This window comes from Zootoca vivipara, chromosome Z (assembly GCF_963506605.1).
Source record: "Zootoca vivipara chromosome Z, rZooViv1.1, whole genome shotgun sequence".
NCBI lineage: Eukaryota > Metazoa > Chordata > Lepidosauria > Squamata > Lacertidae > Zootoca > Zootoca vivipara.
The window spans coordinates 38,107,031-38,220,737 of record NC_083294.1 but is presented as its reverse complement, the minus strand read 5'-3'; the positions used below and the strand labels follow the sequence as shown (position 1 = coordinate 38,220,737).

The 113,707-nt window shown below is 45.0% G+C and overlaps 4 protein-coding genes and 1 long non-coding RNA gene across 8 annotated transcripts; 3 read left to right on the top strand and 2 right to left on the bottom strand.

The window, feature by feature from the left end:
* The first annotated feature begins 29,141 nt into the window (after window positions 1-29,141).
* PGRMC1 (progesterone receptor membrane component 1) lies at window positions 29,142-37,727 on the top strand. The gene is made up of 3 exons (XM_035113765.2): window positions 29,142-29,636; window positions 35,122-35,277; window positions 35,928-37,727. The coding sequence occupies exons 1-3, from the start codon at window positions 29,303-29,305 to the stop codon at window positions 36,053-36,055; spliced, it is 618 nt and encodes a 205-aa protein (XP_034969656.1). The 5' UTR covers window positions 29,142-29,302; the 3' UTR covers window positions 36,056-37,727.
* Window positions 35,152-39,796, bottom strand: LOC132591491 (uncharacterized). Its single transcript, XR_009556995.1, has 2 exons — window positions 36,347-39,796; window positions 35,152-36,310 (listed from the first exon to the last, which is right to left on the bottom strand). It is a non-coding gene; the product is annotated as an uncharacterized LOC132591491 (long non-coding RNA).
* Window positions 39,797-47,480: 7,684 nt separating this feature from the next.
* On the bottom strand, window positions 47,481-80,461 carry LOC118084361 (A-kinase anchor protein 17B). Of its 3 annotated transcripts, none has more exons than XM_035113803.2 (5): window positions 80,399-80,461; window positions 65,025-65,812; window positions 63,536-63,666; window positions 55,873-56,101; window positions 47,481-54,661 (listed from the first exon to the last, which is right to left on the bottom strand). In XM_035113803.2, the coding sequence occupies exons 2-5, from the start codon at window positions 65,796-65,798 to the stop codon at window positions 53,195-53,197; spliced, it is 2,601 nt and encodes an 866-aa protein (XP_034969694.2). In that variant the 5' UTR covers window positions 65,799-65,812; window positions 80,399-80,461; the 3' UTR covers window positions 47,481-53,194. The 3 variants fall into 3 exon arrangements, with proteins under 3 accessions (XP_034969694.2, XP_060126398.1, XP_060126397.1); XM_060270415.1 differs by lacking the exon at window positions 80,399-80,461 and adding an exon at window positions 73,951-74,367; XM_060270414.1 differs by lacking the exon at window positions 80,399-80,461 and adding an exon at window positions 67,447-69,735.
* SLC25A43 (solute carrier family 25 member 43) lies at window positions 80,394-98,047 on the top strand. Of its 2 annotated transcripts, none has more exons than XM_060270416.1 (5): window positions 80,394-80,862; window positions 82,015-82,214; window positions 85,041-85,213; window positions 95,050-95,184; window positions 95,639-98,047. In XM_060270416.1, the coding sequence occupies exons 1-5, from the start codon at window positions 80,591-80,593 to the stop codon at window positions 95,813-95,815; spliced, it is 957 nt and encodes a 318-aa protein (XP_060126399.1). In that variant the 5' UTR covers window positions 80,394-80,590; the 3' UTR covers window positions 95,816-98,047. The 2 variants fall into 2 exon arrangements, with proteins under 2 accessions (XP_060126399.1, XP_034969695.1); XM_035113804.2 differs by having other exon boundaries at window positions 80,401-80,862; window positions 82,015-82,256.
* Window positions 98,048-101,061: 3,014 nt separating this feature from the next.
* SLC25A5 (solute carrier family 25 member 5) lies at window positions 101,062-109,759 on the top strand. Its single transcript, XM_035113801.2, has 4 exons — window positions 101,062-101,328; window positions 105,217-105,703; window positions 105,825-105,965; window positions 109,368-109,759. Exons 1-4 carry the CDS (start codon window positions 101,218-101,220, stop codon window positions 109,523-109,525), a joined length of 897 nt encoding a protein of 298 aa, XP_034969692.1. The 5' UTR covers window positions 101,062-101,217; the 3' UTR covers window positions 109,526-109,759.
* Window positions 109,760-113,707: the final 3,948 nt, after the last annotated feature.

The window sequence follows — 113,707 nt, the reverse complement described above, 5'->3', positions numbered from 1 at the left end:
GTGGCCAGCATGACAAAGCCGCTTCTGGCGAACCAGAGCAGCACACGGAAACACCATTTACCTTCCCGCTGGAGCGGTACCTATTTATCTACTTCCACTTCATGCTTTCAAACTGCTAAGTTGGCAGGAGCAGGGACTGAGCAACCGGAGCTCACCCTGTCGCGGGGATTCGAACCGCCAACCCTCTGATCAGCAAGCCCTAGGCTCTGTGGTTTAACCCACAGCGCCACCTATGTCCCTTGCCGGAACTTCCGGCGAGGAAAAATGGCAGGCAGCGAGCAACTCCTGAAGCCAGCCAGTGCCAACTGTGCTTCTAGGCTGGCTCCGGGCTGCTGACTGCCGCTGCCGCCGCCACTGCCAAAGGAAAACTGGGGACGTCCAGCGGTACAGATCTCCTGCCCCCTTCTCTCTTTCTTTAGAGTGATGGGGGAGACTCAGGAGTTGCAGGCAGGCAGCCGTTTTTTTAAAATCTCTGCGCATTTATGTTTCACAGGGTGCAAAAGAAGGGCTTTGCACCTTGCCTGGCAGAGAAACCACGCTCCTAGTGCCCCTCCTGGGCAATGGCCATCTGCCCGCGACTCCCAAGCCTCGCCTCCCCCGATCTCTCAAAACAAAGGGGGAAGGGGGCAGTAGATCGGGGAAGGCTTGGGAGTCACGGGCGGGCGGTGCGCCGTTGCCCAGTTTTTATTTTTTATTTTTAAATCGTTTTCATTAATTTTCCAATAAAAACAGCCAATTAACATATCCATAATCATAATCCAATTAAAAACAATAAACTGAAATTAGAAAACCCAAATTACAGCCCAAATTTTTACTTTTTACTTTTTAATTTTTCCGGGCTCCCCATAGTCTGGACCTCTTGAAGTATATCTCCAATATCTTTGTTTCTGCCTTCTTCTTGTTGTTTTCATATTTCCACATTCCGATCTTAATACTTTAAAGTTCTCTGTCCATGGCTATGTGATTCTCAATCATGTCAGAAATCATATATCCTTTCATCCATCGAATACAGCTTCATTTGTAAATACGTATTTTTCCAACTGTCTATTTGCCAGCGCAGCTTTCCCTGACTTCATTCCAATCTCCAATCCGGGCTGTTATCCAAGTCTATCATTTAGAGTGTAATGACGCAGCAACTCCCATGTTGTTGAGTTACTCCAATCCGGGCTGTTGTCCAAGCCTGTTTGCATGCTGTTTGCAATATTGCAATGTAAATGAACTGTATTCCAAAGATATAAGTCATTTGATGATCAGTCAGCTTTCGGAGACCACACAATTCTCCCTTCTGGGTCCTAGAAGACGGGCTGCTAGACATCCATTTAGCCTTCTCTCTAGCTCATAATGAAGAAATTCTGCAAACAGATGCACTGTATGTTATCCCAAATTATTGTCTCAAGTCACTACAAAGTCAGCCAGCAGGCATCTCCCACTTCCCTCGAAAAAGGGAGGAACTCTCATTTTTCTGTGCTGCATAATTATTATTAATATTATTATTATTACTACTATTATTATTATTTATACCCCGCCCATCTGGCTGGGCTTCCCCAGCCACTCTGGGCAGCTTCCAACCAAATATTAAAACAGTACAGCATTAAACATTAAAAACTTCCCTAAACAGGACCGCCTTCAGTTGTCTTCTAATCATATTAACTAGCGCCATCTTGTTTCTTCTTTTATCTTTATCAAGTCTTTCAGGTCTAAGCAAAGCTGCACAATTGAATACTTAATTATAAATAAAAGTCCATCTGTACTTTTTTTTTAAGGTTTCTTAATGAGGCTTGGCATAGAAAAACAATTGTAGGTACTGGGAAAAGAAAAAGAACGTACCAATCACCTCCGTCCCCTTCATGGATCAATGCCTTGTCGTGGCGAAGGGGCTTGAATAACTCAGAGAAGCTATGAGCTATGCCATGCAGGGCCACCCAAGATGGACAGGTCATAGTGGAGAGTTTTGACTAAACGTGATCCACCTGGAGAAGGAACTGGCAAGCCACTCCAGTATCCCTGCCAAGAAAACTCCATGGACAAAGACAACAGGCATATAAAAGTTATGACGCTGGAAGATGAGCCCCTCAGGTCGGAAGGCGTCCAACATGCTACTGAGGAAGAGCGGAGGACAAGTACAAGTAGATTCAGAGCTGATGAAGCGGCTGGGCCAAAGCCGAAAGGACGCTCAGTTGCGGATATGCCTGGAAGCGAAAGGAAAGTCCGATGCTGTAAAGGAAAATATTGCATAGGAACCTGGAATGTAAGAACCATGAATAGAGGTAAGCTGGATGTGGTCAAAAATGAGATGACAAGAATAAATATCGACATCCTGGGCATCAGTGAACTAAAATGGAAGGGAATGGGTGAATTCAGTTCGGGTGACTATCATATCTACTACTGTGGGCAAGAATCCTGTAGAAGAAATGGAGTGGCCCTCATAGTCAACAAAAGATTGGCAAAAGCTGTAATGGGATGCAATCTCAAAAATGACAGAATGATCTCGATACGAATCCAAGGCAGACCTTTTAACATCACAGTAATCCAAGTTTATGCACCAACTACCCGTGCTGAAGAAAGTGAAATTGACCAATTCTATGAAGACCTACAACACCTTCTAGAAATGACACCAAAGAAGGATGTTCTTCTCATTACAGGGGATTGGAATGCTAAAGTAGGGAATCAAGAGATAAAAGGAACAACTGGCAAGTTTGGCCTTGGAGTTCAAAATGAAGCAGGGCAAAGGCTAATAGAGTTCTGTCAAGAGAACAAGCTGGTCATCACAAACACTCTCTTCCAACAACACAAGAGACGACTCTACACATGGATATCACCAAATGGGCAGCATCGAAATCAGATTGATTATATTCTCTGCAGCCAAAGATGGAGAAGCTCTATACAGTCAGCAAAAACAAGACCTGGAGCTGACTGTAACTCAGATCATCAGCTTCTTATAGCAAAATTCCAGCTTAAACTGAAGAAAGTAGGAAAAACCACTGGGCCAGTAAGATACAATCTGAATCAAATCCCTTATGAATACACAGTGGAAGTGAGGAACAGGTTTAAGGATTTAGATTTGGTGGACAGAGTGCCTGAAGAACTATGGATGGAGGCTCGTAACATTATACAGGAGGCAGCAACGAAAACCATCCCAAGGAAAAGGAAATGCAAGAAGGCAAAATGGCTGTCCAACGAGGCCTTACGAATAGCGGAGGAGAGGAGGCAAGCAAAATGCAAGGGAGATAGGGAAAGATACAGGAAACTGAATGCAGATTTCCAAAAAACAGCAAGGAGAGGAAAGAGGGTCTTCTTAAATGAGCAATGCAAAGAAATAGAGGAAAACAATAGAATGGGGAAAACCAGAGATCTGTTCAAGAAAATTGGAGATATGAAAGGAACATTTCGTACAAAGATTACCATAATCAAGGACAAAAGTGGTAGGGACCTAACAGAAGCAGAAGACATCAAGAAGAGGTGGCAAGAATACACAGAGGAATTATACCAGAAAGATATGGAGGTCTCGTACACCCCAGGTAGTGTGGTTGCTGACCTTGAGCCAGACATCTTGGAGAGTGAAGTCAAATGGGCCTTAGAAAGCACTGCTAATAACAAAGCCAGTGGAAGTGATGATATTCCAGCTGAACTATTTAAAATTTTAAAAGATGATGCTGTTAAGGTGCTACACCCAATATGCCAGCAAGTTTGGAAAACTCAGCAATGGCCAGATGATTGGAGAAGATCAGTCTACATCCCAATTCCAAAGAAGGGCAGTGCCAAAGAATGCTCCAACTACCGCACAATTGCGCTCATTTCACACGCTAGCAAGGTTATGCTTAAAATTCTACAAGGCAGGCTTAGGCAGTATGTGGACCGAGAACTCCCAGAAGTGCAAGCTGGATTTCAAAGGGGTAGAGGAACCAGAGACCAAATAGCAAACATGCGCTGGATTATGGAGAAAGCTAGAGAGTTCCAGAAAAACGTCTACTTCTGCTTCATTGACTATGCAAAAGCCTTTGACTGTGTCGACCACAGCAAACTATGGCAAGTTCTTAAAGAAATGGGAGTGCCTGATCACCTCATCTGTCTCCTGAGAAATCTCTATGTGGGACAAGAAGCTACAGTTAGAACTGGATATGGAACAACTGATTGGTTCAAAATTGGGAAAGGATTACGACAAGGTTGTATATTGTCTCCCTGCTTATTTAACTTATATGCAGAATTCATCATGCGAAAGGCTGGACTAGATGAATCCCAAGCAGGAATTAAGATTGCCGGAAGAAATATCAACAACCTCAGATATGCAGATGACACAACCTTGATGGCAGAAAGTGAGGAGGAATTAAAGAACCTTTTAATGAGGGTGAAAGAGGAGAGCGCAAAATATGGTCTGAAGCTGAACATCAAAAAAACCAAGATCATGGCCACTGGTCCCATCACCTCCTGGCAAATAGAAGGGGAAGAAATGGAGGCAGTGAGAGATTTTACTTTCTTGGGCTCCTTGATCACTGCAGATGGTGACAGCAGTCACGAAATTAAAAGACGCCTGCTTCTTGGGAGAAAAGCAATGACAAACCTAGACAGCATCTTAAAAAGCAGAGACATCACCTTGCCGACAAAGGTCCGTATAGTTAAAGCTATGGTTTTCCCAGTAGTGATGTATGGAAGTGAGAGCTGGACCATAAAGAAGGCTGATCGCCGAAGAATTGATGCTTTTGAATTATGGTGCTGGAGGAGACTCTTGAGAGTCCCATGGACTGCTAGAAGATCAAACCTATCAATTCTTAAGGAAATCAGCCCTGAGTGCTCCCTGGAAGGACAGATCGTGAAGCTGAGGCTCCAATACTTTGGCCACCTCATGAGAAGAGAAGAATCCTTGGAAAAGACCCTGATGTTGGGAAAGATTGAGGGCACTAGGAGAAGGGGACGACAGAGGACAAGATGGTTGGACAGTGTTCTCGAAGCTACGAACATGAGTTTGACCAAACTACGGGAGGCAGTGCAAGACAGGAGTGCCTGACGTGCTATGGTCCATGGGGTCACGAAGAGTCGGACACGACTAAACGACTAAACAACAACAACAACAACAATCACCTCCGTAATCAAAACACCATGATGAGAATCTTTTTAAAGTCCGAATTTAAACACCAGGTACTGTGCCATTCTGCAGGGTTTTTCTCAGTCTTCTTCTGTCCAGACTATGTCTGTTTATTGTCCAAATCTAATTATTTTATCAAGCAGATATTTCCAGCTATGAGAGTGATTTTGGAGAGTGCCAGCCATGTCGTGCTCTGGGACCCAGTGTCCTGCCACTTACACCTTAAGGCAAGCTGACAATCTCGGGCAATCTGTGGGTCTACAAGACAGTCGTCCCCCACCCTGGGGAGTCTTCCAGGGCTAACTACCCCCATATCAGCCCTGAATTACAGGCATCGCTGAGGTCCAATCATATGGGAGTCAGCCATTTCTCACCTCCGGAAACAGGAAGCCTCGCCATTGCCCAGTTTTTTTATAAAAAAATGTGCATTTATGTTTCACAGGGTGCAAAAGAAGGGTTTTGCACCTTTATACAATATGCATGTGTGCTTGGGCCCAGGGTCTTTTGCTTCACCATCCCCACTACTGACTCCCTGTTGCTACTCAGCTTTAAAAAAATAATAGTGTCCCCAGATGCATTGAAAAAAGCCCTGAAACTTCAGCTTCATTCATTTCATACCACCCAGGTTCCTGTGTATTCTGCAGCAGGCTTGGGTTCCCTTTCTCTTCCCCCTCCCTTCACCAATGCTCAGATTAAAAAAATAGGCAAGAGCATACTTGACCATGTGCAGAGTGCTTTTCCTCTCTAAAGCGTTACAGGGTTTTCGGATCAGGAAGTGCAAGGAGGGACTTCCAGGTCACAGAAAGGGAAGAAATGAACAGACAAGTGTGGCAGTGGCGGAGAACTGGAGGCATTTGGAAAACTAGTGAGGCAGTGGGTTCTCAAAGTACCCAGTGGGAAAGCCAAGGGGACAGGGAGCGACTTATCTTTCATGACAGACCTCCTTAGCTGCTGTTGTTAGAAACCTGGGAGTGGGAGATTTGACAAAAGCTGGAGGGAGTCGGGAGTTGTGTTGCTGACTGTCTCGAGAAACAATGGAGTACGCCTCTAGGGGTGAAGTCAAACTGCTGGAGAATCACACCACCTGCTGTGTCTGCAGAGACTGGCCACTCAGGGCTGCTGCTTCCCACGTTGTTTTTGCTGCATTAGCAGCACCGAAGTGACTTCTCTGGGCAGCGGTGAACCTACTATGAAACTATGGAAGCTTAAGCTTCAGGGCCCATCCAGCCCCCTGGCGCTAAGGTCCTTCCAGCGCCCCCCTCTGAAAGTGCAGCACCAAAGCGATCATGCTGAGGCAGCCGCCCTTCTATGAGCTGGTGGGCTACAGTCAGCCCCCTCCCGCCTTGCTGGCCAAACCAGCTCCTGAGCGCAGGTAGGTAGCCGTGTTGGCCTGGATCGAAGTAAAATAAAAAAATTCCTTCTGAAAAAGTGTGCATGCACACGAAAGCTCATACCAAAATAAAAACTTAGTTGGTCTTTAAGGTGCTACTGAAGGAATTTTTTTATTTCAGCTCCTGAGCGGCCAGACTTGGCTCCAGAGCCTCTCCAAGGACCCGGGAGTGCCAAGCGGACCGCGGCAGCAGTGGGAGGCCACCTCCAAGGACTCCGCGCTGCACCTCCTTATTGTTTCCCCAGCACTGGGTTCCGCTCAGTCAGGCTTCGCCACCAGCGCGCGCACCGCGGGACCAGCAAGAGCTGATTGGGCGCTGCGCGAGCGCTGGTGGTGAAGCTCAACTCAGCGGAACCCAGCGCTGGGGAAAGGAGAAGGAGGCACAGCACGGAGTCCTCGGAGAAGGAGAGAGACGTGACACAGCCTCTCAGCTCGTGGAGCGCAGTCCTGGCCAGATCGCCGGAACCCTGCGCTCACTTGGCGCCTTTCCAGCACCTGGTGCCGTGGTTCTCCGCGCCACTAGCCTCTATGGCTAGGACGGGCCTGCCCAGAAGTGACTTCAGTCCATGCTGCAGCCTTAAAAGATTTGGATCTGGTAGACCCAATTTGAGTCGCACAACTCAGATTGATTAGTTTTTTGTTGTACAGTATATATTTCAACACTTGCAAAGACATGTAGCACAGATGTTGTAAAGGTGGAGTGTCCTGGTACACAATTTTAAAGCAAAATCTGAGATGTATTCCTAGCTTAAAAAAAATATGTGGTGATCTGTCATGCCTTCATGTCATGTTTGCAGGCATCTCTGTAATGCTGTTGGTCTGCCCAAGGCCTGGTGCAGGGGTCAGCAAACTTCTTCAGCAGAGGGCCAGTCCACTGTCCCTCAGACCTTGTGGGAGGCCAGACTATATTGGGGGGGGGGGGGCGGACAAATTCCTATGCCCTACAAATAACCCAGAGACACGTTTTAAATAAAAGGACACATTCTACTCGTGTAAAAAATGCTGATTCCCAGACCAACCGTGGGCCAGATTTAGAAGGCGATTGGGCCAGATCTGGCCCCCAGGCCTTAGTTTGCCTACTCATGGCCTGGTGCCTGAAATTAGCTCCCCATTAAGGATCCTTTCATCTTCCATTCTGTGGGCATGACCAACCCAGCATAGACATCACTGAAACAGGAGTGTGATCATGCTGGGAACATGAGCTTGGGAAAGCACATCTCTGTCCTGCTCACACGATAATAGATTTGGTTGGCATGCCTATTTATGGTATGGGAAAACAAAGGTGCACAAGGGATTCCATAACCACATTACTGTATAAGGAAATCTATTTATCAAGTATGTGATAAATATAAAAAATTGTTAGAATATAAGACGCCTAGGTGGCTTTCCCCATTGGAAGCGATATCTCTGAATAAAGTAAATTTGAAAGGATACTAGGCAACATATAAAGATCTGTTAATAGAATCATAAAATCAATTAAGGGTAAAAGTATATAATGAAATGGAATTTCTGTTAACTGATTGATTACAATATCATTAATTAATTGACATTTTGTTGTTGTTTAGTCATTTAGTCGTGTCCGACTCTTTGTGACCCCATGGACCATAGCACGCCAGGCACTCCTGTCTTGCACTGCCTCCCGCAGTTTGGTCAAACTCATGTATGCAATAAAGGGCCAGGCTTTGGGAAGGAGTTCGAAAAGGAATTATTGGAAAACAATGAGAAATTGTTATCAAAAATGAAGAAACTACTGTTGGAATGGGTTAAGGTGGTAATGATACACTGGGCACAATACATGGGGTATAATATACCACTTGAATCATGGGAAAAGCGGTTTTTACTAGGAATATCAGGAGATGAAGTACCAAATAAGCAAAAGCCATTTTTTATGTATGCAACCACAGCTGCTAGAATGTTACTTGCCCAGATGTGGAAGGAAGAACGAAAGAAGAATGGAGGACTAAGATGATAGACTATTCTGAAAGGCCAAAACTAACTATGAAGATCAGGCACCAAGATGAAGGGAAATTTAGTCAAGATTGGGAAAACTGTATAGATTATTTTAAAGAACACTGTAAGAATGTGGGAACATTAGCAAGACTGTTGTAGCATTTATGAACTAAAGGCAGAATCAGTTGTGAAAAATAATTGGAAATCAAGTGGAAAAATAATTAGATACAATGAAAATAATAAGGGGGGGAAATGGAAAGCGGGGGGGTCAATCAATGTAAATTTGGGTTTGATATCTATGTATAAGAAAATTATTATTATTATTATTATTATTAGAAAAATTGAAAATTAAATCTATATCTTAAAAAAAGAAACTCTGACCTGCCTTGTGATACCCAAAATCCTCCTGATGTGGAAGCCATTGTGGTGTTGCTCCTGACGGTTGGAAGTTGCCCACGACTCACTTTCGCAAGGCAGTGGGCTCAACAAGCAAGCTTAGTAGACCTTTCTCCTTGGTATTGGACCATAGGTTCCAACTCTAAGGGGCCCACACCCCTTAGCGTCTCCCCCCATTGGTGAGCCACCCAGCCTCCTTTGCCACCGTGGCCAGGGCCGTCTCAACCATGTCGGGTGCCCTGGCGCCGTGGTGCAGAGATTGCTCCGGCGCCTCCGCTCCGCCCCATTTCTTGATGTGGCTGGTTGGCGGGCGCAGGGCGCAGCATGGCTTCCGTGCGGCTCTGCCACGCGACACCCACCTGCCGGGCCGGCGCCACCCAGCCTACCCCTGACCGTGGCATAAGAGTGCAAGTAAGACATCCAATCACCTACCTGTCTGCCTTTCTCCTGGGGTGCTCTCCCTCCTCTCTTACCCTCCAGAGGCGTGGCCCTGTCCCGTCCCGTCCCCCCCGCGAGCAGCCACACACAGAGACCTGTCACAGAGGGAAATTGGCCACCACCACCTGCTGGCAACCAGGCAGGAGGAGGAAGGGGCAGTGCACGAGTTGGACCTGCCATCGTCCCCCAGCAAGCTTCTTGGCTCAGTCTCTCAGCACCAGCACCAGCCACAGCACCAGCCAGGGCAGCACCGCCTTCTGTGCCTAGAATCTGGCTGCCTGGGTTTTGGAAATACCAGGTGAAGGAGGAAGGTGGCACAACCTCAGCCTGACTGGAGGTCCTCATCCTGGGCTGGGCTCGCTTGGCTCCGGCCTCCCTCTCCTTCCCTCCTTCCAGTGACCTTCTAGTGAGGGGCAGGGCAACACTCCCACCAATATTTTATTCAGGTTGGTGCCAGTGTATTGGATGTTAGCATCACATTCTCCCCCATGCCCTTTTGGAGAGGTGAGCCATTGCCATAGCTGCCTTGCCAAAATGCTTGTCCAGCTCAGCATCAATGGAGAGGTTGTTGGTTATGGTGGAGCCTAGGTAGACAAATTTGTCTACCACCTCAAGCGTGTGGTCACCAATGATGATGTCCTGGCAGCGTCCTGACCCAGGATGTTGGTCTTCACAAAACATATCTCTCCTACATTGGCCACAGCAGGTGCTGCAATCTTCCATCAGTTTGACCTCATTCCCAAAGGTGCACTCCTCTATTGTCTCCTGAGACAGAAGATGCCAACAACAAAGATCTGCCATGGAACAACCCCGTTGAAGCAAAGAACAGACCTCATTGCTTGTTGCAAAGGAACCTCTGTGACAGTTCAAGCTTCAGGGCCTCAAAACTTTGGTCCGCCACTGTCAACAGGGCACAAGTCTAGGTAGTGCGAGGCTTCTGGATATCATGAAAGCAGAGGGTTGTTAAGAAGGCAGAGGGCATGTTAAGAAGATAGGAAGGTGCCTTATACAGAGTCAGACCATTGGTCCATCTCACTCAGTATTATGTAGACTGGAATTAGCTTTCCAAGGTTCTTATGAGGGACACCTCAAGCGCTACCTGGAGACAGCAGGGATTGAACCTGAGACCTACACATGCAATACAGATGCTAAGGCCCTTGCTGGACTCCAACTCCCATCAACTCCAGCCAGCAAAGTGAATGGTCAGGGATGACAGAAGTTGTAATCCAGCTAAAGGGTCACAGGTTCCTCTAAACAAAGTGTTAAGAGCATTGTTACCTTCCCCATTCCCTGCAAATAAGTTGAGCACTGCTGTTTTGTGGCATCAGCTTCCATGGACTAGAAGCCTCCTCATCAGATGCATGAAGTCTTAGCTTTGGTCAGTAGTGGACATACATTTTGTCATGGAGAGCCCTTTGCAACCAGCAATGAGGTCTGGGTAACCATTGTTCTCTTCTTCAATGGGGTTCTTCCACAACAGATCACCACACTTTTACAACATCTGTGCTACTGACTCTCAAACTTTGGGATTGTTGAAATATATACAACAACAAAAAGTAATCAATTTGAGCTATGCAGCTCAAATTGACCTCAATTTTTTAAGCAATGCGGACTAAGGTTTCTGGGGCCCATCTGGGATTAGGGGCCTGAAGTTTAAACTTTGTTTCATAGTATTGCTGGACTGCAACTCCCATTCTTCCTGACCTGTGACCGTGCTGGTTGGAGCTGATAGCAGTTCCAGTCCATCAATATCTGGAGGGTCACAGGTTCCCCAATTCTGAAGTAAAGGCCACCTTCAGCATCCTGGTCCTCTCCATATATTTTGGAATACAGATTACACTGGGGCTGATGGGAATTGGAGTCCACCAGTGCAGGTCCCCTGTGAACCAAGGTGGGGATTTTCAAGCAGGGGTTGGTTAGCTTATCTGCTGGAGATGCTTTAGCTCTAGACTAGGGGGCCTGTACAGACTTTGCCCATTTATTTGGCCTCCTGATATTCTGGGCTACAGATCCCAGGGCTGATGGGAGTTGTGGTCCAGAACATCTGGAGGGCTGACAAAGAGTGGCCCAAAAGTCTTTTATAATCCTATGCTTTTATCTACTGGTTGTTCTGGAAAAACAGCTAAGGTGCAATATTACATGGCATCCCTGATGCGACAGACCAAGACTACAATCTTACTTGGGAACAACCCTCATTAAACACAATGGGTCTTACTGCCAGGTAGGCATGCAAAGAGATTTAGGCTACCCCACTTTCCAGTGGGATGCGAGTGGTGCTGTGGGTTAAACCACAGAGCCTAGGGCTTGCCAATCAGAAGGTGGGCCATTCACAAACAATTTGCCTAATGAAAAGTTGGGAACAAAGGAAGCTGCCTTATGCAAAGTCAGGTCATTGGTCCATCTAGGTTATTGCTGTCTATCACTGAATGTCAGCAGCTCTCCAGGGTTTCAGACCACAGCCTCTTCCAGCCCTTTCTGGAGATGCAGAGGGATTGAACCTGGCACCTTCTGTATGCAAAGCATACTTCTCCCTAATTTCTTTATTACTGTCTTAGTTTTAGTAATATTAATGTATTCATTCACTTCCCCCCCAGACATCATTATTGAAAGTAAAAAAAAAGTACATAATTACATGTGCACTAAACATGGTGAGACAAAAATAAAAGAGAGAAAAAGAAAAAGAGAACCAATGTAGAAGGGAAAATAAAAGGGAGAAGGGGGAACCTGAAACTGTATACAGTGGTACCTTGGTTGTCGAACGGCTTAGTTGTCGAACAAATCGTCTCCTGAATGCTGCAAACCTGGAAGTAAGTGTTTCTGTTTGCGAATGTTTTTCGGTAGCCAAACATCTGACGTGGCTTCCACTTGAGTGCAGGAAGCTCCTGCAGCCAATCAGAGGCCGTGCCTTGGTTTTCGAACAGTTTCGAGAGTCAAATGGACTCCCGGAATGGATGGAGTTTGAGAACCAAGGTACCACTGTATTTTACAAAGTTGTTATTGTACTTCACCAGATCTTTTTCTTTGTGCAAATATTTTTATTAAATTTTACAAATAAAATTTCCATCAAAACATATAATTCACCATTACACGTAAGATTCTCTGAATCCTTTGACTTCCCACCACCTTTCTCTGGTTTCCATTACACTCCATATTTTCATTCAGCTTATCCATTTTTTCTAAATTATTATTCATATTATTTTATTTTCCTTTGTATTATTTTATATTACAACTATTACTCTAATCCTGCCAAAGTTTTTAATTGTTTGCAGTGCTCTTTTAAATACATTATAAATTTCTCCCATTCTTTCTTGAACTTCTTCTCCTCTTGGTCTCTGAGTCCCCCAGTTAATTTTGCCATTTCGGCATAGTCCATCATCTTCATTTGCCACTCTTCTCATGTTGGAACTTTGTCTTCTTTCCATTTCTGGGCCCTACTTCATCAGATCTTAACCTATTACAAGTCTGTGTTTATATGCAAATTGTTCATTTGTGAGTTTGTATGTCTTCAATCCAATTGAAGAAGAGAGCCCCATTTTTATTTTTCCAATTCATCAGTATCAGTCTTTTTGCTGTGATAGGGGCACAGAGAGTCCACTCATATTGTCCTTTTGTAAGGTTCCATGTGCTGGGCATATAATTCCAAAGGATATTTTGCTCTGTAAATGTAAGGTTGTTTCATATAGTTCTGTTGATAGTTTGTTACCTTCTGCCAAAAATCTTTCAATACAGGACAATGAAAAAACATATGTTTTACAAGCAGCATTATTCCTATTGCATCTCCAACAGTTAGATACCTTAGATAGCCCTTTTTAGATCAAACGTAATGGTGTCCAGTATATTCTAAATATTATTTTTTGTTGTATGAGCCACAATTAAAGCTCCAGAGATGCCCTTGTTATAGCATTGAAAACAGTTTCCCACTGTGTGGTCAAAATTTAGATCTCTAGTTCTTTATTCTATTCCTCCCTCAGTACAGGTACCTGTATATCAAATTGGTTTGCTAGTAACAAAGATTTATATATGTTGATGGCCAGTTTTTTTGTTGTGTAAGAATTAATCAACTGTCATAGATGGTGGTTAGCAAGTGTTTTATCTGGAGATATTGCCATTGAGCATTTGTAGGTAATCTGTATTTGTCTCTTAAAACGGACTATGTATAAAATTCATCCTCTTCATTTATCAGTTGGTCTAATGTTAATATACCCAAATTCATCCACCTCTTCCATACAACCATTTCTTTCCCAGTTTTTAAAGACTGATTTCCCTACAAAGTCACTTTGTTGTGGGAGAAAAGGTCAAATTTATATTTTTTGGACATGTTGTGCCATATCGTTCAAACTGATGTTAATTGTTTCAATAGCTTCTTGAGTATTGATGTATTTAGACCCAAGGGCTGCCCATCTTTCTACAGGTGCTACATAGGAATATTCCAGAGTAGCCCAATTTGGACTGTTGTTTTCAGTTATGGGTCTCCAGAATTGTGTACCTGACAGTAGATATGCTTGGCGATACAATTCTAAGTCTGGGATCCCAAATCCTCCTTCCTTTATCAATATTTGCATTTTTTTGAATAGATATTCTTGGAACTGAAGAGCCCCAAAGGCAAGATTTAATTTTGTGAAAGTATTTGCTCAGTATGTGAATTGGAATTCCTCTTAAGAAATAAACCATGACTGGAACAACCTGGTTACCAAATTCTGCACCAGCTTAAGTTTTTGAACTGTCTTCAGAGGCAGCTTTACCTCTAACACTGGGCCCAGCAAGCTTTTTCAGCCGTGGGCTGGTCCACCTTCCCTCAGACTATATTTTTGGGGGGGGGGGGGTAATCTAATTTAGAGGTTACCAGAGCATAGACAAAAGTAGTTATGCTATCCCTGTCCAGATAGGGGCATAGCTGGGCCACCAGTCCAATCTGATGGAAGGCACTCTTCCATGGTGAATATTTGTGCAAGCACTCCCCCTTATGGTAAAAGATGGAACTAGAATTGCAACAATAATTTTAAGACTATGTTTCACACTATTTCATGGCATTTACACCTGAATGCTGTTAAGGTGCTACACTCAACATGCCAGCAAGTTTGGAAAACTCAGCAGTGGCCAGAGGATTGGAGAAGATCAGTCTACATCCCAATCCCAAAGAAGGGCAGTGCCAAAGAATGCTCCAACTACTGCACAATTACGCTCATTTCCCACGCTAGCAAGGTTATGCTTAAAATTCTACAAGGCAGGCTTAAGCAGTATGTGGACCAAGAACTCCCAGAAGTGCGAGCTGGATTTCAAAGGGGCAGAGGAATCAGAGACCAAATTGCAAATATGCGCTGCATTTATTTCTGCTTCATTGACTATGCAAAAGCCTTTGACTGTTTTTGACCACAGCAAACTATGGCAGGTTCTTAAAGAAATGGGAGTGTCTGATCACCTCATCTGTCTCCTGAGAAATCTCTATGTGGGACAAGAAGCTACAGTTAGAACTGGATATGGAACAACTGAGTGGTTCAAAATTGGGAAAGGGGTATAACAAGGCTGTATATTGTCTCCCTGCTTACAGTATTTAACTTATATGCAGAATTCATCATGTGAAAGGCTGGACTGGATGAATCCCAAGCCGGAATTAAGATTGCCGGAAGAAATATCAACAAGTTCAGATATGGAAATGACACAACGTTGATGGCAGAAAGTGAGGAGGAAATAAATAACCTCTTAATGAGGGTGAAAGAAAAGAGTGCAAAATATGGTCTGAAGCTCAACATCAAAAAACTAAGATCATGGCCACTGGTCCCATAACCTCCTGGCAAATAGAAGGGGAAGAAATGGAGGCAGTGAGAGATTTTACTTTCTTGGGCTCCATGATCACTGCAGATGGTGACAGCAGTCACGAAATTAAAAGACGCCTGCTTCTTGGGAGAAAAGCAAGGACAAACCTAGACAGCATCTTAAAAAGCAGAGACATCACCTTGCTGCCAAAGGTCTGTATAGTTAAAGCTATGGTTTTCCCAGTAGTGATGTATGGAAGTGAGAGCTGGACCATAAAGAAGGCTGATCACCAAAGAATTGATGCTTTTGAATTATGGTGCTGGAGGAGACTCTTGAGAGTCCCATGGACTGCAAGAAGATCAAACCTATCCATTCTTAAGCAAATCAGCCCTGAATGTGCACTGGAAGGACAGATCCTGAAGCTGAGGCTCTAATACTTTGGCCACCTCATGAGAAGAGAAGACTTCCTGGAAAAAAAAAACCTGATTTTGGGAAAGATTGAGGGCACAAGGAGAAGGGAACGACAGAGGATGAGATGATTGGACAGTGTTCTGGAAGCTACTAACATGAGTTTGACCAAACTGCGGGAGGCAGTGGAAGACAGGCGTGCTCTGGTCTATGGGGTCACAAAGTGTTAGAAATGACTACAAGACTAAACAACAACAATAAAGGCATTGCTCTAATACAGATTTTAGAATTCTTCGGAGCCTAGGGTTTGCCGATCAGAAGGTTGGCGGTTCGAATCCCTGCAATGGGGTGAGCTCCCGTTGCTCGGTCCCTGCTCCTGCCAACCTAGCAGTTCGAAAGCACGTCCAAGTAGATAAATAGGTACTGCTCTGGCGGGAAGGTAAACGGCGTTTCTGTGCCCTGATCTGGTTCACCAGAAGCAGCTTAGTCATGCTGGTCACATGACTGTACGCCCGCTCCCTCGGCCAATAAAGCGAGATGAGCGCTGCAACCCCAAGAGTCGTCCACGACTGGACCTAACGGTCAGGGGTCCCTTTACCTTTACCTTAAAGTGTTAACATAGTTACCTTTACTCTTGTTGTGACAAAATAAACATGTGGCTATGGCTGTCTTTCACTATGTGAAGTATAGCCAGTATTTTGTGGGGGGGGGCAGTCAAAGTTGTTGAACTTTTTTTTAGGAAATCAAAGTTCTTGAGCTTGGAGATCACAGGGGAAAATACCCCGTGAAGAGGACATTACAGGGGGCATTATTATATATTTTATTACTATCTTTCTTATTTATTTATTTATTTATTTATTTATTAGACTCCACCTTTCCCCCTGATGGAACTCAAGCATAGAAAAAGCTATCATTAAAAAGCAATTAAATGTTAATAGAATTAAAACTATATACATATGTAAAATCTGTCTTGTATTTTGGTCCTGGAACAACCTGGCCACCAAATTCTGCACCAGTTGAAGTTTCCAAACCATCTTCAGGGGCAACTTCACCTCTAACACATCACAGTAATCTAACTTTGAGGTTACCAGAGCACTGGGCACCTGCTCTTACAGGGGCAAGGGAGCATGCTTGATTCAAAGTGCTGGTTTTGACCTATGAGGACTTAAATTGTTCAGGACTGCAATACCTCAAGGACTGCCTCTCTCCATATGAACCAACCTGGACCCTGTGACTAACACCTGAGGCTCTTTTTTGTATGCCCCATCCGTGAGACACCCGGGAAGGTGGCAGCAAGAGAACAGCATCACCTCCGTGTTTGTGGAATCTTCATTACATGCATTTAGCTACCAGGTGAAAATATTCCTCTTCTCCCAGGCTTTTGGCTATTTAAACAATCCATGGTTGTTGTTTTTTAATGTGTTGGGGTGTATGTGTGTGTGTGTGTGTGTGTCATTCTTTTGTTTCAAAGAATAATAGAGTTGGAAGGGACCCCAAGAGTCATCTAGTCGAAGGCCCTGCAATGCAAGAATCCTGCCCACAGCCATCCCTGGGTGGGCTCAAACCACCAATGTTATGGTTAATAGCCAGACACACTGACACATCACACCACTATTGAAATGTACTCGGAGTCGAGAGTGAATTTCATGCTCTTTATTCAGCTCATAGTCATCAAGGAGAAGAGGAGAAGAAGAATGGCTCTTTTCCCAAAACCATCTGCTTATATACATTATTTACACAATGGGCCTTGCGTGATTGGCTACTTCAGGGCTACACCTGTGGGCCAATTATATTGTGGATTGACTTCTGCCTGCAGCCTGATTGGCTGCTCCTACAGGCCAATCAGGTAGCAGATTCACTTCTGCCAGCCGCCTGATTGGCTGCTCCAGCAGGCCAATCAGGTTGCGGATTCACTTCCACCTGGAGTTGGATTGGGTAGCTCCCGCTGTTTCTGAATCCTATTGTTCTAGGATTCAGCTCAGTACATAACAACTATGTTATCCATTGTTGTGCTTTTATTTTGTAGTTTGCTCTGTGACCCTTGGATGAAGGTTGGTTAATACATGATAATGATAGTGATAATAAATAGACACAGTAAAGTGTGCAGCCTTCAGTGTGAATCTTTTATTTTGTCTACCTTTGTTTTACAATCTTGAATTAATTAATTCTTTCATGGTGAACATTTGTGCAAGTTCTTCTCCTTTTGTTAAATTATGGAACTAGAATTGCAACAATAATTTTAAGACTCAGACTATTTTTCACATTATTTCATGGCATCTAATGGTAAAGGTAAAGGGACCCCTGACCATTAGGTCCAGTAGCGGATGACTCTGGGGTTGTGGCGCTCATCTCGCTTTATTGGCCGAGGGAGCGGGCGTATAACCCTGGGTATAGCCAGGGTTTTTGTTGCGTGCTGCAGCCAAAGTTGTTGAACTTTTTTTAGGAAGTCAAAGTTGTTGAGGTTGGAGATCACAGGGGAAAATACCCTGTGAAGAGGGCATTACAGGGGGCATTATTTTTATTATCTTTTTATATTTATCTTTTTATTATCTTATTTATTTATTTATTTATTTATTTATTTATTTATTTATCTCCACCTTTTCCCCTGACAGAACTCAAGCGTAGAAAAAGCTATCATTAAAAAGCAATTAAAAGTTAATAGAATTAAAACTATATACATACATATATACATACAAATAATTGCAATGGATGAGTCTCATATAACCAGCATGCTTAAGTTTCATTAATGCATGATTATGGCTTTTACATGTGTGGCAGGAGAGGGTGGCAAGTGCGCTGGGAAGAATCAAGGACAATCAAAGAAACATTTAAACAGTTCAGTAAAGTGTATCATAGTACAGTATCAATCTAATTTTATTGGATATACAAACAGAAACAGTATCCACCCATCTCTTCAAGAGCATTGGCTATTCTTCTGCAGTTCTCCATGCCATATTGTTGTGAACAGGGATTTTCAACTCCGACAAATATGAAAGATCAGAAAAGAGAAAGGCTTTTCTCTGTGTTGATGAAGAGATGAGAGTTCGTTAGTCTAAAATTGGACCTGGTATATAAATGAGGTTACCTGGCAAAAGCAAGCATCCCATTGAGTTTGTATACACACTTAAGGTACATATGTAAGAGGCTTGTTTATTCATTATACTTTGGGAGTGTTCTTATGTAACTGCACTGTTTTATGCTTTCTGGGTGTCCCAGGATCATATTATAAAGTAGTTGTGTTCTGTGTTATAAATCTTTTCTTTTTGTTTTCAAATGTATTTCTTTATCAATTAAAAATTTGGTGAGAGCAATTTTTTATTCTGAAAGTGTGGCCCAGAGGGTGGGGGAAGCTTGAGAACCACTGCCAGTGCCTGGGGTTGGCATGTGTGTGCCTGGGTGCGCACAGTTGTGGGGCAGGGTGCACCGCTGCTATGACCCCATCGGCCGGCCAGCTTTGAAGGGCACACTCACGGCATCCTGCAAGCCCAGTGTTGCTTTGCAAGACTTGCAAAAATGGTGCTGGGCTCACAGGGCATCATGAGCTGTTGTAGGAGGGCAGCTGAGAACAACACAACAGGGATGTGCCACCCCAAAACTGCTTTTGTGAGTGCCACTGGGCTCGCAGGGCACCTGGGCAGCTGTGTCTTTCTCAGCAGCATTCCCCTCCCCCCCAAAAAAGTTGAAGGGTATTGCCATTGAAATGGTGTGTGTGCACTGCATCATGTGATCAATTATGCAGGGCATGTCTTACCTGCTCCTCCTAATAAAAGTTGGCACCCATGGTGTGAGGGAATTTATATATTGCCCTTCATCTGAAGATTACAGGGCTGTTTTACAGTATAAAGTATTTAAAAAGATACCACCTGAATGCCAGTTCACACCTGTATTGTAACCACTGTGAACTTGTGCTTGCTTTTCCCACCTCCTTCCCATTCCTTTTTCCTCATGTGTCATGCCTTTTTCTTCAGACTGCAAGCCTGAGGGCAGAGATAGCATTGGTAGTGGCTTTTGCAAGCTGCCCTGAGAGTCTTTTAGGTGAATATATAAATCGGCAAGTAAAGAAATAAACCAAAGAGATAAGAAAGGTGAATTTCTTGGTGCTAGAGAAAGCCATTTAGCTAAACTAGAACAACCGGTGTTGTGGAAAAAGAGGAAGGAGATCCATATCCAAATTTATTGATAAGAAGAGGGTGCTTGTAAATGCCCTTGTTTACTTGCCTCATGCTAATTTTAAGAGACACCTTGTCATACCTGTTCTTGGTTAGGCAAACGAAAAAGCAGCAGCAATGTGATTGCAACATTGGTATTTCTAATGCCTTGGGAAACACAAGGCTTTGGTCTTGTGTTCTCAACTGTTGGCATTGGTGCAAAATATGGCTGCCACATGCACTACTAGATCAATCCACCGAGTGGCTGTCACCAGGCTGGCTCTTGCCTGGCATGAGCACCTGGCCTCCCAGGCCCACTGCCAGAGGTGCAATGTCCCACCAGTTCCCACCAGCCCTGAGCCCTGTCTGAGACCCTCCACCTTAGGCAGCTGGGTCTGTGAGCCTCCAGTTTAATATCCCTAAAGTCTAGTTTCTTCCAGAGGCATGGGTGCTTTGCAATCCTAGGAGCTGTCCAGGTTGGCCCTTGCCAAGGTTGCTGGCTTAGGGGGTGCAAAAACTGTGCGTCTCCACTCCAGCTGTGGCTGGCTGGGAGGAAGGCAGGCAGGCAGGCAGGTAGGCAGGCAGGCAGGCAGACCAATGGAGGCAGAGGAGGAGGAGGAGGAGGAGGAGGAGGAGGAGGAGGAGGAGGAGGAGGAGGAGGAGGAGGGGAGGCAAAGCAGAGCAGACCCAAACCCAGTGGCCGAGGAAGAAGTCACCGGAGGAGCAGAAAAGGCAACTAAAAGCTGAGTTTATGTTTTGTGGCTCTCCTGGCTTTGGAGGCACTAGTACAGCTCCTTGCCAAGGGTGCAAAGGAACCTAGTTATGCTTCTGCTCCAGAGCATCATGGGGAAATTAAGCATGGCAGCTCCCAGCTACCCTTGGAAAGCTATTGATACCAATAGTTAAGCCTGGGAGCGGGTCCAGTGTCTCTGGAACCAGGTGGGGTTGTGCCACAAGCACACCATCACCATCTCAGCTGGGGCTAAGATATGTGCTTTTTAAACCAGAAGGGTTTTTTTATTAGGAATTACAGGTACCGACATTCTGAAGGAGAAGAAAAGACATTTCATGTACTATATGAACAGTGGCAGAGCAAGCCAATTGGGTGCCTGGGGTGGCACATGTGCACAGGGGCGGGGTGAACCAGGCCGGATGCTCCGTGGGGCCTCCAAGGAGTCTACCTGCCTCCTCCCACTCAGCCACCCTACAGCTGGAGGGGGGGGAGGCAGCAGGCGGACCGTTTGGGGGGTGGGGAGCCTGCGTGCACCCAAGCCACTGCATCTCTCCCAGGAGAGACACGTGGCTCAGGTGCGCTGCAGGCCCCATGGTGAGTGCCGCACAGCATTTTGTCACACACACACACCCCCGGAGTGGTAACACCTAGGGAGTACCACCCCTACCACACACCCCTTCCTCTGCCCCTGTGTATGGAACAACAGCCGTGTGGATGTTATTGGCCCAGAGTTGGAAAGATGACAGTCCCTACCAGAGAAGAATGGCAAATCAAGTTAATGGACTATGCTGAGATGGCAAAGCTGACTGGAAAACTCAGAAACCAAGAGGGTAAAAACTTTATAAAAGAATGGGGGGGGAATTATAAGTTATCTAAGAGACTACTGCAAGCAGATGGAAACAAGAGCAGGATTTTGACTCACTTGTAGTGTAAAAACCATTACGGATAATATGGTTGATATAAAAAATGGAGTATGGACTAATATGCAGTTATAGATGTTTAAAACAAGACTCCATGGACGAGCTGGGGGGAAGTTGCGAGATTCAGAGAATCTCCACATATAGTATAACTTTATTGATGTGTGTTTATTTGTATTTTTAATTTGTAAAACTAATAAAATGTATTGGGGGGGGGGGGAGAGATCTGTGCTTTTCCTCCAGGCCAGGCCTTAGCATGGTCACCTGCTTTGCTTCTGGGCCTGCTCCTGGGGTTTCGAATATGTGTGCAAAGAGTCTTTCAGGGGTATAGCCGTTCTTTACCTTGGGCAAAGCAGCCGGAACCACAGCTGATACAGATGACTTAAAGCAGTCATAACAATAACCGCTGGCTTCAGCTTGCATCTCTGTTCCTGCTGCAATCTCCTTTTCTCCTTGCGTCATCTCTTTGTAGGCAGAGGTCAAGGGCTGCCTTAGCTGGATCCCAACTAGGAAGAAAGCCTGGAAGGGGATTCAAGTGTATTGAGTAATAAAATAATAATGGAATTGGTTTTTATAAGCCCCCCCCCCCGGCAAAATGGTGAAAACCTACCTACCTACCCCACAGCACTCCCCCCCCTGCCCCATGGCCACCACTGACTGGTTGTGGGGCTGCTGAAGAGAAGAAGCATTTAATGACTGGAGAGTGAATATCTCACTCCCCACCCTGCACTCAGCTCTCACCTGTGGCTCTTAGAAGCTATCAACATGTGAAAGCAGCCACAACAGCTTCGACTAACCAGCTAAACCAGGTGAGGGTAGTAAATGGGTCTCAAACCCTCGGCGAGTTCCCTCAGGGACTTCCCTGCACGTAAAGGGCTGAGGGGCTGTGACCAATGGTCAAGAAAGTGGTTTCTGCATATGCTGTAGAGGGAAGTGAGGGGCAGATAGGGCTTGTCAACCTGGGAAGGGAATCCATCTAGGAGAAGGAAAACTCTGATCCTAAAACTTGTTGCCTTGTGGGATATATTTGGGAGAAGAAAAGGCAAAAGAGTAAACCCTACACAAATCCGGAGTGGAGTCCCTAAGACAGTGGTTTTCAACCAGTGTGCCATGGCAGCCTGGGGTGTCTTGAATGATGGTCATGGGTGTCGCAGAAAACACTGGCCTCTATCCCTCTTTCCTTCCTTCCCTCCCTCCTCTGATGCCCTCTCATGTCTCTAGCACAGCTGTTGCAGCAGCCCTGGCTACAAGCTCACATGTGAATGGTGCCTCTGGGGTTGGTGCTGGTTGCCAGGAGCTGAGGTAGCCTCGGAGTAAGCAAGCAAGCGGGCAATGGAGCCCAGCCCACCAGCCTACCAGTCCTTGCTGTTGGGATTGGACAGAAAAGTCCCAGACCCCTGTGGGGCAGTGTGAGGAGGCACCTCTCTTTGGGGTGGGGGTGGGGCAGCTCAGAGACCAGGGGCAGAGGACTCCCAAGGAAAGGGGAGAGGAGAGGAGGCTGAGGGAACCCTCCACAAGGGAGGGTGTTTGAAAAAGGCTGAGATGCTGCAAGCTCTGCAGGCAAGGGGTGACATAACTGGGCTCCTGAACCCCACAGGGGTGCCACAGAAAGAATGTACTTGGTCAAGGGAGCCGTGGACACAAAAAGGTTGAAAACTTCAGCCCTAAGATGTTTAAATGGCATCTTGTATGCCTCTTCCCGGCAACCCCCACAGCCAATCTGGCGCCAAACATTGCTCTGCTTTCCTTTGGACCACATCAGCCAGGCCCAAAGCGGGGTCCTGTCGCCTTGGCAACCTAGGACTTCCATGCACACTGCCTAGGCTTGAGACCCAGGGAGGTCACATCCGTGTTGCTAGCACAGTGGTTTGACTTCACCCAAGAAGCACACTCCATTGTCTCTTGAGACAGATGCATGCCAACAAATGCTGGGAAGAACTCAAAAGAAACTTCCACGCCTCTCACCCTGCAGTTCCTCTAAATGAACAAACTAAATGAAGTTTAATGAAGTTTAATGAAGTTTAAATGAAGTTTAAACTAAATGAACAAGTCTAAATGAAGTTGCTGAATTGCAACTCATTACGAAGCTTAAAACCATGGAGAGACCTGGTCTGAATAAGGACATTGGATTCTTATCTCATTATACATGATAAGGCTTTCTTTAGCCATCTCGCCCCTTGCTTTTTCTTGCAAGACCAATTGCAGTCGTTAACAGTAGTTAACAGTCACCAACAGGTTAACCACTCCTATCAGCCAATCACCCATTCCCACCACCCTTCTGAGTAATACCCCTCCCCACCCTCTGACTATACATAAGGGACTGGTGACTTCTGTTTCAGTGTATCTGAAGAAGTGTGCATACACACAAAAGCTCATACCAATGACAAACTTAGTTGGTCTCTAAGGTGCTACTGGAAATATTTTTTTATTTTTTTTGTTTCGAAACTGTCCTTTGGTTGTTTTCTTTTCAGGAGCGGCCCATCCCTTTTCACCACCTGAGGCACAATGGAAGGTGCCACTACCACTTCACTGACCAGGGATGGGTGTGGGTAATATGGCATCCTGAATGAAGACAAAAATATGGTGCACACACACCACAATATTCTTATCTTCACAATCATTTGTTTTAGTACAGTTGCTTTTTTACTGGATCTTCTCCGTAGGTACCAGTATAAATATAGGCTTTTTTTTAAAAAAAGATTACTATTATTACTTTGCACCCTGTGCGGGGGAACTGCCCACACCGCCCTAAACCTGGTGTTGCATGTGGCTTCAGTGTCCAAGTGCTGGCGGGATCTCATAAGAAGTCCACAAGATCTCACTGGAACTTGGAAGCCATTGTTGCTTCTCCTTGTTTCTCTAGTGGCAGTAGCAGGAGACCAGCGGGACATTCCCCCTCCATGGGATGAGTGAGAAGTACCGTAGCAGCAACAGCAAGATCTCAGGCAAGCTCTGAGAGATCTCACTGGTAGCTGCTGCCATCACTTCTCTGTGGTCATTTTCCGCTGGTGGTGGCAGGCCCCCTCTCCTCCTGTGGGATTCTGCTGCCCAAGGCATATGCCTCCATCTGTCTCATGTGTGGCGCAGCCTTGGGCTTCATGGACTACTTTCTTATGGAGCTATGTTTGTAGCAAGTGGGTTCTTAGCAAAAAAAAAAAAGGTTGCAATGTAGGGCCCCCATGTTGATTATTCCAGAGCTCCTCCAACCTGCTTATTGAGCATTCAATCCCGATTTGCTTACACAAAGCTTATGCAGAAGTTAGCCCAGGGGTCCCCAAACTAAGGCCCGGGGGCCAGATGTGGCACAATCGCCTTCTAAATCCGGCCCACAGACGGTCCAGGAATCAGCATGTTTTTACATGAATAGAATGTGTCCTTTTATTTAAAATGCATCTCTGGGTTATTTGTGGGGCATAGGAATTCGTTCATTTCCCCCCCCCCCAAAAAAATATAGTCTGGCCCCTCACAAGGTCTGAGGGACCGTGGACTGGCCCCCTGCTGAAAAAAGTTTGCTGACCCCTGAGTTAGCCTATGTCCAGGATGGAGAATGTGGTGAGAATTAATAGGGTGCTTTGCATCCTGTTTAACTCAATGGGACTTCCTCCCAGGGGGTGGTGTGCATGTGTAGATCAATCAGTCAGTCAAACTTATTGTATGCAGCTATACGGTAGGTCTTTACAACACCACAGGGCAAAAAGCAAGACGTTCACCTAGAATCAGGCAACATAAATGTAAAATTTCACAGCATAAAATTATGAAATCACAATGCATTAACACAACTGAAGCAAAGCTTCTTAGCTGCCAGAGCAAATTTGGCTACCAGATGTGTAATTTGTAGTTATTTATCATCTAAGAGTTCAATGATCACTTCCTTAGGGGATTAATCTGAGGGGGGATTAATCTGAAAACATTTCTGGTCATCGTATATAATGTGCAAATCAACAAATAGTGCATGTTGTCCTCAACCTGGTTACATCCATAGATGCATTTCTGTTCCATTTGTCCTATTTCCAAGGTTTCTCCTCCAAGCATGTTGAAGGTATCTGCTGAAACCTAAGTTCAACAAAAAGCCCTGCGTAACTGTGGAAAAGGAAGCGTCTCCAGATAATGGGGCCATGGGTGGTTGTCCTTGATTTGAGAGTACGAAGTAGAGCAATGAGCAGTGATAAGGGGTGTTCTGTCTTGGCTGGCACCATGGTTGTCTGCCAGGGATTGTGTTATGTCCTTGGGTATCTGCAGAAGGGAAGATGGCAGGAACCCCGAGGAAGCTGGGTTCAAGCACTAGGCTTGTTGGCAGTCCAATGCTGCGCTACAAAGATGTCTGCAAATCTGACACAATCCCTTGCAAGACAACTGCAGTGCCTGGAGACAGACAGTCAGGTCTTGCATCCACAGCAGTGACCAGAGGGAGAAATGACTGCTGGGAGGAACGCAGAGAGAAGAAACTCAATGGTGCATCTGCAGCAGCACAACCGGATGTCTTCATCTGCTCCAGCTGCAACAAAACATGTCTCTCATGCAGTGCCATAGCTACAGTATGGGTGGGGTGGGGTGGGGTGGTCTAGCCGGGGTTAAAACCTCCAGAGCAGCACCATTGAGGCTCCCAGCCTGTGTGTGTGTGTGTGTGTGTGTGTGTGTGTGTGTGTGTGCGTGCGCGCGCGCGCAAATGCATGTTCAAGTGCCTTTGACCCAGGTGACATAAAACCTAGTTTCACCCCTGCTCTCCTGGTCTGTTCAGCCACAACAGGTAGGGGCAAAACTAGGCTTTCTTTCATCTGGGTCAAAGACCCAGTTTGGCACATATCCCATGCACATTTGTCTACACACACAGGATGGGAGCCTCAATTGTGCCCCTCTGGAGGCTTCACCCAGGGGAAGAAACCTGGTGAGCCAGCCCCCCCGCCCGGCCCCCGGCCCCGTAGCTATGCACTGCAGCAGTCGCTGTAACTCTCCAATAGTTTGACTTTACCCCCAAAGGCCCGCTCCTCTAGTATCCCCCAAGACAGAGGGATGCCAACCAAACCATCAAACAGATGGGATTTCAATGATAAGTAATCCTAGATTTTTAAACATATGTACTTGTTCGTGTGTATGACCATCTAATGGCCACCTGGACTTAGGAACCTTCTTACCAAATATGACAAGCTTGGTTTTATAATAATTTACTTTAGCCATTCCTTTTAACACAGTTACCCAAACATGGACATAAGGTAAAGGTAAAGGGGCCCTGACTGTTAGGTCCAGTCGCAGACGACTCTGGGGTTGCAGCGCTCATCTCGCTTTACTGCCTGAGGGAGCCAGCGTTTGTCCGCAGACAGCTTCCAGGTATTGTGGCCAGCATGACTAAGCCGCTTCTGGCGAACCAGAACAGCACACAGAAACGCCGTTTACCTTCCCGCCAGAGCAGTACCTATTTATCTACTTGCGCTTTGATGTGCTTTCGAACTGCTAGGTTGGCAGCAGCAGCAGGGACTGAACAACGGGAGCTCACCCCGTTGCAGAGATTTGAACCACCAACCTTCTGATCGGCAAGCCCAAGAAGCTCAGTGGTTTAGACCACAGCGCCACCAGCGTCCCTCAAACATGGGTGCAGTAAATCAATAAAACATACTTAACTAACTGAGGCTCTGCCTCCCCCTCCCAAGATAAATCCTAGCTACACCCATGTGCCTGGATTTAACTAGCATCCTTCTAAGTCCAATTTTATTCAAAGAAAGCAAAACTAGGTTATCAGCAGTCCTTTTTTCCTAAAAAAATGTTTAGGAGACAGCAGTCACGAAATTAAAAGATGCCTGCTTCTTGGGAGAAAAGCAATGACAAACCTAGACAGCATCTTAGAAAGCAGAGATATCACCTTGCTGACAAAGATACGTATAGTTAAAGCTATGGTTTTCCCAGTAGGGATGTATGGAAGTGAGAGCTGGACCATAAAGAAGGCTGGTTGCCGAAGAATTGGTGTTTTTGAATTATGGTGCTGGAGGAGACTCTTGAGAGTCCCATGGACTGAAAGAAGATCAAACCTATCCATTCTTAAGGAAATCAGCTGTGAGTGCGGTGTGCACTGGAAGGACAGATCGTGAAGCTGAGGCTCCAATAATTTGGCCACCTCTTGAGCGCACAAGAAGGGGACAACAGAGGATGAGATGGTTGGACAGTCAAAGTCAAAGATGTTTATTCGGCTTTACGCCCATCATAAAACACAACACAACAAAACAAAACAAATAAAACAGGGGACTCGTACAAGCCACAAATAATATAACACAATTCACAGCTCACAAGGACAAATATTAACAATTTGAAAAGAAAAGTTTAAGATTATGATTAAAAATTTAGGCACTACGCTAAAATCAATATCTGATGTCATCATAGAAAATTCTTATAACTATCAATAATCAGCTAACATTCCATTCCGTATCTTGTACGAGAGGACGGCTGTTAGGAATTTAGCAACCTGTAGAGTAATATGAGGATCATCATATTATCATCTTGAAGAACCCAGGCAAGCTGTAGGTCAACTGGTTTGTCAGCCATAGGCTGGATTATAGAGTTTAATATACTAGCACGAGCCGAACTGTACATAGGGCAGATAAACATAACATGATGTAGAGATAAACATAAGATGATGTAGAGATTCAGATGTTTTAATTTCACAAGCACACATTGAAGAGACTTGGCCCTTAGTAAATCTATGTCTCAACACATTTGTTGGAAAAACATTGAACCTAGCTTTAATGAAGGCATATCGGTGAGACGCGGCCGTAAGCGATGTTAAGTAGGACGGAGCACGGTAAATAGGGGTTATGCCAAAATTTAACGGCGAGCAGACTCCACCACCAGCTAAGAAATTTTGGTATAGCTCCGCATCATCCAGCCTTTGATTTATAGACCTTTTTGCCGCATTTAGATCCAGTTTGAGCAATTCAGTGGGCGAGATCCCATAGGACAGCAATTTGGCATGGGTTTTTCCTGACCACAAATTTGTGAAGTCATCCCGCCACATGCATTGAATGAGATAGTGGTTCGGGAGTTTATGCCATAGGGATGGTTGGATAGTGTTCTCGAAGCTACCAACATGAGTTGGACCAAACTGCGGGAGGCAATGGAAGACAGGAGTGCCTGGTGTGCTCTGGTCCATGGGGTCACGAAGAGTCAGACATGACTAAACGACTAAACAACAACAACAACAACATGTTCCTACTCATATTGAAATACTGCCCCTCAATGAGGCCAAACTTAGATTGACAAAATGTTTAGGGTTATGTGTACCCCCCCACATCCCCCCCCCAGAAAAAAAGCACTGGTTATCAGTATATAATGGAATGAGCACTTCACATTTTGCAAAACATGGGATGCCATATCAGGAATAAAATTGTTGATATAAAAATTAAGTAAGAATGGTGCCAATATACACCCTTGCTTTAATCCGCTTTTAAAAGGAATTGCCTGTAAAAAGGCATACTGTAATTGTTGAAGAAGCCTTATGCATAGGAGCCAACTCCTAGGGGCAGAGATGTATTTGGCCTCCCAATAAAATATTTGAGGACCCCAGGCTCCCACAAAGTTAAAGGGCACTGCCATTCAATGGCGTGTGTGCACTGCGTCATGTAATCAATTATGCGGGTGGGGGGTGTATGTGTGTGCAAATATTCAATTCAAGCCGGCACTCCTGGCCTGATGTAATTGTTGGATAAACCAGAGAAGTCTTTTTTGTCACTGTTCGATCGAGGCAATTTGTTCTACAAGCGGCCTGAGTTGCGTAGGGGGATCGGGTCCCTCTCTCCTCTCCCGCCCACCTGCGAACTCCTTTCCCAAGCGCGGCGCCGCTTCAGTCTCCACCCCGTCTCTGGCTGTGCGCCTCCCACCTCTCTGTACATTGGATCCCAGCTTAGCCTGTGCCCGCCCCGGCTCCTCCTCCTCCTCCTCTTTTTATTCGCTCGCCTGGCCTGTTCCGAGTCCTGTTCCTCTGGGTTCTTGCCTCGGGTCTTCCTAAAGTCAGGAGCTACCCCAGCAGCTCACCGAGAGACCACCGAGAGACCACCGTCTACAGATTCCCGGTCACCCACGGAGAGCGCAAAAGTACCGGCCAAGATGACTCAAGACGAGGCGGCGGCGGCAGCGGCGGGCAACGAGAACGCAGAGGCCGACGACCCCGGTCTGCTTATGGCGATCCTGAGCTCCCCGCTCAACCTGATGCTGCTGGGCCTTTGCTGCTACCTGATCTACAAGATAATCCGGGGGGATCGGCCCCAGCCCATCCAGAGCAGAGACGACGAAGACGGGCCGCCGCTGCCCAAGCTCAAGCGCCGCGACTTCACCCTGGAAGAGCTGCGCCCCTTCGACGGCGTCCAGAACGAGCGTATCCTCATGGCCATTAACGGGAAGGTCTTCGACGTGTCTCGCGCCAGGAAGTTTTACGGGCCGGGTAGGATATTTTTTTTGTGCCCTTTCCGTCCCTAGTTACAGCGGAGGGGAGGGGCAGGCAGAAGTTCGTTGGGAAGGAGGGTGGTGGCGTGGTGGTGGCGAATTGTGCAATCTTAACATGGCACGCTCGGGGTCAGTCTGCCTGTTGAGTCAGTTTGGTTTACCATCCCAGCAAGGCCAGTTTGGGCTAGCGTTGCAAATTGATTCAGTAGAATCTTTCCAAACAAGCCAGTATTTCTCATATTGTATTGTAAGGGAGCAATTAGTCGCTTGCCGGGAAAGCCACTTAAACTCGCAAATGGTGCCTGTACGTGTTTGCTGAGAGGTCTAACTCTAGAGGTTAGCCCCGTGGAGTGGTATGGCGAGGCTTTTGCTCGCGGGGAAGTGTGTCTCGCTTTGCAGTCGAAATCGGTTTTTTTTAAAAAAAAATATCCAGTATAGCTGAGATGATATTTTCGAAGCAGAATGCTTTTGGGTCTCGGTTGAGGTTTGCGCTGCTTGAAGCTACTTGTGTTTGCTCGGAAGAAAGTTCCACAGATTTCGGTGTCGCTTACTCAAGAGCGAATTGGGTAATAGCCAACCTACAGGGCTGCCATAGGCCATGTCTAGACTTACTGAGCAGGTAATATTTGCTCCCAAGTAAGCTTTCATTGGATCGGGGTATTTGTGCTGATCACCACTTTGTATCAATCTGGAATAATCATACAATGGCAGCATTTGTTCATTTCCACCCTCCCAAGAATGTATAATTTAAATCCAGGCTTCTGCTACAAGTATGCATTTGAAGAATTTATTTTCTCTTTTCACCATCTTAGTTCTGAGTTGGGTGTTGTGGTTTGGTGTCAGTGCCTAAAATTCTGACCCATTTGCTAATTAAGTTAAGAAACTCTGCTGCACCTGTAAATAATGATTAAAATTGGATTATCTTATGCTTTGATGTCACCTCTAATGATTTGTGGGTCAGCTATTTTGTTGGGGCTCTATAATGTGTTGCGCCATCTACTTTCTCACTGTGTGTAAATATGAAATAAATAGTTGACCATTTTCCAGTTGATCAGCCATCCTGATTGAAACTGTGTGTGAGAGAGGGATTTAAACTGGAGGAAATATTTCTGTATTATTTCATTGTCATCAATTTACATGGCACTTTAGAGCAGTTTCCTAAACTTGGGTGTCCAGCTGTTTTCGGACTACAGTCCCCATCATTCCTGACCACTGTTCTTGGTAGCCAGGGATGGTGAGAGCTGTAGACCCTAAACAGTTGGAGACCCAAGTTTGGGAAACACTGCTTTAGAATAGGGGCAAGGAACGTGGAGGCCAAATGCCTCTCTGTAAGGTATTCTTTGTTCCATCTCCTCATTTGAGTGCTTTTGTTGGTTGGAGAGCATTATTCAACTGTGATACCATCCTTGTTTGGATGGGGAATGGAGGTTTGTGTGTGTATAAAAACTTGTGATCCCCCCCCCCAAGGATGGAATGTAGTCAACTGCACAAAAGTTAGAGATGCATCCATTCCTATATTCACTTTTGCCTCTGGCAATGCCCACTGCTTGCATGTGGCACCTGAAAAGTTCCCCACAATGAACTCTTGAGCTAAAAGGTCGCTAACAAGAAGCTCTCTGCCCTGTAAAGCTTGCAATCTAACTTTAAGTATGGACCAAACAGCTCCTGCACAACTGTACGGCTGCAATGATGGAGCCTGAATCCCAAAAACCAGAGAAACATCCGACTTCTACAGAAAGCTTTTCAGTGCAGGGATCTGGCACATACTTCCATCAAGTTCCACTGCTGGTGAATAAAAACTGGACTGTCTGTCCTCCCAGGCCAGTACTGTCTTTCTTGACCTGCAGCAGGCTTTCTGTGCAAAAAAAGCCGGGCTGGGGGGCTGGGAGAGGGAAGGTGTGCACACCTGAGTTGTGGTAGGGAGCAGTTGTGAAGCTCTGCCCCAGTCGTGATGGGAAATAGAAGCTGAGAGATGTACATTGTGAAGCGGGTGATATTCAATCGCTTCTTTTTCATTTTAAATTAGCAGCCAAAGCCTTTAGGCAAGGGCTGGGGAACATTTAGCCCTCTGGATGTAGTTGAACTGTAACACCCACCATCGGTGATTGCTGACCATACTGGCTGAGGCTGATGGAAGTGGGAGCCCATCATCTAGAGCAGGGTTTCCCAAACTTGGATCTCCATATGTTTTTGGACTACAGTTACCATCATCCCTGACCACTGGTCCTGCTAGCTAGGGTTGGTGGGAGTTGCAGTCCAAAAACAGTTAGAAACCCAAGTTTGGGAAGCCCTGATCTAAAGGGCCACAGGTTCCTCCTCCTTACTTGGGATACAATGGGTCAGGAATCTTCACAACTGGACACTGGGATAGCCCTGTATTGTATTATCCCCTTGTTGCAGATGGGAAGCTCTCCAGATAGACAGAAATGCTTTGTCTGGGACCACTGTACAAGTTATTGACCAAGAGTACATTTAAACCTGAGCCACTATGTTTGGCTCACTCTTAGCTGTCAGGTTCATAGCAATAGAGGCAAATCCTAACTCCAGGGATTTGTTTGCCATGGTCCCCACTTTAAAGAAAGTTGTGCCTGAAGCTTAGAAGTGGTGCGCTATTTCACACAACCAAGTTTTGTGTGATCGTTGTGGTTTGTATGACTCTGCAAAACGGGTTCCCAGGGCTGTGGAAAGAGATACCAGTACACAGAACATGAGAAGCAGGTAGAAATTTGAAGGAAAGCATGTTGGGTACACATATGAAATGTTAGCATCTGGATTGGTGTCGGGTACAAGAGGTGGGCAGAGGGTAGATCAGGCCGTATTAATATCTCTGGGTGATTTGCAGATTGGTGTGGGATATCTGCAAAATCCATCCAGAGATGTTCATACAGCCTGATCTACCTTCTGCCCACCTGTTGTTGTAGACTGCAACTAAGCTACAGAAATGGGGTCGGGGGGACCGGGACCTTATTGGTTAGGAGCAGGGGTTTATTGTGAAAGTATTGTACGCTCAATTCAGTTCCGGTGCTGAAAACAAATTCCTAGACTTGGAATGCACTAGGGAGGCACCTGGTTCAAGGCACCACCTTGTTTTTTCATTAATGTTATGTGTGTCGTGTGCCTGGCTCTTCACTGGTAAACCCAACAAGAGCAAAGTCTTTCTCATTTTTAGATTAGAAGGCTCAGGTACAGGGAACACTGGGAAGATGTACACTGAAACAGCCTTTCGGATGTAAGGAGAGACTGCCCAGTTCCCTTCCCCCTTGTTTCCCTGCCTAACCAGCCAGTCTTGTTTTGTAGAGGGGATTATACCCCAGGCACTGAAAGACCGGAGGGAGGTGACCACTCTGGCCTATTGTCTCTCTTTCTAGCCCCTCTCAAAGTGAGCTTTGCTTGGCATGCAATCCCTGTGGTTGCACAAGACCCAGAAGCTTCTCCCCAAACTTTCTCCATTCTCTCCCAACCCAGATGTTGGGCAGGCTGAAAGGCCAGAGTGTGCAGTTGCAGGATCTATACAGAGCCCTTTGTATAGCTAGCTAAACATATACCATGGCTCTTGCACTTTTGTTTTTTATTCAACTGTGCAAGATAGATGATTATGATTAATTGTGGCCCGCTCTTTCTGCAAGAGCCTGGGGCCTAACTAGACTTTTGCAGGCAAATGAATGTTAACAAAATGGCAACAAATGGTTTTGTGTGTGTGTGTGTGTGTTGTTGTTGTTGTTTTTTGCTGTTGCATGGAAGTGAGAAAGGATTTTATTTCCAAAATAAGAGTTTCCATACAAACAGCAGGTGTAAGGGTAGGGAGCTGAAGCACCCTCTTAACCTCATCCATACCTCTCCCCCAATCATTTCACCACAAATCATCCCCCTCCTACTGTGATTTACAGTGAGGTAGCCATGAGTGTTTTCTCAGAGCTGCATACTTTGGAGTTCCTCCTATTTAATCCTCTCAACAAGCCTGCAAGGTAGTTTAGACTGAGAGCAACTGCCAGAATGTCAACCATAGCTGATTGGAGATCTGAAGTCTCCAGTGAACTCAGATGCAACATACTACTAAAGTTTACAAAGTAATCTCCACTCATACCTTTTTGCTCCTGTTCGGCAAGCACTTTAATTTTTCGCCTGCCAAAACTATGTCCCTAAATGTTTGGCAAATATTGTTTGGCAACAGTTTCATATGGCCTACTTTTTGCATAGTTTTTCTGCTACTCCTTGTTCCTTATTCACAATGTGCTGCCTGTAGTCTGTTGTTGTTTACGTCTCTTCCCCCCACCCCTCCCCTCTCCAAACATAGATCATACTCTTCTTGAAAGTGTCTCAGTAATTCCTACCAGGCAGCTTCAGAGCCTGGAATTTATAATCCAGTCTTAACACATGTTTCTAGATCTCATGATGAAAGTAAATCGATGTTGGGGAAATTGAGGGGGGTTCCCCCCTCCCCCCCAAAAAAACCCCATGGATTTTGATTGTACAGAAATTTAAAAATACTTAAAATTATGGTGTTCCAGCAACAGTTATGAGAAATCAGGGAGTGATGAACTAGGAAAGTTACTGATTTACACTTTTATTGTCTAAAGTCCATAGAAAATCCTGCCAGAATTGCATATGCAGTGGGTGGGGGTGACCTTGGCCATAATGCCTGTGCTGCTAACTCAAGACTTCCCCTAGGAAGAGAGACAGGTGGGGAGCTGCATTTAATTCTGTTTTGGTGCAGACCAGGAATATGGAACCACTGGCCTCCCACAGGTCCCTGACCAGCAGCCATTCTGGCTGGACGGAGTTCAAAAATATCAGAATTGCCACGGGTTCCCCACCTCTGCTTCAGTGTTAGAAACTCGGTTACGTAAGCTAGGAACAAAATGGCCCCTTAAGCCAAGGCTGGAGTTACCAAAACGGAACGTCTAGTTGCCATTTTTGGGCAAGACGGCCCTATAAAGTCTTAATTAACACCTGGCTAGTTCAGATGACAACCTTGAGCCAGGTTAAGAGCTTTGAGAACTTAAAGAAGAAATGTCCCCTGATCCAGGGACACACACACACACACACAGGCCTATTCTGACCTCTTTTTCTTAATGGTGAGTGCTCCTGCTCAGGCTGCACAGGGGGGGGGGGAAGCATTATGGTTCCAGAAATTCATTCTGATTGTGCAGATAAAATATAACTCAGAGAATTCTACAGGGTGAGCTGCTAATGTGTAGAAACAGTCCAGATCCAATTACCTCCAGATGGAGATGTCTGGCGCCATCTGGGCACCCAGGCAGCTTCACCTGGTCACAAGTGGTCAAAAGCCAGGTGCAAAATGCGCCTGGCATCTGGGTAATTTCGAACACCTGTTTTAAATACTGATGTCAGAAGTTCAGAGGCCAAACGGGAGGGGATGTGAGTGCAGGCATTTAGCATGTCATGTGTATTTGACCTTGTTATCAAATCCTTATGGTCAGGCAGGTATCAGCATTCTAATATCTTGCTCTTTTTCTATGAAGATGGTCCTTATGGGATTTTTGGTGGAAGGGATGCATCCAGAGGCCTTGCCACCTTCTGCCTGGATAGAGAGATTCTGAAGGAGGGACATGACGATCTTTCTGATCTTGATGCCACACAGAGAGAGACCCTGAGCGACTGGGAACAACAGTTCCAATGTAAGTATTTCAAATGTTGTTGCCCCAAAACTTTTAATCTTTTACACCCTCCCAGGAGAGCATATTGGTCAATAACTGATTATGGATAGGGGATTGAACTCATCTCACTTTTTTTCCTAACAGAGTTGGCCATTGTTTTACATTAGCATTAACTAAAAACAGTGCTATTAGTAGACACACAGCACGATTCCAAGCATCTTTACTCAGAAGCAAAATCCCTGAAGACAGGTTTGAGGAACCTTTGGCCTTCTGGATGAAGTTGGGACTACAGCTCTCATTCCTGACCCTTGGAGTCAGGAGTTTGTGAGCCCTGCATCATCCAGAATGCCACAGGTTGAAGTTGAATGGAATTGGTTCTCTGGGAAGTGCGGTTAGGATTGCTGCCACAAGACAGAGGAGCTATTTTAATGCAAACCCATGGAAATTTTCTGCAGGTGTTTGCATAAAAACTTGCCATCTTCTTGGCAGACACAATCCAAATTTTCCCGTTGCAGAATCTAAACAGAACGGGTTTCTGTTGGCTTCACTATTGGTATCAAGGATGTTCTAACCTTACATTTAAAGCATCATCACAACCACCTCCCCAAAAAGTGTTGGTACTCAAAGTTTGTGGGTGTTTATTAAAGTATCTTTCTTTGGTCTTCATTCAGTTAAATACCACCATGTGGGCAAGCTGCTGAAGGATGGAGAAGAGCACACTGTATATTCAGATGCTGAAGAAGAAAAAACCCAAGAAGAAGAAAAACCCAAGGATGCTCAGGATCGGAAGAATGATTAGTGAAGAACGATCTTGAAATCATTAGGGTTTCTTTTTTTAAATCTTGCATTCCAATTTTCTCTCAGTCTAAACACCAGTTCTGGTTTTAGAAATAGTATGTGAATTATCTTTAATTAAACACATTTAAATCTACATTCCTACATAACCTTGCCATGTCAGCACTAAACTTCTTAAAGATAATGTGATACAGTGGTACCTCTGGTTAAGAACTTAATTCGTTCTGGAGGTCCATTCTGAACCTGAACTGTTCTTAACCTGAGGTACTATTTCTAAGTTAGCGGAGTTTGTAACCTGAAGCGTTTGTAACCCGAGGTACCACTGTACAAATCTGGCAATTGGGCTACAACAGAACCCAGTTATTTGGTAAATAAAGGGGGCAGCCACCCAAGTCCTGATGTTGTTGTGCACTTTCCATACTTTTAATGGTGCTTCCCAAAAGGCCTCCAGCTTGGTAGATAGTGAATGGCAGGTATTTGTTAACGTGGAGTTTTTCTCCTTTTTTCCCCATTCAGTGAAGTGAATCAGAGGGGATCAAAAAGCTTTCCATTCCTTTACAGCAGCAATGTTTTGTTTTGTTAAAATAATAATAATAATCTTACCTCTGTTTATTAACTACAACTCCACCATAACCCATATTCGGGCACATATTCTCAAATTATGCCTACTGCAAGTTGCTTCTGTATGGTTCCCTCGGAATCTTTATTGTAAATATTTGGGAGTGGGGCTATTATATGGTTCCTTAATGATGTATTGCTCCAAATATGGGGTATATATAAACATCTGCCTTTGCTAGACCAGCCCAATGGTGAAAGCCCCTGCAATAGATTTCATTAGAATGGTCTGGGAGCAAGCAGGATCCGTGAACACTGGACCAGCAAAAAAATCTACCAATGCAGCGTATGACAAATGGTAAAACAGCTTCAAAACCTGCAGAAAGCCCGAGGAATATCTTCCTTGATTAGTGGAACATGTTAGTGTATGTTGTGGAGCCTAGATTAGATAGCCATAGTTCATGTATGGCTTAAAATTTGATTCTGTGGAGCCTGAACTGCATCCTTGGCTGAGAGGTTCTTTGGAAGCTCACCAACATACACTGATTATAGTGCTTAAGGACTGGACAACCATTACTTCAAAGATGCTTGGCTCACCATCGCTGTACAGCTGCAGGGTGCTCTCAGCTTCTGTGCCCTCTATGAGCTGACTGTACCATAGAACCTTTGCAAAGTGCAGAGGACAAAAATGAAATTGGGATTGGCCTTACTATGGGTAAATAGCTTGAAACAACAAACACCCACCCACCCCATTTAGATAACCCCAACAATGGGAAAGATTGGATTAAGGTTATTGTACCAATATGTGTTTTCTTTTTTACATGACTTATGTTTCTTTCCTGCATTCTTTATACAAAGCAATAAGTGGTGTCTCTTTGAATTTCCAGTATCATGAACAACAGTTCAGCTGCTGCTGGATATTCAGTTTCTAATGCAAGATTTTGTTAGGTTTTTTAAAAAAACTTGTTGGGTGAAGTATCATAACCTACCCCTGGAAGGTTAATTGATAGTACACTAAATGTTCTTTAATTGTACTGCTGTGTCTCTTGGGGGGGGTGTTTTCAACTCAAGAAGCATGCATTTGTTTTCTAAATGGCAAAATAAAAGCCTCCTTAAAAGTTGGTGCATCGTTGTCTGATTGAAAACTAACCAGCAGTATCTAGCACTCCTGTGTCACAGGAAATGGAAGTGTTTATAATGGAATATCTCACTTGTGTGATTTCCAATGCTCCTAATGAAATAAGCAATGGATTTCTAATCAGATATTTCAGTCTTCACACATTCAGTAGAACAAGGAAGCTACCCGTACTTCACAGCTTTTCAACACAATATAAGAAATTGGGTAAGAACAGGCCTGTGGAAGGGCAAGCTACATTACTTTCTATAACACATGCAACACAAGCCTTCTCTCCCAGTGCACTGGTTTGTTCACACAACTAAGGTGTTCTTACTCTATTGGCAAGAGTCAACTGAAGCCACTAAGCAGATGATTTTGGGCACCATTGAGTGGCAAAGCATCACTTAAGGAAATATTTTTGAGGGGTGACCCCTGCTATCAACACACATTTAGGCTGGCCCAGGGCAGCAACCAGATCAGTGATAAAATGGTTAATAACAAAAGTAATTGCATACACTCATAGCTAATACTTTTAAGTACTTTATTTTAAGAAGTGATTTTAAGAACTCTATTTTTCAGCCAACAGTATTTTCCACCAAACACTTAGGAAAGCAGGAATGATTTTAAATCTCCCCTGAAAATTAAGAAGTTTAACGTAAGTTGCTGCCTTCACACAATTAAAATTTTGTATGTATTCATATCAAGTTTGAACTGCACTTGAACTTTTTCTCCAATATAACACATTCAAGTAGGGTAGTAGGCTTTCAGTTAGAATTCCAAAGGTTATGACTAGATTTATAACTATTTTAGGGTAATAATTTGACCACACGTTTTTTGGCTTTGTAGCTTTAGACTCCTTTCGAACTACTAAAAAGTTCAGAGACGGGAAATTAAACACAAAGAAACTTGGACATGCTATATATAGTGCCTTCTCTTAATTTCTACAAGTTGAAAGTACGGTAGTTTGTAATAATGTTGCATGGAATTGCATGGTGTCTTGTCTCGATAATGGACTGGATGAGATCCAACAAACTGAAGCTCAATCCAGATAAGACGGAAGGCCCTGTTTGTGGGTGGTTCCCTAGACCAGATGGCTGGGAGGTGGCCTGCTCTCAAAGGGTTTACACTGCATCTGAAGGAGCGGGTATGTAGCTTGGGGCAGGGACGCTGGTGGTGCTGTGGTCTAAACCACCGAGCCTCTTGGGCTTGCTGATCGTGAGGTTGGCAATTCAAATCCACACAATAGGATGAGCTCCCATTGCTTTGTCCCATCTCCTGCCAACCTAGCAGTTTGAAGGCATACCAGCGCAAGTAAAAAGGTCCCACTGTGGTGGGAAGGTAAACAGCGTTTTTGTGCACTCTGGCACTCGTCACGGTGTTCTGTGCACCAGAAGCAGTTTAGTCATACTAGCAGCATGACCCAGAAAAGCTGTCAGTGGAAAAACGCCATCTCCCTTGGCCTGAAAGCAGAGATGAGCCCATGCAGGGGTCCTTTACCTATGTAGCTTGGGGGTTCTCCTGGATCCTTTGCTGTCACTTGAGGCTCAGGTGGCCTCAGTGGCTTGGAGTGCCTTCCAGGTTGTTCACCGGAGCAAGTTTGAGCATATTACGCTGATCTTGGTCTGACTGCATTGGCTACCAATTAATTTCCAGGCCCAATTCAAAGTGCTGTTTTTGGCCTATAAAGCCTTAAACGGCTCAAGACCACAATACCCCTCAAGGAGTGCCTCTTTCCATATGAACCTACCCAGACCCTGAGATGATCATCTGAGGCCCTTCTTCATGTGCCTCCTCCTCAAGGGGTCCCAGAGGGTGGCAACTTCAGGCGTCAGGTGAAGACATTCTTCTTTAATTAGGCCTTTGGCTGATTTGACTTCCAATGCCCTTTTTAAATGTGCTTGGGAGGGGGGTTTATTGGGTTCTTATTATGTATTTTTATTTATATTTATATTGTGGTTTTATGTTGTAACTGCCCTGAGACCTGTGGGTATAGGGCGATATATAATAATAGTAATAGTAATAATAATAATGGGACCCAGGTGGCGCTGTGGTTAAACCACTGAGCCTAGGGCTTGCTGATCAGAAGGTCGGTGGTTCGAATCCCTGTGACGGAGTGAGCTCCCGTTGCTCGGTCCCAGCTCCTGCCAACCTAGCAGTTCGAAAGCACGTCAAAATGCAAGTAGATAAATAGGAACCGCTACAGCGGGAAGGTAAACGGCGTTTCCATGTGCTGCTCTGGTTTGCCAGAAGTGGCTTTGTCATGCTGGCCACATGACCGGAAGCTATACGCCGGCTCCCTCAGCCAATAATGCGAGATGAGCGCGCAACCCCAGAGTCGGACACGACTGGACCTAATGGTCAGGGGTCCCTTTACCTTTACCTAATAATAATAATAGAAAGAAAACTGCTCTATTATCCTTGCATCTCCCAGTAACTTCACACCTTCCAACTCAGGAAGTGCTATAAATCTCTAGGGACTTCAATCCACCTTTTTTTTAACTGTCTGAAACTAGGTACAGTATTACATAATCAATCTCTATGCCACTGGGACAGGGATTCTATCATATTTATGTAAGCAGTGGCAAACTAAAGAGCTTAAAATCCCCACGATACCAGCTAGAAGCTAGAATGCTGTTGCTGGAGGATAAAAAAAGTCACTTGCAAGACATTTTCCAAGCAAAGTTGTGTCAAACTTTGTGTGCAAACCATGTTATGTGCAATGTTCACAATTTAATTTGGCTCTTCAACCACAAAGCCAAGGCTTAGTTCAGAATGTTCCTCCTATCAAGTCAGCACATTGGTTGGCCTTGCACAGTATCCTCCATGCTGACTGCACCAGGGTTTCAGGTGGGGAATTTCTCAGCCCTACCTGCAGATGCCCAGGGTTGAACCTGCCGCTTTCTGAATGCAGAGCAAGCGTTCTGCCACTTAGCTACACCCCTTTGCTCTGCTTCTAGAACAGGTGACAAAGAATGTTTCTGAGTATGTAAAGTGGGCTTTCCAATTGCCACATGACAGCCACAGCAAGCCTACACACTGGGGTTCAGGAAGAAGACACAATGGTATGGCATAGGCCACTTCCAGAATGGATAAGGTAGAGGAGGGATGGAATTAAAACCACTGCAATTCAGGCTCTTCCCAAACTTTGCCTGGTCAGCCATGTGGTCAAAGGGCACTTGCATCAAACTGATTTGGGAGTTTCCAGATTCCAAGTTTAGTTTAGTTTAGCTAGTCCTACACTAGCTTCTTACATCAACAGCATGAAGGAACCCTGTTAACATGCTGTGAACCACCCTGAAATCTACAGGGTGAAGGGCGGTAAGGGACCCCTGACCATTAGGTCCAGTCGTGACCGACTCTGGGGTTGCGCGCTCATCTCGCATTATTGGCCGAGGGAGCTGGCGTACAGCTTCCACGTCATGTGGCCAGCATAACAAAGCTGCTTCTGGCAAACCAGAGCAGCACATGGAAACGCCGTTTACCTTCCCGCTGTAGCGGTTCCTATTTATCTACTTGCATTTTGACGTGCTTTCAAACTGCTAGGTTGGCAGGAGCTGGGACCAAGCAACAGGAGCTCACCCTGTCACAGGGATTTGAACCGCCGACCTTCTGATCAGCAAGCCCTAGGCTCAGTGGTTTAACCCACAGCGCCACCTGGGGTTAATTTACAATTTTACAATTTTAATCAAATTTTAATTAAATTTACAAATTTAATAAAGAAATAAAAACTAGACTTCCAATTACGTACAGTACTGAAAAGGCACAGAGGTTACAGGAACTTTTTAACCCAGACACTTCTTTTTGGAAATTCAACACTGACAGTTTTGAAACATGGTAATTGCAACAGAGAACTAAACCTTCCTATTGCCTAAGGCCCAGCCTGTTTTTGTGAGCAAATAAGGCAGCTGAGCCCAAGGCCCATTCTTGATGGGGCAAAGGTCAAGCATTAAATTATTCTAGCACTAGTTTTGCCTGTCATTGAACAGCTATCTTCCCTCCTTTCTATAAGCCCTTCTGCTGCTGAAAAGTCTGGCCTTTGAATCAATTCTCAGTTCCTGGGATGAACACAATGCTAGAACATAGCAATCGAATTTTATGTGGCAGGATTAGCACCTCCAGATGATATGGGTGCAAGGAGGAGTAAAAACCTGTAGTAGATGACAATAAACATAATATTCTTCCTCCGTCCTTGTAAAGGTTTCTCACTTTTCTTACCATTTCTCAATTGCCTAGCCATTAGAACCACCTTAATTTCAAAACAATACACTATGTTGTTTGTTGCTTGCCAATAATCGCCAGGAACTAGCATTTAAACTAATTTACATACAGTATTTTTATTTTTCGTAAGACAGATTTCCCCCAAGCAGTACAAGCTTGAATCAGAACATGTATTCACACTTGCTTTAAAAAGGCATTTGACAAAGCATCCTAGAAAACAACTGCAAGGTTACTTTGCACATGTCTTATCTTTTGGTGACCTAACAAGTGTGTATTTTAAAAAAAAATTGGCAGCACATAAAAAGCAGGGAAATAGTTCAGCACATTTTCACATAGAAATTGACACTCCTGAGCAATTAAATAAGGGAGCTGCTAACTAAAGCTATCTTCTGCAGTGCCATATGATGAAGTCATTGCTTTTTATCTCTGGAGGTTTGGGGAACATCCCTGGGGGAAAATTGGCTGGGCTTATCCGTGGGGTGATTTAACTTGTGCTTCCCTGGACCAAGGAGCTTCTGCATTCACCGAAATGTGGAATACTCCCCTGAACCATCAATCTTTTCTTCCACTGTGGAGGAGCACACAAACCCAAGTCCAGCTCCTAAATTCAGTCTAAGAGTGACGTCTCAGATGCCCCAAGGCTTCATTTGGTGTTAAGGGCCATGAAAAAGCCATCTTGGCATTTCATTTTAAGATGCATCTTAAATGCATCTTAATGCATCTTTCTTCGCATCGGAGCATTAGCAAAAGCTATGTGGAGTGTAGAAAGCACACAGCATTCTCTTGGGAGGCTCTTATAAAACACAAATTCAACTGTGGCATACTTCCATGGATATTTGACGTTCAGCAACCGACAAGTAGACCTAGCCAGGCCCCCCAAATTTCTAATTAGTGAAACTAGAAGATACTTGACTTCCCAAATGCCATACATAGCTAATCTCAAAATACCAAAACAATGAAGGGCTTTCACCTTGGCCCATTGTCAGGCATTCAGCAATTCAGGAAGGCCGTTATAGGACAATACCTCACAAGGAGAGGAAATGCCCATGTGACTTGGGGCAGCAGGAAATAATGGAGCATGCCCTTCTTTATTGCCAGTATTATAGACATTCGAGCCAGGTTTATCCAGCCCATCCTATATAAATTCCCAGGGCATTCAGAACACCACAAAATCTCCCTATTAGTTATAGGACAGTGATGGCGAACCTATGACACGCATGTCAGACGTGACACGCAGAGCCCTCACTGCTGGCACGCGCCCCATCGACCCATTCGCGCTGTTGTTGTCCCCCCCCCCATTTGTTCTCCCGCTCCGCCTCACGCTACAGCTTGTCTCCGCTGTTAAAACCTGGATCCTTTTGTTGTTGTTGTTGCTGGTAGCCAGAGATTGGTTTTTTAATCCTTTCTGTGCTGTTTTTTCTGGCGCTTTGGCAGACTATGATTGGGTGTAAAATAAAAAAATTCCTTCAGTAGCACCTTAAAGACCAACTAAGTTTTTATTTTGGTATGAGCTTTCGTGTGCATGCACACTTCTTCAGATACAGTGAAATGGAAGTTTCCAGGCACTTATGTAGAGAAGGGGTGGGGAGGGGTGGGGATGGGGAGGGGGGATCACTCAGAAGGGTGGTGGAAATGGGTGATTGACTGACTGATAGCTGTTGATGACCGCAAACGACTGCAAATGGTTTTGCATGAAAAAGCAAGGGTTGAGATGGCTGAAGATCGCTTATCATGTATAATGAGATAAGAACCCGATATCTCTGTTCAAACCAGGTCCCTCCATGGTTTTGAGCTTGGTGATAAGTTGCAATTCAGCAACTTCTCTTTCCAGTCTATTTCTGAAATTCTTTTGTAGTAAGACAGCTACTTTGAGATCTTGTATAGAATGTCCTGGGAGATTGAAGTGTTCTCCTACTGGTTTTTCTGTCTTCTGGTTCCTGATGTCAGATTTATGTCCATTTATCCTTTGGCGTAGGGTTTGGCCTGTTTGTCCAATATAGAGAGCTGAAGGGCACTGTTGGCATTTGATGGCATACACAATGTTAGAGGATGAGCAATTAAATAGTCCTGAGATGGTATGTTGGATGTTGTTGGGGCCAGTAATGGTGTTGTCTGGGTGTATGTGGCAGCAAAGTTGGCATCTGGGTTTATTGCAGGCTCTGGTACCAGTGTCCATGTTAAGTCTGGTGGTTGTATTATTGTGGGTGAGGAGTTGTTTAAGATTGGGTGGCTGTCTGTAGGCAATGAAAGGTCTTCCTCCCAGAGCTTGAGAAAGGGAGCGGTCATTGTCCAGGAGAGGCTGTAGATCTCTGATGATGCGTTGTACTGTTTTAGCTTGGGAGCTGTATGTGATGACTAGTGGTGTTCTGTTATTTTCTTTTTTGGGTCTGTCTTGCAGCAGGTTCTCTCTAGGTATCTGTCTGGCTCTGTTGATCTGTTGTTTAACTTCATCAGGTGGATATTTTAGTTCTAAAAAGGTTTGCTGTAGATCTCTTAGGTGAGATTCTCTGTCTGTAGAGTTGGAACAGATGCGGTTGTAACGTAAGGCCTGGCTGTATACGATGGATTGTTTGGTATGTTTGGGATGGTAGCTAGAAGCATGTAGATATGTTTGTCGGTCAGTTGGTTTTCTGTATAAGGTGGTGTCTATACGTCCATCCTGTATTTTTATAGTAGTGTCCAAAAAATGTATTTCTTGCATAGATTGGTTCATTGTTAGGTTGATGGTGGGGTGAAAGTCGTTGAATGTCTGGTGGAAGGTTTCCAGGGTCTGTTGTCCATGTGTCCAGATAATAAAAATATCGTCAATGTATCGCAGGTACAGGAGAGGTTTGAGTGGGTAGGAGTTAAGGAAACGTTGTTCTAAATCTGCCATGAAGATGTTGGCATACTGTGGGGCCATGCGGGTGCCCATGGCTGTGCCGCTGATCTGGAGGAACAGGTCATCACCAAATTTGAAGTGGTTGTGGGTAAGGACAAAGTGGCAGAGTTTGGTAGCAAAGTCCGCTGTGGTTTTATCTGAAATGGTGTTCCTTATGGCTTGTAAACCATCATTGTGTGGGATGTTGGTATATAGAGATTCCACATCCATAGTGGCTAGTATAGTATTATTAGGAAGATTGTTCAAATATTGTATTTTCCTCAGAAAATCTGTGGTGTCACGTACGTAGCTGGGAGCACTGATAGCATATGGTTTCAGAACAGAGTCCATATAGCCGGAAACACCCACTGTAATGGTGCCAATACCTGAGATGATGGGGCGTCCTGGGTTTCCTGGTTTGTGTATTTTGGGTAGAAGATAGAAAGTTCCTGGCCGAGGTTCCGCTGGTGTGTTTGTGAGGATCTGTTCTTGGATGTGTAGGGGTAGCTCCTTAATAATCTTGTTCAGTTCTTTTTTGTATGCTTGTGTGGGGTCTGAGTCCAATTTCATGTAAAAGGCAGTATTGGAAAGTTGTCTGTGGGCCTCTTGGATGTAATCAGTTTTGTTCATGATGACGACAGCTCCACCCATCATGTTCATGATGACGACAGCTCCACCCATCATGAACAAAACTGATTACATCCAAGAGGCCCACAGACAACTTTCCAATACTGCCTTTTACATGAAATTGGACTCAGACCCCACACAAGCATACAAAAAAGAACTGAACAAGATTATTAAGGAGCTACCCCTACACATCCAAGAACAGATCCTCACAAACACACCAGCGGAACCTCGGCCAGGAACTTTCTATCTTCTACCCAAAATACACAAACCAGGAAACCCAGGACGCCCCATCATCTCAGGTATTGGCACCATTACAGTGGGTGTTTCCGGCTATATGGACTCTGTTCTGAAACCATATGCTATCAGTGCTCCCAGCTACGTACGTGACACCACAGATTTTCTGAGGAAAATACAATATTTGAACAATCTTCCTAATAATACTATACTAGCCACTATGGATGTGGAATCTCTATATACCAACATCCCACACAATGATGGTTTACAAGCCATAAGGAACACCATTTCAGATAAAACCACAGCGGACTTTGCTACCAAACTCTGCCACTTTGTCCTTACCCACAACCACTTCAAATTTGGTGATGACCTGTTCCTCCAGATCAGCGGCACAGCCATGGGCACCCGCATGGCCCCACAGTATGCCAACATCTTCATGGCAGATTTAGAACAACGTTTCCTTAACTCCTACCCACTCAAACCTCTCCTGTACCTGCGATACATTGACGATATTTTTATTATCTGGACACATGGACAACAGACCCTGGAAACCTTCCACCAGACATTCAACGACTTTCACCCCACCATCAACCTAACAATGAACCAATCTATGCAAGAAATACATTTTTTGGACACTACTATAAAAATACAGGATGGACGTATAGACACCACCTTATACAGAAAACCAACTGACCGACAAACATATCTACATGCTTCTAGCTACCATCCCAAACATACCAAACAATCCATCGTATACAGCCAGGCCTTACGTTACAACCGCATCTGTTCCAACTCTACAGACAGAGAATCTCACCTAAGAGATCTACAGCAAACCTTTTTAGAACTAAAATATCCACCTGATGAAGTTAAACAACAGATCAACAGAGCCAGACAGATACCTAGAGAGAACCTGCTGCAAGACAGACCCAAAAAAGAAAATAACAGAACACCACTAGTCATCACATACAGCTCCCAAGCTAAAACAGTACAACGCATCATCAGAGATCTACAGCCTCTCCTGGACAATGACCGCTCCCTTTCTCAAGCTCTGGGAGGAAGACCTTTCATTGCCTACAGACAGCCACCCAATCTTAAACAACTCCTCACCCACAATAATACAACCACCAGACTTAACATGGACACTGGTACCAGAGCCTGCAATAAACCCAGATGCCAACTTTGCTGCCACATACACCCAGACAACACCATTACTGGCCCCAACAACATCCAACATACCATCTCAGGACTATTTAATTGCTCATCCTCTAACATTGTGTATGCCATCAAATGCCAACAGTGCCCTTCAGCTCTCTATATTGGACAAACAGGCCAAACCCTACGCCAAAGGATAAATGGACATAAATCTGACATCAGGAACCAGAAGACAGAAAAACCAGTAGGAGAACACTTCAATCTCCCAGGACATTCTATACAAGATCTCAAAGTAGCTGTCTTACTACAAAAGAATTTCAGAAATAGACTGGAAAGAGAAGTTGCTGAATTGCAACTTATCACCAAGCTCAAAACCATGGAGGGACCTGGTTTGAACAGAGATATCGGGTTCTTATCTCATTATACATGATAAGCGATCTTCAGCCATCTCAACCCTTGCTTTTTCATGCAAAACCATTTGCAGTCGTTTGCGGTCATCAACAGCTATCAGTCAGTCAATCACCCATTTCCACCACCCTTCTGAGTGATCCCCCCTCCCCATCCCCACCCCTCCCCACCCCTTCTCTACATAAGTGCCTGGAAACTTCCATTTCACTGTATCTGAAGAAGTGTGCATGCACACGAAAGCTCATACCAAAATAAAAACTTAGTTGGTCTTTAAGGTGCTACTGAAGGAATTTTTTTATTTTACTTCGATCCAGACCAACACGGCTACCTACCTGTAACCAGAACTATGATTGGGTGTAACAGCTTCATTTTTAACCCGTTCTATGCTAGATTTTTTGGCACTTTGGCAGACTATGTTGGTGCTGTGTGTTAGTTCCAGCGAAGGTATTATTCATCATTTATTTCTGTTCTCTTCCCCACCCCAAAAGCGCAGCAGCTTTGGGGTATCCCCCCAAAAAAAACCAAAGCAACTTTTGCACCCCCCCAAAAAACCTCCAAAACTTTGGTCAGCAGCTCCCCCAAAAAAGCTCAACAACTCTGGGCACTTTGTGATAAATAAGGGGTTTTTGGTTTGGTTTGGTTTGGTTAAATAATTAGTTTTGGGTTTATTAAATACAGTTATATATTACAATTATACAGTTTGTTATTTAAACTATAAATATCGTGAAATTATGGGTTTTTTCTCGAAGTAACACACCACCCGAGTTATGCTCGGTTTTTTGGCAAATTTTGACACACCAAGCTCAAAAGGTTGCCCATCACTGTTATAGGACGAAAGCCCAGAAGTCACTATTCAGTCGCCAGATTCTGCATTGCCATGATACTCATCAAAGGATGGTCTATGCTACAAATCAGTCCTAAAATGAAGGCCCATATTGTTAGATCTGTATCACTGAATCCACACCCCATATAGCTGTTTTAATTAGTCTTTTTAATTCTTATTAGTTTTTACTCACCCATTATTTATGCTTAATCAAATGTTCTATGTATATGTTTTAATCTACAGTTGGTTCTTGCTCCCATTTATTTAATAATTATTTGCTTGGATTCATACTGTTATGCTATTTATTTAGGTTATGCTGGTCTGTGACCGAATAAAGTAAAGACAGACATTCAGCAATGCTTCCAAAGGGACCTACGCTGAGAGCACTTTGCCACTTTTCGCCCTTTGCAGAGGTTCAGCAACCTCCAACAGACGATATGAGCTGCAGGGTTATGACGATACCACAAGCCCCTCTTGACTACCATGCAGGAAGGCTTGTTTCCCCAGCACTGCATCTCATGCTTGCCAACATGAAATGAATGAAGTGTGCACAAGCCGTGTACTCAAAACATGCACAGACTTTGTCGAAGGGAAACTCCCCACCGGAGTAGAAATCATATATCGAACAGATGGAAAGCTCTTCAATCTGAGCAGGCTGAAAGCAAAAAGGTTACTGTAACGTCCGCAGACCCAGGTGGCGCTGTGGGTTAAACCAGAGTCTAGGGCTTGCTGATCAGAAGGTCGGCAGTTCGAATCCCTGCAATGGGGTGAGCTCCCGTTGCTTGGTCCCAGCTCCTGCCCACCTAGCAGTTCGAAAGCACATCAAAGTGCAAGTAGATAAATAGGGACCGCTCCGGCGGGAAGATAAACGGCGTTTCCATGCGCTGCTCTGGTTCACCAGAAGCAGCTTTGTCATGCTGGCCACATGACCTGGAAGCTATACGCCGGCTCCCTCGGCCTATAGAGTGAGATGAGCACCGCAACCCCAGAGTCGGACACGACTGGACCTGATGGTCAGGGGCCCCTTTACCTTACCTAACATCCGTCATAGAGCTTCAGTATGCTGATGACAACGTAGTGTGCGCACGCTTAAAGGATTACCTCCAAACCATCCTAGATATCTTTGCAGAAGCTTATGAAAAGCTTGGCCTATCACTCAACATCCAAAAAACCAAAGTGCTGCACCAACAAGTACAAAATAACCCCTCTGCAGCACCACAAATCCAACTCAGTGGTGTAACGTTGGAAAATGTTGATCACTTCTCCTACCTAGGCAGTTACCTTTCCACAAGGGCCAACATTGATGCCAAAATCCAGCATCGCCTGAGCTCTGCAAGTGCGGCTTTCTCCCAATTGAAGTGCAGAGTGTTCAAGGACCGGGACATTCGCAGGGAAACCAAAATGCTTACTACCAACCTTACTATATGCTTGTGAAACATGGACCACTTATAATCACCATCTCCAAGTGCTCAAAAGATTCCATCAACGGTGTCTCCGAAAAATTTTACACATCACTTGGGAAGACAGGCGAACTAATATCAGAGTACTGAAAGAAGCAAAGATCACCAGTGTTGAAGCAATGATTCCTCAACATCAACTTTGTTGGACTGGTCATGTTGTGCGGATGCCTGATGATCGTCTTCCAAAGCAACTACCCTATTATGGAAAGCATAATGCTGGTGGCCAACAAAAGAGGTTTAAAGACTGTCTCAAGGCAAATCTTAAAAAATGTAGTATAAACACCGACAACTGGGAAACACTGGCCTGTGAGCGCTCCAGTTGGAGAACAGCCTTTACCAAAGGTGTCATGGGCTTTGAAGACACTCGATCTCAGGACGCAAGGGAGAAACGTGCTAAGAGGAAGGCACGCTTTGCAAATCCACACCGTGATCAACTCCCACCCAGAAACCAATGTCCCCACTGTGGAAGGATGTGTAGATCCAGAATTAGCCTCCACAGTCACTTATGGACCCATTGTTAAAATCGTGTTTATTGAAGACAATCTTACTCGGCTACAAGTGATCACCAAAGAAGAAGACACATGCAAAACGTATTATTCACAGCAGGATGGTGAAGATCCAGAGGGGAAATGGAACCCCTCAACTGTCCTCTCCCCTTAATTGCCATTTGGGGGTAGCCATTCCATCAGGCTGCCTCAGTGGAAGAGGTATTTCACTCAGTGGAAGAGGTCTTTTCACTGGCTTTGCTGGAGGCCCTGCTCCACCAGGCATCTCCCTGAACTTTTACTGTGCGAGCTGGTCATTACAGCACACCTGTTTAGAAATTGGTGCTTTAGTTTTGTTTTTTTTTTACTTTTCTCTTCCCTCCCTGTCCCTTTCCCTCCCACCCCCCTAGATTATAAGCTACAGTGGCACTGTGTTAGTTTGATTGTATGTGAGCCACTCTGGGAGCCATTGGCTGAAGAGCACTAAATGCTCTAAATGAATAAATAAAAACCAAGTGCAAAATATTGCTTTCAGATTAAACAAACACTTGTTGGCTACCTTGGGAAATCCATTCAATTTTTGCGAACTAGGTTAGCGTTAAAGAAAAGACAAGCTTAGAGGACTCTGGAAATTGCCACCACCAATCAGCCTGACGCAAAACATGAATCTAAGCACAGAAAATATCTGCATACATTGCTTCATTACTACTTTATTGGAGCAGAAGTTAACAAACATGGATGGTATGCTAGGGAATGCTTATTCACATGAAAATTACTATGACATGAAATAAAACATATTAAAAGTATAAGCAAAAACTCAAACTATAATTTGTTCCTCTTCTTACAGCTGTAACTATCTGGTGCCATAAGCAACAACCTAGCTTGCAGCAGTCAGAACTGCCTATTCTTGTCAGTAGAATGGTTTCAGGTTGTATTCCTTGACTGTCTTTATTTTGCCCGTTCCATGTTTCATAAAATTATAAGCAATAACTGAACAGAATAATTTCTATGGGCGCAGACTATATAGCTATGCTTTAGAAGGTCACTTACTCAAAGAACAAAATACCAACCAGCACTTAAATAGATTTTTTTCACTGCTCAAAGCATTCCCTCTTCAGCAGATCCATTGAGTACAAAGTACAGCACCCCTAGCCTGTGAAGAATATGTGAAAATATGGACTTCTTGCTTTCCAGTTCAGTCTTTTGAAATGAAAGTAATTAGTTCTGTGACATTTAGGAGGGGGGGATTTCATTAGTTCCCACACAACATCAACCATGATTTTAATTTAGCTCTCCCCTCTCAGCTGCAAGCCCCACCTATTCTTCAAAATAAATTAACTTGGGGGCCAAACTCTGTGTGAAACGGGTATCAGGTCTCCTGATATGGGTTTGTTTTTAAAAAAGAAAAAGAAAAGGGGAAAAAAAGAACAAGACACTTTAAAGCAACCTTGGTGCATCCTGCTTTAACTGGAGCAGTGATGCTGGGCTCTAAGGGGTGCTAAAGCCCTCCCTTCCCCTGCTGTTTCCCCCCACCTATAGTCCCCTCCTGCCATTGACTTCTGTCCCATGGCGGGGGGGGAAAACAGATACAACTGGCCCGCCACTTAAAGCGATGTTTCTGTTCCAGGCGTCCATGCACAAAGTTGCGCAGTCAAGAACCCCCAGAACCGTCCCCGTCCCAATACAAGGCAAGGGCTGTTTACCAGGCTCTGGAAGCTTCCCACTATCTTCCCAGAGCCTGGTAAGCAAGGAAAAATTGCTGCATGTACAGGTGGGAGGAAATAAACAGCGTGGAATGGCACGCTTACCTCATTTTTATGTATTTACCATCACCACCACCCCAAATATATATATGTGTGGCCAACCTTACCTCTATCATGCCCACATTTCCACCTTACCCTGACGCTAGTAGGGAATTACTTATTATTAGTAAAGTGATTGGGGTGGGAAGGCCTAAACACTTCCTCCCAGCTCCACTACATTGATTGCCATCTGAGCACCCTGCAACTGCTCTTTCAAAAGAAAAAGGGGGGAAATGAATGGCAGGAAATCTGATAATGGCTCTCCTCTGTCATGTGTAACAGCTGGATAATAAAGGGCAGAAGATTTAGGCAGAATTAAAGGAGTAGCCATTCAAACCATAGCACCTGTTATTCTACTCAAACCATTCCAATAAACCCAAAGGGGCCTGCCACAAAAAGGGTCTGGACTGAGAAGCAGAATCTGGCACACAACACATATTGCCCAATGCTGGATGAATCTATGCTAATTACAGAGTTTTCTGACTAAGTGGCATATAAATCTTTCTAAATAAATAAAATAAAAGGCTTCTTGCAAAATAAATAATGGTAATAATTAAAAAAAAAAGCTTGAGTATCTCAAAATTGCCACGTTTGCAGTAAATTATAAACACGTTTCTTCTCTGCCTTTTGGATAAATGTTTCATCTCTCACACCATCCCCTTCCTGACATCACTGAGGAGGCACTTTCTTTTTTTAATCTTATAAATTAAACAATTTGTTCAACTAACTCCTTTAACTGTACAGTTACTAAGAAGCATTTTCCTATTCTGTGGCTCCCTCCAAAATCAGCAGGGACCATTCACTTCACTTGGCTCAGATTCTGAGTAGATCATGCACTGCATTAACATTTTTTTAATAAAAAAAAATTGGTCATTAGTACAGATGTTGAATCTGTTGACCAGTTTTTGCCAAGCTGTGTCTGCCCTCTCACGCTCTGCCAGCATGCACAGCAGCCCAAGCAGAGCACCCAAATCACCAAAGGTGATTTATTTTAAAGTCCTTAAGAGGGCCTAATTTGAGCTTTCAAGAACCACCCCCCATCACCCCCCCCCAAGACCAACCAAGTTAGCATCCTCTTCCAAGTTCTCCTCCACAGACTGTCTCTGCATATGGAGTGAATTATTTTGACAGGAAACAAAGGGCATCTGTTTCCACCTATTTTCTTAACAGCAAGTCCCCTGAAAACCAGGAGTTGCAGCAAAACCTCAAGAGTGAAGGAGCTGCTCATTAATGCCAAAAGGGACTTGCAACAACTGAAAGGTGCCCCCACCCTGCTCCACTCACTTCCTTGTCTCACCATCCCACCACTTCTCTCACCTTCTCTTACCTGCCCTATCACCCCCCTTCCTGTGCTAGCCTTCTCTGCCTTTCATTTATTTCACACCCATTCTCACCGGTCTTATTAATGTCTACATTCCTCTTTATCTGCCTTTGGGTGGGCTTCTTGAAAAGGAGACCCACCCAAATGGGTGGCATATTTTGCTTTTACTTCCCCTGGCAAGGTGTGAAGGGTTTTACATTTCATTTTGTGATGGAGCATCTTGCTATACTTCCTCTGCATCTTGCCAAGAGACTCCAACCCTTCACAGTGGTTTGCTTTAAAGAACTGTGGTTCGTCATCAGACAAATAGTTTCCAGAACCTCTCTCTCTGTTCTTCTTCCTACCAGCTCCCCTCTCCTCATCACTAGATGTCCATTTGACTCTTTGTACTTCACGCCTTACTTTGCTGCTGGTTCTTTTGCATGTTGTCATAAGCTTTTGCTTGGAGTGCTTTGCTGACTCAGAGTTTGAGCAGAAACTGCGTTTGCTGCATTCAGTGTCATCTTCATAAGCAACATTTTGGACACGAATCAAAAATTCTCTCACCCTTTGCTCTCCGAAGGGCCACACCTTCCACCTACCACCGTTTTTTCTTTCTTTTTTCTTTCGTGACTCATTAAGTGCCTCACTGAAGGATTCAGAATCACTGCTGATCTCTTCCAATACATCCTTCAATTTATTCACACGGCCAACTGGCTTGCATGATGCCATAGCCATCATTTCAGTGTCTTCTGCTTGAGGTTTTCTATCATGAGTTGCATTTACTAGGACAGGTCTAGGCAATTCACCATGCGGCGTTCCTTCTTCAGTCTGATCTGACAGATATTTGCACCACACCTGATAGTTTTTTGCAAACTCCATAGCACACGCCCGGCTCTTTGGCATGACCTCAGGTTCCTCGTCTATTACTTCCCAGTTATCACGACCTCTGGAGCTTTTCTCTTGGGTATTTGGTACGCAACTCAAATCCGTCATACACTGCCTATCTTTGTTCTTCAGGTTAATCTGGAGGTTGTTCTCATTGGAATACACCACCCTCTGCCACTGAGACTTATCCACTGGGCCATGCACTCTTGGAAAGACCCGTGCATATTTTGGGGTTTGATAGCAGTTGAGTAAATAATGTGTGAATTCATCAGTTTCGTATACCTTGAGCTTCTTGAATTCTCCTTCCCTGGAAGCTTTAGGGGAGCACCCAACTAACAAGTGGCTGTCATGGGAGCTGTCTGGATCCACATCTGTTAAGTAGCTGGTGATGGTTCCAGCAACTGGCCTCTTCAAAGTATTTCTCTGAATGGGATGAGGTAATGCAGGCAACTTAATTGGAATGTACTGCTCCTCCTCCTCCTCCTCCTCCTCAATAAAAGCATCAGCCAATTGAGCTGACTGACACTTGGATTCTCTCTTATTCTTCGACACTTTTTGCCCAAGACAGTTTACTTGTTCCTTTGGTGCATTCTGTATCTGAGATACAGAGGAGTAATTATCCCTTTTGTTTTCAAGATCCAGCAGAGGCTGCCCTATTTGCTTGGATGCTAGTACAACGTCCTTAAGGGGGGGGGGGAATAAAAGAATGAATTATAGCACAACAGAACAAGGGACTTGAGCAGAAAGCAAATAAATCAGCAAAGCCTAATGATAAATGATTTTATGTACAATTTGGGCTAGTCCAAGGCCCTTCAGTGCCTAACACAGGAAATCCAAATGGCATCCACCCACCCAGGTCAAACAACCTGGAATCCACCTAGAGAAGAGGTAACCAACATGATGTGCGGCCAGAAGCTCTTGGACTACAATTCCCATCATGTGCAATGGCCTGGGATTGCAGGAGTTGGGGTCCAAGAACATTTGGAGGACAACATGGATGGATTGCTTTGTCCTAGTGATTCTACTAAAATGCAAAAGCTGCATAAAAGCATTGTTGTGTTTTAACAACTCGTCCCCACCCCCACAAAAATGACTTCTGCATAACCTCCCTGTGGGTTGTACTTCATGGGTGAAATCTGCCTCCCGCCCTGCCAGTCTTAGCAAGACACAAAATAAACTGCTTGGGAAACACACTTAAGACTTTGTTCACTGTAGGAGTTGTCTCTGCAGACTGCTGTTTGAGGCGGTTCAATTTTTCCATAAAGGAAACCTGTGGTTTTGTTTTTGTTTTTGTTTTTTAAATGCCAATTCACTTAAAGCCACATTTTAAACAGCTCACGAAGCTGTACAAATCATAGCCTTTAAGATACAAGCCAGGTTGATTTGGCTGTTTACGGAGGAAAAATAATTATTAATGAAAGTCACTTGCCAGAGGCAATAGTCAAATTGCAGGTTTACTTGCTTTCGCTTTTTTAATGATAACTTCGGAGTTGTTCTACTAAAATAATGATCCCACACAAGCAAGCAAGTTTCGGCCCCACCTCAATAATTCACAGCAATTTCCTATATGGAAAGAGAACTTTCACTAATAAGCATTTGTATGATCCTTTATCACAGGATGAAATGGAGAAGTTATCAAAAGCCTTACATTTTGCTGAGGAGTTTACTTAAATTGCTTTGTTCTCACTCGGAGTCAACATGTAAGTCTCCCAGCGCACCCAGTTCAATACATCAAAATGTGGTGTGCCGTGGAAACTGAGAAGCCTACTGCCCACTTGTGGCGAACTCTGCTATCATAAATGCCTACAGCTGTCTACAATTTATTACATATAATTTGTGAAAACATTTTTTTTTAAAAAAACAAACCCTTAGAATATTTTGAAAATCCTTACTTTTACTTTGTTTAAGAGCAAGGAAAGCAGCCTCGTAGACTCCACTCTTTTCCGAGTTATATGGTATTTCTTCTCTTCCCAATTGAGCATCTTCTCTGTCCACAAATCTTCCTCATCTGTTACCTTCTGCTGCTTTCTTGGGGGTTTAAAATCCCAATCTATCTGCCTTTTCCCGTGTCTCTTCCTCTTTCCTTCTCCAATTTTCTTTTCTTCATCATCGCGTCGTTTTCTAGGCAATTATTGATATGGGACAATTTAGGTGTGGGAGGGAAATAATTTTACAGTTTTAACCCTTGCAAGGTAGAAGGGAAGATAAGGAGGTAACAGGAAAGGCTTCCACCCTTGAAATCTGTTTGGACACAAGAGAGAACACCTCCTACAAATTTATGTTTTGAAATGTAAACATATATACTTCACACATTCTAAGGAGATGCAAAATGTTTGAAGATAACCTCAGGGCAGCTTTCTCTTGAACCGTCTTCTGGTCCTAACATTTCCCAGTACTGCATCTAAAGTTACATGAGCTGTTTCAAACACTGCCATAAACCATGGTTTATCATGACAATGCTGAGCCTAGTCTCCCAACCCTGTCCCCGCCCCCTGGTCCTTCACCGGTGTGGCAATGAATTAGGACACTTTTGCTCAGTGGCAGACCTACATTTTGGAAGCTTGAACTGTTATGCGGGCCCCTTTGCAATCAGAAACAAGGTCTGGGTACCCACTGTTATCTTCAACAGAGTATTCCGTGACAGATCACCATATATATATAGGGACCCAGGTGGCGCTGTGGTTAAACCACTGAGCCTAGGGCTTGCTGATCAGAAGGTCGGCGGTTCGAATCCCTGTGACGGGGTGAGCTCCCGTTGCTTGGTCCCAGCTCCTGCCAACCTAGCAGTTCGAAAGCACATCAAAGTGCAAGTAGATAAATAGGAACCGCTACAGCGGGAAGGTAAACGGCGTTTCCATGTGCTGCTCTGGTTTGCCAGAAGCGGCTTTGTCATGCTGGCCACATGACCTGGAAGCTATACGCCGGCTCCCTCGGCCAATAATGCAAGATGAGCGCACAACCCCAGAGTCGGTCACGACTGGACCTAATGGTCAGGGGTCCCTTTACCTATATATATATATATATATATATATATATATATATATATAATCAGATTTTGATTAAAATTGCTGTCCTGGACAGATTATCTCACATGTCAGTCACTGGTGTGAAGAGAAAAAAAAATTCCTATGCCTTATAGCTTTCGAGTCATGGGAGGGATGTTATATACATGTGTGGCTAAAGTCGTTTCTGGGGACCCTCCAAGATTAGGGGCTCTGAAGCTTAGATCTGCCACTGCTTCTGGTATTTTAGATTAGTGATATGGTTCTTCTGGACTGATTGAAAAGCAAGGGTAATTTGCACTGAATACATTTCTGATGCCTAGACAAGGAACCCGAGCAATCCCTGGGCAATAGTGAAATGGATGAGGACAAGTTACAGGTAGGTAGCCGTGTTGGTCTGACGCAGTCAAAAACAAAAACAAATCCTTCCAGTAGCACCTTAGAGACCAACTAAGTTTGTCATAGGTATGAGCTTTCATGTGCATGCACACGAAAGCTCATACCTATGACAAACTTAGTTGGTCTCCAAGGTGCTACTGGAAGGATTTTTTTATTTTGTTTTGGATGAGGACAAACAAGCTGAGCTTGGATCCTGGCATAACAGAGGCACTGTGGGTGAGCAGCTCCCTTGTCTGAGAAATTGGTTGGTTCCTAGCATGGATGAGGTTTAGGGAAGCTTTTAATGTTTGATGGATTTCTGTATTTTAATATTTTGTTGGAAGCCGCCCAGAGTGGCTGGGGGAACCCGGCCAGATGGGCGGGGTATAAATAATACATTATTATTATTATTATTATTATTATTATTATTATTATTATTAATATGAGGTTGCACTCTCCCCGAAGGAGAAGTTTCACAAACTGAGGTGTTTCCAGATCCACCTATGTCACTGGAGGCTCAGTTAGCCTCAGCGGCTGGCAAGGCCCTTTACCAACTGATTTGTCAGCTGTGGCCATTCCTGGACTGGGAAAGTCTTGCCACAGTCGTTCATTTGTTGGTTACATCAATATTGGACTACCTACAACTCCCATGATCCCTAGCTAACAGGACCAGTGGTCAGGGATGATGGGAATTGTAGCCCAAAACATCTGGAGGGCCAAAGTTTTGGGATGCCTGAACTACTGCAATGCGCTCCACGTGGGGCTTCCCTCACATTTGAGCTAGAAAATGCAGTCAGTGATCATGCCACAGCATACCACACTAAGAAACCATCTTGTTTAGGCAAGCCTACCCAGATGCTTAGAAAGTTGAGGTGATGTGTGTTTTAACTTTGTTTTAAAGCATGCTTGTGGTTTTTATTTATTTTCTTGTTTTATCTTTTTGTAAACCTCTTTGAAGGGTTTTTTTTTGTTTTTGTTTTTACAGTCAAGCGATCTATAAATGTTACGAAATGATTAGTAAATAAAAATATGGTATAGCATGTTCACTTATACTGTATTTGTTTTTTAAAAGCTAAGAAACCCAACTTTTCTCCCCAATTCTTACAGAATAGTTTCTACATATCTTTAATGTTCCTTCATTCTTGCTGCGCCGTTAGTGTGTTCATACCTGCAATACTGATAACCTAACAACCTTCTTCCCTCCTTCACTGGCTTCATTATAATGATGCCAAACACGAGGATTATTCCCCATCACTCCTGAACAGGCATCATCATTACTACTCAGGGAGTGCTCAGATGCACTACAAAAGCTAACAGATTATATACAAACACTTTCACCTTCCCCAGCTCAAGAAAAGAAATAAGACACTCGTCTGGCCTTGTACATTTGCTGACCTTGGCTCTTTTTTACAGGCACAGCTATAGACCACTTTGCTTTCAATTTAATCATTGTTCCTAACCTCCAGTCAACATTCCTATGCCTCCACAGGGCAGAAAAATGGTCTCGTGGCACAGAATGCAGTTCTAAGCAGTTCTGGCCTTGTAAGTTGCTGAGCCCTACTGCAGACTGAACAGAGCAGCTAATTCCCAAACTCTGTGCTGTGTGAATAATAATAAATAATAATAATAATAATAATAATAATTTATTATTTATACCCCGCCCATCTGGCTGGGTTTACCCAGCCACTCTGGGTGGCTTCCAACAGAAAAATAAAATACAGTAATCAATTAAACATTAAAAGCCTCCCTAAACAGGGCTGCCTTCAGATGTCTTCTAAAAGTCTGGTAGTTGTTTTTCTCTTTGACATCAGATGGGAGGGCGCTCCACAGGGCGGGCGCCACTACCGAGAAGGCCCTCTGCCTAGTTCCCTGCAACTTGGCTTCTCGCAACGAGGGAACCGCCAGAAGGCCCTCAGTGCTGGACCTCAGTGTCCGGGCAGAACGATAGGGGTGGAGACGCTCCTTCAGGTATACTGGACCGAGGCCATTGGGCTTTAAAGACAAACTGTTAGTATGTTTTTTTCTGTTGTAAGCCGCCCAGAGTGGCTGGGGCAACCCAGCCAGATGGACGGGGTATAAATAAATATATTATTATTATTATTATTATTATTATTATTATTATTATTATTATGTCACGTGAGCATATATAATGTTCCTGCGAGTTCAAAAGAACCCAGCCACAGAAGAGGATGCTTCCAGTATCTGTGTGAGTCACTGCTCTGATCTTTCATCCTCCTAACCTGTCACTGGATGTACCAGTAAATGGATCATTCTGCCACTCCTCATGGAGTAACATAGAACATCCTGGTCTGAGAGGTGGGTGTCTGTTGTGTCCGTGCATGAATCACTGCTCCGACCTTGCCATTTTCTAGCTAGGAGGGCCCTTCTAAAGGCAGGTGAATTGTAACTCACATAGTATAAAAGTAGACCTTTTCCAGGAGCCTGAGTGAAGCATGTCTCTCCAAATTTAATTCGGAGGAAGAGTGCCAGAGTTCTCATAAGCCTGAGAAGCATTGCAGAAAGGATTTTGTAAGGGTTCTATAGACCAGAATGATTCCTGATGAGAAAAATATTTTGTAAAATCCTTGTTGATTTTCTAGGAAACAATTTCAGTATGCAGCCAACTCGGACTTCTGTACATATCAGTGGCTCTCAATGTATGGAGGGGTTATGTTCCAAGGATATCACCTAAAGCCCAAATTGTGTGTAGTCAAAACACATTGCAGGTGGGATTGCCCAAGTCTTTTTTCCCCCAGACACCCACTCATTTTCTGCCCTGCCTTTGTTAATTTTTTTTTTTTTGCCTACCTCATAAAGCTAAATGCACACAAGTTTAATGAGCATACGTTGCAAATTGCCTGTAATAGGAAATCCCTGGGCCTGAGGATCTGCATTTTATATCCTAATTGCTAAATAGTCTTAAAAGGGGGGAGGGGTAAAATAAAGTCTTGCAAAAGCTGAATTTGTTGAGAGTTTCGTAAATCTAGTGTTACTATTTCAGTCTTTTGGCATAACAACTCTTGTTCCGAACACAACAAAGGAGGTGGAGCCCAAGGCTCCCTGCAGAATAAAAACATATGTGCTCAGATGTAATCTGGCATTGAAGAAGCCCTCTGGAGAGCTAAGGAAGGTTGAGAAAACAAGTGGTGACACACATTTATCTTTGGACTCAGCGGCAAAACCTAAAAACCAAATTACATTATATTCTCTCACAAAAATTGATCTAACTTCAGTGTAGACATAATGCTGTTATACAGAATTTCAGCAGTTGATAAAACAAAGCAAACTGCAAAAAAGTTCTTATGCAACTATGCACCTAAGGTTCATCCTCATAAAGAATAGTCAATTGTTATCTATTAATGTAAGGCAAAGTACATATTGCCCTTTCACTGAAGGCAAGTTTCTATTTATTAATTACCATGCAGAGGCAACTCTGAATAGAAAAGAACTAAGCATCTATGGAAAAATTCATGCAGCTATATAACCAACAGCTAAAATGGCAAAAATATCCTTTTTAAACTCCTTTTCTGCTCCCCTTGGCAAGTCTGAACAGTAAAATGGCAGAATTTGGAGTCTGCTGGATTTTCAAACACCCAATAACAGCTACCTGAAGGAGCGTCTCCACCCTCATCGTTCAGCCAGGACACTGAGGTTCAGCTTTAAGGGTCTTCTGGCGGTTTCCTCACTGAAAGAAGCAAAGCTACAGGGAACCAGACAGAGGGCCTTTTCGGTAGTGGCGGCCGCCCTGTGGAACACCCTCCCATCAGATGTCATGTCAAGGAAATAAACAACTATCTGACTTTTAGAAGACATCTGAAGGCAGCCTTGTATAGGGAAGTTTTTAATGTTTGATGAATTATTGTATTTTAATATTCTGTTGGGAGCTGCCCAGAGTGGCTGAGGAAACCCAGCCAGATGGGCAGTTATTACTAGCTGTCCCGGCCACGTGTTGCTGTGACTCATCCCTGTGACTGCCCCCACCCTGTCCCGACCCATGACCTATTCTGCCCCCTCCTCCCCCCACCCCTGGGTCATTCCCCCCCACTCTGTCCTGACCCATGACCTATTCTGTCACCTCCCCACCCCCACCATGGCTCATCCGCGACTGGCCACACCTTGTCCCCCTCGCAAACCCCTGTGGCCTGGCCGGTTCCCCTGCATTGGTGTTGTTTTCTGTTAAAGGCCCATATTAAGTTGGTTGGAATGTTCTGTTGTGATGTCACTGATAGTATGCAGCCAATGGCAGCAGGTGAGGTGTATGTTCCTTTGATGTCCAGTGGAGGGTGCTATGTGTTGTTTTTGTTTTTTGAGAAAATTCCGTTTTTACCTGCCAAAGGTTTGGCATGTGTGGAATCTAAGGTTATGTTATGTTGGCACTTGCGTATTGGTACTGGACGCTGTGTCCAAATTGGAATGCAATCGGTCAAGCGGTTTCCAAGAAAAGTGGAAAGTCCCAAACACGGATCCTTTACATCTATAGTAAGTAATACAGTGGTGCCTCGCTTAACGAATGCCCTGCTTAACGAAATTTTCGCTTAATGAAAGGTTTTTTCTAGCGGAGGTTGCCTCGCTAGACGAATTCGTTTTCATCTAGCGAATCACGGTTTCCCATAGGAATGCACTGAAATTCAATTAATGCGTTCCTATGGGCAAAAAAAATCCGAAAAAAATTCAATGCATTCCTATGGGATTCGCTAGACGAATTTTTTCGTTATAAGAAAAGACCCATGGAACGAATTAAATTCGTCTAGCGAGGCACCACTGTATAGTATAGTAGTAATATAGTATAGTATACTAAGTATAGTATAGTAAGTAATATAGATTATTACTTCCTGAAACATGTTTTCAATAGCAGGACAAATTAGTAACCAGATAGTAATCCCATGGCCAAAAGTTGGACTGTTGATATCTTGCTAGTTTTCTCCAGTAATCTAGATCAGTGTTTCCCAACCTTGTGCCTCCAGATGTTTTGGGACTACAACTCCCATCATCCCTAGCTAGCAAGACCAGTGGTCAGAAATGATGGGAATTGTAGTCCGAAAACAGCTGGAGGCACAAGGTTGGGAAACACTGATCTAGATGTCTTCACTATCAAGTTTGCACCTACAGAAACTGTTATGAGTTTGCGGGTGCCAGACCCTTCTAATCCCTGGCTCTAGCTAGTGTTCAAAACTACTCAAACCAAGCTAGCCTACTAGTAAGGTGAGCAAAGGAAGGGGGGGTCTGTGGAAGGCAGAGTATAGGAGTGATATGATCCAGAAGTAAAGCTGCAGGCTGGAAAGCTAGAGAGGCAGAGCACAAGGTTTGATGTCTACTAAATCTAAGGCTATGGCTATGATAGAAGCAAGACCCTATTGGGGTGTTAATGCTGTGAACCCCTCCATTGTAGGTTCAGTCTGTATATATGTATAAATAAACCATATATCCGAAAGACACACAGTCCCCCACTGCGCCTCATTTCCAAAAGAAAACACAAACCCTGGGTAAGCGCCCAGAACCCCTGGAATCTCACGCTGATTGGAGATTGGGGTGGCATGTAAAACTAATAACAGCTGCAGATAAAACATGAAGTGAGAAACAGTGTTTTGATGTTTGCAGCCTTCTGTTAAAAGTCCTTCAGTTTTATTAGTTACACTGAAATGTACTTTGGGGAAGGAAGTAAAATAATCACGGTAACGTGAATGCTACAGGAGCACACAATTTAGTACTGGGTAAACAAATTAATTTCCCAAGACTCAATTTTCATTTGTTTTTGTTTTTAAAGAAATGTTTCTAGCCCTTATGGCATAGTATAAGCCCTTATGGCATATGTATAAATGCCTGCTGAAATCTCACGAGGCAGAAAGGTGTCTGGAAAAGATTTCAAGTACTTGGGGGGCAGGTTTTCAGTTATCTCACATAGATATCCCAATAACTAAACAAAATCTGAATTATGCATAACTAATAAAATGGCAAAAAAGGGAAAGTATGCAGATTTTCTCTACTTGCATAAACTTAGGCAAGTCACAAGGTCCAGCTGATTTTGGTACACAATGTCAGTTGCCATTATGCAAAGAGAAAGTATGGAGCCCTCACAGCCACAAGAAACAATCCTCTTATCTCAGTTTCCCCACTAACAGGGCATGCTCAATCTTGTCTTTCGAAGAAGAAAGAAAAAGCCACAGAGATTCCTCACCTTTCAATCCCTTTTCCCCCTCTGTCTTCTTCCCTCTTTCGCGCTCTCTCTAGTTCTTGCAGAGTTAATTTTTCCTGGTTTCTCTGAATTATAGCACTCTCACTGAAATGATCAGTAGTATCAGGTGTCACCTGTTTAAAAATTTAAAAAAGGACAAATTGTAGCATCGCTCACTCAAACATACAAAATCTACAAGGTCTCCAGAGCCAATTTCAAGATCTCAAATAGAACACAGGGAGCCTTAACAGCATCTGGACAGTCCCTAAACCACTTTGGCTCAACTATCTCCATACAAGAAAGAAGGCTTTGCTATGCAGCCCAACACAGATGACATGAAGGTGGCAGGAAGACTCATGCTCAAGTAAAGGAAGAATTATATTGTGCTACTGAGAAATAATTGCTGGTGATCATGACCCAGCATGAACACTTCCCATCTGGTCCCTGTGCCAAACTGCAAGCTTCTATTTTTGGAGCAGGGGGTTGGAATTATAAAGGCAGTTTAAAGATTCAGTTGGGATATCCCCAAGGCTCTGAAAACCAGCTGTTATTTGCCCTCAATTTTAAAATGAGGATTGGGCATCTTTCAAAATTCTCCCATATAAAAAATGAAAAGAGCTAAAAGGTGTCCGCGTAACTAGGCTACACACATTTAATGAAATGAAATGAAATCCAAGTAATCTAAGAGGTGAACAAAGTGAAATTATTTTCAAAGCTGCAATTGTACACCCATTAAAGACCAAACATGCAAATAATGCTGAAAGATATTCCAGTTAGGTAGCACCAGAAAATGCATATTTTCTAGGAAGCTGTGATTTATTCTCTGTAATCATTCCAAGTTTCTGTATATGGAAGCAGATACCCCACACAAAGAAGACCAAAGCTGTCAAAACCATATGGCAGGAAATGGGGGGGATGAATTGTGCCCTTCAGTTCTGATCCAGAGAGTTGTGAGACCCCTTGCAACAGCATGGAAGGGGGTACAGGAGGCTGTAGGATAGGCAAACATCACTTCTCTTCCATTAATGCTGGCTTCTGCAAGACTCTTCCACAAACGGAAGGACTCCTGTTTCCTAAAGCATGTGGTTTCCAGAGGTTGTTGAACTGCAGCTCCCATCAACTTTGAGCCAATATGACTAATGGTCAAGGATGACAAAAGTTGTAGCCCAGCAACCTTGGAGAGCCACAGGTTCCCCATCCCTGGCACAACACAAAAACTCTGGTGCCACCTGAAAGGGTGGCAGATTAATTGTGGAACGTGACTCCCACCATCAGATGCAAGTGGGTTGATGAAGCGTTTTTTAGTCCATGAAAAATTTAATTCAGCATATCCTTTCATGGGACTAGATTCCACACCACTAGGCACTTCCACCTACGGTATAATGCCTAGGCCTATGCCAAAATAAAATTGCCAGCCTTTCAGGTGGCATAAGACTTGGTAGTTTTTACAGCAACAGACTAAAAATAGCTGCCCCTAAGCAATACTTCTTACCTTGATGTTACATGCAAGAGCTTTTCCATCATCCCCTTTAAACATCAGCTTCATTCCCTTAAATGTCTCCATAGCTTTTGAAATAGATGTGGACTCCTGGTATTGGACAAAAGCTTCAAATGTCCGCAGGTTCAAAAGGGCACGCAAAGTCAAATTATCCATGCTTCCTCCCACCACTTCTTCCCTATAAGGGTCAAGCATAGGGATATCTACATTCTTGATCTTCCCAAAATTTTCAAACACTGCTCTCAAGACATCTTCACTTGGTGATTGACTACCTGAGCCTTTTACTGCAAACCATTTGCGTGGCAATCCTTCCAAATGGATGCAATCAGGACTATCCTTTCTTTGTTCTGCTAAGTCTTCCTCTGGCAATTCTCTAGTGTTCAAAGTGGGTTCCAACTCCTGAGCAGTTAGCAAATCAGAAAATGGCTCCATGACAACCACTTGCAAATCATCTTTGAAGCAACTGACTTTTATCATCTTGCCATGAAGCTTCTCCTTCAGGCTACAAACCAAGCGCTTGGTTTCTGCCTCTCCCTCAAACAGAATGAAACCCTTAGTGCTCTTTATAAGCTTAACACTGGTGAACCGGTCTGGACAAACCATATTCTTCAGCTTTTCAATCACTTCCCACTTTGATACGTGGGTAGATCCGGTCTGTTCTGGAAGCAGCACACAGATTGTCAATTTCGCTACCGGCTTAAGATAGAGTCGATGAAAAGCACAGAGCTCCATAGATTCTGAGGTATCATATACTACAGTGTGATTCATGATGTCCAGAGGTCCTTTAGAAAAACAATTAAAGAGGGGCAGTTATGATAAAGAGCAAATAAAGCACGCTCCTTTATATTCTACATAGTTACTAGGGGCAGCTGCTTGCACCATGCAAACGGTGCAAGGTGACATTAAACACAGCTGTCATTCATACCATACATCTTTCAAGCTGGACCTGTGTTTTCCAAATTTCTGACCAGTACACTATTTTCTGAATTAAAATTAGAGGCACATTTAGACCTAAAAATGTTTGCTCTTGCAGAATGATCCTACCTTTGCAAATTTACTTTGAATGAAGGGCCTTTTATTTCAATGGAGCTCAATGGGATTGCAACCTTGTTTGTTTGCTATTTTAAAGGTTATTGTCTAAAAACACAAAAATTTTAAAATGATATACAGTCATCTTAAAAATGGCATACAATAATCCTAAAGGGTTGGTAGGGAAGATATATAATACACACTGAGGAGTGTTAAATACAACACACAGTCTCAATAGGATCTCTTATTGAATTACAGAAGAATTTGAAATTAAGTCCAAACTCCCAGCAAAACGTACACACACACACATGAAAACCTATGCAGATACAAAAAAGCATTTGCAGCTGAACTACACACCACTACTGGATAAATCACTAAGCATGTCACATAATGCCAACCAAGAACCAATTTGAAAGAAACCCAGTAAGATAACCAAGAAACCATTTAAGATAAAATACACACTCGTGGCACATTGCAAACTATGTTTACCCAGAAATGAGTTCCACTGGTCTTACTCCCTAGCAAGTGTAATTAGGACTACATCCTTCAAGCTCTAATAGCAATGAAAGAATTGCAGCTAATGTATCCAAGCTCTTTTTAAAATTACAGGTAGGTAGCCGTGTTGGTCTGAGTTGAAGCAAAATAAAAAAATTCCTTCAGAAGCACCTTAAAGACCAACTAAGTTTATATTTTGGTATGAGCTTTCGTGTGCATGCACACTTCTTCAAATACACTAGAAACAGAAGTTAATTTCTTCTGTTTCTAGTGTATCTGAAGAAGTGTGCATGCACACGAAAGCTCATACCAAAATATAAACTTAGTTGGTCTTTAAGGTACTTTTTAAAATTATAATTGAACTGCTGGGGAAACGGTATAAAAATATTTTAACAAAGTCTAAAACAAACTACACAAAAACTGCTTTCTGAAACTTTACATATCTACAAATATACCGGTATATAAACACAGCTTAGTAATTCTAGCAAATGAGTACTTTAGGGAAAGTCTCTAAACTAAGCTATTTCCAATACAATTAGAACATGTAAACTGCACAAGTCAAACGTTCTTTTCTGTTAAAAATGACTATTGCTTTTAAAGAGCATCTGCAGTAATCAAAAATCTATTCTGTCTTCTTAGACAACACCCAGTCAAGCAATGCAGTTTCTGTGTTACATGGATGAACTAGTTTCCATTAACATGGCAAAGAAATGCTTCCACATTTCACTCACAACTATGTTAAGTTTCAAGGCAAGATACACATACTGTCTATGTGTATTTACTGCTTCATTTATAACAGAGGTCAAGTGCATAAGAAATCTACACTCCAAGTTTGGTTTAGCATAACTTAGCGAAATCTGTTCCTCACACTATGCTATAATTAATTACACACCTTGGAATGCAGTGTACTTTGAAAGGCAATATAATCCAGTTAATTTTTTTATCTTGAGATTTTCTGGCTTTTCAGAATACAGGTCATGAATTCCATTCCTCCACACTGTAGTATGTTTCCCTTCTCAGTCTTCTAGTTTGTCTTTAAGCTCTGCACTAGAAATTATATTACGATTTGTAGAGTTTGCATTCTCTCCTAAAATGCCAGAGTTCTCAACAGATTTATTTTTTTTGTATTCAAGTCAGAACATAACAAAATACTCCCTTCTGCTACATTAATATGTTAGGAAGTATACTGGCAAATCCTTGCAAGCTCTCTTCTGAGATGTCAGGGTCCAAATTGCAAGACTCAAGGGAAACTGGAGCAAATAATAAAATGCAGCTGCTGGCAAAGCCATCACCTGTTCCCATCCTTTAAAAAACACCTTGATCACAGGTGTACACCCACATGTGCTGCTGCTTATCTTGTTTCTTAATAAACATCCCAGTAAAATACATACACCCATTGAAGTTCAAACACAACGCTGAAATGGGCTATATAATGTCCTTTGCCATATTTTAAAACAACAATAACCAGAAAGCATCCTATCTTAAAAATTAAAATCACGCAGAAGAGAATTGGGGTGTAGCACATACAAATAACTAACTTCTAGATAGCCTGGTAAGTGTCCAAGGATGCTGGAAAAAACAACTGCAGTACCAGGCTCATCTGCCTGCATCTTGGTTCCCATTGGTAAACTTGGACTGTTAAGACCAGTGGTGGAGCTTCATGCTCCGGCGTTGGGGGCGGAGAGCAGGCGGGGGTGGGGCTGGTGCGCGTCCCGGGGGCTGGGCGCACCGCCCGCAGGGGCATGGCGTGCATTCTGGGATCGCGTGGACCACCCCACTGGGATCGCGCAGCTGGGGGCCCCCTCTTCCTCTGCCCCTGGTTAAGACTTTCGTTCCACAAACAGAAGAGGATGTTTTATGAAGCAAATCAAAAAGAAATTTGTTCCTATCTTCAATAATACTGCATTGATGGTAGACACTAGAGAGGAATTTATGGCTGAGCAGAAGATTATAGTGAAAGCTATAAACAACCTGTACCATAATGGTCCAGCTGCAACCACATTCCCACTGCATGGTGATGCAACTGACCTTTTAGCGGTTAGCAGTAGACTCGCACTAGTACTGTCATGCTGCAGTGTGGGTTGTAACACAATTCAACCCCTTCTTCCTGAACACAGGCATCCTATTTTGCTTCCATGTTCACAGTCCCTTCTCCAGAATCTGTGCATCTTCAAGGAAGGCTTTCAAGCATGTTTAGAGCTATTTTAATTTTATAGATGTACTAGCTGGCCCTGCCACGCACTGCTGTGGCTAATCCCTGTGATTGCCCCAACCCTGTCCCGATCCATGATCTATTCTGTTTGCACACACACCCCATCGCTTATCCTTGTGAATCCCCCAACTCCTTCTTCCCGGTAATCCCCACCCAGGGGAGGTGTGGTTCTCTGGGTGATCCTGGTATTTGGGGGGTGGGAGGGGAGGGTTGAGGAAAGGTGAGGGTCCTTGGGGGGTCTTGGTATTGGTTGGGGAGGGTATTGTGGGTGGGGGGTCTTCAGGGTACAGTGGTGCCTCGCTAGACGAAATTAATTCGTTCCACGGGTCTTTTCTTATAGCGAAAAAATTCGTCTAGTGAATCCCATAGGAATGCACTGAATATTTTTTGAATATTTTTTTGCCCATAGGAACGCATTAATTAAATTTCAATGCATTCCTATGGGAAACCGCGATTCGCTAGACAAATTTTTCATAAAACGCATTCGTCTAGCGAGGCAAGCTCCGCTCGAAAAATCCTTTCGTTAAGCGGAAATTTTGTTAAGCAGGGCATTCGTTAAGCGAGGCACCACTGTAGAGGGTTGTAGTGGGGGTTTGTGGTGAGGTGGGATACTGAGGGGGTTAGTGTCCATGAGGGTCATGGGTCTTGATTGTGGAGAGGCGTGTGGAGGGTGTAAGTCCGTGGGGTGTGGGGGTGTGGAGTGGGTTTGATCGGGGGGGAGGGGGTCACGGGAGTTAGTTTGGAGAGGGGTAGGGCTGTTGTGGAGGCGGCCTGGTCCGTGGGGGTGGCGTTATCGGTGGCGGCAGGATCTGTGGGGTGGGGGTGGGTCCCAGGAGGCGGCGGGATCAGTGGGGGTGTGGGGTGTGGAGTGGGGTTGCTCGGGGCGGAGGTGGTCGTGGGAGGTAGTTTGGAGAGGGGTAGGGCTGTTGTGGAGGCGGCCTGGTCCGTGGGGGTGGTGTTATCAGCAGTGGCGGGATCCATGGAGTGGGGGTGGGGTGGATCAGTGTGATCTCTGAGGCGGGGGTGGGTCCCAGGAGGTGCGATCCGTGGGGTGGGGGTGTGTGGAGTGGGCTTGCTTGGGGGGGAGGGGGTCGTGGGAGGTGGCAGGATGGGGGGCGGGAACCGTGGGGTGGGGGTGTGTGGAGTGGGCTTGCTCGGGGGGAGGGGGTCGCTGTGGAGGGGCTTGGTTGGGGGGGTCACTGGTACGTGATCTCCTGGGTGGGCGTGGGTCCCTGGGGAGCGGCCTGGTCTCGGGTGTGCAATCTCCGAGGCGGGCTTGGTTCCCTGAGGAGCGGCTTGGTCTCGGGGCGGTTTGCTCTCTGTTTGAGGCGTGGTCTCCGAGGCGTGAGGGATTGTCCATTGTTCATTGAATGTCCATTGGAAGGCCCAAAATTTTTGACCACAAATCCAGGTTTTTACCTGTGTTAGGTGTGTCAGCTGGTCAGTGTAAGTGCATGATTACCTGCTCTCATGTGACTCTAAGGTTGTGGCCAAATTTCAGGACAATTGGGTAAGTGCTTGTGGGAGAAAAGTGGGGAATAACACACATGCACCTTCACCATTTTTAAAGATATAGATTGAAAGAGCTGGCATACTGTTTTTACATAACTGTACTTTATATTACTTTAGCCTTAGAAAAAGAAGAAGATAGAAACACCCTGATGCTCCTTTTCCTCCTAACCACCCTTCTCAACTGTCCCACTATCAAAATATCATTACATTACTTGATGTGATAGGATGACACTATGCCCTTTCTTCTGCAAGCAGGAAGAGTATTCTCGCCAACTGTGCCCTGCTTGTGGCAGGCCATCTGTGGAAAGGATTGCCTTTTACCTGTTCTGAAATTATTTTGGGACCATCAAATACCTTATTATTCCATGCTTTTTAACTGATTTTACTGGTCCTATCTGCTCTGAATTTTGAGTGCTGTTCCTGTGAATTTTGTTGTTCTTGGTTTGTTTTTGTTAGTTACCATGATAACTCTATTGAACGATTTTAAAAGATAATAAAATTATCCAAGCAACTATTTGGTTTTATTTTTACCCTTTTATCTCCCCAGGGTCTCGGTGAGGCAAAAAAGACTAAAACACATACTGGAAATATTGTGGCGTCATGGCAGTTAGGCCAATATTATGCCAATTTATGATCAACCAAGATCACTCTATTATGTGATCAAGCATAGTCAAGCAGAAATTTGACCCTTCTCCTCAATCCAAGCCTAACATTGGCTCTTCCTAGACCCTATCAATACTTGGAGATACCAGTTCCTGCTTCCCATAACATATAAATCCATCCCACCTTTCAATCTACAGTATGGTATGCAGTCTTCAAGCATCTGCTTCCTTCAATTCATATCTAAAAGGGGGCATATCTCCCTCTGGTGTATATACCACAGAAAGGCACTAGACTAGAGTTTAACTTATAAATTGTAAAACACAGTTCTCACAAATTGAGCCTATTCTCATCCATAAAATGAGACCTCCACTACCCTCAGCTTCCAATACTGGACTTCATAACACCTCTTCTTCCTCATCCACATATATGTTCCTCTTAGATAAGCTGCTGCTTCCTAAACCCAACCCCAAACAACACCTTCCCCCAGGTATTGCCCTATGTACAAAAAAAGAGAGCTAAGTTCTTTTTCCTTCAATCCACCCCAAAGCATTTCCACATTACATTTATGTGACCCAAACACTTCTATTCAGTGGGCCTCTCAGTACATCCTCATCTGGCAGCACATGCACCCAAACATGCACACACTGCATGTGCGGTCCTTCTCACATACAGCTCCAATAACACATGCAGAGGCAAACACACCCTACACATCCAACCCCAAGTCATGAGCAGGCTTCAACTATTTCCCTAGGCCCAAACGGAAATAGTCTTTCATACAAGTCTCTTTAAATTATACACAGTAACACAGCCATAGGTCCTCAGCTTCCTGCACCCAGCCCCACAGAGTTGACAGACCCTAAAGTTTTTCAACGTGCTTTTTCTCCCCCCGCAACTCCACCCATGACTCCTTGAGCCAATTCAGAAAGCACCACAGTCCTTTCCAGAGGCCTCTAATCCCAATCATGTCTCACACCCCACAGAGTCCTGGCCCACTCCACTCTCCTATGGCTTGCATATTGATCCTTCTTCCACACCTCTAGGGCCACAAATGACCCTCTCTAATGCCACAACCCACTCATCTCCTTAAGAAAAGGCCTTTGCTGCAATATTGTGGTGTAGTGGCTATACAGTGTGAAGACTAGGGCTGGGGAGACCCGAGTTCAAATCCCCACTCAGCCATGTAGCTCACTGGGTGGTCACGGGACAATCTCCCAGTCTAGCTTGCTTCAGAGTTGTTGTGGGGATAAAACGGGAGCCAAGTGAATGCCACCCTGAGTTGGCTAAAGAGCCATAAATAGTTTCCCACAACCCAGCCCCACACAAAGCTTTCCTCACATAGTCCAGAGAGCAAAGTAGTTTTACTTCGCAAACCCTTCTCCATGAGGGAATAGCCCTTGGTTTCCTGCAACCTAGCTCCACAGGGAGATTCCCTGGCACAAGCCTCAGAGCCCCTTGTGCCCACCTTCTTCCCCACTACAGGGACTTTCCTGAAGCCATGCAGACAACCCACCCCAATGGGGATAGTTCCCCTGTTCCTGCAAACCTGCAGAGCTGAAAATCCCCTCTTGCTTTTCAAACACAACCCAGTACTTAGTGCCAGGCCTCTGCTTCACGCACCCTCAGGCCTTGCTTATGCCTCACAAACAGCCAACACTTAGCACCCCTTCTTCCACTCCCACAGGGCTCCGTGACACCAGCCTAGCCCTTCCCACTCCTCCTGCTTCTTCCCACAGGCAAGCCCCCCCCTGCCTTCTTTGAACACCCCAGAGAGCACCTCATGCCCCATGCCCCCTTCTTCTGCCAATGCAGGGGTTTCCCCCACCCACCCCTGCAGCCCCAACTAGCACCCAGCCATTCAACACCACTAGGATCCATGGATGTAGCCAGTGTTTGTTAGGGGAAATCAGGCTTCACATTACAGGGGCAGGCTTCATGTTGGGGTGGCAGAACCCCACTTAGTTATTTTTTTTATTTACTTGTTGGGGGGCAATTTGCCCGTCCGTCTTAGCTATGCCCATGCTAAGACCTCAGCCACCCCCTACAGCCCTAGACCACCCTCCCGCAAGCCATGCAGCCAAGCCCCCCCACCCCCTGCACCCCTAGATCACCCCAAGCCATGCAGTCAAGCCACCCACCCCCTGCACGCCTAGATCACCCCTAAGCCATACACCCAAGCCACCCACCCCTGCACCCCTAGACCACCCCCCAAGCCATAGACCCAAGCCACCCACCCCCTGCACGCCTAGATCACCCCTAAGCCATAGACCCAAGCCACCCACCCCCTGCACCCCTAGATCACCCCTAAGCCATACACCCAAGCCACCCACCCCCTGCACCCCAGACCACCCCAGCGGGCGACAGCAGGGGACGAAGACCGTCCACCGCTTCCTAGGGACGTTTCTGCCCAGCAGGCCTCCCTCGCCATCCGCGCCGACGACCCTGGCCCACCTCCCCCTTCTTCCCCGCCCGACCGCCCCACAGGTGCTCCCGGCGAAGCCCACAGCTACAGCCCCGAAACCCACCCCCGGGGGCAGAGGCGGGCCTGCGCTCCCCAATCCAGCCCCATTCCCTCCCACCCCCGCCGGCCCTTAACACTTCGCCCCCTCCCTCCCCCGCCTCCCAGGGCAGGCCTCGAAGGGCGACTGCCGAGCCCCCCGCTCCGCTGCATGGGTCCCCCACCAGCATCCCCCCGACCCTCCTCCCGGGGAGAGGCCTAGTCGCTGGCGGAGGGCGAAGCCGGACCCGCGCCTGGCTTCTCCCTCTTACCGGTGAGGCCTCCGCCGCCTCTCCCGCCGCCGCCCCCAACCGGCTCCTCGCGGCCTCTTCCTCGGGCCTCCCCGGGGCGGAGCGCGCCGGGCCCCGATGTCCGCGGGGGAGCTGGGGAGCCTCTGCTGCCTCTGCTTGACGGAGCCCCGGGGCCTCCTTCTTCTTCTCCTCCTTCCCCTCCTCGCTTGTCAAAGGGACGTTGCCTTGCTGCTGGGAAGCCGAGCGAAGCAGGAGCCCCTAGGACACCCAGCGCTGTTTGCCTTTTATTGCCCGCAGGTGGAGGTGTCCCACCCACCCACTCACTTTCCGTGCGGACCCGATCCTATGCTCGGCTGCGCTCGCGAGTAAAAGCCCCCTCCGAGGGTCCTTCCAAGCCAAGGGCTGCTGTTGCTACTACTGTACTCACTTGCAATAATAATTAAAGGTTGTCCTTTTTTTTTAAGGGAGGAGGGTAACAAATTGAGACAAATTGCATTTATTCGCTTTGAATGGCCGTCGCAAAGTCCTCTTTTTTATCTTTTTTTTTTTGCTCTTCCATATATGGCAACCCTAAAGTGACCATAATAACAGCGGTCAATTGACAGGTTTGCAGACGGGTCCTAACTGACCACGTTTTATTCCGCAAGGAATGGCAGCGCCATGCAGGTGGTTTGTTTTTGTCGGAGCCAAACTTTTGTCGGAGCATGCTTGTTTTCTCCTGCTCCGGAGGGTAAGGACTCGAACCAGCGGATTCAAAGTCACAGGAAATGAGATTCCGCATCTGAACATCAGGAAGAGCTTTCTGGCAGGAAGAGCTGTGCTCGACTGTGGAAAGGACACCCTGGGGAGGAGGGGAGGTTTTAAACAGAGGCTGGATGGTCATCGATCAAGGATGGTCTAGTTGAGATTCCTGCATTGCCAGGGGGTTGGCTGGATGACCCTTAGGGGCCCCTTCCAACTCTACAATTCTCTGGTGCAGGTTTGTGCAGATTCCTGGGGCACAAGGTGGATGCAAGGGGTGCATAGGATTGCAGCCAATCTCATGCATCGTAGGCTAGGGAATAAGTCCCACTGATCATGATGTAGATTGCTGCTGTGCTGGCTGATCTACCACCCTGCTTATTTAGAAGCAAGAATAAGTTTTTTTCCTTTTCAAATAATACAGAGCATGGCGAAATCACAATAAAGAAAACCTCCCCTTCAGTAGTTTTAAGCACTACTACAGGTTCCACATGATACCTGTACTATACTGCATTGTTTAGTGTGGCAGCACCTGCACTTTGGAACTCCTAGCCTATTGCGATAGAGCAGGAGCCTTTGCTATACTCGGCACCTGCTAAAAGCATTCTTGTTTATGCAAGCAACCCCAGATGCATAGAAAGTTGAAGTAATTTGAATCTGTTTTAATATTTTAGCTTTTGTATGTTTTAAAGTAGGGTTGTTAATTTTTCTTGATTTTACTACTATGGTGAGGGGGTTTTTTTGGTAAACCACTTTGCAGGTTATTTTTAAAAATAAAATTCATTAAATAAATAAACAAACAATAAATACAAATAAAATAACAAGACAAAACACACAATCCACCCTGTAGATTTAAGTATCTGTCCACAGTCACCCACTTGTTATCAGAGGCCCAGAATCCACATTCCTTTCTAAAAGAATACTGTATGAAACAAAGTCAAACCATTTTTGCAAACATGGGGTCCCTTGTCTTTTTGTTGGTTTCCATATTCACATATCCTGTCAGTTAACTTGTCCGTCAAAGCTGGGCTGCAGATTTGTGACAACCACACATTTCAAATAAATCTACAGTATATTTAATGTTTTCCAGTCCCCAGCTATGGCCAATTGTGCTGCGGTCATTGGTTGTGCCTTAAGGTCTTTAGAGCATTAACGTGCTGCACACACACACACACACAGTACAGGCAGTATTGCTATTTTAGAATCAAGATCCTTACATTACGAGTCCCATTTCATAAAAGACTTTTTCCCAAAATAGGTATACCTGAGGGAGCATCCACCACATGTGAAAAACAGAGGCTGGGTATATACCCCAGGAGGAAAATATACAGCAAAGCCGAAATACCATCAATGGACCATGGGGCAGAAGTGGGAACACCCACACTTCAGAGAGATTTGTCTGCCCACAAATTCCCATAAAATGAATGGACATCAAAATAGAACTGTTCAAGGACATAATCCTGTTGACAAAGAAAAGCTTCTTCTCCACAGAAACGAAGCAATCAGAACAGAAAGAACTAAAAATGCATTCTTAAAGAAGGTACCCAGGAGCAGGGATATGGTACAGTCATACCTTGGTTCTGGAATGCCTTGTGACTTGAACGTTTCAGCTCCCAAACGCCGCAAACCAGAAGTGAGTGTTCCGGTTTGCGAACGTTCTTTGGAACCCAAACATCCGATGCGGCTCTCATGGCTTCTGATTGAGTGCAGGAAGCTCCTGCAGCCAACTGGAAGCCACGCCTTGGTTTTTGGAAGTCGAACAGACTTCCGGAACAGATTCCGTTCAAGAACCAAGGTACAGCTGTATTTGAAAGCTAATGTTGTATTTCAATATGCTCCCCATCTGTTTAAGATGTTTAAAATAGATTTGCTTATTACACTGTGTGCACTCGTGTGGCAAGAGAGGATGGCATGTGTCGTGGGAAGATTTAAGGACAGAAACAGACTAATATACATAGGAGATATGGATTGGTCAAGAAAAGTAGTGGTTATTTGCATGAATGAGTACAGGTATAAATGCAATTGCTTTAAATGTGAAGGGGTTGGAAAACCTGATAAAGTGGACTAAGACTGCAGCATTTCTTTATAAAAGGGACCCACAAATATTTTTCCTGCCAGAAACACAGCCAATTGAAAAAAAAATGTTTTATTCAGTCATGGGTGGGACAAAGGTTCAGAGCAAGAGGTTCAAGCTAAGGAGGAGGTATAGGCATATTAATACACACGTTACTTAATTTCTAAACTACTAAAGCGCTGAGATATGTAAATGGAAGACTTGTATTTGTTGAAGGGATTTTTACTGGAATGCCTAGGGTAACATTGGCATTCGTCTATGCACCAAATAGTGGTCAGTTTCCTGCAAAATAACTTTGGGTAGAGCTGCTAGGGATTTAATAATTGACAGCGACATTAATTGGAACATAAAAGGATTATCATAAGCATTTGGCTGATTCTGCTTAGAAAAAGAAATGTTAAAGTGCACTGGAACTTTTAAAAAGTCATATAGCGGCTGAAACTCTCAAGACTGCTACAAGAGTGGGGATTAAGAGACATATGCTGAGAGACACATGAACCCAGGGGAAACCAGTCACTCATATGTGTCTCCAGTTTTCAGCTCACAATCTAGATTTAACTTCTGCCTCACTTCTGAATGCAGTGCAAGGGACGCAGACAGGAGACATTAAAATAGCAGAACATGCACCAGTCTCTGCAAAATTTGACTTTGCTCCAGTGTGGTACTTCAACCCACTTCTCATAGCAAATCAGCTGATTAGGGTAAAGTTTACAAAAACTCTAGGAAATTTCTTTAATGAAAATAATACTGGAAGAATAAGCTCCAGTTTGTTGTGGGGAAACTATGAAGACAGTCGTGAGTGGTGCTTATAATCAGATAAAATTAAACAAATAACACAGAATGGAGAGAGAAAATAACAATTAGAACAGGAAATCTCCTTTTTAGAACAGCTACACAGAGGGTTAAACCACAGAGCCTAGGGCTTGCTGACCAGAAGGTCGGCGGTTTGAATCCCTTCAACGGGGTGAGCTCCCGTTGCTCGGTCCCAGCTCCTGCCCACCTTGCAGTTCGAAAGCACGTCCAAGTGCAAGTAGATAAATAGAGACTGCTCCAAGCGGGAAGGTAAACGGCGTTTCCGTGCGCTGCTCTGGTTTGCCAGAAGCGGCTTTGTCACGCTGGCCACATGACCTGGAAGCTGTATGCCTGCTCCCTCGGCCAATAACGCGAGATGAGCACCGCAACCCCAGAGTCGGTCACGACTGGACCTAATGGTCAGGGGTCCCGGTACCTTTACCTTTACACAGAGGAAGAGGGTCAAAGGGCATATTTTAAAAGCTACAAATAAAATGGAAACAATTAGAAACTATAGAACAGGCACCCCCAAACTTCGGCCCTCCAGATATTTTGGACTACAATGCCCATCTTCCCCAACCACTGGTCCTGTTAGTTAGGGATCATGGGAGTTGTAGGCCAAAACATCTGGAGGGCCGCAGTTTGGGGATGCCTGCCGTAGAAGCAGAGAAAATGATACAGCTGTTATATTTAAAACAAAAAATATGAATGGGGGGGAGGGATCAAAACTCTTAGCAAACAGATTATGGAGAAAAAAGAAATTAAAAAATCATAATTGGTATAAAAAGCAAAAATGTGGCGATAATAGGTGAAATACCGGTAAGTGAAAGCCAGGATAATTGCACCAGGCCAACTGCAGATGGCACTATTGTTTTAAGAATGCTGCTGAAACAAAATCCAGTTTGATTAAGTTTAAAGAACTTTCCCCAGGCTTGGTCTTCCAGTCAATCCATAAAGAATTACTTGTTGTAATTTACCTTTACCTTTACCTTTACCTGTTGGTTGGGCTCCAGATGCACTCACAACTACCTCCTCAAGCTGCAGTGCTTTGTTGGTGTGATGCATGGTGCATGTTGAAGTTTTACAGTTGTAACTGTGTGTCTTTTTCTTTAGTAGCAGAATGTATTTAAGAGAGGCAATATGGTACAGTGGTTAGAGTGTTGGACTAGGACCTGGGAAACCAGGGTTCAAAGCCCAGGTCAGCCGAACAGCTCACTGTGTGACCTTGGGCTAGTGAGTCCCTGCCTCTCAGCCTAACCCAGGCATCCCCAAACTGCGGCCCTCCAGATGTTTTCGCCTACAACTCCCATGATCCCTAGCTAACAGGACCAGTGGTCGGGGAAGATGGGAATTGTAGTCCAAAACATCTGGAGGGCTGAAGTTTGGGGATGCCTGGCCTAACCTCTACCTTGGGGTTGTTGTTGAGAAGATGAAACAGGGAGGAGGAGAACCATGTACAAAACCTTGAGCTCTTTGGAGAGAATGCTTGATATAAATGTATGTATAATATATATAATATGTGTCTCTCTCTGGGTGTGTGAGACTACACACACATATTTGTATGGTACACCTACATCAGCACAACCCAATGCCTTCATCAGCCCCAGCTGCATCAAAACATCTCTCCCCACAGGTGCCAACTCCATGGGGCCCTGAGTGCCCGATCGCCCACAAAATTCCCCCATGAAGGGACCAGGCACCCACAGTCATGGGGCCAAGTGGCACTCCTGTCTCTCCCATGTCAGTCTCAATGGTTTAACTCCGCCCACAAAGGTGCACTCTTCCGTTGTCTCCCGAGACAGACGAATGCTAACCAGGATGTGTGTGTATATGTGTGTTTGTGTAGTGACATTCTTAGTGAATCAGGATCTCCCCTGTTTGCTGCCAGACCCCCCTGGCATCAGTGCCACCCACGCAATCCCTTCAGCTCTGTCACGGCTGTGGGCACTGGACAGGGACATCTTTACCATTGGGAGTAGTGGCACAGTAAGCCAGGGCACCAAGCAGTGGAGGGCGCCAGGCAGAGAGTCCAGGGAGGGGAGAGCAGGCTCCAGCGACCTTCAGAGGCACTAGGACCCTGTTCCGCTCTGCAGTGCCAGGGTCAACCCGCACCTACTGTAATTGATCTCCCTCTCCCGCTGTGAGAACAATGGACTGTATCTACCGGAACCTCCTTATCTCATTAACTCTATCATAACCTGGATGAAATGTAACAAGTCAATGTCAGAGTATTTCTGAAACCCGTCGACTTTAGGAAAAAGCCTTAAAACTTTGGAAATTCATATAGGTCCCGCCTGGTGAATGGGGCTTGGGCTACAGGGCACATACCAAACTTTCTGTGGGGTGGCTGCCTCTGGAGCCCTTTCCAGTGACTGCCACCGAGAAGCCCGTTTATTTATTTCTTGGAGTATTTTAATCATAGTATCACAGAACTGGGCGGTTGGAAGGGACCCCTGAGGGTCCTCTAGACCAACCCCCTCCAGTGCAGGAATCACAGCACGAGCATCTCTCACAAAACAAATTTGCTCCATCTTCCCTGTGAATAGCCCTTCAGATACAACAGAATAACAGAACCATTCACAGAGTTGGAAGGGAACCGCCAGGGTCATCTAGTCCAGCCCCTGCAATGCAGGAATCTTTTGCCCAACATGGGGCTTGAAACCACAACCCTGAGATTAAGAGTCTCATGCTTTACTGACTGAGGTATATCTAAGTTCAGCATTTTCCCCCTCATCTTGGTGCCAGGTTAAGCTATGCCATTTTGCTTGGACAATTTAAGACCAGGAGTGACTTGTCAGATTTTGGCTGGCCCACATGCATCTGAGACTATACAAGTGTGTATATAGGTGCATTGTTAATAAATGAGCAACTAATTTATGTTTATGTTTCCTGTTTTCTTTTCCCAAACAGAGATAGTGTGTAAGCGTGGTGTCAGCTCCCTTTTAAAAGGTCAACAACTTTGGGATCCCCCCATTAAAAAAGGTCGACAGCTCTGGGAAATGGGGTGGGGTGTCGCCGGAGGGATCTTTGCACCACGGCGCCGGATATGCTTAAGGCCCTGACGCTGGAACGAAACTCCCTGAGCCACGCGCGCTCTCTCCCGTCGCTCTGCGCCGCGCGCTCCGGGCTCCTGGGCACGGACAATCGGGCATTTTAGGCACCAACCTCGACCCCTCTCCAGCCTCAGAGAGGGTCAGCTCTCCCTCCCTTTCCCGTCTCCAGACCAAGTTGGCACCGCCCCGCGACGGCCTTGCGTAGTGCACACAGGGGCTGGACTGCCGTGTATGCGTCGCTATGCGTCCTCCTCGCTAGTTGCCCGGCCCGCAGCGGGCATGGTGCAGCCGCCGCCCGGGCGGCATGGCGACCTGGAAGCGGGACAGTCGGCTCACCGCTCTGCAGCGGCTCAGCTGCGCCGGGCTGGCCGGGGCGCTGAGCCACAGCCTGACGGCGCCTCTGGAAGTTTTCACCGTCCTGGCCCAAGTTGGCACTCACCACTCGCGGCGAGGGCTCTGGGAGACGGGGCGCAGCTTATGCAAGGCCGAAGGCATTGGGGCCCTCTGGAAGGGCAACCTCACCGCCTGTTTGCGCCTCTTTCCCTACAGCGCCCTACAACTGGCCTCCTACCGCAGGTAAGCCGGGGTGAGAGCCCCCCCTCGCCTTTGGGACCCAAACAGCTGATACCAAAGCCATGGCGTGGCGCGGAGACACGGCTCTCCAAGGGTTAATAATTCCTGCAGTTCGTTGTGGCTGCCCAGCATTTTTCCATTTCTACAGGCTCTTAGGAGGGGAGGGGACTCCAGTAAACTTCAGTCTTGTTTTCACCTACCGGTAACTACACAGTGAGACTTCCGCGTAAAGATGCACGGAGGTCCGAGTAAGAATGACTTCAAAAATAAAATAAAAAAATCTTTATAGTTTTAGCCAATCAGAGGGGTGGGCTGAAGAGACAGGGGCGCTCTGAACGGTCCAGCTGATGTCGAATTTCCTCCCTGTCTCTAGGAAGGTGTGTGGAACCGTTCAGCATTTTGGAGGTGTTTGTTTTTGAACTGTCTCACTCTGAAACTTAAAAGATAAAATATGATTAACTGTCCACAAAATGTATTTTCCATGCAGAAAGTGGGTTCCTCAACTGGTTCTTGCCCTGTGCAACATACTGTACAGACTTTCATTAGAAGCTGCATTCTGTGCCCAAAAACAGAACTCATTTTCCCCCTTTGGTTTTGAATCAGATAATAGGATGAAGTTCCCCATATTCCCCCCAGTGGTGGGAGCTAGATGTAGCTTCTGGGGTGTGGTGCTGAAGAGAGAGCTGTAAATCAAGTCTGATTTCTTTTAAAAAGACAGAAATAAATTAAACCTGTTTTAGATAATCTTTGGCAGCTGGGGTTTTGTTTTGTTTTGTTTTGTTTTTGTTTGCCTTCTGACTTTTGTCTTCACACTTCACACATGCATAGTAGGCCTGCCACTTTTGTGTTGGAAGAGAAGTTCTCCTTATTTCAGACTTAAGCTAATCAGGAATTCATCAGAACTGAAACTTGCATTGAACGGAAAGTTCACAGAAGGCCTTTATGATTATTGTCTGGGGTGGGGTGGCCAAACTACAAAGGTACAAGGCAAGAGCCACTGAAAAAACTGAAACAAATGAGAGGGAAAGCCATGGTTTCTTTGGTTAACTCATGGTTTGTTAAACAGTGGCTTAAACAAACCATGATTTACTGTTACAAATGAATCGCTGTTGTGTATCTGACTTGTGATATCCCCACCCCCATATATCATTCTAGGTTTGTCTTGCTGTTTGTGGGTGATTTGGGCCACATCTCCCAGTGGGGTTCGATCATGGCTGGAAGTTTGGCTGGCATGGTGGCTGCTGTTGCAACATACCCAACTGAAGTCGTCAAAACCCGTCTCATTGTACAGAACCGGTTGGAGCCCTCCTACAAAGGAATTCTGCATGCTTTGTACATGATTTATCATCAAGAAGGTGTCGCTGCACTTTACCGTGGTGTTTCACTGTCAGTATTAGGTATCGTGAGACTGCATCCTTTTCCCATAACATTGGGGTAGGAATGGTGACTGAAAGCCAGTGCTTTTTAGTTATTTTACTTACAGTATTTTCTGTGCCACCTGTTTTCTGGGCAGCTTCTAACAAAAAGATGTTAACAAAACAGCTGTCAGTTCAATCAATAAAACAATAAAAGGCAGCATTAAATTTTGAAATAAGACAAGCCCCCCCTTTTTTTAATCGCTTGTGTCAGATCTCAGTCCATTGCCTGCAAAACTGGTGTATCGGCAATGTGCTGTTAACTGTGTTCTCAGTCATTCATCCTCCCCAAAACAATGTGAGGAGATCCAATTCTTCTGATTTTACAGATGGGGGATCATGATTGAGAGGCATAATTTTTCCCATGACCAAATGTAGCAAGGAAAAAAGAGGCAAAGCACACAATCTGCGATACAGATTCTGATTGGACTCAACAGCAGATACTATACAGTGGTACCTCTGGTTGCGGACGGGATGCGGTCCAGAGGTCCGGATGGATCCCGAGGTTTCCGCAACCTGAGGACCACTTCTGCACATGCGCGCACGGAGAAACCTGGTCAAATACTTCTGGGTTTGCCACTTTCGCATCCTGAAGTTTATGTAACCAGAGGATTATGTAACCGGAGGTGCTATTGTATATGGTTTTAAAAAGACCCATTCAATTGCCAGTGATGACTTTGGTGCCTCACCTATTTTGGCTTTTATAGTCCAAATGTTTTAGAAAACAAAGTATATCCCAAAATAATATTTGCACCTAACAATGTGCCAAGTTCTGTACCGTGTTTCCCCCTTTTTAAGGCGTAGTCATAAAATAAGCCATAGCAGCATTTCTAAGCATTTGAGAAATATAAACCGTACCCCGAAAATAAGCCATAGTGATAGGCGCTGTGCGGAAGAGATCACTGAGCTCCCCGAGTCAGCAGCAGCAACGCCGGCCGCAGCAGTGTTTGCTGAGTCCTTTCTTGCTTTTGGGACTTGGTTACTGTGCTGGCTTGGGATGGTGTGTGTGCAATTGCTGTTGCTGCTTCGTGTTTTTCAGCTGGATTCTCTGGGTTCTAAGCACTTTCCCCCGTTTGTTTGTGAAGCAGCACTCGGCTGCAGCCCCTGCCTCTCCCGACGGCTGCATGAATGCGAGGCTGGATTTGATCGCTATCTCCTTTTCCATTTCTTTTGTCTTTGAGCACCCGGCCCCGCCCCCTCTCCCCTTCGTGGAATGAAGAACGGAGTTTTAGCAGCATTTCCTCATTATAAAAAAAAGGTCAGGAACTTTTACTTTAACCTCAAAAATGGGATATTTCCTCTCTCTAAAAACAACTCTGACCTGAACACCAATATAACGGGGGTAGATCACCTCCAGTTTATAAATCCGCAAGTAGATCGCAGTCTCCTAGAAGTTGGGCTCTATACTTTGGCTGATTGCAAGCCTTTGCATCTTTAAAAAACAAAAACCATGCGCTTCTCAGTCTTAATTTTCCTTTAATTCATCCCCCTATACCCTCCTCCAACCATTGCCTCCTTCCATTCCTTACCCCCCTCCCTCTCTCCCCACTTCCCTCACTCCTGTGCGATCTCATTTAGTCATATACTTGCTTTTTCTGTTGTGTTGTCTATTTTATATTTAATATTATTACCCTTTATGATGTTATTTTTCCCCTTGCGATAATTATTTATTTTTTATCTTTAACTAACTTTCCTTTCCATATTTTTCCATATATAACTCAACACTTTCCCATTCCTTCTTAACTCTTTGGATAGAGTGCCCCCCCATTATTGTTGTTAATTTTACAATTCCTGGATTTTTTATGGAACCGAACAGCTCGGGTGCTTCAGAATGTGCCTTCTGTTGCTACAGGGCTATGGGGCTTCACTATTTGACCCCCCCCCCAGGTTGGGATTTTTAAAGTAGTTCTGTGGGTCCCAGGGCACAGAATCACCCCCGATCCTTTCCTTTGTCTAAACAGACCTATTCCCCCCTGACTTTGGAAGGCTGTGCTTCAAGGGTGATACCAGGGGTTTTTTAAGACCTGCGCCTCTTAAGGATTGTTACAGTCCATAACTTCCATTGCTTTCTACAGGGTTGGGGGTTTAAAGCACTGCCACCCCCACCCCACCCTGCAGGCGCTCGGAACTGGCAGCGCCAACAACGCGCCCAGCAATGTGCAGAAGAGAGCACCGAGCATCCTGAGCCAGTGGGTCCCAGTTGTACCAGCACTTTTTTTTTTAAAAAAAAGACACCCCCTGAAAATAAGCCACTGTGTGTTTTTTTGAGGGAAAAAAGTTATAAGACGGTGTCTTAAAAAAGGGGAAACACGGTAGTACAATGCTTTTCTGTTTTACCCTTAACAAAAATGCAATCAGACTTTGGAGTTAATGACATTTCCAGGACAGTAAGCAGATTTTAATCAGCTGCTTCTGCTACAAAAGAGCATCAGGAGAATCCTGCTAGATTAAACCAAAGTCTTATGTACTCTAGTATTCTGTTCTCATTGTGGCCAACCAAATGACTGTGGGAAGCCCCAAAAGCAGCCCCTGGGTGCAAACACACTTCTTATGTTTCCATTTTCTGGAAGCAGAAATTATTGCAGGAGAAAGATATTCCCATCATACCCTGCTTTGCAAACTTCTCAGAGGCATCTGATTGGCCAGCGTTAGCAGTTGGGATGTTGAGCTAGGTGGTTTCTTGATCTGAACTGGCATAGCAATTTGTATCAGTAAGCACCTAACAACCTCCTCAAGTCTCTTTTGCTTGCTTGCTTTTCATGACAGGTGCTATCCCGTTTTCCATTGGCTCTTTCCTCGTTTACACACATCTGGATAAAATCTGGGGTCAGCCCAGCATCCGCTTTACTCCTGTGCAGAACTTTGTGAATGGCTGCCTGGCTGCTGGTGTTGCACAGTCACTTTCTTTCCCTTTTGAAACAGTCAAGAGGAAAATGCAGGTATGGAATTTAGGGCTACCATATTCCTCTAAAACTGGGGTATGCAACACACCAGCCTCTTGCTCAGGGGTTGCCAACTTTTGGTGGAGGCCTGTAGGCACATTTGCAAAAAGCTCTTGTGGGCACCACCCCACCCCACCCCCACAACCAAGCACATGCTGCAACCTGTTCTGATGACTACAGCAGAATGCTTCTTTCACACCTAATTTCGTTGGAGGGAGGGAGAGGATCCTGTTGGCATCAGGGAAGGTCCATTGGCAACCTCTAGGAGCATAGGCAGCATATGTGGCATATTGGGAGCAAGAGGGCCCATAGACTAGACAATCACACCTCTTCTGGGCTGCACTGTTGTCTGCTTAAAGGACGGGAGGTAAAATCATACCTGGGACTGTGTGCATATGTTTAGCACTAGGTGCTAGATTCTGGAATTAGAAGGTGGATGTTTTGGTAGACCTTTGAGTTGTTTGCAGGGGATCATCCAGGTTTTCTGATTCGACTGATCCTCTCGGAGTCTCAGTATTTCTTAGCTGTAAAATGGGGCTCTATTTCTTTACCACTTGATTAGAACAAAAGCTCTGAGTGGTTTACAAGAAAAAAATATCAATTAAATCAGTTAAGTAGTTAGAATGCAATTAAAACCAACTGTAAACTTAAAAAGAGTTTAAAGCACATCAACATATATGTGTTTGGATAGGCTTGCCTTAAGAAAAATGTTTGAAGCAGACTGTATAGTTCTTAACTTGCTGTGCCTTAAATTTGCAAGTGCAATCACCCTTCACATCCCACTGTCGTGTCTTGCCTTGAGTCAATCACTTATCTCTCATCCTCAGTGTTCCTTGCCTATAAATAACATGAGTATTAACTGGCAGCCCCTTTGACCAATTTTAGAGCTTTGCGATAGAATCCCTAGTCTGTAATAAGTCAGAGGTAGTTTTGTATTTGTATATGCAGTTTATCCAAGTGTATGACTCATGGACAGCAGCAGAGAGTTGGCACCACCATTTTTGCATCTGTAGCCCAGCTTTTGAGCCTTGGGGTTCTAGTAACAAGCAAAGCAGACCGCCACCATTGCACTAGAATGGTACCAGTCCTTACATTTGCCATGTGGCATCCTTGCCGCAAAGGAATTGTTGCTTTAGAGCAATGCAAGGTTGGAGAACCTGTAGCCCTCCAGGTGTTGTTGGACTGTGGCTCTCAGCACCCCCTACCATTAGCCATTCTGCCTGGGGCTGATGCGAGCTGGAGTCCAGCAACATCTGGAAGGCTGCAATTTGCTTGCCTCTGACTAATTGTACCTGCGTTGTTTCATGCAATGAAAAACAGCCTGGGAAGGAAGACTTGTGGGAGACATTGCAATGGAGGGGAGGATCAAGCATACCCTGTTCCATCCACCAGTTTTCTCCTGCAGATGCTCTAACTCAGGCATCCCCAAACTTCGGCCCTCCAGATGTTTTGGACTACAATTCCCATAATCCCTGACCAGTGGTCCCGTTAGCTAGGGATCGTGGGAGTTGTAGGCCAAAACATCTGGAGGGCCACAGTTTGGGGATGCCTGCTCTAACTGCACATTAATTTATAGATTTGGAAGCTTGTTGTAGGAAAACAGGGAAGTTCTTCATACTGCCATTCGTGCATCTAGCTCAATATTGTCCTCACGGACTGGCAGTGCCTCTTGTATCCCTACTTGGGGATGCCAGGTATTTAGCCTGAAACTTTCTGCATGCAAAGTAGGTGCTCCACTCTCGAGTTATGGCCCTTCCTTTTCTACTGCATTTACCTTGTACTGTAACATGTAATTCTGCCCTTAGCTATACAGCTGGCAGAGGAGAAATGTTAGGTCATTTTGAGTCACTAGGTGGTGCTGTTGCTCCACAATAAACTTCAGTGTATCTGAAGAAGTGTGCATGCACACCAAAGCTCATACCAAAATAAAAACTTAGTTGGTCTTTAAGGTGCTGCTGGAAGGAATTTTTTTATTTTGTTTCGACTATGTCAGACCAACACGGCTACCTACCTGTAAAATAAACTTCCAGCTCAGGATGATTCCAGCAGCCTCCAACATTTCCTCACTGGTCTTTCTGCCTGGATTTACAGATCTCCTTTAAAACCTTAAAAAAAATTTTTTAAAGGATATTGCATGCACTTAACTTGGAGTAAGACCCATTGAATTAACTGGGACTTAATTCTCGCTAAATATGCATAGAACTGAGATACATGTTAAGTTGCTTCCTCATTTTAAAAGCATCCTTACAAAAATGTAAATTTGCAGCATCTTCTTTGTTGTTCACCCTAACTGTATGCCTTTGTCTCCCTCTTTCCCTTTGCTCCTGGTTGACCTATTAGCGAACTAAAAGGTATAGTATGCATGTTTGGGCATGGGTCCTCGTGGCTTAGAGTAAAACATGCAGGTGCTGGGTAGGGGTTTTTTTGGGGTTTTTTTGCTAACATGCTGCTGAATTTTAAAAAGAAAGTGGGGGGGAGAGCAAGAGAGTACTAGAGCATAAGGCAACGATGACTTTTCATAACGCTTACCATTTTTAGCAAAATGAAAGGCTTAGAATTTTCTACGTAAGTGCAACATTCGGAAGATCCTTTTACAGACCCTTAGATCCTTCCGTTGCACTGTGACCAAACAAACCAAGAAGCCTTCAATTAACCATAGTTGCCCAGTTTGTCCAGACTGGGAAACTGAGGTTTCACAAGGTCATGGCTCAATGGTAAGGGATCTGCTTTCTATGCACAAGGTCCCAGGCATCTTCAGGTAGTGCTAGGAGAGACTTCTGCCTGAAACCGTGGAGAGCTGCTGCTGGTCAGTGTTGACTGTACTGAGCTAGGTGGACCAGTGCTGTGACTCGGTACAAGGCAGCTTCCCCATTCCATATAATTGCTGGCTTTGGATCAAGCCGAGATCGTAAATTGTGGCTCGAAGTTGGTTTCTTATGTGCTGAAGCTGCTAACCATAGATTCTTGGTTTGGATAAAAGCTATGGTTAATTAAAGGGTTCATGTTTTAATTACATTTTGAGTGAAGGGAGATGCTAAGGGGCTTCATGCATTGGGGAAAGACTCGCTTTATTAAGCAGATATACAATTATCTGAAGCAAATGCAGAATGGGTCAGCGCATCTTGCTGTTAACCAGAAGTTTGGTGGTTCAAGCCTGTAAGGGGTTCTTGAGGCTCTCCGCAAGAAATACCTCTAATCACATAGAGATATAGTCACAGTTCTTTATTATATACATATATACAGATTGCAGTCACTTTTCATGTGTCTGATCCATCACTTTCAGAATCCGGAAGTGGAGATTTACGACTTTTTCTCCAACAGAGGAATTTGGGTAATCCCACCCTCCTTCTCTGTTCCTGCCAATTCCACCCCCTTTGCTCCTGTGCGGAGGGAATAGGCAGCCCCTCCCCTTCGGAATTGCTCAAGAGGTGTTGAGTCTCCCTGCCTCCGCCTCAGAGTGTTCTTCCATTAACTCACTGTCTCCTGCTTCTCTCCCTTCCTGCCTGTCACTGACTGGAGGCTCCTCTTTGCCTTGCACCGACCCTTCCCTCCTTTCCAGACCTCTCCCTGGCAGCCCTGTGACATAACCCACCCAGGGATAGCAGTGGGCAGGATTCCTGCATTGCAGGGGGTTAGACTTGATGGGCCTTGAGCAGGCATAGGCAACCTTGGCTCTCCAAATGTTTTGGAACTACAACTCCCATGATCCCTAGCTAATGGGGCCATTAGTCAGGGATCATGGGAGCTGTAGTTCCAAAACATATGGCAAGCCAATGTTGCCTATGATTCTATGAAACATATGGTTGTCTGAAGCAGCTGAAGCAAATATATGCAAATAAGCAAATATATGATTGACTGAAGCAGCTAAGTACTACTCATTTATTTATTATATCCACCCCTCCATCTTTTCTCAAATGAGTGAAGGGCAGCATGCAAGACTCCTTCCCATTCCTACCCCCCATTTCATCAGCACAACCTTTTGAGGTAGACTAGACTGAAAGAAAAATAGCAACTGGCCCAAGGTGAGCTTTACGGCCAGCAGATATTTGGACCCCGGTCTCCAAGATCTTACTCCGTCCTACAATGCCACCTTGACAGTTGATAATTGTCACACAATTTAAATAAAAAGAAAGGGTAATCTATTCATTTATTTAGAAGATTTATATGCTGCTCTTCATAGCATCTCTCCTAGAGCGGTTCACAAAATAGATCAATAATAAAATCTACAATAACAGAAGTAGGCAATCCCTAGCACCCAAACATGTGGAGGGAATCCTTTAAATCGGGTGGAGAATTTGTGCACTCCAGATGTAGTTTTGAGATTACAACTACCCTAATCTCTGGTTGCCTCGAGACAGATCTTATTTACCCAGTGGGACTGGCTTGGTGGTAGATTAATGACAGACAAAAGAAAGCTGTTCCTCGCACAATGCAAACTTTTATGGAGTCCGCTACAATGAAAGCCACTTGCCTTACAGAGATTTCAGAGGGCACTCAACTGGTTCATGGAGATCAGCAACTGTTAGCCCTGACAAGCGGGTCCTGTAACAAAATGCTGCAGTCTGGAGTGGTTTGCTTCACTGTTGAAATCATTCAAACATGTCATACCATTCTCCCTTCCACCCCAGTTTTCTCCTCCCTTGCAAATTCTACGACCACTGAGTTCATAGGCCTGGTTTATTTTGGGAACAGGGGTGTCCGCTCCTCAACAAGCTGTACACTCGTAGTTATTCACATGTAATATTCAGCGAGTGCTGTGCTTTTCCCCGGAGGTCCTCAAGGGTACATAGTACCAGCACCTCTTTTTCTAGAAGAAAAGCACTAGCTAAAAGTGTGGCACTTACTGTAACAACTTCATGGTGAGTACCGGCACCTTTTTCCCTAGAAGGAAAGCACTGAATAAGTGTATGCGTGCCTGGGTACCAAACATTCAAGCTGTACATGTGCGCACTTACTTAGCCACATTGAATTCAGTGGGCTCACTGCTAAGCAGATGTGTATAGCATTGTGCACTACATGTCATTTTCCTATCCCCTTATTTCTGTTTATGTTTATGTTTCCATAAAGCTCAAAGTTAGGATCCCAGAAAGGAACTGATTTGTGATAGGCTAAGGACAGTCGGAAGGAATCTCAGGCTAGGCCAGAGAAAGTATAAACTTGTGGAATTGTTTGGCAGAGCTCCTGCACCTTTAGAAGCTGGGTAGAAGAGGGAAGCAACACCTGCTGAAATCCCCTCTCATGCACAGCTGCTAAAAGTGCAGGAGATATGCCCACTTTGGCATCTGGTCCTCCTATAATGGAATTCGCCACCCCAAGATCTGGCACTGGGCATTAGCTCCAGTGACTTTTATAGCACAGGGCTATAGATGTCTACTCAGAAGCAAGCCCCACTGTGTTCTCCCTGGTAAGTGTTTATAGGAATGATTTCTTGGGAGGAGTACAAGTCTACCAGTTGGCTGCAATAGCTAAAAACAGATATCCTCAGAAGAAGGATTAGAACCTCAGGACAGAATCCTGAAACATTAGATCAGATTCTGATATCTGACAACCCCAGACCTTGTTCTCACCTTGTGTGGCCTGGTGCAAAAGAAGACAGGTACTCTTACACCTTTATGTAGGAAACATCATTTTACCAGGTGCACAAAATTCCCCTCTTTTGCACTACTGTTAAATGCCCTGTTTTTTTCTGGACACCCTAGTATCAACCAGCAAAGGAAGTAGTATCAACTTTTCATGTATGTATTGTAAGCAAACCCCCATTGGATGCCTGAATTAATCCACCACCAGTAGAGAGTCCTATTGTCCCAACCTAGTCCAATGCAGAAACCATGCCTGATTCTAAAACTGTTTCCCTCTAGGGACATAACTATGTCAGTTTCCCAGGCCCTTCCTTTGGGCAAAAGAAATAAGCACATCCCCAGACAAACAGAATTTCAAGTGCTTCATTGAAGCTTTGACTGAAGGCTCCAAGATTTGAGGTTGGGCTTCATTCAGCCTGGAAGTATTTAGATATCCCCAATCATCCGTGTTAACCTAGCCCTTGAAAGGATTCTGTGTTCTTATTTTAGATTTCAGATTAAGTGAAATAAACGCCCCGAGTACTTCTGCGCCACTTCTTTTCCTAATCCCTTATTAGCAAGGCTGGCACATCCCGCACTCCTAGGCTTTCTCACTGAAAATATAATTTCAAAGAATTCTTGCAGGGCAACTTTCTGTACCCTGGAAAGATCCTGTGTCTTTATTTCTTAATTCATTTCTACATCTCTTGGGTTTGGGTTGGTAAATTATATATTTTTTAAAAAAATTAATGCATGTATTAGTTGCATTATTATTTTATTTACTTACGGGATATTAGTGGGGGGGGTTGACCTTGCTTTGGAAGCAAAGGGGCTTATGTTGATGTCACGGTGAAGGGGATTTAAAAATAAATAAATTAAATTGCAATCCGTTAATCAATTAAAAAGCAGATACTAAATCCAGTCAAAACTCTTCTGTCCAGTTGAAGAGTGAGTGTTTCTCTGTAGCGGAACCATGTCCTGGAGGGTTCAGCTTTCAGTAAACAAAGTGAAGCGGCCAAGAACTTAAAATATGAGAGTGGAAGCATCTCATGTATCATCACAAGGCATCCATCCGACAGAGAGGATCACTTTAGGCTTATCACTGTTACGAAGCTGTCTAAGGTCTGATTTAACACAGAACATGGGGCATAGAGAATGCTTGTCCCTTGTGAACCCTCCAGATAGGTCTGGGCAATTGAATCTCTGGTGTGCTAGTGTTAACATGTGGATTTAAACGTAACCTAGGTGGGTTGAAAGCATTCCTGCACAGAAATCCGCAGGACTGAGGCTGGGTCTGCAGAAGCAACAGAAGGAAATGGTAATGAGGCAGGTGTTTGAATTGCTTGGACTACTTCAGGTTGCAAGTTGGATATACTAGTTTTGAATGCTGTCATTTTGTTGTTTTAAGGCCCTGCAAGCAGAAATGTAACACATCTGAATTTTATCTGCAGTGCTGGTATTCTGGTTTGCAAGAAGTTTTTAACCTGCAGTCCAAAGTCGTGTGATTTATCCTGTTGACTCATTCTTCTTGAGTTTAAACCAGTCCTAATTCATTGTAAGAAAACGAACTTGTTTCCTCTATGCATGAAAGACCGTTTCCGAGCTGAACCTGCAGCTCTAGTGTCTCTTTGTACTTTAAAGTTTCTTGCAAATTCCCTCTAATGCTAAAGAATGAGGAAAGGAAATGAGTTCTGCCCTTACGGCTTAACTTGTAGGTCTTGGCGGATATCTCACACGGTGCCTTGCAGACATCGCTTAGCATAACATTTATCTGGGAACTAATCCAGAGAGTGAGAGTGAGATGCAGAATTCCCTTGCTGGAAGCACAGAACTTGTTGTCATTTCCCTTCACTGTGGCTGGAGCAGTGATTTCCGAACCTGAGCCAGAGCATAGGCATATATCCCGAGAGTACTGCCAGTGTGATATAAGCAAGCAATTAATAACTAATTATTTAGCAATAACTAAAGCAGAGGTGGCCAACATATGACCCTCCAAATGTTGTTAGGAAAGTTATGGGGAAATGCATTTAAGACTGTGTGAAAGAATGGACGACATGTAAAGACCCTCCAAACAAAACAGAACAAGTGCTTATTGCTGTAGATCCCATCCCATAAACAAATCAGAGCAAATGCTCAATGAAGACTGGACCTAGCCTGACCACTGGATAAACTTTGTGCAAACAAATTGGGATGAATGCTGAATAAATAGGTCATATGGGGGATCCCTGACAGGACTTGTATCGGATTGTGCTGTAGGCCTGCAATTCTAAACAGGCTACCTAAGGTGTTTCCCCCATTGAAATCAGTGAGACTTGAAAGCAAACATGTCTTTAATTACTCCATGATAATGTAGCTGTTCAACCTAGAATACCCTGTTTCTCATATTTTAAGACATACCCATAAAATAAGCCATAGCAGGATTTTTAAGCATTCAAGGAATATAAGCCATACCCCGAAAATAAGACATAGTGATAGGCGCAGCAGCAATGCCGGCCGCGGCAGGAAGAGGAGGAAAAAATAAGACATCCCTTGAAAATAAGCCATAGTGTGTTTTTTTGAGGAAAAAATAAATATAAGACATGTCTTATAATATGAGAAACACGGTACTAGCATGAATGAATGACAAAAGTATACTATAGGTTAAAAGCACACTTAACAGATGAGTTTATAAGTGAATAGTATGGCATTGCTTGGCATTGTATTTTTCGTGTGTCTGTGTAATTTAGACCACGGGTGGGAGCCTGTGGTCCTCCAAACATTGGACTCCAGCTCCCATCATCTGCAGCCAACACAGCCCATGAAGGGCTATATCTCAGTGGCAGAGCATATGCTTTGCACATAAAGGGACCCATGTTCAATATCTGGCATCTCTGGGTAGAGCTGGGAATGCCAGTTGGTGCAGGGACACAGAACCTAAAGTCCCCCAGATGCTGATGGACTCAAGCTCCCATCAGCCCTAGCCAGCAGGTCCAATGGCAAGAAATGCTGGGAGTTGTAGTCCAACAACATCTGGAGGACACCAGTTCCCCACCTCTGGTGTAGACAAGACTGAAATACTTGGACTAGTGGTTTGATACAGCAGCTTCCTATTATCTGTTGGAGTCCAGTAACATTTGGAGAAGGCATGCGGGTGGCGCTGTGGTCTAAACCACTGAGCCTCTTGGGCTTGCCAATCAGAAGGTCGGTGGTTCGAATCCCCATGATGGGGTGAGTTCCCGTTGCTCTGTCCCAGTTCCTGCCAACCTAGTAGTTTGAAAGCACGTAAAAGTCCAAGTAAATAGGTACCGCACCAGTGGGAAGGTAAACTGCGTTTCCATGCGCTGCTCTGGTTTCGCCAGAAGCGGCTTAGTCATGCTGGCCACATGACCCGGAAGCTGTCTGCAGACAAACGCTGGCTCCCTTGGCCAGTAAAGCGAGATGAGCACCGCAACCCCCAGAGTTGTCCGCGACTGGATCTAACGGTCAAGGGTCCCTTTACCTTTTTAATATTTGGAGATCTGTGGGTTTGCCACCCATGGTTTAGGCAAAAAGGATCAGGTAAACTGCTGTGCAGAATGAAACCCCCCCCCCCAAAAAAAAATCTCCTCTCCTTGTTTTTGTATTGGTGCAAGGCTGAAATTCAAAAGCCTGGATCTTAGGTCCAAAATCCATAAAGTAAGGCAGCAGCAATACTAAGACTGCAATCTCCTCTGTGCACTTAATGCAGAAGTGTAAGGCCCATTTAATTCAATGGGACTTCTGTGCAGATATTATGTATATGTTTTTGCTGCTAGGCTGCATTCTTAAGTGCACTTAAGTAAGAGTAAGCCCCATGGAAAACAGCACAACTTGCTTCTGAGTAGACATGCATCAGAGTGCAGTATTGGTGACTTAAGGGCACTTGAAAGCCATCGCTGTTTTGGGGTGGGATTCAGTCACATACCAGCAAATGCAGCTTGTGCAACTGCAGCCATACTGGTGCTCTTGCACAGCAAACCCTCTTCCCTTTCTGCAACAAAAGAAGTGATGATAAAGTGTGGGATAGGACTTGCTTTGATGCAAAGTCATATAACCTCTGCTCAAACAAATCAGAACAAATGTTCAATTCATCATATAACCTCCGTGCAAACTTTGTGCAATCAAATTCGGATGAATGCTCAAGACGTAGGACATCCAGAAGTGACCTTAGCTGCAACCATAACCCCACTTCCCCACTAACCTTACTAGGACTTACTTCTAAGCAGACAGGGACTTATTCTCCTGCTTTAAAATGGTGATGTGTTCTCTCCCGAGCAGGCTCAGAGTCCTTGCCTCCCACACCACGGAGGGGTTGATGTCCATTTTGCAGGCATGGTGGACTGTTTTAAGCAAACGGTGAAGACAAAAGGGGTGCTTGCCCTTTGGAATGGACTCACTGCTAACTTACTCAGGGTATGTACTAAAGCACCTGTTGTTCAATACCACTGGAGGTCTGATTTATTGTGCTCCTAATTAGGAATTTATTCTTTTTTTCCTCCTGCCAAAATTTAACCATGAGGCGTTGGTGGAAGTTGAGGATTGCATGCAGTTTTTTAAAGCTGCCATTCTTTGTAGATCCATCTTTCAATAACCTCAGAGTGGTTTTCAAGGTTCTCTCCTTCCATTCTTTTATCTTCCCAACAACCCTGTGAGGTAGGTTAGGCTGATCTAAGATGACTGGCCTGCAGTCATCCAGTGAGTAGGGATTTGAACCCAGGTCTATCAGTTCTAATGGCCCACCATTCTAACCACACTGCCTCTCCATGAATAAACATGCTCAGGCTCCCCCCCCCCTAGTAGGCTTGAAGCCTGGATAATGGAAGTATGTGGCTATTTATGTGTTTTTGTTTGCTTTCTTTCCTAACAGATTGTTCCTTATTTTGGAGTCATGTTCAGCACTTTTGAATTCTGTCGTCGCGTCTGCCTGTATCGAAATGGTTACATTGATTCGCCTCTGACCTACAAGCTAACTCCAGGTGTGGACCAGACTTTAAAGCCTAAAGAACTGCAAGAATTTAAACTACTTGGAAGAAGAAGCTTTTAAGCCTCAGGATGCATTTTCTGCAAAGCAATACTAGGTCAACGCTACAAAATATGACGCTGTGGTTCACTACCAGCTAACTAGCCCTCAGTTTAACAGCATGTGACTTTTTCCTTAAAATGCCTCTTATTGATAAAACTAGGCCTGAACTACTGAATGGGCCACTAAGCCAATGGAGCTCACCAGATATTGATTGTGGTCTGCCGTGCAATAGAGAACCTCCATCCCGTGGCCACAAGTGGCATCAAGTGTGGAGCAGACGGCTGCCCACTTGTCAATCACAGGACGCCACAATGGTTTCGGGTGCAAGGTGCTTTGAAGTCCCAAAGTCAAGACTTCCAAAGCATCTTGCAAGGCACTGCTAAAACAGAGGGCAAGGGCGTCTTTCGTGTTCTTGGGGTTTCCGTGCAAACCCTTCCCTGAATCAGGATAGGGTTTGCATGGAATCCTGCCAAACGGAGCAGGATTTAACCCTGTTCATCAACTGATGAGTGGGAGTTAAATCCTGCTCCGTTTGGCTGCACACCTGTTCAGGATTTAACTCCGCCCTCCTAACTGTCAGCTATCATCAGCTGACGTCTGCTGATGGACGGGTGGGCACATTTGGGGGGGGGAAGTGGCCTTGCAGGCCAAATTGGCAGCCCAAGATTGGCCCAGGAGGTGGTGGTTCCCTACCCCTGCTCCAAACAGACTTCAAAGAGGCTCCCTGATCATTGGTTACAGCAAACTGCTATGGAGGAACATCTTCAAAGGAGGCTGCTGTTAATTACCAATCAGCTGTAACAACAGAGGGATGAGGAATTAGGCATCCAGCCTGCTGATTCCTTTACCCTGGGATGAGCAATCCTGTTGTCTCAAACTATGTGTGCAGCAGAATGAGATGACAGAATGGACTATAACACTCAAGACTTAAAGTGGGAGTGTATGCTATTTTTTTTAATTGCTCTCCCATAGTTCACCACAACATAACACAGCAGGGAGAAAAGTTCTGTTCCAGACCCCTCCTTGCTCCGCTATTTTTTTCTGACTCCAAATAGCTTTTTGATGTAAGGGAGCACTGGCATTTGTAATCCCACCACCTGCTTTGAAATGATAGCCATTTGACCACCTTATTCTGCTAGGTATGTAGACCTCAGAGGCCCCTGCTGTATGTAGAGGCCCCCAGAGGCACAGCAAAAACAAGTCTGTTGAACCTTTGCAGGCCATCATATATGGAAGGTGGGCTGCATTCAAAACACTGAATCTCAGGTTGTAAATGCATGGCCTATCCTGATGATGTGACTGTAGTCGCAGCAGGGATGCAAAGTCTTATCGGCAGGGAGCAGAAAGAACCACTTGACCATCTTTGGGGAGGGAGAATGCCAAAATGAGAAATCGGGTGTTTTTACTTGCATTCACTGAAAATAATAAACTGTTTTTGAAAAATAAAAAGCACATGCAAAGGATAATCAAAAATCACACAAAATTTACATTTGATGCTGCATGTCTTTGGAAAATACATTAGGTGGTTCACAGGTGGGGTTGCCCTGCCCACCTGTCAAAGCTGACCTATAGGGGGCCACCAGGCCAAAAAGATTCCCTGCTTCTGATGTATGTGATACCGTTAAACATGGAGGTGTTGATGGAGAGTAGTGAGATGACATGATGGGAGTGCTTCTCCACATCAAATTCCCTGCTCATAAGAAACCAGCACAAGGAGATTAGATTGGGAGCCTCTCTGAGAGATGCAATGTTTTCACAGGTACAAGCTGATTTGGGGAGGGTGAATATTTACTTAACACAATGCTGGGTGCCACTTGAATTCTGAAGTGGCACTGCACAAAGCAAACTTTGCTATGTTATGCTTCTGGCTACGGGGACTGCAGAATTTTCTAGTGGACTGTGACCTCAATGCAATGCAGGGAAAAACCACTGCTGGGTATCTTTGGACTCCTAGAAAACCTCACAAAACCAGTGACTATGCACTTTATAAACAGCAAACCAAAATGTTTGGCAAACCGTTTTGTCTCTCAGGTGCATGGAATGTAGGTGTATTAACAAAAGTGAGTCTCCGGGGAGGGAGGGTATGTGTGTGTTCATAGAATTGTGACTCTCTGTGTACCCTTGTTGTCATTTTAGTTGTGAGCATATGCACACTGCTGTCAACAATTGCTGTTGAAACCCTTGCAATAACAGTCCTTGTTTCACTTTGCCAAGGTGTATTTGATATTAAACTTACCCTTTTCCAGAAAAAAAGTGCAAAATGGTGATGTGGTTAAAGAGTTGCAATGCTGCTTTGTCCCAGTCCTCTCTCATATACTGTACATATGTGCAAAGAGGGAATTTTGTCATACAAGGATAGTAGAAGTGAGCTATGCCAAAATCCCCACTTCTAAATACCGTATCTTTCGCTCCACAAGACACACTTTTTTCCTCCTAAAAAGTAAGGGGGAATGTCTGTGCGTCTTATGGAGCGAATGTGTGGTCCCTGGAACCGAATTGCCCAGGGGCAAAAAGCAGATTGTGCTTTTTTTTAAAATAGAAAGAGCTAAAGGCTAACAATAGAGCAAGAGGGGTGTTGAAAAGAAGCTGCTCAGCAGCTGATTGCAAGAGATCGGGGAGGGAGATAAGGGCTGCTAGCTCCCTTCCCAGCCCCACCCCCTTGCCCAGGCCTCCATTGTTGAATGTTCTGCAGAGGGAGGCTGTTTGTTTCCCCAGCAACATGTGACTGGCTGATTGGATTATCAGGCTGATTAGATTATCAGAAGCTGCAGAACTGTGAGTTGAACAGGATTTTTCCCCTTTGCAAAGTAAACTCAACAACTTTGAGCTGATCCTTTAAAAAATGGGGCTTTTCCTCTTTGCAAAAGAAGCTGCACAACTGTGAGCTGATCTCCCCAAAAACAGGGTTTTCCCCCTTTCCTCCTCTGAAAACTAAGTGCGTCTTATGGTCAGGTGCATCTTATGGAGTGAAAAATACGGTATATACTAAAGAGATGCTGTAAATGTCTTTTGCATTTATGCAGAACAGAAGGATCGATTTTATTGGAAGTCTCACTATTACTGAAATGGGTTCTTGTAGACCCTAGCAAGGTGCAGAGAACTTCCTTCACACCAAGGGTGCCCCAGAGCTTTCTGGACAACATTCCTAGGACCACATGTCAGGTATGGGAAGGTCCATAGTCAAAGCAATGAATGTAAATGTTACCTAGTTTCTAGGCACACAAACGCCCTTCTATCCATCCAGGCAAGCGGAAGGCATCATCGGAGTGCATTGGTGGCTGCCTGACACCCATTGGGGCTGGTAGGGCAGAAGACCGGGTACCCCACAGCAAATGGGAGCTGGAGCAGATAACAGGCAGATCCAATTAATTCAACTTCTGTTTCTTCCCTCTGCTCAGTTCTACAAGCATGTCGGTCACACAAGCATGCTGGTCAAAGATTGAGTTAACTCTTTTATTAGGAAAAACCACACAATCTTCACATACTTGATTTGAGTGTCAGGCCAACGGGCATAGTAGCTCATTCCTAGTACACATACTCCATGAAACTCGGTTGCCAAGACTGAAAGTCCCTGCTCCCCAGTCAGGGATTTTCCTGGGCAATCAGACTCTTCTTACATGTAGTCAACCTCTCCTCCACCCTTTTTGTGCCTCTTGGTTCTGGGAGAGAAGGGGGGAGGGGAGCTTGTTGCATCAGGAGTGGGAGACACCCTTGCTTTTTCACCAGCCCAACTCACATCTATTTCTTGGCATCCCCCCTTCCACCCTCCTGCTTCTGCTTCTGCCACTGATTCTTGGCTTCTCTCTGCCACAGACTCTCCCCGCTCACTAAGCCCTGTTAACTAGTCTTCTCCCTCTTCTCCCCCTGACCACTGATCATCGTCCCATCACCACTCACCAGGCTCTGAGCCTTCTTCCCTTGGGGGTTCCCCAGCTGGATCCTCCCACCAGTCCGTGACATTAACACTAACACTATGGAGGAGGAAGCTGGCAAGCAATGCCATCCTCTGCTGGTTGTAAGGAATGAGGCAGGCAGGTGGGGGCTGGCTGGGGCTGGAATGTGTTTGGTGGGACAGTGTGCCACATGCTCTAATTCACCAGCCTCCACTGTCAGAGTACACACCCTGAGGCATCATGCCTCTACCTGTTGCTTGGAATTGCAGGTGGGGAGGGTGCTGTTGCACCTTCAGGTCCTCCTATAGGCATCGGGCTGACCAGTACAACAACAGGATGCTGAACTCAGTGATCTATTGGCCTGATCTAGTTATTGGTATCTGTCTTGAGAGACAATGGAACACACCTCTGGGGGTGAAGTCAAACCCACTGAGAACCACAGTACCTGCTATGGCTGCAGAGACCAGTAACTCAAAATCGCTGTCTCCTGTGTTGTTTTTGCTGAGTTAGCAAGCCTGGGCAGCATAGGAGGCAACTCCTATGGGCTGAGGTCTCTTCGGCCCTCCCAGTAAAATACCCCCCCCCAATGTTGATGGACATTGCCATTCAAGTGATGTGTGTGCACCACATCATGTGATCAATTATGCAGGGTGGGGCTTGCCTGCTCCACCACCACCACATTTTATTCAAGTTGGCACCCCTGCTGGACAGCATGTATGGAGGTCCTGGGCTGCCCAGATGACAAGACCCTCCTCTTGGCCTCGCTGATGTGGTCCAAGGGGAAGCAGAGCAATACGTTTGGCACCAGCCGCGCTGCAGGAGTTGCTTTCTCCTACTTTCCCAGGTCGACGAGTCCCATTTGCCCCTGACCCAGTAGGGCTGATCTTATTGAAGGACACCGATTCCACCTTGCTGCGGTCAACCAGAAAATGCATTTAAGGACACACAGCCTGTTCTTTCCCGAGGTTGCCTGGGGAACACCCCGTCTGTGTCATCGCACGTCACCCAGGTGCAAACCCACCCCACATCATTCCGTAAGCGAAGCCCTGCCCCCACCTTCCAAGGTTTTAGCCAATCTCCATCGCGCGCTTCTCCCAATGCCCTCCATCCGCTGCAAGCCTTGGCAACTTAGGATCAGGGCTTCCTTGTATTAAGGCATCATAGGCAGCCAAGGCCCACCCTGGCTGCCAGGGGTCCCACAAGAGGAAGGAGCACAGAACTCCCCCACCCTCACAGATTGCCACCGCAGTTCTTTCTTCGGTCCCTCCCTCCAGCTCAGGTCCAATCAGGGCAATGGGAAGCGGCTGTACGTAGATGCTCGCGTTTCCCCTCCCTCTGTTCCCACGTTAAAGCCTGCGCGGTATAAAAACCGGCCATTTAATTTGCTCGGTCTCAGTGAGCCGGCAGCCTCCCTTCCATCTCCGTGTGTGCAACCATCTCCCCTCCCAACGTCTTCTCTTCCGATCGGATCTTAAAGCAGTTTTTGTTTCACTTTTTTCCCGCGCGCTCAACCTTTTTCCAACCGGCATCATGACTGACGCGGCTATTTCTTTCATGAAAGATTTCTTGGCGGGCGGCGTGGCAGCCGCGATCTCCAAGACAGCGGTAGCCCCTATCGAGAGAGTCAAGTTGCTTCTTCAGGTACGACGGGGTGAGTGGGTGGGTAGGTGGAACCGCGCGCGTTTCGATGGAGAACGGTGGAAACGATTTGGAGAGGGTGGAGGGAAGAAAGAAGGGGATCTTTTAAGTAGTGGCTCTCACAGGCTTTGAAGTCTGCTGGGGACGACGAGGAGGCCGCGCGGGGTTCCTCAGAAGGGGTCATAGGCGGGTCGAATGAGTTGAAAGGCCTCTTTTGTCCAGGGTGCGCTGGGGCGTTCCGTGCGCTATGGCGCGACAAGCTGTTCCGGCGTTCTGTCTTTGTCTGAAGCAGTGCGGCCTCGTGGCGTATCCCGACTCCGAGGAGATGCGAGGGAGTTTTTTTTTTTTTTTAAGGGTTCTCTTCCCTACCTTCCCCACCAAGGTCGCGCCAAGGAGATGCAGGCCGGAGCATCCTTTGTTCCCTTTGAACCCAAGAGAGCAACAAAATTAGATTTCCAGCCTCAATTCTGCGCCTGCCCTGCCGCTTGCTCAGGAAGAAGGCTCTTGCTGGCCCAGGTGGAGTGAGTGAGCCGCAGCTTTCTCTGGCATCCAAGATCAGCCCTAAAATTCTATGCTAGGCTTGTGATCGGGGTTTCCTATGGGCCAGGCCTCTGTGATGGTCCGAGGCAAGCTGTCGACCTCTGCCCACCCCACCCAAAAGGAACACGCAGTTCTTTTTTTCCCCTTTAAACGTGCCGGTCGAAGGGAAGGAAACCCCACGCTTGTTGGCAGTTTGCGTCGGAGCTGCTGCTGGCGAAAACTAGTTCCGCTTATGCAAATCCCCGCCTGGCGTTGGATTAGTTGCGGGGGAAGGAGAGGCTGGCAAGGAAGGTTAACGCGAGTAAATCGCGGCCTTTCCCCGCAGAGAGCCTGGGATGCCTTTCTCTCTGCTACTGTTGAGGGCAACCTGCCACTTGGCAACGTGGCTGCATCCAAGCAGCATCGCCTCGGAATTCGAGGAGGCACGAAGGTGGCACTTCATCCCCTCCAGCGTGTCATAGTTTTTGGGCAAAGCCCCCAAGGTCTTTGAAGTGGAGCCTCTTTGGAGCTTGGGAGTTACCTGGCTGTGTGAATGATAAGGAGGCATTTAGCACAAGGTGCTAAAACCTGTGATAAAAACTCAAAACTCCATAAAAAATCTTATTAGGGTTTTATTTCAAAGAATCAACCCAAAAGTTTGGGCAGGTGACCTTGAAGGCAAATCTCTAATGGACACCAGTTTGAAACTGTCTTGCTACATAAATGGGCCACCTGACAAGTCTTTGTATTCTTGTTGCTTCAACAAAACATTGCTTCCCTGCATAAGGGAGAGTAAAGTGTCAAAATTTAACTAAATTTGCCTTTCAAAAACTAGGGTGTTGTAGCAAGAGAAGGTCTGTCAAGGTCATGTGGGTGGATTTAAAGTACTGATCATAACCTATGGTAGGGGTCTACAACTAGAGACAGGAGGGCCAGATCAAGCTCCTTAAGGAGTACTCGCAAGAGCTGCCAGTTGCTAGAGATGGTCAATGGGAAACTGAGATGTGTTGGCCATTTTATTTGGGACACAGGTTTGTCTTGTCACCTTCCAGTCCCTCCTGTGGATTTAGAACATGGAGCTGTGGACACCTTGGGGCCTTTATGAGATCTGGAACACCTTGTAAAAGAGGTCACCTTGCAATGAAGTTATCATTGGCTGGATTACAGGCATTGTCTAGCTATCTTGCCAGAGGCTAAATAGAATGGAGCCTGAATACAGATTTGAGAGATGTCCTATCAGGTAGTTATTAGGTTCAGCAAGGATACAGGATTCCATCTCTTATCGGACTGAGATTCTATTCTATACTTTTTAAAGAATGTTAAATAATGCCTGGTGTTTTCCTGAAGCTTACTTCACGTCCATGGTTATCACTCTTGCTTTCATGCCTCAGAGGCAAAAAAATGCACCTAAACTTTGTTAACATAGGTCTGAAAATGATGGTTTGTGATTAGGCCTGGGTCAAGTGTGCCTAGAAAGGACAAAAGGGGCATTCAATGTCTTTCTCCTATTGCAATAGGCTGGAAAGAAGAAACTGAAACTTAATTCTTAGTCCTCGGTGTGTTGTGGCTCCCAAACACCGCAAACCTGGAAGTAAGTGTTCCGGTTTGCGAACATTTTTTGGAAGCCGAACATCCGGCGTGGCTTCCAATTGAGTGCAGGAAGCTCCTGCACCCAATCAGAAACTACACCTTGGTTTGCGAACAGTTCCGGGAGTTGAATGGACTCCCGGAACGGATTAAATTTGACAACCAAGGTACCACTGTAGTTCTAAATCGGGGTCAGCAACCTTTTTCAGCCGTGGGCCGGTCCACTGTCCCTCAGACAATGTGGTGGGCCGGACTTAATTTTGGGGGGGGGGGGAGTGAATTAATTCCTATGCCCCACAAATAACCCAGAGATGCATTTTAAATAAAAGGACACATTCTACTTATGTAAAAACACGCTGATTCCCAGACCGTCCACGGACCGGATTGACAAGGTGATTGGGCCGCATCTGGCCCACGGGCCTTAGGTTGCCTACCCTTGTTAAACGGTGTAAGAAAAATGCTTAGGCCCTGCTTGCTGTAAGTACTTGTGAGTCAGAAAGAATGATTTAGGCCCTGTAACATGATACTTCTAGCTTGAGCCTTGCTGTGTGCTATTTGGTTTCCCCAATAACCTCCCTTTATTCGGTTACAGCAGGCATTGGGAACCTATGGCTCTCCAGATGTAAAGGTAAAGGGACCCCTGACCATTAGGTCCAGTCGTGACCGACTCTGGGGTTGCTGCGCTCATCTCGCATTATTGGCCGAGGGAGCCAGCGTATAGCTTCCAGGTCATGTGGCCAGCATGACAAAGCCGCTTCTGGCAAACCAGAGCAGCACATGGAAACGCCGTTTACCTTCCCGCTATAGTGGTCCCTATTTATCTACTTGCATTTTGATGTGCTTTCGAACTGCTAGGTTGGCAGGAGCTGGGACCAAGCAACGGGAGCTCACCCCGTCACAGGGATTCGAACCACCGACCTTCTGATCAGCAAGCCCTAGGCTCAGTAGTTTAGCCCACAGCGCCACCTGGGTCCCTCCTCCAGATGTTATTGGACTCCAATTCCCATCAGCCTCCCCCAGCCCAACAGTTGGGAATGAGGGGAGTTGGAGTTCAAGTGGCAGCCAGTAGTCTTCTTCTGGAAGGAAATATTGCCACAACATCTGTTATATTAATCTTCATTATCACATGGGTGACATGCCTGTATTTGAGTATTTAAACTGTAACTTCCAGTGTCTCTGGATAGTTCAGTTGGTTAGAGCATGGTGCTGATAATGCTAAGGTTACAGGTTTGATTCCTGTGTGGGACACCTGCATATTTTTGCATTGCATGGGGTTCAACTAGATTATTGTCAGTGTCCCTTCCAACTCTGATTCTATGTGTAAAGAATGATGTACTATGTTTTCTCACATAGCTTGATACTGATTGCTCTATTGTTTAAAATACGGTATATGTTTAAGTATAGATCTAGAAGGGCCACAGGACTGCGCCCCGCCCCCCCCCCCCCCCGGCCAAGTTAGAGCTTTGGTCCATATTCTGGAGAAAAATAAGCAACTATGCTAGATTTCTTAAGCTTGGGAAGAGCCACATTGTCAGTGAACATTGAGGCATTGACAGTGAAAGGATTTTGGGGATAGTATTTTGGAGCCTAAGGAGAAGACTACAGAGAGATAAATCCATTTGTGGCATAGCAAGTCATGGTTAAAAGGATAGTCTGCAAGACACCTCTGTTTTAACCATGGTTTATGAACCATGGTTAACATCAGCTATGGTTTGCTATGGCTTAGCCATGGATTACATCACTGACTATGCAGCCAGACTTAATTTCAACTTTCCATTTTGGCAGGTGCAACATGCGAGTATGCAGATCACAGCAGACAAGCAATACAAGGGCATCATGGACTGTGTGGTCCGGATCCCTCGAGAGCAAGGTTTCCTGTCCTTCTGGCGTGGCAACTTGGCCAACGTTATCAGATACTTCCCCACACAGGCCCTCAACTTTGCTTTCAAAGACAAATACAAGCAGATCTTCCTGGGTGGCGTCGACAAAAGAACCCAGTTCTGGCGTTACTTTGCTGGAAACCTGGCATCTGGTGGTGCTGCTGGTGCTACCTCTCTGTGCTTTGTCTACCCTCTCGACTTCGCCCGAACCCGTCTGGCGGCTGATGTGGGAAAAGCTGGGGCTGAGCGTGAATTCAAGGGGCTTGGAGACTGCCTGGTCAAAATCTTCAAGTCGGACGGCCTTCGGGGACTGTACCAAGGCTTCAATGTCTCTGTCCAAGGCATCATTATCTACAGAGCTGCTTATTTTGGTATCTACGATACTGCAAAAGGTAATTTTCTTCGGCTTTTGCTGGGGCTTTTGGTAGTTTTCTTGGCTTCCTAGTCAAAGTTCAGAAGTATGGATGCTCAAGAACAGCATTTCCCCTTATTTCTGATTTCTTCACTTCACAGGGATGCTTCCTGATCCAAAGAACACACACATCTTGATCAGCTGGATGATTGCTCAGTCGGTTACTGCTGTTGCTGGCCTGACCTCTTATCCCTTTGATACAGTTCGGCGGCGTATGATGATGCAATCTGGTCGCAGAGGTGGTAAGTATCAACGCCCCTGCAGGGAGCACAGAAAGCACAGCTGGTGGTTTTGCTACCTCTGTGAATATCTATGCAGTCCCACATATGTGGGACATGTAGCTGTATACCTAGCAGGGACATGGGTGGTGCTGTGGTCTAAACTACCGAGCCTCTTGGGCTTGCTGATCAGAAGGTTGGCAATTGAATCCCCACGACTGAGTGAGCTCTGATTGCTCTGTCCCAGCTCCTGCCAACCTAGCAGTTCAAAAGCACACCAGTGCAAGTAGATAAATAGGCACCGCTGTGGTGTTTCTGTGCGCTCTGGCTTCCATCACAGTGTTCTGTTGCACCAGAAACAGTTTAGTCATGCTGGCCACATGACCTGGAAATCTGTCTATGCACAAACGCCAGCTTCCTCAGCCTGAAAGTGAGATGAGCGCCGCGACCCCATAGTCGCCTTTGACTGGACTTAACTGTCCAGGGGTCCTTTACCTTTACCTTTACCTAGCAGGCATGTTTTGGGTGCACAGTGCATTGTCTACTTTACCAGACTGAAAGTGTGTCCCATCTAGCTATGTATTGTTGGTTCTAGCTGATGATAATATCTTAAGTTCAAGCTTGGCTCTACTACCTGGTTTTCCTTGGTGGAAATCATAGCTAGAGCTTGTTTCAAACAAAAGCATGCAACTCTTGTAGATGACCTACGTTGTTCTGAAACTTCATGCAGGTAAATTGAGTGTTGTGGAAGGGATGTTTCTTGCTAAAGGACAGAGAGACAGGTTTATAAAAGAAAAAGAGCCACACTGCCTTCTGGAGTCTCTCTAAATTTTATTAGAGTAGATTCAGCATAGGCATAAAATGGACTGCTTCTTGGCTGATGGCTCTGTCATGTTAGCTGCAAGTGTGCCAATTCTACTTCAAAATAAGAAATCCTGTAGGAGAAATGCAAGATCTAGAAATTCGAGGAAAATGCTAGACTTCTGTAAAGCTGTCTCTTTGGCCTGTCTTTTGCTCCTTTAGTCATCTCTTCAGCAATAGAGAGCCAGGGGGTTTCTATCGTGTGAGAGCAGGTGGGCTAAAGCAGTGTTTCTCAACCAGTGTGCCTCCAGATGTTTTGGGACTACAACTCCCATCATTCCTGACCACTGGTCTTGCTAGCTAGGGATGATGGGAGTTGTAGTCCCTAAACATCTGGAGGCACACTGGTTGAGAAACACTGGGCTAAAGGTCCTTTAGATACATTCTGTATATATGATCTCTCCCAGTCTAAAACAGCGAATACTTGTTACAGGTAGGTAGCCGTGTTGGTCTGACGCAGTCAAAATAAAAATAAAAAATCCTTCCAGTAGCACCTTAGAGACCAACTAAGTTTGTCATAGGTATGAGCTTTCGTGTGCATGCACACTCATACCTATGACAAACCTATACCTATGACAAATTTAAATGGTCTCAAAGGTGCTACTGGAAGGATTTTTTATTTTGATTTTGATTGCGTCAGACCAACAGGGCTACCTACCTGTAACTAGTACTATGGAAGGCACCACATTGAACACAAAAGCTCATACCTATGACAAACTAAGTTGGTCTCTAAGGTACTACTGGAAGGATTTTTTAATTTTTATTTTGACAGAGAATACTTGTTAAATGGGACCCAGAGTGGGACCCAGGTGGCGCTGTGGTTAAACCACTGAGCCTAGGGCTTGCTGATCAGAAGGTCGGCGGTTCGAATCCCTGTGACGGGGTGAGCTCCCGTTGCTTGGTCCCAGCTCCTGCCAACCTAGCAGTTCGCAAGCACCTCAAAGTGCAAGTAGATAAATAGGTACCGTTCTGGCGGGAAGGTAAACAACGTTTCCGTGCGCTACTCTGGTTCGCAAGAAGCGGCTTAGTCATGCTGGCCACATGACTGGGAAGCTGTACGCCGGCTCCCTCGGACAATAATGCGAGATGAGCGCACAACCCCAGAGTCGGTCACAACTGGACCTAATGGTCAGGGGTCCCTTTACCTTTACCTTACTTGTTAAATACAAAGGTTATCCAGCCCACCTGCTGCATGACCATGTCAAGTAAACTCATGCATCTCAGTTTCACCATTTATTACAAGCTCCTAGCATCTGTCCGTTTCTCCCTTCAAAAGCTTCCAGAATAATTAGAGGTTTGAATAGTTTAAGAGGGAAAGCATTCTTTACCACTACAGGGTACCATTGAGAAAAGCACTGCAATCTATACAAATTCCAAACATGCAGCCATTAACAAAAGGAAAACACATTTTATCATGCTTGACAAGATGAGTGGCTCATAGGGAAAGGCTGTAGCTCTGTGGAAGAATGCCTACTTTGCATGCATTTGATCCCTGGGATCGCCAGGTAGTGCTGGAAAAGATTCCTGACTGAAACCCTAGAGAACTGAGGACAGCCATTATGGACAGCACTGAGCTAGATGAACCAGGGATCTGATTTGGTACAAGGCAACTTCCTATGTTCCTAGGCACTCTTTCCCCCTTAAATTTAAAAGTATGCTACAGCATTAAATCCTTATTTCTGCTTGGCTACATGTGGTAATAAGTGGCCTTGAATGGCTAGCACACTTAGCCAATGGGAGAATTTTGTTCCACTTCCCAGCCCTCTAGTGAATCGCTGAGATTATCCCAGAAGTAGGTGTGTTGGACAGGGACGGATCTACCATAAAACTAATGAACTTTAAACTTCAGGGCCCCCAATCCCAGAAGAGTCCCAGAAGTTACTTTAGTCCATGTTGCTTAAATTTTTTGGGTCTAGTAGACCAATTTTGAGTTCCACAACTGGAAAACTACAGTATAAGGCATAGGGGAAAAATTATTCACACCAGTGACTTTGATATGTGAGAGAATCCAGTACAGCAATTTTTACCAAAATCTGAGATGCAGTAGTTAATAAAATGAAAATAAAAATGGTGGTGATCTGTTGTGGAACAACCCCATTGAAGAAAGTAACAGTAGTTACCCAGACCTTGTTGCTGTTTGCAATGGGGGCCCCATAACAGTTCAAGCTTCAGGGACCCCCTAATGAAGGTCTGCCACTGATATTGGGTATTTTTACCCTGAACGCAAAGTAAACATGGTAGATAGTGGGATGTAAGAGTACTTTGTCTTCACTGCTCTTGCCTTTGGCTCAGCCCTCTAGTTCCCTTGCCCTGCTAATTACTTAGTCTATAACTTAGCCTATTCCTTCCTTATCTCAACCCTGATTCCACTTTACTCCATTCCTGTTCCCCCCGTGTTGAATGGTAGACTTCCCAGAGCTTCCTCCTAAACTCATGTTTTGCATGCATTCATGCTGCACAAATCAATATATGTGTGGAAGCCAAACAGTACAGCAGGATTGCAGTATGCATCAAAGGAATCACTTGCTCTCCTGTGCCAAGTTTTCTTTCTCTTTTCTTCTTTAGCTGACATCATGTACTCTGGTACAATTGATTGCTGGAAGAAGATTGCCCGTGATGAAGGAGGCAAGGCTTTCTTCAAGGGTGCTTGGTCCAACGTCCTCAGAGGAATGGGTGGTGCTTTTGTCCTAGTCTTGTACGACGAAATCAAGAAATACACATAAGCTACTCCCCTCTCGGATGGCACTTACTATGTTATGTTCATGGACTGCGTCAAAACTATTTATCAGTTCCTACTGAAGTTTCTTCTCGTTGGCAGAGGGCCACAGTTCTGCTTGCCTGATCCATTTATCAAGTTGTTCCCCTGACAATGGGACTCAAACTTTATTTTTGTTCAGTCACTTCTGTTAAAATAAGTTTGAGATAAATAAAATTTAAATTTAAAAACAGAAACAAAAGTGCTTTTATTCTGCCTGTCATTAATAACTTGAATTATCCACACTTCACTGCTTTGAGTCGTATCGTTTTGCCAATGGTGCCAGTATTATGTGGATTGCAACTGGGAAGACTTAATAAGGGTGGTGGTTTTATTTTTGCAGTATATTTTGAAGCATGGCAGGTGGCGCTGTGGGTTAAACCACTGAGCCTAGGGCTTGCTGATCAGAAGGTCGGTGGTTCGAATCCCTGTGACGGGGTGAGCTCCTGTTGCTCGGTCCCAGCTCCTGCCAACCTAGCAGTTCGAAAGCACATCAAAGTGCAAGTAGATAAATAGGAACCGCTACAGCGGGAAGGTAAACGGCATTTCCGTGTGCTGCTCTGGTTTGCCAGAAGCGGCTTTGTCATGCTGGCCACATGACCTGGAAGCTATACGCCGGCTCCCTCAGCCAATAATGCGAGATGAGCGCGCAACCCCAGAGTCGGTCACAACTGGACCTAATGGTCAGGGGTCCCTTTACCTTTACCTAGGAGCTTTCTGGGGGTGGGGGCTTGAGTAAAATGACCTTGATTGGTCCTTCTCCTAGTGAACCTGCCTCCTTGCCCTGGCCACCTCTACCGATTTACATACCGTAGTTTTGTCCTCTGGGCCCCACTGGCATAACCACCCAGAGGGAGAGTGTAAGCCAAATCTGCTCTCCAAGCACATAACCAGTGACAGGAGCAAGCAGCAGGAAGCACTGATTGGCCACTTGGAAGCAGGTGGGCCTTAGCGAGTTATCCAACAATACTGATGCTGACTTCAGCAAGAAGGGTAATGAGTGGTATTTTCTGAACGGCTAATTGTCCAGGAACCAATATGTTTACTTCTTAGTTCTGCAAAAACGTAATATAAAACAATAGCCCAAGCAACTGTTTAGAATTACTCACGTATTGGGAGGTTAAAGTTACGATATCCAGGAGAAAATATAAAAGCCATCTTCATTCATCCCAAATCACCTTTCTATTAATACCTGTGAGTCACAGGTTGGTTAAAATTATGTTCACCTCTGGCGCTGTGGTTAAACCACTGAGCCTAGGGCTTGCTGATCAGAAGGTCAGTAGTTCGAATCCCTATGACAGGGTGAGCTCCCGTTGCTTGGTCCCAGCTCCTGCCAACCTAGCAGTTCGAAAGCATGTCAAAATGCAAGTAGATAAATAGGAACTGCTACAGCGGGAAGGTAAACGGTGTTTCCATGTGCTGCTCTGGTTTGCCAGAAGCGGCTTTGTCATGCTGGCCACATGAGCTGGAAGCTATACGCCGGCTCTCTCGGCCAATAATGCGAGACGAGCACGCAACCCCAGAGTCGGTCACGACTGGACCTAATGGTCAGGGGTCCCTTTACCTTTACCTTTACTAGCAGCAATAGATGGAGTCCATTGACCTGTTAGAGGTTTTTTTAAAAACAACAACAACAACACAATGCTTTAAGAGGTAAGAAGAAAATAAACATGGGGCTTTTATCTTTAAATTTCACAGGTAAGATTTAACTTTATGCCGAGAATGCAAACATGAAACATACTGGCAGGACTTAATTTCACTTATAGATTCTATTCTACACTAATAGAGTAAATGCAGATGCTGGGAGGATTATATTATAGCTAAAATAGGCCACACAGAAACAACAAGAATTGGCAAGTTAGGGAAAACCCAAGGCTTCTAGAAGAATAAGTTGTTTTAATTCCCCACTGAGGGGGGAAGAGGGACGTGGGTCGCACTGTGGTATAAACCACAGAGCCTAGGGCTTGCTGGTGTTTCCTTGCGCTGCTCTGGTTCGCCAGAAGTGGCTTAGTCATGTTGGCCACATGACCCGGAAGCTGTACACCAGCTCCCTCAGCCTATAGAGCGAGATGAGTGCACAACCCCAGATCATCCGCAACTGGACCTAATGGTCAGGGGTACCTTTACCTTAGGGTGGGAAAGATTGCAAATGTCCCATAAAGGACTGGTCATACTGAGTAGATACAAAATGCTAAATCTCTCTTGTGGTGGCAGTGAAAAATTGGCTTGAGAATCCTGGAAGAAGATGTGGCTATTTTATTGCTGAGCCCCATAAGTCTACCAAGAAACACACATGAATGTGCTCAGCATACACTTCCCCAAAGTAACCGCTAGGACTGATATTTGCAAATACATAATTACAGCAAAACACATTTGATGTCTAAGGCTACCCCAAACTTCGCTGCTTGTGGGAATGGGAATGAAATACTTCTACCATGTTCTAAGGAAACCAGTTCCCATTTTCTTTCCTGCTTCACCAGCCTGAGTGATGGAAAGTTTCATTGTTTAGTACTTGGCTACAAATGGAGACCATAATTGTTAAAAGGCATTAACTGGAACATAGAGTTCAGTTCCAAGGACCTGACCTGGAATCAACACCATAGCTATGGCTCCCTCACTGTACAGCCACTACCTCCTTCTCTGCAACAGTGATATGAATGATATACAGCAGTTTCATCATGCTCACATGGCTGGATGAGGTCCCCTGGTTGCCTATTCCAAAAAAGGCCCAGATTCCTTTCAGGCCCGGCTCTAGGGGTAGTCTCAGTGGCACGGGGCCGTGCTGCGCACCGCACCCGCCCACCAGGGTGGGGGTGCCGGAGCGATCTCCACGCCAGGGCGCCCAACCGGCTTGAGACGGCCCTGATTCCTTTGCCACGTGTTGCAGCTTGGATTGGAAAGGAAGCCATTGGGATTGGGGTTTCCAGTTCAGCAAGTTCACCACCTTCCTACTAGAGGTTGAAAATCTTTCACGTTAAATGTACAATAGGAAGTGCCTTTCTTCTTTTTTCAAAATAAAGTGAGGAAAGAAAAAGTGCATGGAAAAAAATAAAAAGGGTATATTATAGCACACTAAATGTAAACAATTTCACTTCCACACATTATATATATATATATATATATATATATATATATATATATATATATATATATACACACACACACACACACACACACACACACACACACACACACACTAATGCGTATAGACCTATTACTAACATATATTCCTTATTTTTTTCTTTCAAGGGAAAACCCAGTAAGGTCCCTTGCAACACTATTTTGGGATGCACTCCAGGTAACATTAAGCATCCAGCTGATGAGGACTTAAAGGTGTGGTTGTACATACAGTTAATTTTGTGCAAGTAGAACTTGCAACAAACCTTGGAGAGTCAGCCATGATCTCTTTAGTACCTTATTCTGTTCCCCACCTGGTTTTTTGTCTCTTCTTTTCTTCCCCTGATCAGCCAGCCAGCAGTGAACACATTCAGTCCTCAACAGATTGTTGTTGAGTTTTTCCCTCCTTAGGGTTTCTTCCCATAAATATGTTTTGTACTTCTGCAAACTCCAAGTTTCCTACTGCTGGCGCCCCCCTTGGTGATGCCACTTGCGCTTATGGAAACAGCAACACTTATGCTCCAACATCAGAAGCAGAAAGAATAGTACAGTAGTGTCTTATTGTTGCTAAAATGCTTGGCTGAGCATGTGTTGTCTAGTAATTCTTAAAACAGTCTGTATAACAGGCCACTTTTAGCTCTATATGGCTGATTCAGTTCACATTTAAATGTGGCCTTCTAGCCAAGATGGCGTTGAGAAAGCTCTGCATTTAAAAGTGAACTTGCCCAATTTGCCCTTTCAGAAATAATATGCAGACTGCATAAATCTACATAAATCCAGTTCTCCAGCTGATTAATGTGTACAAAAATGCATAAGCTTGGCTAAAATACATATATTAATGAAAATAACAAAACAAAAAGAATTACATTAGAGAAAATTGCTTCACAAAAATATGTATACTAGGGAAAATACCTAAATGTATATTGGGATAAATTTGCATTAAAATGCTTAATAATTTCCATGAGGACTTTAAAAAAAAATCTCAAACTGATGTGGAAATGTGGAGCACTGAACTTAAGGTGGAAACAAATGA

Bases quoted from the DNA above. Each gene is read 5' to 3' on its own strand.
- PGRMC1 (XM_035113765.2), top strand. From the start codon at position 29,303: ATGACTCAAGACGAGGCGGCGGCGGCAGCGGCGGGCAACGAGAACGCA. The intron at 29,637-35,121 runs GTAGGATATTTT...TTTTCTATGAAG, and splicing joins CAGGAAGTTTTACGGGCCGG to ATGGTCCTTATGGGATTTTT. The intron at 35,278-35,927 runs GTAAGTATTTCA...GTCTTCATTCAG, and splicing joins CTGGGAACAACAGTTCCAAT to TTAAATACCACCATGTGGGC.
- LOC118084361 (XM_035113803.2), bottom strand. From the start codon at position 65,798: ATGAATCACACTGTAGTATATGATACCTCAGAATCTATGGAGCTCTGT. The intron at 56,102-63,535 runs GTGAGGAATCTC...ATAATTGCCTAG, and splicing joins GGGGGAAAAGGGATTGAAAG to AAAACGACGCGATGATGAAG. The intron at 54,662-55,872 runs GTAAGGATTTTC...CCCCCCCTTAAG, and splicing joins TGCTCTTAAACAAAGTAAAA to GACGTTGTACTAGCATCCAA.
- SLC25A43 (XM_035113804.2), top strand. From the start codon at position 80,591: ATGGCGACCTGGAAGCGGGACAGTCGGCTCACCGCTCTGCAGCGGCTC. The intron at 82,257-85,040 runs GTATCGTGAGAC...TTTTCATGACAG, and splicing joins TGTTTCACTGTCAGTATTAG to GTGCTATCCCGTTTTCCATT. The intron at 95,185-95,638 runs GTATGTACTAAA...CTTTCCTAACAG, and splicing joins TCACTGCTAACTTACTCAGG to ATTGTTCCTTATTTTGGAGT.
- SLC25A5 (XM_035113801.2), top strand. From the start codon at position 101,218: ATGACTGACGCGGCTATTTCTTTCATGAAAGATTTCTTGGCGGGCGGC. The intron at 105,704-105,824 runs GTAATTTTCTTC...TTCACTTCACAG, and splicing joins TATCTACGATACTGCAAAAG to GGATGCTTCCTGATCCAAAG. The intron at 105,966-109,367 runs GTAAGTATCAAC...TTTCTTCTTTAG, and splicing joins GCAATCTGGTCGCAGAGGTG to CTGACATCATGTACTCTGGT.